This window comes from Anolis carolinensis, chromosome 5 (assembly GCF_035594765.1).
Source record: "Anolis carolinensis isolate JA03-04 chromosome 5, rAnoCar3.1.pri, whole genome shotgun sequence".
In the NCBI taxonomy this organism is placed as follows: Eukaryota; Metazoa; Chordata; class Lepidosauria; order Squamata; family Dactyloidae; genus Anolis; species Anolis carolinensis.
Window position 1 is genome coordinate 201120874 of NC_085845.1, and position 144179 is coordinate 201265052.

Here is a 144179-nt window from a genome sequence, read left to right on the forward strand (position 1 = left end):
CAGAAAATGATAAGGGTGACCTTTCCCAGGAGTTCGAACATCAGCAAGTTCCAGGTGTTTCTGGCAGTGACTCAGAGGAGTCTTACTTAGATAGAGATACGAGGTTAAGGTTAAAGTTTCATCGTCCCAGACGTTCCCTTAGAATCGCTAACAATGAGTGGGAACTCAAGGACAGAGAAATGCCTTTTTGGCTTGTAAACTGTCAGGACCCAGGCTGCAGAGCACCAATAACCATGCGCAGAGACCAGAATCTATCTAATATCTTTATTAAGGGAATATATAAAGTCAATAAAAACAAGTGAAGAATATAGTTCAGAAGTAGACCTTTCAGGAAAGGTCAAAAATAGTCCAGGAAAACAATGTCCAATATGTGATATTAGAGTCCAAAGTTGTAATCCCAAAACCGAAACACACACTTTGCCAAGCAAAGTGTGGGGAAATGACAGGGTCCTTAAGTCCAATGGAGCTTGACAACAAGGCTGGAAGCAAACTAGATTCTTGGCAAACAAGGCTTGATACGTGGCTACAAAAGACAAGAAGCAAGAACAGGGTCCGTGGCGAGGTCCGTGGAACAAGGAAAGCTTGATGCTAGAACAAGGTCCCTGAAACAAGGCTTGGAACTTGGTCCTGGAGGCAAGGGTCTGGAGTAGCGTAGTCCACACACGATCTCACTCCACAAGGTGACAAATTGACTCCGCAAGGATTTCTTTGCGGGCAAACACCTATATAGGATCTTGTTTTCCCGCCAAGGAACACTTTCCCTGGGGAACAAGAAACGAAACCCATACTGTGTCCAGATGCATGACTCCTTAAAGTTTCCCAAGGGAAACAGACTTAATCAGCTAATTGTCTGGCAGCTATCCTGGCGCTCCTGCGAGTCGCCTCCCGAGCGCTTCTATCTCGATTATAATAATCCCGGCGAGAAAATGGGGGAGATTTCTGCTCAAGGCTTGTTTGGCTGACTTCCTGTGGACAAACATCTCGCAGGTGCAAGGGCTCCAATTCTGGCTGAAACGGTTGGAAACCCAAGTTTTCCTCTTCATCAGCCACAATAGTACTAGGAACGGGACTACATGGCCCATGGGTCATCACATAAACATGGTTAAATACGGGAGAGACAGGGAAAGATTTCAGATGAAGCAACGTTGATTTTTGGAAGCACATCTCCTGCCTTGTCTAAGGATTCTCGTTTATGTTCATGCCTGGAATCTGTGTTTTGGATTTTACGCTGAAGTTAATGTTGCCTTGTTTTCAGGACTAATTGCCTATATCAGAGACTAGGGACTATATTCTGCAAATTGCTTTTACCTCTGGATTATAGCTTTTTTGACTGACTGCCTTTGCATTTGAATATTGCTTTTACTGACGGCCATTGCATTTGGATGTTTGCCTTCTTTACTGCTTTTTATTCAAACTTTGCTATCTTTTATCAATAAACTGTTTAAACCTAGCCTGCTGTGGTGAAGTGTGTGTTAAGAGCAAGGTGAACCAGTGCTGAGGTGCAACATCCACACAAGTGCATCTTCAAAAAAGCCTTTAGCTTCCCATATCTATAGCAGAAATGTTCTTGATAGATTAAAGACTCAAGTTTTGGAGCAGTTAGTGCAGGCATAGGCCAACTTCGGCCCTCCCTCCAGGTTTTTTCAACTCCCACAATTCCTAACTTCTGGTAAGCTGGCTGGGATTTCTGGGAGTTGAAGTCCAAAACACCTCAAAGGAGGGCCGAAGGTTCCCCAATGCTTGAATTAGTCCAACCCTAACCCTAAAACAGTATTACATCCTTCAGTTTGTAAAAACAAATGACATGCAAGCACATCTACAGGTTTGGCACGGCTTTCCATACCCATAGCAGAAATGTTCTTGATAACTTAAGGACTCCTGTACCAAACTTCTGAGGGCCCTTCCAGGCAGCCTCAAAATTCAGGACAAATGAGTGGAGTTTCCTGAATGCCAGATGCTATGTCTTGCATTCCCCGGATGTCCTTCAAGATTACAGGGGTCTGGTCAGTCAAATTAAAGCAACACATGTGGCGCACACACTGGCACCCATAATTATTTTTCAATAGCAGGAAATCTATAGCCACCCTGTTATCAGCGTGTGGACTCAAATAATCCATTTCAGTGCAGATATTGTAGATTATCTGACGTGATATTCTGGGTTATATGCCTATGTGCAAGTTGCTCCTGACACGAAAAAAGGGGGCCCAAAAATAAAGCAGAACAAAATTTCTCCCAAACAGATCGCAACAGAGTTTCTAAAAGTATGAAAAACATTGTGGGTTTCATTTTATTTTATTTTTTGCTGGGTGAGCTGATGAGATGAACTAATTTCATGTCTTTTTACTGTTGTCCCCTCAGGCATATGGTTCATTTGGAGCTGCATTACACATCAGCAGCTGCTTATGAAAGGAGTTATAAAATTCTACACCTGAGATTTTATGGTTTTACAGATTTCCAAGCTGCTGCATTGCCTGGAAATCTTCGGAACTTGCTCAAGGTGATGAAAGGTATTAACGTGCTATTGGCACATGACATATCTTGGAGGCAGGGGAGGAAAAGAGCCTGTTACAAAGAACAACAAAAGGACAGAATTCGCTATACCTTCATGTAACAGACACTCAAATTCACCAGGCCTCTAAAAGAACATGATCATTAACTCCTTCCTGCATTAAACATATGGGTCATTTCCCACCACCTATGAAGAGCCATTGTAAACACCTCCACTCAATTATAGCTCTCTGATTCCACTTTAACTCACTCAGAATCATGGGATTTGTGGTTTGTGAAGAACTCTGAACACCCCTCCCTAAACAGCAAACCCCAGGATTCAATAGGATGCTGTCATAGCAATCGAAGTGGAATATAGTTTTGCAATTATGTCATGTGAAAGGACACCTAGTAAGCATAGCCAGTTATGCTGACTATTTGCACCTATAAGTATACTATAGTATACCCATGGGCCCATGTTCTGCACCCATAAGTATACTATAGTACGAACCCCATGGGACTGGTATCTGCGGTTTCATGGATCCACATCCAACAAAATATGTCACCCTTTAGGCCTTTTCCAGGTCTTCCAGCATGACTATGTAGTATTCTTGGGCAAGTAGGCTTTAATTTCAGTGGTTTTGCTGTTATCTTTGATTTTGCGTATCTACACAAAGCTGCGCATTGTATCCCTAATGAATACGGGGGTTGTACTATATATTATATGCAATGGCAAAAGGTTATAGAGCAGGCATGGGCTAACTTGGGCCATCCAGATGTTTTGGACTTCAACTCCCACCATTCCTAACAGCTTCAGGCCCTTTCCTTTTTCCCTCAGCTGCTTAAGCGGCTTTAAGCCATCAAGGGAGCAACCTCCGGACCTCGTATTCTTGTCCCCTTTGGGAGATTACTGCCTACTTTGCTCTCACCTGCGTTGAGAAACGTTGGGGTAGTTGACTTTGTGTGGCTTTGCTATTATCTTTGGGGGGAAAGGAAGGGGCCTGAATCTGTTAGGAATTATGGGAGTTGGAGTCCAAAATACCTGGAGGGTTGAAATTTGACCATGCCTGTTATAGAGGTTGTTGCTGCCCTGTGTATGTCACCTTTCTAAATAAATCATGCTCATTGCAGTTTATAGTTATGTGAATCCTGTTTTATCACATACAGTGATACCTTGACCTAAGAGCTGAGTTTGTTCCATGACTGAGCTCTTAACCTGAACGCTCTTATCTCAAAGCAGATTTCCCCATTGGATAAAATAAAAAAGAAAGATCAACTTTAAAATGGTAGAAGCACAAAGTTGTGACAAGGAAGCATAAAGTGAAGAGGCAGAAGCATCATTTCCTTCTTCATATTGTACTCATTCCAGCCTCCCTCCTTCTCTTTCTCCCTTGCCTTCTCTATTGTCACGAAGCCAAACAGACTAAGAACAAAAAACCTCACAAAATCAACTAACTCAAAAGTTTCTCAAAGCAGACGAGAGCAAAGTGGGCAGCAATCTCCCAAAGCGGACAAGAATACGAGGCCCGGAGGCTGCTCCTTTGAAGGCTTAAAGCCTCTCTACTCTTGCTCTGAGCCTCCCTCTGGTGCTAGCTCTTAACTCAAAATGCTGCTTGGATGTAAAAGCAAAACAATGGCTGAGCGACAGCTCTTAACTCAAAACACTCGTAAGTTGAGATGCTCTTAAATCAAGGTTTCACTGTACTGGTATTACTCTTCCAGAAAACTTTTTTTTAACTTTACCCTTTATTTGAAATTGAGTTTATGTTATATAGTTCACTATACAGTTGCCCCCCCCCCCCAGTGGTGCAGCGGATTAAACAGTTGAGCTGCTGAACTTGCTGATTGAAAGGTCTGCGGTTCAAATCCAGGGAGTGGGGTGAGCTCCTGCTGTTAGCCCCAGCTTCTGCCAACCTACCAGTTTGAAAACATGCAACTGTGAGTAGATCAATAGGTACCACTCCGGTAACAGCGTTCCATACAGTCATGCCAGTGACCACATGACCTTGGAGGTGTCTATGGACAACGCCAGTTCTTTGGCTTAGAAATAGAGATGAGCACCACCCCTCAGAGTCGGACACAACTAGACTCAATGTCAGGGAAATCTTTACCTTTTCTATACAGTTGGCTGTCCCCCTTGTAGCTCGGCAGTCATACAACAGAAGTGAAAGCAATCATTGTGGAATGCTGCCTGTGAGACTCTTAGTACCTTAAACCAGCACTCCAGAGGCGCAATGTGTGAGGACCAAATGAGATGTGACGAGAGAAATCCCGCCTCAGTCTCCCACACCTGGACTCCAGCATCTTTGTTTGTTTAAAAACAGGTGAGCAAGGGCAATTTGGACTGAGGCTCTGGCCGCTGGAAGAAGAGGTGACCTCTTTCTCCCCGCTTGGCTTCACTCTATGGCTCTAATCGCTTCAGGGTGGTGAGGCAAGTGGGGCTTCCAATAGGGAAGTAATAGCAACAAGTTAACCCTTGACACGCAGTTTCTCACATGTGCTCCATCACCAGGCCCATCGCCAGAAAAAAAATTGGGAGAGGTTTAAACTTCCACAGATATATAAACCTTCCTTGCTCAGTTTTTCCAATGTACCTCCCAACCTCTGAGGATGCCTGCTATAGATGTGGGCGAAACGTCAGGAGAGAATGCTTCTGGAACATGGCCACAAAGCCCGGAAAACACACAACAATCCTTAATGATGGTTCCGTTGCTTGCTATATTCTCCAACTAAAATCCTGTTAGGTATCAAAAGCTATAACGATTTTATCCTAATTTTTTTTACTCTTCTCCTATTTAATTTTCTCTTTATCACTCACAAAATTAGCATTTGAACCTTATAGATTCCTCCTCCATCATTTCTTGAGACCGTCACTTCTTATAGTCTAAAGGTTATAGTTGCACCACAAAAGCTGCAAGGATATCCCATATTAATTGTAACCACACAGTAACTTAACTACGCCCCAGTTTTCACGAAAGCAAATGAATTACAGTAGAGTCTCACTTATCCAACATAAATGGGCTGGCAGAATGTTGGATAAGCGAATATGTTGGATAATAAGAAGGGATTAAAGAAAAGCCTATTAAACATCAAATTAGGTTATGATTTTACAAATTAAGCACCAAAACATCATTTGACAGAAAAAGTAGTTCAATACGCAGTAATGCTATGTAGTAATTACTGTATTTATGAATTTAGCACCAAAATATCACAATGTATTGAAAACTAAAATGCATTGACTACTAAAGGCAGACTGCGTTGGATAATCCAGAACGTTGGATAAGTGAATGTTGGATAAGTGAGACTCTACTGTACAAGTAACTGGTTGTTTATACTTAATTACTTTTGTATTCTGAAGCAAACCCATATTACAAGGAAGTCCTCTCTGAATCCATTTTATAGAACTCAGGTTTCTGCCAGCTCCATGTTGGTTCCTGGACTGGATTAATAAACATTGCTAAACAGCTTTGAACTGGAGTTGTTCAATATTAAGTACGGCCAAATCTGTGGTCAGATTAAATATGCCATTAAGGAATTCTTGAAATGGAAAACTGATGGTCTGTTTGTTATCTGGGTGGGCTGTTACTGGGAGGAAGGGATGCAAAACTAGCAGTGTAGTAGGGTTTTGGCACCATGGCAGGAAGATTTATGCTTGAGTCCTGCACATCTATTTCCATCCCAGAGATTTAATTTTGGGGGCTCGGGAAGGGGAGAAACTCTCCAGATGAAACAGCAAAAGACACCCATATATCTGGAAAGTGTATCAAAGATAGAGCAGAGCTTGGGAACAATGCAAAGAGGCGAACTATAGCTCCCAGCATCTTCCTGGAACACTAACAATTGTTGTGAAATTTTAAGGTGCTCCCCAAAAGTCTCTTTCAGTGGCCACCAAGAAGTGGGCTCCATCATAACGTAAAGGGAAAGCAGATTCATACAGGAGAGGTGTTGCGACTCAGCCTCAGAGTGACTGTGATGAGGATTTTGGGACACAGGTTCAAGATGAAGGGATTCAGGTTCAGCATGAGTTTCAAGATGACTCTGATGGGAATAAAGGGATTCAGGTTCAGGATGAGTTTCAAGATGATTCTGATGGGAATAAAGGGATTCAGGTTCAGGATGAGTTTCAAGATGACTCTGATGGGAAGAAAGGGATTCAGGTTCAGGATGAGTTTCAAGATGACTCTGGTGGGAATTATGGGATTCATGTTCAGGATGTTTCAAGATGACTCTGATGGGAATTATGGAATTCAGGTTCAGGATGAGTTTCAAGATGATTCTGATGGGAATAAAGGGATTCAGGTTCAGGATGAGTTTCAAGATGACTCTGGTGGGAATTATGGGATTCAGGTTCAGGATGAGTTTCAAGATGACTCTGGTGGGAATTATGGGATTCAGGTTCAGGATGTTTCAAGATGACTCTGATGGGAATAAAGGGATTCAGGTTCAGGATGAGTTTCAAGATGACTCTGATGGGAATAAAGGGATTCAGGTTCAGGATGAGTTTCAAGATGACTCTGGTGGGAATTATGGGATTCAGGTTCAGGATGTTTCAAGATGACTCTGATGGGAATAAAGGGATTCAGGTTCAGGATGAGTTTCAAGATGACTCTGATGGGAATTATGGGATTCAGGTGCAGGGTGTTCCTGCTGTAGAAGGTGGGGAACAGGGAGGCTTTCCCATGAGAGGAAATGGTGTTGTTGATGCTGATGTTTCCCAGGTGCAAGAAGCAGGAAGGGAGAGCAGCTCCCAGCCTGATAACACTGAGCCTTGACGTATCTCTGGATCGGGCCAGCCGCTTGGAATTTAGGAGGGTTCGCAGAAGTCTTAGAATAGCAAATAAGAGAGAGGTCAGAGGGCAAAGGAATGCCTTCATGTTGTGCTATTAAAACAGTCTGCTGAGAGAGGAATCTTTGTCAAAGCAATGTCTCTTTAAATCTAGAAGCAAGTTCTGCTTTCCTGGGTTGTCTTGTAGCCTTGATGTATTCTCGCTCTTGGGACTTTGTCATGTACTTAAAGGACTTCGTTTCATGCCGAGTGTTTCTTTGGATTATTTCTTACAGCTTTGTTTTGCAACTATCTTATGGAACTGGTCTTTTGCTTTTTAAGAACTATCTTTTTCCTTATTTCCAATAAACTACAAAAGACTATAACCTGTGTTCTGCCTGGTGTATTTTACCAAGGTGAAGCTAACCTGAGGTGCGACAAGAGGTGACTAGTAGCTATAATGCTATCCATTGTGATGAGGCCATTTTTCAGAACAGAATCCAGCACCATGGATAGCTCATTTAAAGTTTGGTCTAAACCAGTATTTCCCAAACTCTGGTCTCTTGAGCATTTTGGACTTCAGATCCCAGAATCCCTGGTCGTTGGCCAAGGCAGCTGAGGCTTTCTGGATTTTTCCATCCCACCAACATCAGTACTGTCATCCCCTACTAAGTCGTATGTTGTGGTTCAGTCTGATGATGAAGGGGGGATTTGAAAGGGGATTTGGGTTTGAGCAGTCTGTTCCAGGAAATGTGGAACAGCAGTTTGAGCAGCAGTTTGTCCCTGGGAATGTTGACATTTCTGAAATGCAGGTGGAATCGGAAAGTGTTGATGGCTTAGAAAAACAGACAAAACAGGGGAATGTGGAAAGCTCTGAGTTTAGCAGAGATGCTGCCAAAGTTTGTGATGGGAGTCTGAGAATTGTCAATATCAACAAAGCCCAGGTGGGAATGAGGGGGATGAATTTGTGTTAGAAAGGGATTCTAGGTTGAAATTGCAATCGGACCCCAGACACTCTATCAGAATTGGAGGCAAGCGTGGGGGAGCTAGAGCTCAGAGGAATGTGTTTCTAGCTTGCAAGGAGGTTTTACAGTAGATGTAATTTGGAAAGATTTCAGTCAGAGCAACCTCACTGTTGAAGATTCAACTCTTGCTTAGTTTCGGTTCATGCCTCATCTCATGTGTTTGGATTATACTTTTGGAAGCTTGTGTTTTCTGGTTTCTTTGGAATTGCCTTGTTATTCTTGGGACTGTACTTTTATCTATGAACACTCTGAACTGTGTTTTATGGATTGAACTCTCAATTGGATTATTGCTTTCTTTAAGTTTTGTTAGTCTTTATCAGTAAACTGAAAAACTCAAGCCTACTGTGGTGGAGTGTGTGTGTGTAGCAAGGTGAACCAGCGCTGAGGTGCGAGATTGTACAATCCCCCGTTTTTTATATGTAGTTTCTTATCTTAACCCCAGATTGTTGAACTGATTGGAGCAATGAGTTCATTTGCTACTAGAGAGAGACACACACACACTGACCAGCCTTATCTCAGCTGAAAGCCTTACAACTGTATTCTGAACCAGTTTGCTTCTGAACTATTATCAGGGTAGCCCCATGTACAGTGCATCACAGTAGTCAAACCAAGACTTAGAATGATAGAGGTGGACGAGACTATGTGGGCCATCCAGTTAACCCCCTTCTTCCATGCAGGAGAAGCATAATCAAAGCACCCCTGACAGATGGCCATCCAGCCTCAGATTAAAAGCCTCCAAGTAAGGAGTTTCCACTACACTCTTAGGCAGAGAGTTCCACTGCTGAACAGGAAGTCCTTCCTAATGTTCAGGTGGAATCTCCTTCCCTGTCATTTGAACCCATGGCTCCATTGAGTCCTAGTTTCAAGGGCAGCAGAAAACAAGCATGTTCCCGACTCCTTCTGACACCCTTTCACATATGTATAAATGGCTCTCATGTCTCCTCTCAACCTTCTCTTCTGCAGGCTAAACAGACCCAGTTCTTGAAGATTCTCCTCAAAGGGATTATTCATTGTCTCCAGACCTTTGTCTCTTTCTCTGGACACCTTCTAGCTTAGAGTCAATATCTCTTTTGAACTGTGGTGCTCAGAATTGGACACAGTGATATTCAAGGTGAGGTCTGACCAAAGCAGAATAATAATAACAACAACAACAACAACAACAACAACTTTATTCTTATATCCTGCCCCATCTCCCCAAGGGGACTCAGGGCAGCTTACATCAGGGCCAAGCCCTGAAAAATACAATAAAATACAACAACATAAAATACATTTCAATTACGATAAAATTAATACAGAACAATATATAAAATCATAACATAATACGACAGCAGCATAACCAGTAGCCAGAGGTCTGCACAAAGGTGTGTTCAGTATTGGAGGCATGGGGATTAGTTATGGTTGTGCAATATATTGCAGGTAGACTGTTAGGAATTGTGGGAGTTGAAATCCAAAACACCTGGAGAGCCGAATTTGGCCCATTATTTATTTATTTATTTATTTATTTATTTATTTACAGTATTTATATTTCGCCCTTCTCACCCCGAAGGGGACTCAGGGCAGATCACATTACACATATAAGGCAAACATTCAATGCCTTTAACATAGAACAAAGACAGAGACAAACGTAGGCTCCAAGCTGGTCTCGAACTCATGACCTCTTGGTCAGAGTGATTTGTTGCAGCTGGCTGCTCACCAGCCTGCACCACAGCCCGGGCCCATGCCTGCCCTAAGGCGAACCAATCAAACCGGGGCTACGCTGGTTATATACACTAGTGTTTAAATAAATGTGGGTTGGACAAAGCTTCCCATGAATCCTTAAGAAACTTCTCAGTGATCCTTAAGAAGAGCTCAGCAATATAGGACATAATATCTCCCATGCTGCCGTTGGAGAAAACCTCCTGAAATTGAGGGGAGACCTGAAATCCGCCCAGAAAGCGTGTGCTGCGGAGGGCTGTGTTTCAACTTAGGGGCCTCCTGCCTGGTTTGCCGCTTACTCCTCCCCCAAAGTGATATGGTGACTTTCGGAGCTTAAAAACAGATGGTTTTAACTTAATCCTCGGAAATTTTCTGGCTGGATGCCTTTACAATTGACAAGAACAGCTAGGGCTGGTTTCTGGCATTTTGACTCGCGCTCAAAAGGACTGGAAGAGCCCCCGACTGCCCATATAAGTAGCTGCGCACATGTCTCATTTGCATGCATTTTACTAGCCAGGACCTGTGGCTGTGCACGCTTGCTTGCTCGCTCGCTCTTGATGGTTTCTTCCTGCAAAGGTTTGACCTAGAAGCAAGTAGTGCTGAGCGCAATGCAAAGCCTGGAAAAAGTATGCTTTTGCAACACTTGATCAAGTTGTTTTTTGGACTATAACTCCCAGAATCCCCATTGGCTGGTGTTCTGGAAACTGTAGTCCAAAATAAAGGTCATTGTTGCACGGTTTCAAGTCATTTCTGACCTAAGGTGAATCTATCACAGGGTTTTCTTGGCACGGTTTGCTCAAATGAGGTTTGCCATTGCCTTCCTCTGAGGCTGAGAGAGTGTGATTTACCCAAAGTCACTCACTCAGGCTCCTTCTAAACTGCCATATTAAATCCATTAAATCTGGATTATGTAGCAGTGTAGACTCAGATAATCCAGTTCAAAGCAAATAATGTGGAATATCACCTTTGTTAATCTGGATTACCGTATATGACAATGTAGAAGCCTGGGACACAATGGAGCCATGGATTGAATTGCAGGAAAAGAGGTTCCAATGAAGTATTAGGAAGAACTTCCTGATGACAAAAGTTGTTTTGACTCTGTAATATGCTGCCTGAGGCCCCTTCTACATTGGGAGTCTGGTAGAGTTTCCATCTTTGGAGGTTTTTAAACGGAAGCTGGGTGGCAGTCTGTCAGGAGTGCTTTGATTGTGTTTTCCTGCAGAACAGGGTAAGACTGGATGGCCTTGGGGACTTCACCCAGCCTTCGCCACATTCCCGGCCTCCTCCGTGTCTGCCGAGCCATGTTCACACATGCCTGTTATTTTTAATAAAAGGCCCCTGGCATCTGTTTCTTTCTGCTGGGTGCAATGGCAGCGCTTTGCTGGTGGAGCCTCAAACCACAGGCAGCTGGTGGCCTCCGGGTCGGTGGGGCAACGAATCCGCTCCGGGCTCAAACCCAAATTTTAAAAGAGTTCCTCCTCCTGCTGTTTGTGTTAATGTTATTATTAGCCTTCCTCCCCAATCCAAAAAGCCTTGGTGCTTAAGGCCCCTTCTACACTGCCATATAATCCAGATTATCCAATCAGATAATCCACATAAGGAAGAGGGGGCAGGCTTCCTTTCTGCTGCCTTTGAAACCAGATTCGGAGCCATGGGTTCAAATGACAGGAAAGGAGATTCCACCTGAACAATAGGAAGAACTTCCTATTCTCTTCGGGTTGGTTTATTATATTAGGAAATAGAGACTAGAAATGAAATGACAATCCGAAGTGTTGAGAATGGAAGATCAACAACTCATCCCATATTTTTCTTCCTCTTTTTTTTTCTTTTTTTCCCCCTTCTCTCCCTTCCTTCCCTCCTCCCTATCCCCTTTTCTGTTTTCGCCTTTGCTTTGTTTTTATATAACTGTATATAAAATCTCTCAATAAAAATATATTTAAAAAAAAAACAATAGGAAGAACGTCCTGACCTTATGAGCTATTCAGCAGTGGAACTCTCTGCCCCAAAGTGTGGTGGAAGCTCCTTCCTTGGAGGCTTTTAAGCAGAGGTTGGATGGCCACCTGTTGAGGGTGCTTTGATGGTGCTTTTCCTGCATGGAAGAAGGGGGTTGGACTAGATGGCCCATGAGGTCTCTTCTAACTTTTATTCTATGATTTGATGATGATGATGATGATGATGATGATGTCATGTTTGCCTGCTGAGGGAAAGACAGCAAGGAGGGTGGCATTCTAGTCTTGGGAAGGAAGTTCTAGAAGAGTGGTTCTCAATTTGTGGGTCCCCAGGTGTTTTGGCCTACCACGCCCAGAAATCCCAGCCAATATTACCAGCTGTTAGGATTTCTGGGTGTTGAAGGCCAAAATATCTAAAGATTCACAGGTTCAGAACCACTGTTCTAGAGCCAAGTAAGTCCTGCCTCACTTCTGCACCAGAGATGCCTAGAGAGGCCTGGACCTCATCCTTCAATCCTTCAATTATAGGTTCAACATGTCAAAAGTTCTTATAAAGTTCAGACTAGCACACAGTGGACTCATTGCCATAGATTCCCTCTGCTACTACCCTTTTGAATATTAATTTCAGGCAAGGGATAGAGTATTGTACTATGACTCTAAAGACCAGGGTTTGATTCCCTGCTCAATCGTGGAAACCAACTGGGCAAAGTCTGGCCAAAATCAGAACAGAGTGGGATTATGACTTCCCTCCATCTAAAAACTATACTCCTCTTGCTGCTGTTGCATCCCTAGACTGCAGAGACTATACAAAGCAAGTTGTTTATTGAAGAATACATGTAAGCAATAGCAAATCAAAGTTCAAAGTCAATGAAACAAGGTTTTAGTCCATCAGGTACAAGATACTTGAGAGTCTTGAAGCAAGGGTCCATGAAAATCAAACACAAGAATAAACTCTAACAAGGTATCCAAATTAGTCCAAGGAACAGGAACAAAACTGGAACAAAGAACAAGATCTTAAACTGGAACAAGGCATCCCAACTGCAAAATTTTCAGGAACAATGACTGGATAATCCAAAATTCCGCAAGAGCAAAACAAGGACTGGAACAAAACTCAAGACACAAGGCTACAGGAACTTGGCATGAAAATCCACAGGAACAAGGAACAGGATTCTATGAGTCCATGAACAGGAACCACGGTCGGTGAGCAAAGTTACCACCTCTGAAAACCTCTTTCAGAAGCAGTTCCCCTTAAGGATGAAATCAAGGCCTCTTTCCGTGGGAAGTTTGTTCAAACCCTTTTCTCATTAACAGCCTTTTGCTTCGTCTACAAACCTCCCTTTCTTGCCGCTGTTGAAATATAGCTTTTTTCTCTTTTTTTCAGCTTCAAACCAGAATCCTATCATTGTTATTATTATTTAAGAAAAGTTACAATTATATAAACATACCTTATACATTTTCCCCTCTTTTATTTACATTCACCCCTGTGCCCCCTTCCCCAGAGCCATCTCTTCTTCTGTAGTCCCACCAAAGTTCAATTCTTCATTTGGAGGTAAATTCCCGTCTTCTTTTTCCAATAATTTTTCTAGAAATTTTCTCCAAATACTTTCGAAATCATTCCCCCCCCCCCCCCCCATAATCCCTTCTTTACTTTTAAATTTGATGTTAGCTTGTCATTCAGTGCCATTCTCCAAACTTTTTTATACCATTCATTAATTTGTATTTTCATTTCTCCTTTCCAATATTTTGCAATTAGTAATCTAGCTGCTGTTAATAGCATGTCTATTAAAGAGCCCTCATGGGCCATCCAGTCCATTCTGCCAAGAAGCAGGAAAGTCACATTTAAAGCACCCCCGACAGATGGCCATCCAGCCTCTGCTTAAAAGCCTCCAAAGAAAGAGCTTCCACCACACTCTGGAGCAGAGAGTTCCACTGCTGAACAGCTCTTACAGTGCAGAAATTCTTCCTGATATTTAGGTGGAATCTTCTTTCCTGTAGTTTGAAGCCATTATTCCACATCCTAATCTCCAAGGCAGCAGAAAACAAGCTTTCTCCTTACTCCCTATGACTTCCCCTCACATCTTTATACATGGCTATGATGTCTCCTCTCAGCCTTCTCTTCTGCAGGCTAAACATGCCCAGCTCTTTCAGCCGCTCCTCCTAGGGCTTGTTCTCCAGATCCTTGATCCTTTGAGTCGCCCTCCTCTAGACATATTCCACCTTATCCACATCTCCCTTAAATTGTGAATTGGACACAGTGTGATTCCAGGTGTGGTCCTAGCAAGGCAGACTAGAAGAGTAGCATGACTTCCCTGGATCTAGACACTAGACTCTTATTTCTGCAGGCCAAAATCACATTGGCTTTTTAAGCTGCTGCATCACATTGTTGGCTCATGTTCCAATTTCTCCCCACGAGGACTCCAATCTCCTTTTCACGTGTCCTGCTGTCGAGCCAGGCATTGTCCCCTATTCTGTATCTTTGCATTTCCTTTTTTCTGCCTAAGTGGACTCTCTTGCATTTGTCCCTGCTAAACTTCATTTTGTTAGTTTTGGCCAGACATCTCTCTCATCTGTGAAGATTGTTTTGGATTCTGTGCCTGTCTTCCGGAGTGTTGGTTCTCCCTCTCGATTTGGTCCCATCTGCAAACTTGATGATCATGCCTTCCAACCCTTCATCTAAGTCAATGGTTCTCGACCTGTGCATCCCCAGATGTTTTGTCCTACAACTCCCAGAAATCCCAGCTAGTTTACCAGCTGTTAGGATTTCTGGGAGTTGAAGGCCAAAACATCTGCAGAGCCCAGATTGGGAACCACTGATCTAAGTCATGAATAAAGATGTTGAACAGAACTGGGCCCAGGACAGAACCCTCTTGATGGCACTCCATTCGTGACTTCTTTCCAGGATGAAGAAGAAACATTGGTGAGCACACTTTGGCTTTGTTTGTTTACCCAATTACATATCCACCTAACCATAGTTTTGTCTAGCCCACATTGAACTACTGTATATACTCGAGGATAAGCCTAGTTTTTCAGCCCTTTTTTTAAGACTGAAAAAGCCCCCCTCGGCTTATACTCGGGTGAGGGTCCTGGTTGGCTTATATTTGAGTCAGCTTATACTCCAGAATATATGGTACATTTATTATTTTTTTCTATTATTATTGGTATTATTACATTTATTATTTTTCTCTATTACTATTGGTATTATTGCATTTATTATTTTTCTCTATTATTATTGGTATTATTACATTTATTATTTTTCTCTATTATTATTATTGGTATTATTACATTTATTATTTTTCTCTATTATTATTGGTATTATTACATTTATTATTTTTCTCTATTATTATTGGTATTAGTTCATTTATTATTTTTCTCTATTATTATTGGTATTATTACATTTATTATTTTTCTCTATTATTATTGGTATTATTACATTTATTATTTTTCTCTATTATTATTGGTATTATTACATTTATTATTTTTTATTATTGTTGCTACTATTACATTTATTTTACTCTATTTTTATAATTATTAATAATACATTTATTATTTCACTCTGATCTTATTATTATTCTTATTGCATTTCTTATTTTACTCTACATGTATTATTATTATTATTAATGCATTTATTATTTCACTCTGATCTTATTATTATTCTTATTGCATTTATTATTTTACTCTACATGAATTATTTTCCTGCATTTGTTATTATTATTATTACATGTATTATTTTACTCTATTATTATTAAAAGGATACATAAGCACATTTACATTGAAGAAGATGAGAATAATGATTTGATCAGAGTTGGACAGTCTTATCTTAAATTTGAGCTTGATGTAAATATTTGAAAACATTTAACCTACGGATGCCTCAATTAATGTAATTTTATTGGTATCTATTTTTATTTCTGAAATTTACCACCCTTGGCTTATACTGGAGTCCCAGTTTTTTTGTGGTAAAATTAGGTGCCTCGGCTTATATTCGGGTCGGCTTATACTCGAGTATATACGGTAGTTTTCTTGCCAGAAGGTCGTGGGGGACTTTGTCGAAGGCCTTACTGAAATCCAGGTACGCGACATCCACGGCATTCCCTGTATCGACCCAACTTGTAACTCTATAGAAAAATGAGATCAGATAAGTCTGGCATGACTTGCTTTTGATAAATCCATGTTGACTATTAGCAATGACCGCATTTGTTTCTAAGTGTTTGCAGACCTCTTCCTTAATGATCTTTTCTAGAATCTTGCCTGGTATCAACATGAGGATGACCAGATGGTAATTGTTTGGGTTGTCCTTTATTTTCCTTCTTGAAGATAGATCGGGACCACCTTGGTCCTTCTCCAGTCTGCCGGGACTTGTCTCATTCTGCAAAAACTCTCAGAGATTATTTCCAGTGGTTCTGAAATAACTTCCACTAGATCAGTGGTTCTCACCCTGTGGGTCCCAGGCATTTTTCAGAGTTCTACACAATTTTACCTCCTGAATGTTTAGTGATTATTATTTTCCTGGTTTTAATGCTGTTGATGCATTTTATAGATTTTTGTAGTTAAAATGTTTTAATTGATTGTTCTGTGTTTTAACTTATGTTATTGGGCTTGTCCCCATGTGAGCTGCCCCAAGTCCCTTTGGTGAGATGGAGGCGGGATACAAAAATAAAGTTTGTTGTTGTTGTTGTTACAGTAGAGTCTCACTTATCCAATATTCACTTATCCAATGTTCTGGATGATCGAACGCAGTCTGCCTTTTTGTAGTCACTGTTTTTGTAGTCAATCTTTTCAATACATTGCAATGTTTTGGTGCTAAATTCATAAATACAGTAGAGTCTCACTTATCCAACATTCGCTTATCCAACGTTCTTGATTATCCAACACAGTCTGCCTTTTTGTAGTCACTGTTTTTGTAATCAATCTTTTCAATACATTGCGATGTTTTGGTGCTAAATTCATAAATACAGTAGAGTCTCATTTATCCAACATTCGCTTATCCAACATTCTGGATTATCCAACGTAGTCTGCCTTTTCGTAGTCACTGTTTTTGTAATCAATCTTTTCAATACATTGCGATGTTTTGGTGCTAAATTCATAAATACAGTAGAGTCTCACTTATCCAACATTCGCTTATCCAACGTTCTGGATTACCCAACGCAGTCTGCCTTTTTGTAGTCACTGTTTTTGTAATCAATCTTTTCAATACATTGCGATGTTTTGGTGCTAAATTCATAAATACAGTAGAGTCTCATTTATCCAACATTCGCTTATCCAACGTTCTGGATTACCCAACGCAGTCTGCCTTTTCGTAGTCACTGTTTTTGTAATCAATCTTTTCAATACATTGCAATGTTTTGGTGCTAAATTCATAAATACAGTAGAGTCTCACTTATCCAACATTCGCTTATCCAACATTCTGGATTATCCAACGCAGTCTGCCTTTTCGTAGTCACTGTTTTTGTAATCAATCTTTTCAATACATTGCGATGTTTTGGTGCTAAATTCATAAATACAGTAGAGTCTCACTTATCCAACATTCGCTTATCCAACATTCTGGATTATCCAACGTAGTCTGCCTTTTCGTAGTCACTGTTTTTGTAATCAATCTTTTCAATACATTGCGATGTTTTGGTGCTAAATTCATAAATACAGTAGAGTCTCACTTATCCAACATTCGCTTATCCAACGTTCTGGATTACCCAACGCAGTCTGCCTTTTTGTAGTCACTGTTTTTGTAATCAATCTTTTCAATACATTGCGATGTTTTGGTGCTAAATTCATAAATACAGTAGAGTCTCATTTATCCAACATTCGCTTATCCAACGTTCTGGATTACCCAACGCAGTCTGCCTTTTCGTAGTCACTGTTTTTGTAATCAATCTTTTCAATACATTGCGATGTTTTGGTGTTAAATTCATAAATACAGTAGAGTCTCATTTATCCAACATTCGCTTATCCAACGTTCTGGATTACCCAACGCAGTCTGCCTTTTCGTAGTCACTGTTTTTGTAATCAATCTTTTCAATACATTGCGATGTTTTGGTGCTAAATTCATAAATACAGTAGAGTCTCACTTATCCAACATTCGCTTATCCAACATTCTGGATTATCCAACGTAGTCTGCCTTTTCGTAGTCACTGTTTTTGTAATCAATCTTTTCAATACATTGCGATGTTTTGGTGCTAAATTCATAAATACAGTAGAGTCTCACTTATCCAACATTCGCTTATCCAACGTTCTGGATTACCCAACGCAGTCTGCCTTTTTGTAGTCACTGTTTTTGTAATCAATCTTTTCAATACATTGCGATGTTTTGGTGCTAAATTCATAAATACAGTAGAGTCTCATTTATCCAACATTCGCTTATCCAACGTTCTGGATTACCCAACGCAGTCTGCCTTTTCGTAGTCACTGTTTTTGTAATCAATCTTTTCAATACATTGCGATGTTTTGGTGCTAAATTCATAAATACAGTAGAGTCTCACTTATCCAACATTCGCTTATCCAACATTCTGGATTATCCAACGCAGTCTGCCTTTTCGTAGTCACTGTTTTTGTAATCAATCTTTTCAATACATTGCGATGTTTTGGTGCTAAATTCATAAATACAGTAGAGTCTCATTTATCCAACATTCGCTTATCCAACGTTCTGGATTACCCAACGCAGTCTGCCTTTTCGTAGTCACTGTTTTTGTAATCAATCTTTTCAATACATTGCGATGTTTTGGTGCTAAATTCATAAATACAGTAGAGTCTCACTTATCCAACATTCGCTTATCCAACATTCTGGATTATCCAACGCAGTCTGCCTTTTCGTAGTCACTGTTTTTGTAATCAATCTTTTCAATACATTGCGATGTTTTGGTGCTAAATTCATAAATACAGTAGAGTCTCATTTATCCAACATTCGCTTATCCAACGTTCTGGATTACCCAACGCAGTCTGCCTTTTCGTAGTCACTGTTTTTGTAATCAATCTTTTCAATACATTGCGATGTTTTGGTGCTAAATTCATAAATACAGTAGAGTCTCATTTATCCAACATTCGCTTATCCAACGTTCTGGATTACCCAACGCAGTCTGCCTTTTCGTAGTCACTGTTTTTGTAATCAATCTTTTCAATACATTGCGATGTTTTGGTGCTAAATTCATAAATACAGTAGAGTCTCACTTATCCAACATTCGCTTATCCAACATTCTGGATTATCCAACGCAGTCTGCCTTTTCGTAGTCACTGTTTTTGTAATCAATCTTTTCAATACATTGCGATGCTTTGGTGCTAAATTCATAAATACAATAAAGTCTCACTTATCCGACATTCGCTTATCCAACGTTCTGGATTATCCAACACATTTTTGTAGTCAATGTTTTCAATAGATCGTGATTTTTTGGTGCTAAATTCATAAATACAGTAATTACTACGTAGCATTACTGCACATTGAACTACTTTTTCTGTCAAATTTGTTGCATAACATGATGTTTGGGTGCTTAATTTGTAAAATCATAATGTAATTTGATGTTTAATAGACTTTTCCTTAATCCCTTCTTATTATCTAATATATTCACTTATCCAAGGTTCTGCCGGCCCATTTATGTAGGATAAGTGAGACTCTACTGTATTATTATTATTGTATGACACAGCAAACAAGGTAGATATGCTGGATTTCATATCACAAAATCACAAGTTGAACACTTCCCAAGTGTCTAGGACTGTGTGATGTATTTTCGGATGATGCGTGCAGATCCCAGTCGGGTGGCCTTTTGCAGTTGGCGGATCGTAATTTTGTCAATGTCTATTGTTTCCAAATGCCAGCTGAGATCTTTGGCACAGCACCCAGTGTGCCCATCACCACCGGGACCACCTGCACTGGTTTCTGCCAGAGTCTTTGCAGTTCTTGAGGTCCTGATAGCGGCTGAGTTTTTCCTGTTGTTTTTCATCAATGCGACTGTCACCTGGGATGGCAACATCAATGATCCAAACCTTTTTCTTTTCCCCAACTGTGATGTCTGGTGTGTTGTGTTCCAGAACTTTGTCTGGATTCGGAAGTCCCACAGTATCTTTGCATGCTCATTCTCCAATACTTTTGCAGGTTTGTGATCCCACCAGTTCTTTGCTGTTGGCAGGTGGTCCTTGAGGCATAAGTTCCAATGAATCATTTGGGCCACATAGTTGTGCCTCTGTTTGTAGTCTGTCTGTGCAATTTTCTTACAGCAGCTGAGGATATGATCCATGGTTTCGTCGGTTTCCTTGCAGTCTGCATTTTGGGTCAACAGCTGATTTTTCGATCTTGGCCTTGATTGCCTTTGTCCTGATGCCTTGCTCCTGGGCTGCAAGGATCAGGCCTTCTGTCTCCTTCTTCAGGGTCCCATTCGTGAGCCAGAGCCAGGTCTTCTCCTTATCAGCTTTTCCTTCAATTTTGTCAAGGAACTTTCCATGCAGTGTTTTGTTGTGCCAGCTGCCAGCTCTAGTTTGTAGTGCGGTTTTCTTGTACTGATTTTTTTTGTCTGCTGTGCTTTGAGGAGTTTCTGATTTTTGACTTCAATCAAAGCAGGTTCTTCACTTTGCTTGACATATTCTGCCAGGGCATGTTCTTCTTCTTTGACTGCTTGCTTTACTTGCAAGAGTCCTCTGCCCCCTGATCTTCTAGGCAGATAGAGCCGGTCAACATCACTGCGAGGGTGCAGTGAATGATGAATGGTCATGAGTTTTCTTGTTTTTTTGTCCAAATTGTCCAGTTCCATCTGTGTCCAGTTTATAATGCCAGCAGTATATCTTATGACAGGTATGGCCCAGGTGTTTATGGCCTTGATGGTGTTGCCTCCATTGAGCTTGCTTTTGAGAATTTTTCTGACCCTTTGTGTGTATTCTTTACTGACCACAGTCTTCACATGTTCATGCTTGATGTTGTCCAGCTGTAATATGCCCAGATATTTATAGGCCTCTGGCTGGTGACACTTTATCGTTTGGCCATTAGGCATATTTCTGCCCTCACTTTCAATGATTTTTCCCTTCTTCATTGCCACTGTCGAACATTTGTCCAAACCAAACTCCATGCTGATATCAGTGCTAAAAATTCGGACAGTGTTGGTCAGAGACTGGATTTCAGTTTCCGTTTTCCCGTTGTTGTTGTTATTATTATTATTATTATTATTATTATTATTATTATTATTATTATTTTGGCCTACAACTCCTAGAAATCCCAGCCAATTGACCAGCTGTTAGGATTTATGGGAGTTGAAGGCCAAAACACCTGAGAACCACTTTGCTAGTTCCTTCAGGACTAATCTATACCTATTGATTTATTTCCTATTATAATGCTATGCAAAACACAGATGAAGAAACAAAAAGTTTGTGAAGTGCTTTAATGTTGTTTTTAAAGAGATATTTAGAGTATCTCCATGTGGTTTTTCCGTCGTCGCTTTGACAACAAATCAGCGGAGCTTTCCCACTGATAAACTTTGGGCGTGAATTCCGACACTTTCCTAGCGTTTTCGTTTTCCAAAAAGCGTTCCTGTTTCTTTAAATGAACACAGGACTTCATCTTCAGGTGGAGTCAGTTCTTGCTGGTTATAAATTTGCTGGGAGGAGGGAAAGCAGCTGTTTTGCTGGAATCTTTTAACACAAGCAGCACAGAATCATTATGGTAAGGCTATAACATTGTGTGTCCCCTTTTTCCCCCTTTTCCTCTCTCTTCTGCAAATTTCAAAGCTAGTTTGTGGCATTGATTTCCTCTAGGGTGTGTATGTGTGCTGGTTAGTTACTTTTGAACTGATAACTTTTCTGAGCAACTTATTGATGAGCAGTTTGGTGCCTTGGACTGGTCTGTGCTCCTTATAAGGTAAAAGCAAGGCAGCCTCCTGCAAAAGGATACTTGAGAGAGCGAGAGAGGGTCTTTCTCCCCCAACCCTTGGATTTATTCCTTCCCCATCCATTTCTTTTAGATGGCTTTCTTGCAAAGTTGCAGCTCTGGTTTCTGACAGCTGAGATCTTGGGTTTTCAGGGGCGAAAATGTGCTCTAAAATGCCATTTCCTTCCCCCAACTCCACCTCTTTGGGTCTCTTTTTTCCCTTTCCTGCCCTTTCGCCTACATTATTCCAGACTCCAAATAGGAACTCATGGAGGTGGGAGTTTACTGTACTTTTTCCCCCCTTCCCTATATAAGAGGAAACTGCCATATTGCCTTTGTCTACTGTAATCCCATGGGTTGATATGCTGAGAGAATTAGAAAAGCATTTGTTCTTGCCTCTTATTTTTTTTCAGGGGGGTAAATATTGCAGAAGTTTCAGGCCAGAAGGCGCTTAGCTGAAACTTCTGGGAAACTTTCCAGCCTTTTGCATTCATGCTAATGAACTTAATGAGTCTAATTATTGAAGGGGGTGGGCAGGGAAAAGTCCCAAAAGAATGTATTGCTCCCATGCAAAGCGCTTTCTAATACCCTGTTTCCCTTAAAATAAGACATCCCCAAAAAATAAGACCTAGTAGAGGTTTTGCTGAATTGCTAAATATAAGGCCTCCCCCGAAAGTAAGACCTAGCAAAGTTTTTGTTTGGAAGCATGCCCAACGAACAGAACACCAGAGCATGCAGGAATGGTAAATGTACATACCAGTTGTATATGGAAATAATGGTAATAACAAGAAATTTTTGACAGAAGTCACAGTTTGTCTGGTTTGGTTATATTGGTTTGTGATGACAACTACTGTACAGTATAGAATAAATGTTCATTTTTTTGTTCAACAATAAATGTGCATTCTTCTTCATGGAAAAATAAGACATCCCCTGAAAATAAGACCTAGAGCATCTTTGGGAGTAAAAAATAATATAAGACACTGTCTTATTTTCGGGGAAACACGGTATGATCGGGATCCGCTGATCCATTTGCTCACAGAAAGGCCTGGCAGTGAAATCTGTTTCTGAGACTGACTTTTTGAACTCTGTGCAAAATGTTGGATGCAAAGAGCCATTGTTCTCTTGTTATCAGCTTGAGTGTTTTGCATGGAAAGTCAGCCCGTGTTTTGTCTGTAGTCTGGCTAAAACTGGGCAGGAACGTTTTGTCTTTTCTGGTCATGACAGCTTTTTGGAGAGCTGGCGAATGGTGAGCTGGACAACTGTCCCAAGCAGGGAATCTTTGGCCATTCCAAAGTAGCTCCCCGCCCCGTCCATCTGACACAGAAATGCAATTGCAGAAATGCCAATCGTGCTGCTACAAGAAGCAGGTGGCACAGCACTTGGCAAGCGCTGGAGCGCATTGGGCAATGGACTGTGTCCTGGCCCTGTCATAAGGAATGTCTTCTTCTGGGTGGTGGAGGAAAACAAGGGTCAGAAGATGGACTGTACTTACTTACTTAGGCGATCCCTCGTAAGCCGAGGATGATGGTCCTCCGTTTCTGGTGTCTTGGTTATGGGTCCATAGGTGGCTGAAGAGACCTATTCTTGATACTCGCACTGAGTCACGCAGGAGAGAGGGAGATGGATTCTTTCATTCTCCTCCCATAGCCACCTGCTATGTATATATTTATCGTGTTAGAAGCAAATTGAGAATACTTACTTACTTAGGCGATCCCTCGTAGTTCAATGGATGGTCCTCCATTTCTGGTGTCTTGGGTGTGTCTGCAGGTGACCGAAAAGACCTATTCTTGATCCTCATGTTCTCCTGCAGCAAGGACATCGGTTTCCAAGTGGAAGGCGGTGCCAGTCAGGGTTGGCTTGACTTGCTTTCCTCTTGGCACGTTTCTCCCTCCATTTGTGCCTCTTCGAACTCCACAGCACTGCTGGTCACAGCTGACCTCCAGTTATTGGGAGACGGTGATCGGGCATTCGGACAACGTGGCATTCAGTCCAGCGGAGTTGATGGCATAGGACATTGCTTTAATACTGGTGGTCTTTGCTGCTTCTTCCAGCACGCTGGCATTAGTCCACGTGTCTTCCCAAGAGATTTGCAGGATTTTTCTGAGGCAACGCTGATGGAATCACTCCAGGATTTGAGTGTGATATCTGTAGACCGTCCATCTTTTGCAGGCCTATAACAGGGTTGGGAGGGGAATGGCTTTATAAACAAGCACCTTAGTATCTCTACAGATGTTCCGATCCTCAAACACTCTCTGCTTCATTCTGAGAAATTCTGCACTCGCAGAGCTCAGGCGGTGTTGCATTTCAGTGTCAATGTTGACTTTTGTGGAGAGGTGGCTGCCAAGGGAGCGGAAATGGACCATTCAAGCAATTGTCATATCAATTTGGGAATGGAGGGGAGAAGAGGCCAAAGGCTTCCTCTTCATCCTGGAGAGAAGGGACCAGTGGGTTCTGTCCTGGGCTCAGGACTATTCAACGTCTTAGAATCACAGAGTTGGAAGAGACCACGTGGGCCATCTAGTCAAACCCCATTGTGCCATGCAGGAAAAGCATAATTGAAGTATCCCTGAGAAATGGCCATCCAGCCACTGTTTAAAAGTTTCCAAGGAAGGAACTTGTATTACACTCTTGAGGCAGAGAGTTCCACGGTTAAACAGGTCTTACAGTCAGGAAGTTCTTCCTAATGTTCAGTGAAATCTCCTCTCCTATAATTTGAACCCATGGCTCCTAGTCCTGGTTTCAAAGCAGCAGAAAACAAGCCTGTTCCCCCTTCCTTATGACACCCTTTCACATATGTATAAATGGCTCCCGTGTCTCTTCTCAATCTTCTCTTCTGCAGGCTAAACATACCCAGTTCTTGAAGATGCTCCTCATAGGGATTATTCATGGTCTCCAGACCTTTGATCATTTAAGTCACCATCCTCTGGACACCTTTCAACTTAGAGTCAATATCTGTTTTAAACTGTGGTGGCCAGAATTGGACACGGTATTATTCCAGGTAAAGAGGTCTAACAAAAGAATACAAAGGTGGCATGACTTCCCTTGATCTAGACCAGTGGTTCTCATCCTCCCCAGATGTTTTGGCCTTCAACTCCCAGAAGTCCTAACAGTTGGTAAACTGGTTGGTATTTCTGGGAGTTGTAGGCTAAAACACCTGGGGACCCACATGTTGAGGACCACTGATCTGGACCCTAGACTCCTTTGGATGCAGCCCAAAATCCCATTGGCCTTTTTAGCTGCTGCATCACATTCTTGGCTCATGTTCAACTTGTTCTCTACGAAGACTCCATGATCTTTTTCACATGGGATTCTGTTGTCGAGCCAGGCATCATCCATCCTTTATCTGTGTATTTCATTTCTTCTGCCTAAGTCACAACATCTGCTTTGAACTGGGTTATCTGAGTCCACACGGCCATGTAATCCAGTTCAATGTGGATTTTATACAGTTGTGTGGAAAGGAGTCTTACATTTGTCCTTGTTGAAATTAATTTTTTTAGTTTTGCTCCAGCTCTTTCATCTGTTAAGATCATTTTGAATTACATTTGTCCTTGTTGAAATACTTTTTTATATATACTTTGGCCCCAGCTCTCATCTGTTGAGGTCATTTTTAATTCTGATCCTTTATTTTGGAGTATTCTCTCTCCCTCCCAAGGATGGTCAAAACATCAAAACATCCGGGCGTCCCCTGGGCAACGTCCTTGCAGATGGCCAGTTCTCTCACACCAGAAGCAACTCAGGTTGTTCCTGACACTGAAAAAAAAAATCTCTCCCTCCCAATTTGGTCTTGTCTGCAAACTTGATAAGGAGGCCCTCTAAACCTTCATCCAAGTCATCAATGAAGATGTTGAACAGATCTGGGCCCAGGACTGAACCCTCTTCATGGCACTGAAATAGTCGCTTCTTTCCAGGATGAAGAGGAGGAACCATTGGGGAGAAACACTCTTTGGGTTCGGTCGCTTAACCAATTATGGGTCCACCTAATCGTAGCCTTGACTAGCCCACATTCGACTAGCTTCGTTGCAGGGAAGTCATGTGGGACCTTATCAAAGATCTTCCTGAAATCAAGATCTGCTCCATCCACAGCATTCCTTGCATCTACCAAGCTTGTAACTCTATTAAAAAAGAGATCAGATGAGTCTGGCAGGACTTGCTTTAGAGAAATCCATGTTGACTTCGAGTAACCACAGCATTCCTTTCTAAGCGAGGACTTGGATGATGGAGGGTTGGAGTTGGCCCGTGCCTGATCTAGAGATCTTAGACCACAAGCTTTGGGTCAAAACCTTACCTGGAATAGCCTTGTGTCTAGTTCTGGGCAAAGCCATTTAAGAAGGAGATGATGGACACGTGGAGCGTGTCCAAAGAAAGGCAACCGAAATGGTCAACTATGAATCCATCTGAAGAGAGGCTTGGGGAGCTGAGGATGTCTAGCATGGAGAAGAGGAAGTTGAGATGGGACATGACAGCCATGTGTCAATATTTGAGGACGGGGCAAGCTTGCTTTCTTCTGCTCCAAAGACTAGGACACGGAGCAATGGATTCACATGGCAGGATGTTCTTCCTAATGTGAAGATGGATCTCATGGTGATAAGAGCTGTTCAATAGCAGGATAAACTGCTTCAGGGTTTGGTGGAGTCTTCTTCTCTGGAGGTTTTCAAACAGAGGTTGGATGGCCATCTGTCAGGGGGGCTTGGATTGTGTATTTCTGTATAGTAGGAGGTTGGACTGGATGGCCTTTTTGACCTTTTCCAACTCTAGGATTGTGTAGTTATGTGAATGCTATCATTAAACAGTTCTTTCTTTTGTGAGGAGCGGGCCTTTTGTAAGGCTAAAGGGTTCTTAATTAAACATTGCAATGAAGGTTGCTCATGAGGATATATAATATTGCTTGGGAAATCCAGAAACACAGTTGATGTCATGGTATTTATTTATTTACAATATTTATATTCCACCCTTCTCATCTCGAAGTGGACTCAGGGCGGATCACTATGGTACATATACATGGCAAACATTCAATGCCATTAGACATATGGCATGTATAGACACAGAGGCAATTTAACATTTTCCAACTTCTGGCTTCATGAAGGTATGCTCGATTCCAGCCACAGGGGAGCGGCTGCTTCATCGGCCACATGTGACACTGAGTCCTTGATGGAGTACTTCCTCATTCCTTTCCGCACACACTGCAAGAATTTTTTATGGTGTTGTAAATTAGTTAAATTAGCCTCCCCGCATAAAGTGGTATCTAAATTTCCTACTTGACAGATGCAACTGTCTTTCGAACTGCTTAGGTCAACAGCGAGCTAGGCTATTAAATGGTTGGGAGCTCAATCCGACCCAGGATACAGTGGACAGTATTCTACTGTCCTAGGCCAACACTGGCCAAATGTAAAGGAGGGCAGGGCTCCTATGTTTCTATAGGACTCTACAACTGCAGTAGTTAACAATATTCTCTCTGTGGAAGAAATCTGATGGAGGGAGTGACAAATGACCTCCTCATTCAAGCCCTGGCTCCACAATGACACCATGTTCAGTGTCAAGCAGCAAGACGTGTATTGGTTTTGAACATTGGATTCTGTGGTTCTGCAGAATAGGGTTCAAATCCCAACCCAGCCATGGAAACACACTGGGCGATCCTTGGCGAGTTACCCTCTCTCAGCCTCGAAAACAAACCTCCTCTGAATTAATAGCATTGGTTTCCCTCAATTGGAAACAACGTGGAAGCACATAACAACAAAGTAACAACTGTGTGATCTCTTTCACATTCCCCCAGCTATAGTATTTTGATTGCACTTGAAACACTATGGCTACATAGTGGCCCCTGCCCCAGTAACATGCTATGGTTATACAGTAGAGTCTCACTTATCCAAGCCTCGCTTATCCAAGCCTCTGGATAATCCAAGTCATTTTTGTAGTCAATGTTTTCAATACATCATGATATGTTGGTGCTAAATTCGTAAATACAGTAATTACAACATAACATTACTGCTAGTAATTAACTACTTTTTCTGTGAAATTTGTTGTCTAACATGATGTTTTGGTGCTTAATTTGTAAAATCATGACCTAATTTGATGTTTAATAGGCTTTTCCTTAATCCCTCCTTATTATCCAAGTTATTCGCTTATCCAAGCTTCTGCCGGCCCGTTTAGCTTGGATAAGTGAGACTCTACTGTAATACAGTATTGTGTGCAGGGCTGTAGCCAGAAAAAAATTTCGGGAGGGGTTTTGAAAATTTCGGGGGGGGGGGGGGTTGAATCCCTAGCACATACCCCTCCCCGCTACAAACCTGTCAATATCTGCTTGAGATAGTGCCTGGAGAGACTCTTAATGTTTTGCATCTCATAGACTTAGCATGGCGATTTGGTTAACCAGTTAAAATTCATGAGTAAACGAGATTTTTTTTATAACTTGAAAAATTTCGGGGGGGGGGGGGTTGAACCCCTAAACCCCCCCCCCTCACTACAGGCCTGATTTTGTGTGTGTGTGTGTGTGTGTGTGTGTGTGTATAATATTGTATATAATATACAATATAATTTACAATAATAAATAATTAATATATTGTATCTACATGTAACAGTGATAATATTATAATGTTACTTGTGTATGCAATATATATACATAATATATATTATAATGTAATGCAATCTATATATATAAAAGAGTGATGGCATCACGGCGACCCACAAAACAACAAAACTACAGGCCCCCCAACCTCGAAATTTGACAACACAACCCATCATCCACGCCTCTAGGTTGATACAACAAAAAGAAAAGAAAAATAAAGTCCTAATTAGAGAGAGAGGAATAATTGCTTTTATCCAATTGCTGCCAGTTAGAAGGCTAAGCTCCTCCAACTTGGTCTCCTAGCAACCCAATAAAAAATAGTAAAAAACACTAAAAAATAATACAATAAAATACTATAATAACAGAAAATAACTAAAAATACTACAAAAAATATAATAAATAAAAATATAACTTACAATAAAATTAATTTAAAAAATGCAAAGAACGTCAAATAAAAATTACACAACAATTTTTAACAGCAACGCGTGGCCGGGCACAGCTAGTACATTATACAATCATGGCCTTAGTTTGGGGACCCCTGCTGCAGTGTCTAGTTTGTTCTCCACTTTGGACTTTGTCAGATATCTTGCCATGTCCAAAGCATCCCAGTTGGTTTGGCTACTGTTAAGATGATGCTGTAGTCTAAAAAGCGAAGCTTTTCCAGGCTCGGTGTCTTGGAAACTTGGGAATCGATTCCCAAAATCAGTGCCTGCTCCACCGATGCTGCGTAGACAGCTGTTGCGTCCTTCCTCCTGAATCACATCTGCCAAAGAAGCGGGTAGTGGTGAGATGGACGCAAGAGGAGTCTCCTGCAGCCGCCTCTCGCTTGCATGCAAAAAGAAAAAGCCTCTTTCCAACTGTGCTTGTGTCACGGTTGTGGTATCTCAAATATGCCGGGCAATTTAATGGGGTTTCCACCTGTTCCCGAGGGGTCTCCTCTCGCCGAGAAATTCCGGGCTCCAAACCAAGGCTTTTCAATGACTCACTCCTCTCAAAGAAGAGGTGAATTGGAGATGTCGAAAGCAATAACTTCAGGACAGGTGAATGGCAGCGGGCCTTTTCGTGCAGCAGAATTAATCTGAATCATGAAAGTTGAAAGAAATCCCAGGAACATGTAGACCAAGCTCAATCTGCCGGGCAGGAAGACACCATCCAAACACTCCTGACAGATGGTTATTCCAGGTGAGGTCTGACCAAAGCAGAAGACTAGGACTTGGATTTGGTCTGGACACTAGGCTACTAGGGATGCAGCCTAATTACTGTATATACTGGAGGATACGCCTAGTTTTTCAGCCCTTTTTTAGGACTGAAAAAGCCCCCCTCGGCTTATACTTGAGTGAGGGTCCTAGTCGGCTTATACTCGAGTATATATGGTACATTTATTATTTTTCTCTATTTTTACTGATGATATTACATTTATTATGTTACTATTACATTTATTTTACTCTGTTTTTATTATTATTAATACATTTATTATTTCACTCTGATATTATTATTACATTTATCGTACTCTATTATTATTAAAAGGATACGTAAGAACATTTACATTGAAGAATATGAGAATAATGATCTAATCAGAGTTGAACAGCCTTAGTATCATCATTTTTATCAAAATTCATCTCTGCGTCAGTAATTCCTAATAGATAATATTCTGGTTTTATTGGAAATTTCTTATTTTGAATAATTTGTGTCTCTTCATGAATTGTTTTCCATTATTTTTTGGTTTTCTCCCAAGTCCACCAAATATGGTAGAAGGAGCCTTCATGTGCCTTGCATTTCCAGCATTTATTGTCATAATTTTTATACATCAATCCTAATTTTTTGGGGGTCATGAACTAGAGGTGGAACATTTTAAGCCAATTTTCTTTTAAGTCTGAAGTATAAGTGTATTTGTTTTTTGTTCCAAATTAGTTCCCATTCTGTGAATTTTATTGGGTGACTAATATTCCTAGCCCATTTGACCATACAATTCTTAATTTCTTCCATCTCCGTCGAGCATTCCAGTAGTATATTATAAATCTTTGAGATTGTCTTCTTTGTCAAAATGATTTTGTCCCATATGCTATCTGGTTCATTAAATCCAATTTGGCATATTGCTCTTTTATTTGTGCATATTGGAACCATGAGATACTATTAAATTTCTACTTTAACTCTTCTGTGGCTTTAGATCATATTTGCCATTTCTTTTTATCAAGAGTTTACCCAGCCCAATATATTTCTCTGGTTGGATTGTAATGATGAGATCCATAGTAGGCTGTTAGGAATTGTGGGAGTTGAAGTCCAAAACACCTGGAGGGACAAAGTTTGCCCATGCCTGTCCTAGGATCACATCTCTACAGAAGACTGTGCTGTGAACACATGTCCATAAGAACTGTATTTCTCCACATACTTTTGAGGGGAAGTGTTTACACCTGCTAAAGATCTGCCTGTCTCGCTTTCCTTTCCAGAGGGAGTGTCTGTCCATCCATATTGGCCAAGCCGGGGTCCAGATCGGGAATGCTTGCTGGGAGCTGTATTGCCTGGAACATGGGATCCAAGCGGATGGGACCATCCCGGGGAATCAAGTGGTGCAGAAGATCCTGCCCGAAGCCGAACAGGCAGATGCCTCCTTTGAAACGTTCTTCTGCGAGACTTCATCTGGGAAGCATGTCCCGAGGGCTGTGTTCATTGACCTGGAGCCAACTGTGATTGGTAATGTTGTTAACAGCAATTAGTTGCCGAAGCCAACTTGTTGAAATGGTTTGAGTGTTGGAGTAGGACTTTGGGAGCTAGGCTTCAAGTCCCCGTCCATCCATCTATCCAGCCATCCATCATCTATCCAGCTATCCATCCATCCATCCATCTACCCATCCATCCATCCATCCCTCTATCCACCCCTCTATCCATCCCTCCATCCATCCATCTATCCATCCATCCATCTATCCATCCATCCATGGTAGTGAAGGGACCTTAAGCCAGAAAATAGTAAACTTTTGCCTCTGTGGCTTTGCCTCTGCATATGCCCCTCCCTTCTTGTGAGCTGGTGCCTTTCTCCAGAAAGTTCCAAGACCAAAAGTCAGCTTGAAATCAACAAGTGAGGTCACAGGTACCTCTTATGCCAAAGTAGGTGTGGAAGGCCCTCAGCCATTGGTCAATTTTAGATAAGCCAAGATATATATTCTTTGTTAACTGCGACACACGTTGCAATCAGTTGCTGAATCCAACATGTTGAAATGGTTTTAGTGTTGGAGTAGGACTTTGTGAGCTAGGTTTCAAGTCCCCATCCATCTATTCATCCATGGTAGTGAAGGAACCTTAAGCCAGAAAATAGTAAACTTTTGCCTCTGTGGCTTTGCCTCTGCATATGCTCCTCTGTTCTTGTGAGCTGGTGCCTTTCTCCAGAAAGTTCCAAGACCAAATGTTAGTTTGAAATCAACAAGTGCAGTCACAGGTACCACTTATGCCAAAGTAGGTGTGGAAGGTGAGGAAGGCCCTCAGCCATTGGTCAGTTTTAGATAAGCTAAGATATGTATTCTTAACTGCGACACACGTTGCAATCAGTTGCTGAATCCAACATGTTGAAATGGTTTGAGTGTTGGAGTAGGACTTTATGAGCTAGGTTTCATGTCCCCATCCATCCATCCATCCATGGTAGTGAAGGGACCTTAAGCCAGAAAATAGTAAACTTTTGCCTCTGTGGCTTTGCCTCTGCATATGCCCCTCTGTTCTTGTGAGCTGGTACCTTTCTCCAGAAAGTTCCAAGACCAAAAGTCAGCTTGAAATCAACAAGTGCGGTCACAGGTACCACTTATGCCAAAGTAGGTGTGGAAGGTGAGGAAGACCCTCAGCCATTGGTCAATTTTAGATAAGCCAAGATATATATTCTTTGTTAACTGCGACACACGTTGCATGGTACAGACCTTTAGGGTGTGTACGACTGTTTGCCTTATCATAGCTGTGATAACAATAAACTTTGCTTTTTGCATCTCTCACGAGACTGACTTTTCTGCCTGGGCCAGGACCCATTGAAGGTAATTGTCTTACAGTAGTGGTTCTCAACCTGTGGGTCCCCAGATGTTTTGTCCTTCAACTCCAAGAATTCCAAACAACTGGTAAACCAGCTGGAATTTCTGGGAGTTGTAAGCCAAAATACCTGGAGACCCAAACGTTGAGAACCACTGATCCATGGAAACCTACTTTGAGCAAGTCAGCTCATTGTCATTAGAAAAAGACATGGAGGAGAAATCTAGAACTCTAGGAGAAAAACTATCACAAGTTCGGCTCTTTTCTTGGTCCCTGTTCCCAAAATGTTGAAAGCTAGAACTTCTAGAGCAGTGGTTTCCCAACTGTTGGCCATCCAGGTATTTTGGACTACATCTCCTACAACTTTTTGGCCAAGTTCACTGGGAGTTGAAGTCCAAAACACCTAAGTTTGAGAACCACTGTTATAGGGGAAAGGTTTGTTTTTAGATTGAACCTGGCTATGGGATTCTACCTTGCAACATTTTGGGAAGGACAGTCCAAAAAGAACAACCTTCCCAAAGCGCAGAGGGATTGCTAAGGCATATCGAACAATGCAAACTGTATTTCAGAAGAAGGCATTGGCAAAGCCACCTCTGAATATTCCTTGCCCAAGAAAAAGCTAGGAAGTTCATGGAGCCACCAAGTCTCCTCTCACTATTCTGTAAACACACCCGAACCCATTCTTCTTAGGACTAGAATCCCCGAGTTAATATGTTTTGTTTGGAGTGGTTGGATCTATTATGTTAGCAAGGGAACAAGTACTCTTAGTTGTATGAAATGTAAACATCAGTATATTTTTATTCTAGTTGAGATGCCCCTTTGTACCAGGTTGTATTTTCCTCTTGAGTTGTTCCATTTATATATATACTAGCTGTGCCCGGCCACGCGTTGCTGTGGCGAAGTCTGGTGGTATGGGAGATAAAGTATTGAGGAATTGGTGGTAGTGAAGGTCAAGGGTAAAGGTTTCCCTGACATTAAGCCCAGTCATGTCTGACTTTGGCGGTTGGTGCTCATCTCCATTTCTAAGCCGAAGAGCCGGCGTTGTCCATAGACTCCTCCAAGGTCATGTGGGATGACTGCATGGAGGGGCGTTACCCTCCCGCTGGAGCAGTACCTATTGATGCACTCACATTTGCATGTTTTTGAACTTCTGGGTTGGCAGAAGCTGGGGCTAACAGTGGGGGCTCTCTCCGCTCCCCCAATTCAAACCTGCGGCCTTTCGGTCCAGAAGTTCAGCAGCTCAGCACTTTAACACGCTGCGCCATCAGGGGATATTGTTTCCTAAAGGTTGTGAATATACAATATTTCTGATTGGTTTTTTTTGTCTGTTGGAGGCAAGTATGAATGCTGCAATTAGGCAAAATGATTAGGATGTAATGGCCTTGCAGCTTTAAAACCTGGCTGTTTCCTCCATGAGTGAATTTTTTGTTGGGAGGTGTTAGCTGGCCCTGATTGTTTCTTGTCTGGAATTCCCTTGTTTTCAGAGTGGCGTTGTTTGCTATATTTTATGTGCTTCTACTGTCTGTGGCCCTGAGAAAACAGAGGATTTTCAAGACTTTGATGATGGGAATCCTTTGTTGGGAGGTGTTAGCTGGCCCCGATTGTTTCCTGTGTGGAATTCCCCTGTTTATTTACTGTCCTGGTTTTAGAGATTATATTGTTCTGCATTATTCTATCCCAGTAATTATTTCATATTAAAGTAGAATCTCACTTATCCAAGATTCGCTTATACAATGTTCTGGATTATCCAACGCAGTCTGCCTTTTCATAATCAATGTTTTTGTAGTCAGTGTTTTAAATTCATTGTGATATTGTAGTGGTAAATTTGTAAATACAGTACAGTAGAGTCTCACTTATCCAACATAAACGGGCTGGCAGAACGTTGGATAAGCGAATATGTTGGATAATAAGGAGGGATTAAGGATAACCCTATTAAACATTAAATTAAGTTATGATTTTACAAATTAAGCACAAAACATCATGTTAGACAACAAATTTGGCAGAAAAAGTAGTTCAATACACAGTAATGCTATGTAGTAATTGCTGTATTTATGAATTTAGCACTAAAATATCAATGAAAGCATTGACTACAAAAATGCGTTGGATAATCCAGATCGTTGGATAAGCGAGTGTTGGATAAGTGAGACTCTACTGTAATTACTACATAGCATTACTGCGCATGGAACTACTTTTTCTGTCAAATTTGTTGTATAATATGATGTTTTGGTGCTTAATTTGTTTAATCGGCTTTTCCTGAATCCCTTCTTTTTATCCAACATATTCACTTATCCTGCCGGCCTGTTTATGTTGGATAAGTGAGAGTCTACTGTATATTGATAATCTTATATTATCTGTTTAAAAGTGGATTAGATGAGGCTCCTTCTTCACAGCTGTATAAAATGCACACTGAAGTGGATTACATGGCAGTGTGGAGTCAGGATAATCCAGTGCAAAGCAGATAATATAAGATTATAAATGGGTTATATAGCTGTGTGGAAGGGCCTTGAGTCTACACTGCCATATAATCCAGTGCAAATTAGATAATCTGTGGAAGAAGCCTAAATTAGGCCTAAATCTGCCTGTCCCCTAACTGAACCCTGGCTGTCCCTTTGCTGACAGGCTGGTTGCTAGGCGACCAAGTGGGCAGAGATTAGCCCCCTAAACTGGCAGCAATTGGATAAAAAACAATTATTGCTCTCCTTCTAATTAGGACTTTATTTTTCTTTTCTTTTTGTTGTATCAACCTTGAGGCATGGATGATGGGTTGTGTTGTCAAATTTTGAGGTTGGGGGGCCTGTACTTTTGTTGTTTTGTGAATTGCCGTGATGCCATCACTCTTTTATATATATAGACTAGCTGTGCCCGGCCACGCGTTGCTGTGGCAAAATATGGTGGTATGGGAAATAAAGTATTGAGGAACTGGTGGTAGTTAAGGTAAAGGGTAAACGTTTTCCCCTGACATTAAGTCCAGTCATGTCTGACTCAGAGTATTGGTGCTCATCTCCATTTCTAAGCCGAAGAGCCAGCGTTGTCCATAGACTCCTCCAAGGTCATGTGGGATGACTACATGGAGCGGCGTTACCTTCCCGCCAGAGCAGTACCTATTGATGCACTCACATTTGCATGTTTTTGAACTTCTGGGTTGGCAGAAGCTGGGGCTAACAGTGGGGGCTCTCTCCGCTCCCCCAATTCAAACCTGCAGCCTTTCGGTCCAGAAGTTCAGCAGCTCAGCACTTTAACATGCTGCGCCATCAGGGGATATTATTCCTTAAAGGTTGTGAATATACAATATTTCTGATTGGTTTTGTTTGTTTGTTGGAGGCAAGTATGAATGCTGCAATTAGGAAAAATGATTAGGATGTAATGGCCTTGCAGCTTTAAAGCCTGGCTGCTTCCTCCCTGAGTGAATTTTTTGTTGGGAGGTGTTAGCTGGCCCTGATTCTTTCCTGTCTGAAATTCCCTTGTTTTCAGAGTGGTGTTGTTTGCAATATTTTATGTGCGTCTACTGTCTGTGGCCCTGAGAAAACAGAGGATTTGCCAGACTTTGATGATGGGAATACTTTGTTGGGAGGTGTTAGCTGGCCCTGATTGTTTCCTGTCTGGAATTCCCTTGTTTTCAGAGTGGTGTTGTTTGCAATATTTTATGTGCTTCTACTGTCTGTGGCCCTGAGAAAACAGAGGATTTGCCAGACTTTGATGATGGGAATACTTTGTTGGGAGGTGTTAGCTGGCCCTGATTGTTTCCTGTATGGAATTCCCCTGTTTATTTACTGTCCTGGTTTTAGAGATTATATTGTTCTGCATTATTCTATCCCAGTAATTATTTCATATTAAAGTAGAATCTCACTTATCCAACATTCACTTATATAATGTTCTGGATTATCCAACGCAGTCTGCCTTTTCATAATCAATGTTTTTGTAGTCAGTGTTTTAAATTCATTGTGATATTGTAGTGGTAAATTTGTAAATACAGTACAGTAGAGTCTTATTTATCCAACATAAACAGGCTGGCAGAATACTGGATAAGCGAATATGTTGGATAATAAGGAGGGATTAAGGATAACCCTATTAAACATCAAATTAGGTTATGATTTTACAAATGAAGCACCAAAATATCATCTTAGACAACAAATTTGGCAGAAAAAGTAGTTCAATACACAGTAATGCTATGTAGTAATTACTGTATTTATGAATTTAGCACCAAAATATCACAATATATTGAAAACATTGACTACAAAAATGCATTGGATAATCCAGAACATTGGATAAGCGAGTGTTGGATAAGTGAGACTCTACTGTAATTACTACATAGCATTACTGCGCATGGAACTACTTTTTCTGTCAAATTTGTTGTATAACATGATGTTTTGGTGCTTAATTTGTATAACGATTACCTAATTTGATGTTTAATCGGCTATCCTGAATCCCTTCTTATTATCCAACATATTCACTTATCCTGCCGGCCTGTTTATGTTGGATAAGTGAGACTCTACTGTATATTGATAATCTTCTATTATCTGCTTAGAACTGGATTATATGAGGCCTCTTCTTCACAGCTGGATAAAATGCACACTGAAGTGGATTATATGGCAGTGTGGAGTCAAGATAATCCAGTGCAAAGCAGATAATGTAAGATTATAAATGGGTTATAGAGCTGTGTAGAAGGCCCTTGAGTCTACACTGCCATATAATTCAGTTAAAATCAGATAATCTGTGGAAGAAGCCTAAGTGAGGCCTAAATCTGCCTGTCCCCTAACTGAAGCCTGGCTGTCCCTTGGCTGGTTGCTAGGCAACCAAGTGGGCAGAGATTAGCCCTCTAAACTGGCAGCAATTGGATAAAAAAAATTATTGCTCTCCCTCTAATTAGGACTTTATTTTTCTTTTCTTTTTGTTGTATCAACCTTGAGGCGTGGATGATGGGTTGTGTTGTCAAATTTTGAGATTGGGGGGCCTGTACTTTTGTTGTTTTGTCCACTGCCCTGATGCCATCACTCTTTTATATATATAGACTAGCAGTGCCCGGCCACGTGTTGCTGTGGCATCGTCCTAAGTGGGTTTTTGTTCGTGGAGGCAAGTATGAATGTTGTAATTAGTCACCTCGATTAGCATTGAATGAGCTTCAAAGCATGGTTGTTTCCTCCCTGGGGGAATCCTTTGCTTGGAGGTGTTAGCTGGCTGTGGTTGTTTCTTGTCTGGAATATACTTATTTTCAGAGTGCTGTTCTTTATTTACTATCCAGATTGTAGAGTTTTGTTTATATTGATGGTTTCCAGGAACCTAATAATAATAATAATAATAATAATAATAATAGTAATAACAACTCTGAGAGGGAATCCTTTGTTGGGAGGTGTTAGCTGGCTCTGGTTGCTTCTTGCCTGGAATATGTCTAGCTGTGCTCAGCCACGCATTGAAGCTCCATTCACCTGGTTAATGTCACCAAGTTTCCTGAGGAGGGGGGGCTATGCACATGCATACTTTGTAATTTTTTATTTTGGGTTTTTTTTAATGTAATTTGGACCTCATTTTATAGGGTTTTTGATGGAAAGATATAGATTGGATGACTATGTCTTTTGTGGACAAATTTGGTGTGATTTGGTCCAGTGGTTTTGTTGTTTGCTCCATGGGAATTACGCACATTACATTTTTATATATATAGATATATTTTAGTTTATATTTACAGTAGTCTATATTTTGGTATGGGTTTTGCAGTAACAAATGCTATGAAAAAAGCATTTGTCACTGCAAAAAAGGCACTTTTTGATATCTTCATTACTTCTCCTTCCAGATGAGATCCGCACAGGACCCTATCATTCCCTCTTCCATCCCGAGCAGCTCATCAGCGGCAAGGAAGATGCGGCCAACAACTATGCCCGTGGTCATTATACTATCGGAAAGGAAATCATCGACACGGTCCTGGGCAGGATCCGCAAAATGGTAAGTGAAGGGGGTCAACTTAGAGAAAGAGGCACAAATGCCCCATAGGAATAGTATTTAGTATCTATCACAGCGTAGAGCAGAGGTGCCCCAACTTTTTAAGTGGAGGGCCAATTCACAGTCCCTCAGACTGTCGGGGGCCTAGACTATGATGAAATAGTAAAAAATTAGGATTGTTGTTGTGTGCCTTCAAGTAATTTCAGACTTAGGTCAACCTTAGTCTGTTTAGGACAGAGGCCAGGTCAATGACCTTGGAGGGCCTTAGTTTGGGGACTCCTGATCAAGATGATCTCATAAGACCATAGGTAAGCCAAGAGACCTCCAAAGACCACTTAGATGGCCTCATAAGACCATAGATAAGGAAAGGGACCCTCAAAGACCATCTAGATGGTTTCATAAGACCATAGGTAAGGAAAAGGGCTCCCAAAGGCCATCTAGGCAATCTCATAAAACCATAGGTAAGGAAAGGGACCCTCAAAGGCCATCTAGATGGTCTCATAGGACCATAGCTAAGGAAAGTGACCTCCAAAAGCCATCTAGATAGTCTCATAAGACCATAGGTAAGCAAAGAGACCTCCAAAGACCATTCTAGACGATCTCATAAGACCAAAGATAAGCAAAGAGACCTCTAAAGACCACCTGGATGGTCTCATAAAACCATTGGTAAGGAAAGGAACCCTCAAAGGCTGTCTAGATGATCTCATCAGGCCATCAGAAGACCATAGACATGGAAAGGGACCCTCAAAGACCATCTAGATGGTTTCATAAGACCATAGGTAAGGAAAGGGGCCCCCAAAGGCCATCTAGACAATCTCATAAAACCATAGATAAGGAAAGGGACCTCCAAAGGCCATCCAGATGTTTTCATAAGGCCGTAGCTAAGCAAAGAGACCTTCAAAGACCATCTAGATGATCTCATAAGACCACAGGTAAGACTAAGTCAACCCTAAGTCTAAAGTTTAGGACAGGGGCCAGGTCAATGACCTTGGAGGGCCGCATCCGGCCGACAGGCCTTAATTTGGGACCTCTGGCATAGAGTGAAGCTAGCCAATGCTATAAATGAGCTTATGGTAGGAAACAGGAGAGAAAATATGCAGGATGCTCTGATAAGGTTCCAAAATACTTAAAAGAATCTATGGGATTCACATTGGGGTTCTATGGTATGCTCTGGTGAAAGCATACCATAGAATCATCTGGAGAACCTAGCAAATTCCTAAAGAGATAATGGTAATGGTATACACCCTAAGTTCTTCCATGATTTGTTTTCAACACACTGTAGCAATCTGAAGATGTAATGAGATGTAAATCCTGATTATTATCCATTTTGCCAGTGTAATCAAAATAGGGGTTTAATGGTTAGCAACTCTTGGAACTGTTACTGTTTTGGAACTCACTTCCCACATCCTACCACCATAAGAATATAATGAAATATGTTTTTGTTCTAAATTCTCTGTAGAACTTTGTGCATGCATGTATCATCAAAATACCTTTGTCTACAGCAATGGTTCTCAACCGTTGGGCCTCTAGGTGTTTTGGACTTCAAATCCCACAGTTCCTAACAGCTGGTAAGCCGGCTGGAATTTCTAAGAGTTGAAGTCCAAAACACCTAGAGGCCCAAAGGTTGGAACCACTGGTCTACAGTGCAAATTCTTCACTGCAACTCTATGGCCAACTTCTGCTGGAAATCAACTACAGAGTTACACAGTGTAGACCAGAGGTGTCCAACTTTTGGTCCTCCTGTAGTTTTGGACTTCAACTTCCATAACTTTGGATAAGTGGACCAGAATTTCTGGGGATTGGAGTCCCAAACACACCTTGAGGACCAAATGTTGGGGATGCTGGTATAGACAAAACAAAGTTCCCAGACTTTGGTCCTCCAGTTGTTTTGGACTTCAACTTCCATAACTTTGGACAAGCTGAGAACTTCTGGGAATTGGAGTCCCAAACACCCTGGAGGACCAAATGTTGAGCACACTGGTGTAGACAAAACAAAGTTCCCAGACTTTGGCCCTCCAGGTGTTTTGGACTTCAACTCCCAGAATTCCTAACGATTGGACAAGCTGAATAGGACTTCTGGAAGTTGGAGTTCCAAACACCAGGAGGACCAAAGTTTGGGAATGACTGCCACAAACAGCCCTATGGATAGCTTCAGAAAGGTAAAAGCACCATCTTTGTCTAATAATCCAGGGGTGGAAACTATGTGGACTTCAAGGTGAAGATGGACGTTCCTCACCATTGATTGTATTGGGTTAAAGCTTCTTGTTGATGTTCTCCCAACAAAATCTGGAGGGCCATACAGTTCCCACCCTTGAGTTACCCAAATTTTTGGAACGACAGTAGTCAGTACCAATAACCCGACTTCTCTTCCCAACGCAGGCCGACCAGTGCTGTGGCCTTCAAGGCTTCTTGGTCTTCCACAGCTTTGGGGGAGGTACAGGGTCAGGCTTCACCTCCCTCCTGATGGAGCGTCTCTCGGTCGAATACAGCAAGAAGTCCAAGCTGGAGTTCTCAGTGTACCCCGCCCCCCAGGTCTCCACTGCGGTTGTGGAGCCTTATAATTCCATCTTGACCACCCACACCACCTTGGAGCACTCGGACTGCTCATTCATGGTGGACAACGAGGCCATCTATGACATCTGCAACCGCAACCTCGACATTGAGCGTCCAACCTACACCAACCTCAATCGACTGATTGGTCAGATTGTGTCTTCTGTGACCGCTTCCTTGAGGTTCAAAGGCGCCCTGAATGTCGACCTGATAGAATTCCAGACCAACCTGGTGCCTTATCCCCGCATCCACTTCCCTTTGACCACGTATGCTCCCATCATCTCCGCCGAGAAGGCCTATCATGAGCAGCTCTCCGTGCCAGAAATCACCAGCGCTTGCTTCGAGTTTTCCAACCAGATGGTGAAGTGTGACCCTCGCCGGGGCAAATACATGGCCTGCTGCCTGCTCTACCGGGGGGACGTGGTGCCCAAGGACGTCAACGCGGCCATCGCCGCCATCAAGACCCGGAGGTCCATCCAGTTTGTGGACTGGTGCCCGACCGGCTTCAAGGTGGGCATCAACTACCAACCACCAACCGTGGTTCCCGGAGGAGACGTGGCGAAGGTCCAGCGGGCCGTCTGCATGCTGAGCAACACAACGGCCATCGCCGAAGCCTGGGCCCGGCTGGACCACAAGTTCGACCTGATGTACGCCAAGCGGGCCTTTGTCCACTGGTACGTCGGGGAGGGCATGGAAGAAGGAGAGTTCTCCGAAGCCCGGGAAGACCTGGCCGCCTTGGAGAAGGATTACGAGGAAGTCGGGAGAGATTCCGCCGACGGAGAGGAAGAAGACGACACCGAGGAAGAGTTCTAGAACCCAGCGAGGATCCGATCTAGAACCCAGCGAGCATAAGGCGGAGAGAGGTCCACCAACACCATTCTCTCGAAAAATAAAGTATTACTTGTTTATGTTAGACTTTCGTAATGTACGGACTGTTAACACCCTGAGCTTTCTTTAGAATGCACTCCTTGTAGTAATCCTTTTTGTAATCTTTTCCTAAAGCTCTATTATTGTTGTTACTCACAACCAAGACAACGAACTAACGGAACCACTCGATCAGGACTCAGTGATAACCTCAACAGAACGCACATTCATCATGTCGGTTGCATCAACACAAAGGAAAACATGATCCGTCAATAACGTCCCTCCCCAAGTTGACGTTTGCTCTCTGCAGAGATTCTGCCATTGACTTTCTTGCTAAATGAGATCCAAGCATCTTCTATGTATGTCTTTGTTTGCTGTCCCTGTATGGTCATTTTTCTATTAAAAGAAGTATCCACAACACTTTTCTCCAATTTTCTATAAAAATTCAATTATGTTTTTTTTTCTAGTTTCATACAATGTCCTTTGTGGATAGGAGTCAATAAGAGGTAATCAGATCTTTATGTTTTATTATTATTATTTTATTATGACACAGCAAACAAGATAGACATGCTGGATTTCGTAGCACAAAATCACAAATCGAACTCTTCCCAAGTGTCCAGGACTGTGTGATGTATTTTCGGATGATGCGCGCAGATCCAATTATTATTATTATTATTATTATTATTATTATTATTATTATTATTTTATTGTATGACATAGCAAACAAGATAGACATGCTGGATTTCGTATCACAAAACCACAAGTCGAACTCTTCCCAAGTGTCCAGGACTGTGTGATGTATTTTCGGATGATGCGCGCAGATCCCAGTAGGGTGGCCTTTTGCAGTTGACAGATTGTAATTTTGTCAATGTTTATTGTTTCCATTATTATTATTATTATTATTATTATATATATAACCCTAACCCTAACCGGGTGCCGTGCCAAAAGATCTCAGCCGGCATTTGGAAACATTAGACATTGACAAAATTACGATCTGCCAACTGCAAAAGGCCACCCTACTGGGATCTGCACACATCATCAGAAGATACATCACACAGTCCTAGACACTTGGGAAGTGTTCAACTTGTGATTTTGTGATATGAAATCCAGCATATCTATCTTGTTTGCTGTGTCATACAATCAAATAATAATAATAATAATAGTCCTAGACGCTTGGGAAGTGTTCGACTTGTGATTTTGTGATACGAAATCCAGCATATCTATCTTGTTTGCTGTGTCATAAAATAATAATAACTTTATTTGTATTCCACCCTATCTCCCCAAGGTGACTCAGGGCCGATTCCAACATACAATGGCTCCGTAAACAAACAAATAATGACATAAAATCCCAGGGAAACCCCACATATAAAAATCACATTAAAACCTAACATCAAATTGAAGCCTAATATCAGTGAATTAAACCTAAGATCAATAAATTAAACTGCATGTAGTCAAACAAAATTATATAATAACAAAATCCACATTAATTCTGGAGATAGAGGGAACCTAATTCCTAGTATTGATTGAGACGCCTTGTGAACATTTTTCCAGTATTCTTTGATTTTCTTACATTTCCACCATTGATGGAAGAAAGTTCCTACTTCCTGATTACATTTCCAGCATTTGTTCGTGTTATATTTGCTAAAATTTGCTAATTGAACAGGGGTAAGGTACCATCTGAAAAACATCTTGTACCAGTTTTCTTGAATTTCTATGGCTTTTTTATTCCAATTTTTTTATTCCAATTTTTTTATTCCAAATTTCCTCCCACTGGTTTATATATATAAATACATATTTACTAGGCATACCAAACGTAAAAATAAACAAGAATCAAGACAAACTACTATTTTTTATGGGAACCGCGGCAAGACTAGCAGCAGTTAGAATATGGAAGCAAAAGGAGGTTCCTACCATTAATGACTGGATTTTAAAACTATTTGACATAATACAAATGGACACTTTAACTCAAAGATTAAGAGAAGTCAAAGGAAAAACAGGCTGGGTTTCAGAGATTTTATCCAGAAAAATTGATATAATTTAACAATAGACTTATTTGATATATGAAATACATCAAAATATCAAGACTGTTAATACCAGAAAATGAAAATAGACAACAAGAGTCTAAGACCCTCAAGAGGACAATGGTAAGTCAACCTTTTTTTTAAAAAAAAAATGTTATTTTTATTTATTTTTATTTTTTCTTCTCTTCTGTTTTTGCTCTTTACTTTCCTCCCACTATTTCTACACAATTGTTTTCCTCGCTTTCACTGTAATCTATATATATAAAAGAGTGATGAAATCCTGGCGACCGACAAAACAACAAAACTAAACACCCCAAAACCTCGAAAATTGACAGCACAACCCCTCATCCATGCCTCTACGTTCATACAACAAAAAGAAAAGAAAAATAAAGTCCTAATTAGAGGGAGAGGAATAATTGTTTTTATCCAATTGCTGCCAGTTAGAAGGCTAAGCTCTGCCCACTTGGTCTCCTAGCAACCCACTCAGCCCAGGGGACAGGCAGAGTGTAGGAATAATAATAATAATAATAATAATAATAATAATAATAAATTTATTCTTATATCCCGCCCCATCTCCCCGAGGGGACTCGGGGCGGCTCACAACAATAATAAAAACAGTGACAAATTACACATTGTAAAATCAAACATGAAAAGCAGTCATACAATCAATACATACATCACATGTTAAAAACAAGGAGGTAAAACAGTTCTAGGCCGAAATAGAGGGCTTCTGTAGCTTCGTGGCAGAAGTACTCAGCAAGGAATCAATAATCATGGCAGAACACTCTCTAATTAAATTAAATGGGCAGACAAATCAACCCCCAAAAATTAGTCGTCGAAGGCCCTCTGGAAAAGCCAGGTTTTAAGGCTTTTTCGAAAGGCAAGGAGGGTGGGGGCCTGTCTAATCTCCCTCGGGAGTGAGTTCCAGAGGCGGGGGCCACAGCGGAGAAGGCCCTCTCTCTCTCTCGTCCCCACCAGCCGCAACTGCGAAGGTGGTGGGAGCGAGAGGAGGGCCTCCCCCGAAGAGCGAAGAGATCGTGCAGGTTCGTAGGGGGAGATGCGGTCTCGAAGGTAGGTGGGTCCCAAACCGTTTAGGGCTTTGTAGGTGATAACCTGCACCTTGAATTGGGCCCGGAAAACAAACGGCAGCCAGTGGAGCTCCTTAAACAGAGGCGTAGAACGCGCCCTGTAGTTTGCTCCTGTTAGAAGCCTGGCTGCCGAGCGCTGAACTAATTGTAATTTCCGGGCCGTCTTCAAAGGCAGCCCCACGTAGAGCGCATTGCAATAGTCCAGTCTAGAGGTAACTAAGGCATGGACCACCATGGTCAGATCAGACTTCTCGAGGTACGGTCGCAGCTGGCGCACAAGTTTGAGTTTTAGCCTCAAGCGTCAGCCCCGAATCCAGGAGGACCCCCAAGCTGCAATGGACCTGCGCCTTCAGGGGGAGTGCGACCCCGTCAAGCACAGGTGGCCACCCAATACCCCGATCAGACTTGCGACTGACCTGGAGGACCTCTGTCTTGTCGGGATTAAGTCTCAGTTTGTTCACCCTCATCTAGGCCAACACAGCGGCCAGGCACTGGTCCAGAATCCGAGGGGCTTCCTTGGATTTAGGTGGAAAAGAATAGTAAAGTTGGGTGTCATCCGCGTAGAGATGGCACCGTACTCCAAAACTCTGGATGACCTCTCCCAGCGGTTTCATGTAGATGTTAAAAAGCATGTGGGACAAAATAGAACCTTGCGGGACCCCACAGGTCAATGGTCAGGGGTCCGAGCAGGTGTCCCCCAGCTTCACCAACTGGGAACGGCCCTCCGGGAAGGACTGGAGCCACTGGAGTGCAGTAATAATAATAATAATAATAATAAAACTTTATTTATACCCCGCCACCATCTCCCCACGGGGACTCGGGGCGGCTTACATGGGGCAGAGGCCCAAACAACATAGGACAAAATATAGGCAACATAATACAAACCACACTATAAAAAGATAAAACAGTAATACAATATAGCAATTAAAACAAAAATACAGGATAAAAAATTGCATTTAAAACACATAAATGGTAAAATCGTAATAAATATGTTGGATAATAAGGAGAGATCAAGGAGATGCCCACCAAACACCAAATTAAGCCATGATTCTACAAATTAAGCACCAAAACATCATGCCAGACAACACATTCGACAGAAAAAGCAGTTCAATACACAGCAATGCTACGTAATTTACTGTATTTACGAATTTAGCACCAAAATTTGCTAGAGAGAGCCAGGGACTCAGTTCTATCTTGTCTCCTGTGCCATAGCAACATGCTGTGCTAATTTTATATACATATATATAATATACAATAATTTATAAATATACAATATATTGTATGTACAGTAGAGTCTCACTTATCCAACACTCGCTTATCCAACGTTCTGGATTATCCAACACCCCAAGCCCCATCCCAGAGAGCCGCCCCAGAAGGATACCATGGTCGATGGTCTCGAAAGCCGCTGAGATGTCCAAGAGAACCAGGAGGGTCACACTCCCCCTGTCCAGTTCCCTGCGGAGGTCATCCACCAAGGCCACCAAAGCCATCTCGGTACTGAACCCAGGCCTGAAGCCAGACTGTGAGCGGTCCAGAAAATCCGTATCATCCAAGAATCCCTGTAGGAAGGTGCCTATAAAATACAGACACCACCAGACAACGCCACAGCAACGCATGGCCGGGCACAGCTAGTTATAGTTAAAAGCACAATTAAAAAAAACAAAAAAATAAAAAATAATTAAAATAATTAAAAAAGAATAAAAACATCCACATTAATTTACAGCAGTTCACAGTGTACGTGGTTATATGGTCAAACGATGACCTTTGGGCTGGCATTGTTCCTGACCAAATAAACACAATTAAATATCTAGTTGAAGAGGTCATCACAATATGATATTATTTATCTCATTCAATATTTTTAGTCAGTATCTAAGTCCACACAAGCAATCCCATGACATATCCAGGTAAGTCCCCAAATAATCATATTTTCTACAGCATCTAACATGATTTTGTTTATTAATTAACCTAAGACAATGATGGGCAACCTTTTGCACTTGGTGTGTCAAAATTCACCAAAAAACCTAGCATGACTTGGGTGGTGTGTCACTTCGAGAGAGAAAAAACCATAATTTCACAATATATATAGTTTAAATAACAAAAATATATAATTGTAATATATAACTGTATTTAATAAATCAAAAACTATTTACTACCATTATTTCCATGTAAAACAATCTTTGGTACCTCTTGCAGTTTCCACGCTGATTTCTCTCTATTGTAATTTCAATGTAGTCATGAATAATGAACAATATAATAATAATAATATAATAGTAATAATATAATAATATACTACAATAATAATAGAATAATAATAGAATGATATCATTCATATATATATATATATATATATATATATATATATATATATGTATATGTATATGTAAATGTAACATGCATAATTGACCCGCAGTAAGACATGCATTATGTCAAAGCGTGGATATGACTGAACACCATTGAAATACACCATTGACATACAACAGGCTGTGAGTTTTTCGGGCTGCATGGCAATGTTCCAGCAGCATTCTCTCCTGACGTCTCGCCTGCATCTGTGGCTGGCATCTTCAGAGGTCTGTTGGAAATGAGACAAGTGGAGTGTGTATGTATGTATGTATGTATATCTATATATATAAAAGGGTAAAGAAATTTCGGCCTAAGACAAAACAACAAAACTACACATCCCAGAAACACTAAACTTGCCAGCACAACCCCTCATCCATGCCTCTACGTTCATACAACAAAAAGAAAAGAAAAATCAAGTCCTAATTAGAGGGAGGGTAATAATTGTTTTTATCCAATTGCTGCCAGTTAGAAGGCTAAGCTCCGTCCACTTGGTCTCCTAGCAACCCACTCAGCCCAGGGGACAGGTAGAGTTAGGCCTCACTTAGGCCTCTTCCACACTGCCTATAAAATACAGATTATACAGACTAGGGCCTTTTACCCTAGCACTCAAGACCTGGCTCTTTACTAGAGCTTTTAATCTATGTTAATTTTATCAATACAGTAGAGTCTCACTAATCCAAGCCTCGCTTATCCAAGCCTCTGGATAATCCAAGCCATTTTTGTAGTTAATGTTTTCAATATATCGTGATATTTTGGTGCTAAATTCGTAAATACAGTAATTACAACATAACATGACTGCGTATTGAAGTACCTTTTCTGTCAAATTTGTTGTATAACATGAAGTTTTGGTGCTTAATTTGTAAAATCATAACCTAATTTGATGTTTAATAGGCTTTTTCTTAATCCCTCCTTATTATCCAAGTTATTCGCTTATCCAAGCTTCTGCCGGCCCGTTTAGCTTGGATTAGTGAGACTCTACTGTATTTGTATGTATGTATTTTTATCCTTTACAATTTTATCTTGTAAATCGCCTAGAGCATCGTGGATGGAGGGCGATTAATAAGTAATTAAATGATGATGATGATGATGATGATTATCTGATTTTAACTGCATTATATATTACCCATTTATAATGGACTTAATGTCTGGGGAAAACCTTGACCCTTGACCTTAACTACCACCAATTCCTCAATACTTTATTTCCCATACCACCAGACTTCGCCACAGCAATGCGTGGCCGGGCACAGCTAGTGTATATATACACACACACACACACACAGAGTGGACAATTTCAACAGAAAGGAGGAAACCATGAGAATAAACAAAAACTGGTCACCAGTATAAAAAAACACCAGAATCAGGACAGTAAATAAACAAAGAGGGGAACTGACGACAGCAAACAATCAAGTGCCAGTGAACACCTCTCAAACAGAGGGTGCCTCCAGGCAACAACAGCCAGACTTTGCAAGGCTACTCAATTGCTACTCAAGCTTGCCAATTGCAACATCCACACTAGCTTCAAACAGACAAGGGTTCTTTCTCCTACCCTGGACATCATTCCACAGAGGGTGCCTCCGGGCAACAACAGCCAGGCTTTGCAAGGCTTCTCAATTGCTACTCAAGCTTGCCAATTGCAACCTCCACACTAGCTTCAAACAGACACAGGTTCTTTGTCTACCCTGGACATCATTCCACAGAGGGTGCCTCCAGGCAACAACGGCCAGGCTACCTCATGCAGAGACCCTCACTGATAAGACTTTGCAGCTTCAATTTTATTTATTTATTTACTTATTGACAGTATTTATGTTCCACCCTTCTTTCTCACCCCGAAGGGGACTCAGAGCGGATCACACAATGTACACATACATAGCAAACATTCAATGCCATACGACAACATACAGAAAGAGACACAAAGGCAATTTAACATTCTCCCACTTCCGGCTTCATGAGAGTATGCTCGATTCCGGCCACGGGGGGCGCTGTTGCTTTGTCATCCACTGCAACACCGAGTCCTTGATGGATTACTTCCTCATTCCTTTTTGCACGCTGCTGGACAATTTTTATGGTGTTGCAAATTAGTTAAATTAGTATTCTTTAAAAAAAATTCACAGTCCCCCACTACCACAAATTATGCAGCCGAGTTTCCCGTATTTGGGGGTGAGCACACCCGGAGTGCAACGGATGAGCCTCACCCTGGGAAAACCACCTTTGTGATCATGCAAGGCTACTCAATACTAATCAAGCTTGCTAATTGCAACATTCACTCTTGCTTTACACAGACAATGGTTCTTTCTCCCACTATGGACATTAATCCACAGGTATATAAACACTCCACTCGCCTCATTTCCAACAGACCTCTGAGGATGCCATAAGCCACAGATGCAGGCGAAACGTCAGGAGAGAATGCTGCTGGAACATATTGGCCAGACAGACCGGAAAACTCACCGCAACCCATTTTCTAGCGTTACACCATTAAGTTGTATTTCTGGAATTGCAGATGGATTGGTTGTTGCCTATTGCTGGGAAATGAACATTTTGATATTCAGCAAGAGGCCAAGTTTTCCATAAGCTTCTGCAAAAATGTTATGCAACTCTGCTGATGGTTGAATGTTATAGTGAAAATGCAGAAGTGCATTACATTAAGTAAAACTCAGGATTGTTATGCTTTTGGGCCAGCATTTATTTCTTTTTCCCTGGCTTGATCTCTGTTGAATCCGTGTCCTGGAAACAATAGCCGTGTTTATTGGCAACAGCCGTCCTGAGTGCCCGGATAGTACAAACAGACAGCTAAGTATAGATAGTACATTTCATTTTAGGAAATTTGTTTAAATTTAACCTGGAGAGTAAGAATTAATAGTACTTGGTAATGCTGGGAGTTTAGGTCATGAGACATTTGCAATTGTAAATTTGCAATTCCCAGCATTCTATAATATTTATTTATTATTTAATACATTTACTGTATATACTCGAGTATAAGCCTAGTTTTTCAGCCCTTTTTTTAAGACTGAAAAAGGCCCCCTCGGCTTATACTCGGGTGAGTGTCCTGGTTGCCTTATATTTGGGTCAGCTTATACTCGAGAATATATGGTACATTTATTACTTTTCTCTATTATTATTGGTATTATTACATTTATTATTTTTCTCTATTATTGTTGCTACTATTACATTTATTTGACTCTATTTTTATTATTATTATTATTAATAATACATTTATTATTTCACTCTGATATTATTATTATTGCATTTATTACTTTTCTCTATTATTGTTGCTACTATTAATTTGTTTTACTCTATTTTTATTATTATTAATACATTTATTATTTCACTCTGATCTTATTATTATTATTATTGCATTTATTATTTTACTCTATTATTACATGTATTACTTTCCTGTATTTATTATTATTATTATTATTATTATTATTATTATTATTATTACATGTATTATTTTACTCTATTATTATTAAAAGGATACATAAGCACATTTACATTGAAGAAGATGAGACTAAGGATTTGATCAGAGTTGATCAGTCTTATCTTAAATTTGAGCTTTATGTAAATGTTCAAAAACATTTAACCTACTGATGCCTCTATTAATGTAATTTTATTGGTATCTATTTTTATTTCTGAAATTTACCACCCTCGGCTTATACTGGAGTCAATGTTTTCCCAATATTTTGTAGTAAAATTAGGTGCCTCGGCTTATATTCGGATCGGCTTATACTCGAGTATATACGGTATATTCTGCCTTTCTCACCCCGAAGGGGACTCAGAGCGGCTTACAAATTAAATTTACATACAATATTATATTATTAGCATAGCACAATACTAGCAATAAATTACCATATTGTACTATATCTATATATTGTAATATTATTAATAATATTACATGTAATATATAATATATATATTTTAAATATAAACTTTATTAACATGTAATATATAATATATAATTAATATTATTATATTGTATTATTAGTATTATATTGTATTACAAAGTAAAATTATTAATATTATATGCATATACAATATATTATTATATATTATTGTATTTATTTTGTGTCAAAAGCATTGCATAATAAATAAGTTTATTTTTGTAAATTATATTGTATATATGTATATATGGATGTGTGTACACGTACACACATACATATGTATATATACATATACACACACACACATATATATACATATATATATATATATATATATATATATATATATATATATAAAATTAGCAAAGCATGTTACTGGTGGGAGGGGTAGCTTAAAGTGGTATCAAACTGTGTTAATTCCACAGTGTAGATGCATTCTTAGCTGTAACTTGGACTCCAAGAAAGGGAGTTGTGGATTATTTGGAATAAGTGATGCTAAGGGCATGCTATGGTTAAATGTTTGGATCATCTGGACTGCAACTCCCATGATCCACTTACCATGCAGGATGGGGACGATGGGAGTTACAACCTCCAGTTATTTCTGGAAGGTCAAAAAGCTTCTCCATTCCAATCTTGAAGCTGGAAAGGACAACAGAATAAATAAACAAAAGGAATGTAAATATATGCTGCGGCCCCTTTAAATCTGGGGAACGGGAAAGGGGGCGGGTCATAGACAAATGAAGACTGACGCATTTCTCCTCCCTTCCCTTGTGGGCGTGGCTAAAGAGGAAGGGGGCGTGACGTATGCAAATACAGACCTTTTTTTCCAGGCTGATGTCAGCACTTGAAAAGAACTAGGGGGCGTGGCCCTGAGATCTTGAGTGACAGCCCTTCTTAACCAATGGCAGTGGGCATACAGTCGGAGGGCAGGACTTCCTTCCCGGATTTGTGAACGGTGGAGGCTTGAACTCGGCGGCGAGAAGCCGAGCCGGCCGCCGCCATCATGATCAAGAAGTTCGACAAGAAGGACGAGGAGTCCGGTAAGAGACAGGCTGGGAGGCCCGGCGTCGCTAAGGTGGCCAAGCCTTTCGAGGTAGGCCCGGTTGCTAGGCAGATTCGGAGGCCCCTTGGAATAAAGGGCAGGCGACCCCGTAGGGAGGAACTTGGGCCTGAAGCAAAGCCTCTAGGGGCGTGGCTTCGGAGGGCACGCCCCCATGCAAGAGGGGGCGTGTCTTGCTGCTCCTTCCTAGCATCTTGCAAAATAATAATAATAATAATGTGTGATATTCATATCTATAATATATATTAGGAAAGGCAATAGCAGGACTAATAATATTTAGTAATAAAAATGTATAAAAATATTTTAGGAAATGCAATAGGACTAATAATAATAATTATTATTTGTAATACTGTAATAAGGAAGGCAATAGTAGGACTAAAATAATAAAGAAATAATAGTATGTTGCAAAATAATAATAATGTGTGATATTAATATATAATATATTAGGAAAGGCAATAGTAGGACTAATAATAATTTGTAATAAAATGTATAATAATAGTTTAGGAAATGCAATAGGACTAATGATAGTAATAATAATAATTTGTAATAATAAGAAAGGAAATAGGGCTATAAATAAATAAATAGCAGTATGTGAATGATATGTTGGGAAGGGCAATAGTAGGACTAATAATAATAATTGATAATAGAAATGTATAATAATGTTTTAGGAAATGCAATAGGACTAATAATAGTAATAATAATAATTTATAGTAATAGGAAAGGCAATTGTAGGACTTATATATAGGACTAATAATAGTAATAATAATTTGTAATAATAGGAAAGGCAATTGTAGGATATATATATATATATATATATATATATATGAACTATATGAGAAAGGGAATAGTAGAATGAATAATAATAGTAATATATATATATAAATAATAATAAATTAGGAAATTCAGTAGTAATAATAATAATTTTAAGTTCAAATCCCACAATTATTTTAAGTGAAACAATGAAGAATATCTGTGCCAAATTGGGTCCAGATCTGTCAAGCCATTGAAGAGCCTCATATTTTGATAGTATAATAATAAAACTTTATTTCTATTCCACCCTATCTCTCAAAGGGACTTTGACTTTTATGTACGGTATATAACTAGCAAAAACAAGAAACTGTAAATAATACTATGTACCAAAATTTGAAAAATGTTCTGTTCCTGGTTTGAAAGTGTAATTTCCTGTTTAATTGTGCGATACCTATTTTCAAAGTCATTCTACTTCAGAAACTTTGTTCTTGTGGCACAAACTATGTTGAAATGGTTGAGACTCAATGAGATATTCATTGAAAATCTATTGCATCATAATAATAATAATAATAATAATAATAATAATAATATAAAACTTTATTCCTCCCTATCTCCCCAAGGGGACTCAGGGTGGAATCCATATACAATGGCAAACATTCAGTGCCTCCTTAAACAAACAAATACTGACATAAAATCCCAGAGAAACCCCGCATATAAAAATAACATTAAAACCTAACATCAGATTAAAGCCTAACATCAACAAATTAAACTGCATGTAGTCAAACTTACATAATAACATAAAATCCAAGCAAACACCAACAGCCAACTAGAGTTCACAGTGTGGGTTGGTTATATGGTCAAAAGATTACCATTGGGCTGGCGTGGACTAGGAAGGTCCAAATACGATATAGTTCTCAGCCAGGGGCCTGGTAGTGATCTCTCTTTATCTAAAATGTGCTATAGCCGGATGTCCCTCATACAGAAACAATTTTTTTGCAGTTTGATAAACTTTTTCCATGTTTTTATGATAGAACCGATTAGGAAATGACATTTATAATCCAGGAACAAAAATTATGTTACATAATGTAATAGCAAAACCCCATTGACATGGAAGATTTCTGCCAAAAGTCACTGTAGAGCCGTGCCAGAAGATGTGTGGCTCCTTTTATGGGGATATTGACCCACGATTCTTCCCCATCTCTATTTATTGCTGGATAATGATGTGTTTCTTTCCCTTCTTCCTCAGGGAGCGGCTCCAACCCCTTCCAGCATTTGGAGAAGAGTGCCATCCTTCAGGAGGTGAGGCCAGGCCTTTCTTTGCATCTCAGAAGTACAGGATCGGCATCCTTATTTACTTATTTTTATTTATTTACAGTATTTTTATTCCGCCTTCCTCACCCCGAAGGGGACTCAGGGTAGATCACAATATATATATACAGTAGCGTCTCACTTATCCAACATACAGTAGCGTTTCACTTATCCAACGGGCCGGCAAAACGTTGGATAAGCGAATATGTTGGATAATAAGAAGGGATTAAGGAAAAGCCTATTAAATATCAAATTAGGTTATGATTTTACAAATTAAGCACCAAATCATCATGTTATACAACAAATTTGACAGAAAAAGTAGTTCAATACGCAGTAATGCTATGTTGTAATTACTGTATTTATGAATTTAGTACCAAAATATCACAATATATTGAAAACATTGACTACAAAAATGTGTTGGATAATCCAGAACGTTGGATAAGTGAGACTCTACTGTATATGGCAAACATCCAATGCCATTAGACATAGAGACAGAGATAAAGACACAGAGGCAATTTAACATTTTCCAGCTTCCAGGCTTCATGAGGGTATGTTCGATTCCGGCCACAGGGGGAGCTGCTGCTTCATCATTTACTGTGACACCGAGTCCTCAATGGATTGCTTCCTCATTCGTTTCTGCATGCTGCTGGATGATTTTTATGGTGCTGGACGATTTTTATGGTCCCTTAATTTTCCTACTTGATAGATGAACTATCTTTCGGGCTTTAGGTCAACAACGAGTTGGGCTATTTTTAATGGTTAGGTGCTCAATCTGACACGGGCTAGCTTCGAACTCAAGACCTCTTGGTCAGTAGTGATTTATTGCAGCTGGCTACTAGCCAGCTGTGCCACAGCCCGGCCCTTAAACTCTGCCTGCATTTCCTTCATTCCTTCTGTCCATCTCCCCGCAGGCCCGCATCTTTAACGAGACCCCCATCAACCCACGGAGATGCCTGCACATCCTGACCAAGATCCTTTACTTGCTGAACCAGGTAAACGGAGGGGCTTCAGCACAATTCCTTCCGAGTCTATGCCTTATGATCTGGGAATATTTAACTTGGAGAAAAGAAAGTTGAGAACTGAGAGTATAGCTGTCTCTGAAGCCATATCATGTGGAAGAGGGAGCAAAAACCTGTTACATAATAATAATAATAATAATAATAATAATAATTAGCAACTTTATTTTTATACCCTGCCTCCATCTCCCCGCAGAGACTCGGGGCGGCTAACATGGGGCCAAGCCCAATTTCCCCACTAAACAAAATAACATACATTCACAATAAAACAGATATCATCGATATTTAACATTACACATATTAAAACCAACATTTAACAACAATATACTGGTAAATAAAACCATCAAATAAGAACAGTACAGCAGGTTAAAATATAAGGCTGGGCAGTGATCCAAAGAATGCATTATTAAAATCTGATAAGGTAGATAAAAAGTGCTCCCGTGATTAGGATACAACCATGGTTTCAAATACCAGAAGGGGATTCTGTCTGACTTTCTGACTGTAAGATTTCTTTGACAGTGGAATAGTTTAACCAGTGAGTGTCCAGACATATTTAGTTCGATCACATGTAATGGATAATAAAACAAAGTGGGAACAGAACTGACTTTGTTCCTTGCAGGAAGTTCATAATCCCTCTGTTTTTTTGCTGTTCAGTTAGCGTTCTTACTGTTTTACTGTGACTAAAACAATATATTAAAAGTGGCTCAAATAGCTCTTGAGTTGATTAGAGAGTTGTAAGCTAACCACATCTATCTCTATTTTCTAGTCTAAGAGAAACAACAACAATAACAATAATTTTACTCAACACTTTGACTTCCTTGGTGTCTGTTACGTATTAGCTGCTCCTCTCTTTTAGGGTGAACATTTTGGGACCACGGAAGCTACAGAGGCCTTTTTCGCCATGACAAGATTATTTCAGTCCAATGACGTGAGTAGCCGATTTTTCTTTCCCCGAGTTTCTGGTTGCATGAAGAGCACTGCAATTTCTTTGTTTTTAGAAATAACTAGCTGTACCAGCCACACATTGCTGTGGCATCGACCTAAGTGAGTTTTTGTTTGTGGAGGCAAGTATGAATGTTGTAATTAGGGTAATTAGGTCTTGCAGCTTCAAAGCCTGGTTGTTTCCTCCCTGGGGGAATCCTTTGTTGGGAGGTGAGCTGGCCCTGATTGTTTTCTGCCTGGAACTACAGTAGAGTCTCACTTATCCAACACTCGCTTATCCAACGTTCTGGATTATCCAATGCATTTTTGTAGTCAATGTTTTCAATATATCGTGATATTTTGGTGCTAAATTCATAAATACAGTAATTACTACATAGCATTAATGTGTACTGAACTACCTTTTCTGTCAAATTTGTTGTATAACATGATGTTTTGGTGCTTAATTTGCATAATCATAACCTAATTTGATGTTTAATAGGCTTTTCCTTAATCTCTCCTTATTATCCAACATATTCACTTATCCAACATTCTGCCGACCCGTTTACGGTCGTGAGACTCTACCTTGTTTTCTGAGTTTTGTTCTTTATTTACTGTCCTGGTTGTAGTGTTTTGGAATGCTGGGTGCTAGGTTTTGTTCATTTTCATGGTTCACAGCAACCCAATAACAACAACAACAACAACAACAACAATAATAGTAATAATAATGACTCAGAGGTGGAGGGTGTCCAGAGAAAGGATGAGTAATCCTTCTGAGGAGCATCTTAAAATGCTAGGCCTGTTTACTTACAGAATAAAGGTTGAAAGGAGACATGAGAGCCATGTATAAATACTGTCCACTGCTCTCCCTCCTAAGAACAATCCCTTACAGCAGTAGTACAGCTGTTTTTCTCTCATCACAAACTCTCTCTTTTGAGGGGGAAAGGGGGTTGGGTTGCCAGCCAAATTTGTGGCCAAATTTGGTGTGATTTGGTCCATTGGTTTTGTTGTTTACCCCATGGGAAAAACACATATTACATTTTTATATATAGAGATTTTATGCATGAGAATGCAGTGCCTTTTCATCTTGGTGCTCTTTTGAATATAACTCTAGAATCATCATTTCTTGCTCTTTAAAATTGTCGGGGAGTGCATGAGTCTTGTCTTGCTCTTTTCACAGCAAACCTTAAGGAGGATGTGTTACCTGACCATCAAAGAGATGGCCAACATTTCGGAAGATGTTATCATCGTCACCAGCAGGTAAATGGGCATTCAGTGATCTCTGAAGTCCAGCTTCCACTCCTGCCATTGTCTTGGCCTTGGAAAGCTTGGTTTCGTTCAAGGGTATTTCATATCTAGAAGTTCTTTCATTGTGTGGCAAAGAGGCATTAAAGCTGTGCCTGCCATCAAATGGCCCAGAGAAAGCTGAGGCCCAAACAGCCAAGAGTCTGTATTGTTTCTGTGTCTGTCTATATATACCAGGAATGGGCTGGCTTGGGCCCTCCAGGTGTTTTAATGCATTGCTGTAATCTAGAACAGACTTGTTTACTTTTATTCATTTAATTCAAAGGCTGTAGCCCATCTCGAGTCATGGTAATTTATTATTATTATTATTATTATTACCATCATCATCATCTCCATTAACATCATGTTAATGGGAATCCTGCCTTATCTTTTGCAGCCTGACCAAAGACATGACGGGGAAAGAAGATGTCTACCGAGGGCCTGCCATTCGAGCACTTTGTAGGATCACAGATGTAAGTTTTAAAATGGACAGTGAGGGCTTTCGCCACTTCAGCAGCCGTCAAATTGCTCCCAAGTCTTTTGAAGCACAAGCAAAGGAAGAGGAGAAGATGGGACATGTACCGTATTTTTCGCTTTATAAGACGCACTTTTTCCCCCCCAAAATAGAGGGGAAAAGTCAGTGCGTCTTATAAACGCAATCTGCGTCCAGGAAGGGAGAATGGGGCGATCTGTGCCGTCCGCACGCGCGGACAGCACAGATTGCCCCATTCTCCCTTCCTGGCGATCTGCATCTTATCATCAGGTGCGTCTTATAAAGCGAAAAATACGGTATATATTTTTCATATTACTGACAGTTAAGCTGAAGAACTTCACCCTTGTTTTTCCTTTGCCTTCCCAGGGCACGATGCTGCAGGCCATCGAGAGGTATATGAAGCAAGCCATTGTCGACAAAGTCCCCAGTGTGTCCAGTTCGGCGCTGGTGTCGTCCTTGGTAAGTGAAGAAAGGGTGGATGAATCCCACTCAGCGGGTGCAGAACATGAGGAACTGAGCAAGACTTCTGTGGCTCATCCTTCACTGTATCCCATACCACTATAAGAAGTTTTGTGGGAGTCATACCAGTTGCATTAGTACAGGGATGGCCAATTTTGGCAGATCAGGGAAAGGGCAGTTCTCTACTCTTGGAGACAATGGTCAAACCATTTCTTATTTATTAAATATATATCTTGCCTTGTAGGTTTTGGTTAGAATTCAAGGTGTTCTCATATATAGACAAGCACCAACCCTGTCTGCCTTTAGAAAACAATTAAAAACAGGCTTTTCCAGTGTGCCTTTGAATAATTAACCCCATGACAACCCCCCCCCCCCCCCAAATAGAAAAACGGCATTCCTGCACTTTATTTTGCTCCTGTATCGGAAACAACTTGACTTCCTACTCCACCCTGAATTCTCCTAGAAAACTCTTCAGCACTCGTCCAGGCACTTTATTAAATGGTCTTGCAACTTTATACTTTTGCACTTTCTGACTTGACCACTCCCATTTTATTCATTAGTGGTGGTGATTGTTTTATACCATTTTACCATTTCATTTTATTATTATTTATAACCTGTTTTATCTTTATGTTTTGTTGATACTGTTTACGTATGTTTTGAGTCTGTTTGTGCTTTGTTTTGGGCCTGGCCCCTGTTAACCAGGAAGATGGTGGTGGGATAAAAAAAAAGAAAGATTATTATTATTATTATTATTATTATTATTATTATTATTATTATTTATGTGCCGTAGCAAAGTTGCTGATTTGGGTTCAACACATAATGATCTTCTGGAACTACAGAGACTGCCAGTTTGCTTCCAGTCTGAATTCAAAGTGCTTGTTATAACATCCAAAGTCCTAAATGACTTGAAAATGCAATACCTCTCTCTAGATAATACTGTATTTACTCAAATGTAGTGTGACCCACTAGGAAGCACAGTTAGTGCCAATTTTCATGTTATTTTGACACCAAGAAAAGCATGGCTTTTTATTATAGTCTTTCATTAACTCCAGATACAGGCAGTCCCCAGCTTACAAACATCCAACTTACTATCGACTCCTAGTTAAGAATGGGGCTGAGACAACAGGAAGTAAGAGAAATCTAACCCTTGAAAGGGAAATTTACTCCTGAAAGTTATTATTATGGGGAAAGGGGGTCTCCACTGAAGCTTTATCTCCAATCCTTATTTCCACAACAAGCCAATCTTTTCGAAATCCAATTCTCACAGGGATGGAAAGTGTGCTGAAATCTTCTGAACAGAGACACAGACAGTGAAGAAAATTCCACAGGGGTGTAACACTTCCTTATTCTATCCAAAACTAAAAATATATTGTTTTGACTAGAGTTACACTTAAAAATGTACCTATTCCAACATACAAATTCAGCTTAAGAATTTGCCCGGGATCTATGAATTTAGTCTCCTGATTTTAATATTGTATGATTCATGTTGATTTTAATTATTGTTTTTACTGATGTTGATGTTTTTATTGGGTTAATTGTGTTATGGCTTTGTGATTGATATTTGATTGTTTTATCGGGCAAGGCCCCATGTAAGCCGCCCTGAGTCCCTTCGGGGAGATGGGGCGGGGTATAAAAATAAAACTATTATTATTATTATTATTATTATAAGAACAAGCCTACAGAACCTATGTTATTTGTAACTTGGGGACTTCCTGTATTACAGTTCAACATGGTAGTAACTGATTTTAATTGCCTTGCTGTTGTTATATATATTCTATATCCTGTTTTTTTCTGTCTAGAAAAAGACCCAAGCTTATATGATGCCTTTAGACTCTATAAATTCTTCCTTGCTGCTTATATTTTGATTACATTGATGTTATTGCCTGATAACCTGAGATCAAGTGATATCATTGGGGAAGCAACCAGTATTCTTGGTTCTTTGCAGCACATGATGAAGATCAATTACGACGTGGTCAAGAGGTGGATCAATGAGGCCCAGGAAGCAGCTTCCAGCGACAATGTCATGGTGCAGGTATGTATTTATAGGCTCTGGGTGGATTTGGTTTACCCATAATAAATGTGGTTAAATACATAGTTTATTTAATTTGCATAGCAGGGCTTGCCGTGGATAGACGATGTGCTCCTTTCCATCTCTGAGACTCTATGAATCAATTTAGTTCAACAGTAAATAGTCAATATATTTTGGTTTTTCCATCTCTCCCTTGCTAGTACCATGCTTTGGGGGTGCTCTACCACCTGAGGAAGAACGACCGCCTTGCTGTTTCCAAGATGTTGAACAAATTCACAAAATCGGGCCTGAAATCCCAGTTTGCGTACTGCATGCTGATCCGGATTGCCAGCCGCCTCTTGAAGGAGTCTGAAGAAGGGTAAGTGAGCCTTGTGGTTTGGTAGAAAATATGGAAGGGTAGCATTACTGGATTCCTAGGAGATAATTTGGTTCCTCTGATGAGTATGAAATCCCAAGGAAAGCAAGAGTAGATCGTGAAGTTTGAGACAGGAGTGGGAAATGGCTCCCATGACAGTGGGCTGGTGGGACAGGTTCAGAACATCTGGAGGGCCAAATGGCAATCATGTTTAAAACTGTTGGGAAGAATCTGAAATCAGTCCTACTGTGACTCCCAGGTAAGACATCAGGATAAGATAAAGCCCTAAAGCCGATTAGGAAGGCAGACAGACCACAAACAAAAACTTTGGCCAAAGGATTCGCCCATCTCCATCACTGCTTCCAGTCCAGTCTACTCACTGGTTGAGATAAAGTTTTCCAAACATCAGTATTTTAATTCTAGAGTTACACAAACAATGGCAAAGTGCACATGAGTAGTATCAAATGCATGTGAAATGATCCTTATTTAAGGCCTGTGTGTCCAGTACAGAATGTAGCCAGAGGTTGGTTGTTGTTTAAGATGATGTTTTCTGAGTCATAACCTTTTGTTGTTGGCCCTGGATATACAATATTGCAATTACAGCATTTTTAGTAAAATGTAAACGACAGAGTTCAGTATAGACTATGGGGAGACGTCAACAATTGTCAGGTTTTAAGAGTCTTGGTAACTGTTGTTGAAGCACTTCTTGCTATTCCTGGGCCTGATCCAGCCTGCAGCTGATGCCCAGGCTGTACATTTTAGCATTCCCTCCTGCCAGAATCGCACCAATGGAGGCAATCTATGATGGCTTTCTTAATAGATGGTAACAAAGAGTAATATTTGAACAAGGAATGCAATAGGCAGAGAACCAGGTTGGCAAACTTTGGAAAAATCATTTCATTGGGTGTGCTGCCTGTTTTAGATGTTTTTAATAGTTGTATGACGGGAGGGGGAAACTCCTCCCACTCATGTTTGGCTATTGGGTCTCTCAGACCGATTACCTGGGATTTTAAAATGCCATTTTCAAGCGCAGTGCTTCTCTACGTTGACCAGCGATAAATCAATAAGAATGAAGAAGGCGGGGCCAGGAAAACATCTTTCCACCATGTCTCCTGTATCAATTTAACAATATAATAATATATAATACTCATACTATACTAATATTATAATATATTGTATATGCATATAATTTTGATAATAATATTATTAGGTACTACAATATAATAATAATAATACACTATTATATTTGTATAGGTATATTACATGTAATATTACTAACAATATTGCAATATAGTTGTAGAGTACAATATAATAATATATAGTGCTTATATTGTGCTATGCTAATAATATAATGTATGTATATATAATTTGTAAGTTGTCCTGAGTCCCCTTCAGGGTGAGAATGGCAGGATATAAATGTCGCTAATAAATAATATACCTTTCTTCCTCGCAGGCACGACAACCCACTCTTTGATTTCATCGAAAGCTGCTTGCGGAACAAGCATGAGATGGTCATTTACGAGGCTGCCTCTGCGATCATCCACCTGCCAAACTGCACAGCCAGGGAATTGGCCCCGGCCGTCTCAGGTGAACGCTGGCCTTCGCCTTGGAAGATGTTCCAAATGGAGAAAAAGCAGGGTTGCAGGTGTCACTATCTACACTGTCATCTAATCCAGTTTCTGATCTCAGATTATCTGCTTTGAACTGTATTATATGAGTCTACACTGCCACATAATCAAGTTCAAAGCAGATAATCTAGATTTTGGATGGCGGTGTAGATGGGGCCTGAGAAGGAGCTGCAAGGGAAAAGCTGGGGTCATTTCTTGAAGTGGAACATGATGGGATATTCAGGAAAGTCAATCTGGAAGGACATGGCACATACCCATATTTACTCGAGTCTCATGCGCCACCAAATCTAATGCGTGCCTCCATTTTCAAAACCCTGAAAGCAAAAAAAGTATTTGCTGGCAAATGTGATGCGCAGCAGCAAAAGGTACGCTCTTTGTAATATGGCCATTACAGTTGCTGCCTGAGTATTAGAACAACAAAGCTTTCAGCAATAGAAAAGAAACCTTGGGGTGCATCTATGCTGTAGAGTTAACGCACTTTAAATGCCTTGGTTCAATGCTCCGGAGTCATGGGGGAAGTAGTTTTACAAGGGCTTGAGCCTTCTCTGCCAAAGAGTGTGGATGCCTCACCAAACTACAAATCTCAATTCTCTGAATTCTGAATTCTCTCTCAGAAGCGGTTCCTCTTAAAGCTGGAATCAAGGGCTCTTTCCGTGGGAAGTTTCCTCAAAACCCTTTCTCATTAGTAACCGTTTGCTCCTCAAAACCTCCCTTTCTTGTCTCTGTTGACATACTGCTTTCCTTCTGTCAACCTCATTATGCTTATCAAGACTGGAATGCCCATCTGCCAAGGGATAACTCAACCTTGACTCTCCCAAGGAATGTAGTTCAAGCTTCCTGCTTGAAACCATTGTATGCCTGCTCCCAGAATCCTGAGGAACAGAAACCTGATCTAACTCTGGCTGTACAGAATCATTTACCTCTGTCTGTATGGGAATCCTAGGCCCCAACACAAATTCATCTGACAGATCAGGTGCAAGTACAATCACAGGCTGAACAGGCCCAACCCCAGGCTCACTTGATAGCTTAGCTGAAGGCTGGGATACAACACTCCTAAATGGCACACTAAATAGAATGTCTCTTTGTTTCAGTGCTTCAGTTGTTCTGCAGCTCACCTAAGCCGGTCCTGAGATACGCCGCAGTCAGAACCCTCAATAAGGTGAGTGTTTCTGAGGAACCCCGCACCTTGGATGGAGAGGGGACGAGGATGCGAGACCTTCTCCACAATGTTCATCTTCACAGCCCTTCTCTGGCATCTCTGTAGCCCTTCCTCACATTTGAGTCTGGCTCTTGCCATGGTTTCTGCTATTCCAGTCCTGTTATTGAGCTGCTGTATCCTAGCAGCACATGGGCCTCCGGTGGTGCAGCATGTTAAAGCGCTGAGCTGCTGAACTTGCGGACTGAAAGGTTGCAGGTTTGAATCTGGGGAGCGGAGTGAACACCCGTTGTTAGCCCCAGCTTCTACCAACCTAGCAGTTAAAAAACATTCAAATGTGAATAGATCAACAGGTACTGTTCCGGTGGGAAGGTAACAGCTTCCATGCAGTCATGCCTGTGGCCACATGACCTTGGAGGTGTCTACGGACAACGCTGGCTCTTCGGCTTAGAAATGGAGATGAACATCAACCCCCAGAGTCGTATCGCACCTCAGAATAGTTCACCTTGCTATAGACACCCAGTCACACACAGGAGAAAGTCTTTTGTAGTTTTATTGAGCAAAAGCAGATAGAAATCAAAGCAGGCAGTAAAAAGTCAATAGAAATCCAATAGTTTATAAGCCATAACAATCCACAAGTCCATAAGCCAAAACAGTAGACGATAGATCCCAAAGAACAAAGGCCCAAAGGTTTCAAAGATCCAGGAACAGTAATCTTCTCTTAGGCATGAAGCAGGAACATCCACTCAGATGAAGCGAGAATTTGCTTTGACAAAAATCTATCTCCAAACACACACTTTTAAAAGCACCCCAGAAATGCATTTCTCTTTCCTGTGGAGGCCTCTTGCTTACCCGCCAATCTCACACTCCTACAAGGCTGTACTCCCTTCCATAACAACTGGTCCACCCTAGATAATGATGGCACCTCTTCAAGGTCCTCATTATCTTGCACCTGAACCGGGGCTGAAGACACCAGGGCTTGAGACATCTCTTGCTCATTAATTCCCATGGGAATGTCATTCTGGCTGTTATCTATGGCCTGTGGGGTCAACCGTTCATTCTGCTCAAGCTACATTTCTCGAGCCTCTGAATCAGCCTGTATCCTTCTTCATCCTCACTCTGGCTATGCTGAGGCTGAGTTACAACAAGTCGGACACGACTGGACTTAATGTCGGGGGAAAACCTTTACCTAACCTATACCTATCCTAGCAGCGGGTAACACACGAATCCCATTGCCACCCCAAATGGGTCCAACTTTGCCAACAAACTATGGGTAAAGATGGGACACAGTACCATCACAAGAAGGAGATAAACATCCTTAGTATCATCTCTTCCATTTTGGAAGGAAATTAGCTTTTCTATCCTTCCCATTCACCAGAGCCTATGTAACATAGTTTGGATGCCCATCTGTCGGACGGGCTTTGGTTTTGTCTTTCCGTATGGCAGAAGAGGGTTGGGTTGGATAGCCCTAGGGGTCCCTTCCAATGATGTGATTCTAAGCGTGGCCTGACAGGGATTTTGGTTTCTATGTGTGTTTTGTTGTGTTGTGTTGCCAACTTTCTCCTTTCATTCCAGGTGGCGATGAAGCACCCCTCTGCCGTCACGGCCTGCAACCTGGACCTGGAGAACCTCATCACAGATTCGAACCGCAGCATCGCCACCCTGGCCATCACCACCCTCCTGAAGACGGGCAGCGAAAGCAGCGTGGACCGGCTCATGAAGCAGATCTCGTCCTTCGTCTCTGAGATCTCGGACGAATTCAAGGCAAGGCAGTGAACATTTCATGAGTTTCCATCTCAATTTATGGCAGAAATTCCATACTTTCCCTTCTGTTGATCCACATAAGTCAGGCATGGGCCAATTTTGGCCTTCCAGGTGTTTTGGACTTCAACTCCCACCATTCCTAACAGCCTCAAGCCCTTTCCTTATCCCCCTCAGCCCCCCAAAATTACCAAATTATTACAAAAAAACTTCAAATAAATGCTGGAAATGTGATGACCAAGTGGGAACTTTTTTCCACTGTTGGTGGACCTGCAAAAAAGCAAGGAACTATTGGAAGGAGATCCACCAAAAATACAAAAGATGTTGCAAATTAAAATAAAGCTGGACCCAAAATATTTTCTTCTGGGGATGCTTAACATTGAAAAAGATAAAAATAAAGAAATTCTTTTTAACTATCTCACTACGGCGGCAAGAATGATATACGCCAAATATTGGAAAAAGAAAGAAACCCCCGAGTTAAGCTGCTGGTTAAATAAGGTGTTGGAAATAATGAATATGGATAAACTGACATATTTATTAAAAAATAATCACGGTATACCGAAAAAGCAAACAAACTGGGATTTGATAAAAAATTATTTGAGAGAAGAGCAAATGAAGGTGTTAATTTAAATAAATGTTTTGTTGATATAGATTGAATGCAAGAAGATGCTGACACTAAAGAGAAAAAGAAACAAGAAAAAGAAATCAATTTTTTAAAGTAACTGTGTAAGAGATGGAAGTCAATGTGTGTGTGTGTGTGTATATGTTTTCTCCCCCTCTGTTTTTGTCGTGTGTATCTAGTAATTTTCATTTTCATTTTATTTTTTCCTTTTTATTCTCTTTTTCCCTTATTTCTCTTCCCCTTTCACCTATCTCCTTCACCCCTCTTTCCTAAAAACACACTTGTTCTCACACTTTCACTGTGAATTTTATTTGAAACTTTAATAAAATTTATTTTTTTTAAAAAAGGAATGATGGGAGTTGAAGTCCAAAACACCTGGAGGGCCAGAGTTGGCCCATGCCTGATTTAGGTTGGACCATTTTTAAGTACAGGAAGAAATTGGTGGCCACAAAACACACTGAAAATATCCTTATTTCTTGGCTGCAGCTGCTCCAAAGTTAGCCTATACCAGCCTTCCACATTTGGAGGTGAATCTTTCCAACCTCCAAGTCCAAAAATATAAATCTTGGGTGTCTCTTGCAGGTGGTGGTCGTCCAAGCCATCAGCGCCTTGTGCCAGAAGTATCCGCGGAAGCACAGCGTGATGATGACCTTCCTCTCCAACATGCTTCGAGATGACGTAGGTTGTCTTACTATTTCGCAGCCACAGTCCGCTCTCTCAGTCCAAATTTTTTCCTCTTTGTCTGCCAGCAGCCAAATACTTTTAGTTGACTACTCCAGCACTGAATCCTGGTCACTGTATCTGTGCTTATTGATGTGGTTTTTGTCATTGGGTTTTAAATCTTTGTTAACTGATTATGCATTTATGTTCATGTGGTATTACGTCCTATTTGCTGTATGCTTTTAACTTGTTGTATGTTTTCTGTTGTATTGGAAACCACCCTGAGTCCATTAAGGAGATAGGGCAGTATATAAATAAATTTATTATTATTATTATTATTATTATTATTATTATTATTATTATTATTATTATTGTATGACACAGCAAACAAGATAGATATGCTGGATTTCATATCACAAAACCACAAGTCGAACACTTCCTAAGTGTCTAGGACTGTGTGATGAATTATTATTATTAATATTATTATTTTATTGTATGACACAGCAAACAAGATAGATATGCTGGATTTCATATCACAAAATCACAAGTCGAACACTTCCCAAGTGTCTAGGACTGTGTGATGAATTATTATTATTAATATTATTATTTTATTGTATGACACAGCAAACAAGATAGATATGCTGGATTTCGTATCGCAAAATCACAAGTCGAACACTTCCCAAGTGTCTAGGACTGTGTGGTGTATTATCAGATGATGCGTGCAGATCCCAGCAGGGTGGCCTTTTGCAGTTGGCAGATTGTAATTTTGTCAATGTCTATTGTTTCCAAATGCTGGCTGAGATATTTTGGCACGGCATCCAATGTGCCGATCACCACTGGGACCACCTGCACTGGTTTCTGCCAGAGTTGTTGTTGTTGTTGTTGTTGTCGTCGTCGTCTTCTTCTTCTTCTTATTATTATTATTATTATTATGACACAGCAAACAAGATAGACATGCTGGATTTCGTATCACAAAATCACAAGTTGAACACTTCCCAAGTGTCTAGGACTGTGTGGTGTATTTTTGGATGATGCGCGCAGATGATGATGATAATGATGATTATTATTATAGTAAAATATTAGGCCACCTTTGACTCTTGACTCATTTGGGCAGATGGATCTTTTTACGGTGTGCATTGTGCTTTTGTTTATTTGCGATCTTCTACAGGCCATTTCAATCTCTGCCCCTCCAGATGTTTTGGGCTTCATTCCTAGAATTCCTGACCATTCAACAAGCTAGAAATAGGGGCTTCTGGAAGTTGGAGGGCCTAAACAGCTGGAGGGCTGCAGGTTGAAGAGACTCGACCTCAAGTGAAAACATTGACAATGCGAACATGAAATACCAATTAAAATACTTGTAAAAACAAACTGAAAGTAGTCTATGCAGCTACAGACTGTCAGATAACACTACATAACAAAATTTGGGGAAAATAATCTTTTCTTGGTTTGAAAGAGTTATTTCCTGTTTAATTGTGCGGTCCTTAATTTGAAAGTACCATATATACTCAAGTATAAGCCAACCCGAATATAAGCCGAGGCACCTAATTTACCACAAAAAAACTGGGAAAACATTGACTCACGTATAAGGCGAGATACCAATAAAATTACATTAATCAAGGCCTCAATAGATTAAATGTTTTTGAATCTTTTCATCAAACTGTAATTTAAGATAGAATTGTCCAACTCTGATTAAATCATTATTTTCCTCTTCTTCAATGTAAATGTGCTATGTATCCTTTTAATAATAATAGAGTGAAATAATAAATGTAATATTAATAATAATAAATGCAGTAAAATAATGAATGTAATAATAGAGTGAAATAATAATAATAACAACTTTATTTTTATACCCCGCCCCATCTCCCCGAAGGGACTCGGGGCGGCTTACATGGGGCCAGGCCCGATAAAACAAACAAAACAGTAACAAAGCAATAAAACAATTATCCCAGTAAAAAACATCAACATCAATAAAAACAATCATTAAAATCAACAAGCAGGATACAGTGTTAAAAACAGGAGACTAATTCGTAGATCCCAGGCGAGATGCAGAGTGATACGAAATGGGAAAAGGAAATTTCACAGTTGGATGATAAAGTGCGGTATAAAATGGCAAGACAACAACAATGGGACTATAATGGAATGGACAGATGTATTATTATTAATAATAATAGATTAAAATAAATGTAAAAGTAACAGCAATAATAGAGTAAAATAGTAAATGTAATAATAATAATTAATAGGTAAAAGGTAAAGGTTTCCCCTGACGTTAAGTCCAGTCAGTTAATAGAGTAAAATAATAAATGTAACAATACCAATAATAATAGAGAAAAATAATAAATATATCATATACACTTGAGTATAAGCCGACCTGAATATAAGCCCACCAGGACCCTCACCCGAGTATAAGCCGAGGAGGGTTTTTTTCAGTTCTAAAAAAGGACTAGGCTTACTCAGACTCCTAACCATGCACACCATGCACTCTGCCCAGTCTTTTATTATCTTACTCTGCTTTGTTCCTTATGACGGTTTACTGTTGTTTTAGTACTTATAAACTGTTTAAATTTTTACTGCTGATGATGTTATTTGTTATGATTGTATATTATTTGTTTTATTTGATTCTTCGTGATTATTTGGCCTTAGCCCATGTTAGCTGCCCCGAGTCCCTACGGTGGGAGAAGGTGGTTGGATATAGAAGTTATTATTATTATTATTACTCCATAATCTTGGTTTTTTGCTGTGGCCACAAACTAGGTTCCAATGGTATTCTGAGCGTAAGTCTTTCCTGTCCGTCTGGCTCCAGGGCGGCTTTGAGTACAAGCGCGCCATCGTGGACTGCATCATCGGCATCATCGAGGAGAACCCCGAGAGCAAGGAGTCGGGGCTGGCGCACCTCTGCGAGTTCATTGAGGACTGCGAGCACACGGTCCTGGCCACCAAGATCCTGCACCTGCTGGGCAAGGAAGGGCCCCGCACGCCCGCCCCCTCCAAGTACATCCGCTTCATCTTCAACAGGGTGGTCCTGGAGAACGAGGCCGTCCGCGCCGGTGAGTTGGCACATTTGTGTCCCTGCTCTTTCTAGAATCATTGTTTTTGATGTTGTTGTCATCGTCAAGTTTTAGATCAGATTTTAAATGAGATCTCAGTGGAGCTGAAGCTGAACCTGTTCTGGGACTTAGCTTAAAGGTAAAGGTAAAGGTTTTCCCCTGACGTTAAGTCCAGCCATGTCTGACTCTGGGGGTTGGTGCTCATCTCCATTTCTAAGCCGAAGAGCCGACGTTGTCCGTAGACACCTCCAAGGTCATGTGGCCACTGGCATGACTGCATGGAGCGCCATTACCGTCCCGCCGGAGCGGTACCTATTGATCTACTCACATTGGCATGTTTTCGAACTGCTAGCTTGGCAGGAGCTGGGGCTAACAGTGGGCGCTCACTCCGCTCCCGGGATTTGAACCTGGGACCTTTTGGTCTGCAAGTTCAGCAGCTCGGCGCTTTAACACACTGTGCCACCACCAGGGGCCCTGGGACTTAGCTTAGTTTGGACTAAAACCCAGTGCGGATTGAAAACCACTCATGACAGTTGGTTGAGCCAAATCACCTTCGCTGACTCAATTCCTCCTCCAACGATCCTGGCTGTCTGCTAGGAAGGCACAGAAAAACTTCAGACTCTTTCAGTTTCAGCTATCAATAGCGGCTCAAACTTTATGTATTATTTGCAACTACAGTAGAGTCTCACTTATCCAACGTTCTGGATTATCCAACGCATTTTTGTAGTCAATGTTTTCAATATATCGTGATATTTTGGTGCTAAATTCATAAATACAGTAATTACTACATAGCATTAATGTGTAATAAACTACTTTTTCTGTCAAATTTGTTATATAACATGATGTTTTGGTGCTTAATTTGTAAAATCTTAACCTAATTTGATGTTTAATGGGCTTTTCCTTAATCCCTCCATATTATCCAAGATATTCGCTTATCCAAGCTTCTGCCGGCCCGTTTAGCTTGGATAAGTGGGACTCTACTGTATGTACAAGACATGTACATACTATGTACAAGACAAAAGGTCCCAGGTTCAAATCCCGGGAGCCGAATGAGTTCCCGCTGTTAGCCCCAGCTCCTGCCAACCTAGCAGTTTGAAAACATGCAAATGTGAGTAGATCAATAGGTACCGCTCCGGCAGGAACGTAACAGCGCTCCATGCAGTCATGCCATTGGCCACATGACCTTGAAGGTGTCTAGGGACAACGCTGGCTCTTTGACTTAGAAATGGAGATGAGCACCAAACCCAAGAATCGGTCATGACTGGACTTAACATCAGGGGAAACCTTTACCTTTTTACAAGACAGATCGGACAATTATCAGATTCCGTCTGACTTCTTCGAGCATGCAGTCAGGAGCGAACATTCCATTCTTATCTCAAAAACCTACGCCCGGCTAGCAACCAAAAACTTCCGAAGTTACTCTCTAGCATTTCATTCCCACTCTATGCATTTAACCTCTTTACTTCTAGATTACACAAACCTTTAAACTCGAAGCACAATTTCACACTATACCAATACATTCTACTAACAACTCTGTCACGGAAGCCACCGCCTGTGATCAGATCCCCAGACAAAGAGTGAGAGTCTTTTGATCTGGGCTACCGGAAAGAGACATTTGCTTGCCTCTGGCTACCAAGTCTTTCTCCCTCCCTTCCTTCCGCAGCCGCGGTCAGTGCGCTGGCCAAGTTTGGGGCCCAGAATGAGAACCTGCTCCCCAGCGTCCTCGTCCTCTTGCAAAGGTGAGCTTTATGTCAAGCGAAATGTTACAAACCACATCAAGTGTTTCAGAATTCACCCTTGAGAGATTGATCCTTCCAATGGCCAAGGAACCCTCTTGTTACCATATAAGGGAAAATCTGCTTTTCTTGGCATTTACTTGGGTTTGGGAGTAGAGACAAAGTCTGTAGGCTGTTTACATTAATATCAGGAAGGAATGGGGCTTTCCACTATTTATTATTAATTTATTACGAGGATTAAAAAGACAGCGCTCAGAAGGATAGAGACAGCAGCATTGTCTTAATGCAGCCTAACTAACCTTGGCTAAAGAAAGCAATGTATAAATGCAGAAAGAAAGGAAACGTTAGCTGTACGTAAAAGAGGAAAATGTCTTCAGGAGGAACTGTTGCTTGTATACAGAGCTAGGATTCTGGGAGATGAGGGTTCGAATCCTTCCTTGGACATGGAAGCCCATGGGGAGACCTTAGGCAAGTCACACTCTCTCAGCCTCAGAGCAAAGCAAAGGCAAACTTCCTCTGAATAAATAAAGCCCATGAGAGGGTTGTTAGCATCATACGAGTGACTGGAATGCTGATACTCAAGCATGTGTTCAAATGCCTTCTCAGCCATGACAACCCGTTCAGTAGCGTTGGGCAAGTCACTCTCTCTCAACCTCAGGGGAAGGCAGTGGTGCCAATCATCCTCTAAATCAATCTTGCCAAGGAAATCTTGGGGCTCAATTTGCCTTACGGTTTTTTTAAATGGTGGCTTTTTGTGTGTGTACTACTCTTGTGCATGTACAGTGCCATTCCACCGTCTGGTGGTGTCCAGGACATGGAACAATGGGTTCAAACTTCAGGAAAAGGAATTCCACGTATACATTAGCAAGGACTTCCTGAACGTAAGAGCTTTTTGTGTGTGTGTGTCAGGAGTGACCTGAGAAACTGCAAGTTGCTTGTAGGGTGAGAGAACGGGCCGTCTGCAAAGACATTGCCCAGGGGACGCCTGGATGTTTTGATGTTTTTACCATCCTTGTGGGAGGCTTCTCTCATGTTCCCGCATAGAGCTGGAGCTGATAGAGGGAGCTCATCAGTGCTCTCCCCAGGTTGGATTTGAACCTGGCAGCCTTCAGATCAGCAACCCAACTTTCAAGTCACAGGCTTTAACCCACTGTGCCACTGGGGGCTCCTAACGTAAGAGCTGTTCAACAGTGGAACTCACTGCCAGTGGAGTCTCCTTCTCTGGAGGCTTTTAAGCAGAGACATCTATCTGATGGGTTTGGATTGTGTGTCCTTGCATTGCAAGGGGTTGGTCTGGATGGCCTTTGGGGGCCCCTTCCATATCTAATTCCCGCCTTCCTTCTCCTTGGTCCTGCAGGTGCATGATGGACAGTGACGACGAGGTCCGGGACCGAGCCACCTTCTACCTGAATGTGCTGCAGCAGAGGCAGCTGGCGCTCAATGCGGCCTACATCTTCAACGGTTGGTGCTGGCTCCCGAATTTCAAATCCTTTGGCATTTTTGTTTTCCAATGCAGTTAAAAAAAGAACCCATGGATTCAAAATCTATGGATTACAGAGAGTCCTCTGCATTAATCTTTTAGAACGATAAAGGTTTTTGCATATTTATGTCCTCGGTGGCTTATCAGATCATTACAATTCCGGCTCTTGGTTTTCAGTTCTGTTCTTGTTTATGCAAAGGAATGTGTGTTGTGTCTGCTTTTGTCACGACCCAGGCTGCAGAGCACCAATAACCATACACAGAGGCCAGAATCTATCTAATATCTTTATTAAGGAAATATATAAAGTTAATAAAAGCAAGTGTAGGAAATAGTTCAGAAGTAGACCTTTCAGGAAAGGTCAAAATTAGTCCAAAGAAACAATGTCCAATATGAAATAGTAAGGTCCAAAGTTGTAATCCAATAACCGAAACACTCACTTTGCCAAGCAAAGTGAGGGGAGCTGACAAGGTCCTTTAGTCCATGAAACTCAAGCAAGGCTAGGAAGTAACTTGATTCTTGGAACACAAGGCTTGATTCAAGGCAACAAGAAACGAGGAGCAAGAACAAGATCCGTGGTAATTACTTGGCAAGGTCCGGGAAGCAAGGCAAGATCCGTGGAGCAAAACAAGGCTGAGAACGAAGGCTTGGCAGCGGGAACGAAGGCTTGGAAGCGGGAGTAGCGCTGTCCACACACACTACTCCAGTAGCTGACGAATTGACTCCGCAAGATTCCTACGGGGCAAGGAACCTAAATAGGGTCTCGTTTTCCCACCAAAGAACACTTCTCTGGGGAACCAGAACCGAAAGTCAATCTCTGTGTCCAGATGCATGACTCCTTAAAGTTTCTCATGGAAGTAGACTTAATCAGCTGAATGCCTGGCTGCGATTCTCAGGCTTCTGCGATTAGCCTGTTGAACTCCTTTTTGTTGTTGATAATAACTACGGCGAGAAAATGGGGGAGATTCTGACTCAGGGCTTGTTTGGCAGATTTCTGGAAGACAAACCTCCTGCAGGTGCAAGGGCTCCAATTCTGGCTGGGAAAGTTCCAATTCTGGCTGAAACGGTGGAAAACCCAAGTTTTCCTCTTCATCTGTCTCAACAGCGCTAGGAACGGGACTACATGGCCCATGAGTCATCACAGCTTTTATGGAGGTTTTATTGATGCTGATTTCTTAGGTTTTTATATAGCCCGGGCTGTGGCACAGGCTGGTGAGCAGTCAGCTGCAGCCAGCTGCAACAAATCACTCTGACCAAGAGGTCATGAGTTCAAGGCCAGCTCAGAGCCTCTGTTTGTCTCTGTCTCTGTTCTATGTTAAGGCATTGAATGTTTGCCTTATATGCGTAATGTGATCCGCCCTGAGTCCCCTTCGGGGTGAGAAGGGCGGAATATAAATACTGCAAATAAATAAATAAATATTAAAGTTTTGTTTGTTTTGCTTTTTGCAATCTGGCAAAACCTTACATTTAGGAGCTGTGCCCACACTGGATATGCTTTCCCTAAGTCATAGATAGGGGGAAACATTGTATGTATAGCAGGCATGGGACAACTTTGGTAGGCTGTTAGGAATTGTGGGAGTTGAAGTCCAAAACACATGGAGGGAGGGCCGAAGTTGGCCTATGCCTGACATATAGAGATAAGTATTCTCTGCTGTATTGGCCTCTTATTGCAGGATCTTGTGAGTTTCCTCAGAGCCACCCATAAGTACCTTACGAAGTGCATGATGGCACATTTCCCATCTCATATGTGACCATTTCCCTGTGTATTGAATTTCCCTTCATTTTGCAGGTCTGACGGTCTCCATCCCGGGGATGGAGAAGGCCTTGCACCAGTACACACTGGAGCCTTCGGACAAGCCTTTTGACATGAGGTCCGTGCCTCTGGCCACAGCACCCACCTTTGAGCAGAAGTCAGGTAAGGCCTGAGGCGGCTTTGAGTCACATTCGTGGTCAGGCCTAGAGGAGACGGCCAGTGGCATTTGCTGGCAACTCCTTTTCACACAGGTACAGAGGTATATAAAATAGGTAGACAAATCAAACATTTATTGATAACTAATCAGCATTTGCACGGCTTTTGAAACAGTTTGATTTTAGTGGGTTGCTGTGAGTTTTCCGGGCTGTCTGGCCACGTTCTAGAAGCATTCTCTCCTGATCTTTTGCCCACATCTACGGCAGGCATCCCCAGAGGTTGTGAGGTCTGTTGTCGAAGGCTTTCATGGCCGGGATTACAGGGTTGTTGTATGTCTTTCGGGCTGTGTGGCCATGTTCCAGAAGTATTCTCTCCTGACGTTTCGCCCACATCTATGGCAGGCATCCTCAAAGGTTGTGAGCCATGGATAAACTAGGCAAGGAAAGGAACAAATATCTATCTGTGGAGAGTCCAGGGTGTGACAAGAGCAAAATCTGGCTACCAGTATTAAAAAACTCTAAAATCAAAACAGTAGATGGGAACCAACACTCTGAGGACAGAGGAGCCCCAAGGATGGGTAATGACTGAACAAAGGATGCCCCCCAGGCAAGAGACAAACCTTTCCAATGCGATTAACTGAAACATTAATGCTAGCTTCCAACTGACAAAAGACTCTTATCACTCCCTGGACTCTCTACAGATATATATTTGTTTCTTTCCTTGCCTAGTTTATCCATGCCTCACAACCTCTGAGGATGCCTGCCATAGATGTGGGCGAAACGTCAGGAGAGAATACTTCTGGAACATGGCCACACAGCCCGAAAGACATACAACAACCCTGTTGTGAGGTCTTTTGGAAACTGGGGCAAGCGGGGTTTATATATCTGTGGAATAATGTCCAGGGTGGGAGAAAGAACTCCTGTGTGTTGGAGGCAAGTGTGAATGTTGCAATTGGCCACCTTGATTAGCATCGAATATCCTTGCAGTTTCAAAGCCTGGCTGAGTCCTGCCTAGGGGAATCCTTTGTTGGGAGATGTTAACTGGCCCTGATTGTTTCTTATCTGAATTCCCCTGTTTTCTGAGGGTTTTTCTTGACTGTGTCCAGGCTGGTTCATCAAGTGCTCTGCTATGGCTGACTTCTCTGGTTAAGTTAGTCTGCGGTGTCTTTTATGTTTCTTGAATCGTGTTGGAGATCTATGATAAGTCTAAGCAAATTCGCCGACTGTCTGGATTTTTTAGCTTTCATGTTTGGCTCTTTGTCTTGTTCCCAGCCAGGATGCCCAACGGTAAAGGATGATGGAAGTGATAGCTAATGATCTTCGGCTGCAGCTTTAATGGCCCTGATTTAGGCTGAATTGCAGCACGAAGGAGATAGGCATAGTTTGGAAGATGACCAGTGTTGAAAGAAACCAAACATTTTGTTGTCCACCTGTGAATGCCAGATTTTTAGGAACACTTAGCACCCCTAATGAAGACACCCATTCTTCTCAAGACATCCCAGCATTCTTCACCTTTGCCTGCTGGGACTTGTAGTTCAGCTACATTTGAAAGGCCAAATGTCTTGGATCTCTAGGCTGAGATCATTAATTGTGATTTCTCATTCCAGAGATTGCCCTGGTGGCCAGCAAGCCAGAGAAAGTGGCTCCTTCCCGGCATGATATCTTCCAAGGTAAAGCATCAATATTCCTCATGCCTCTTAGCCTTCAAAGTTGAGAGAGCAGCATAATGTTTGTTTATTTATTTATTTATTTATTTACAGTATTTCTATTCCGCCCTTCTTTCTCACCCCGAAGGGGACTCAGGGCGGATTACAATGAACACATATATGGCAAACATTCAATGCCAACAGACAAACAACATATATAGACAGACACAGAGGCATTTAACATTTTTTTTCCAGCTTCACAATTCCGGCCACAGGGGGAGCTGTTGCTTCACTGTCCAGTAGTGGCTGTACTTCCTCATTCCATTCTTCGTGTTTTGCTGGCAGTTTTATGATGTTGTAAATTAGTTAAATTAGCCTCCCACATAAAGCGTACCTAAATTTCCCTAATTGACAGATGCAACTATCTTTCGGGGCTGCATAGGTCAACAGCAAGCTGGGCTATTTAATGGTCGGGGGCTTAACCCGACCCGGGCTTCGAACTCATGACCTCTCTGTCAGTAGTGATTTATTGCAGCTGGTTACTAGCCAGCTGCGCCACAGCCTGACCCATGTTTTGCTTCAATGGCAGTCGTTCTCTGGATGAGTTACAGAGCGGGATTTGGGAGATGCCTGCTCCTCATTTACATGGATATCTCTGTCTCTGCTTCCTCAGAACAACTGGCAGCCATTCCGGAGTTCAAGAACTTGGGCCCGCTCTTCAAGTCTTCAGAGCCGGTGCAGCTCACCGAGGCCGAGACCGAGTATTTTGTTCGGTGCATCAAGCACGTCTTACCACATCATGTCGTCTTCCAGGTAAAGTCAATCGTATGGGATTGTTAATAGTCTGGGATAGCCAAATGTGAAAAGTCTCTGTGAGCTTCATTGACAACTGGTTAGGTCTTACAGATCCAGGGCAACGATGGTTTCCCTGGTTCAGTCCATCTGACCGGGATGTGGCCTTCAACTTTACCTACTGCCTTCTACCTTCTCAAACATGATTGTCTTTAGAGTGTTGTGTGGTTTCCGGGGCTGTATGACTGTATTCTAGCAGCATTTTCTCTTGATGTTTTGGTCATGTGGAAGTCTGGATTCCTTTCTGTTTAAATTCCTGCTGCTCATGGTGGGCTGCGTATTATTTCTTGCTCCAGCAGCAGCATTGTTTTCAATGCCGGTTGATAGGAGAACAAGGTGGACATTCAAAGGGTAGTAAAAGATGGCCAACATATGCGGAAATACTCGAGAAAATAATATAATAATAATAATAATAATAATAATAATAATAATAATAATAATAATAATAATTTTATTTTTGTACCCCGCCACCATCTCCCCAGAGGGACTCGGGGCGGCTTACAGATAAGTAGAGTCTCACTTATCCAAGCCTCTGGATTATCCAAGCCTCTGGATTATCCAAGCCATTTTTGTAGTCAATGTTTTCAATATATCATGATATTTTAGTGCTAAATTCGTAAATACAGTAATTACAACATAACATTACTGCGTATTGAACTACTATTTCTGTCAAATTTGTTGTATAACATGATGTTCTGGTGTTTGATTTGTAAAATCATAACCTAATTGGATGTTTAATAGGCTTTTCCTTAATCCCTCCTTATTATCCAAGGTATTCGCTTATCCAAGCTTCTGCCGGCCCATTTAGCTTGGATAAGTGAGACTCTACTGCATCTAAGCTCTACAGTCTCTTGTTAAAATTACATACACAAGATGAATATTTCAAGGAGTGTATGGTAAAATGGGCCAAAAGCATTGGCCGCTCGATCAGCTTAGATGAATGGGAATACCTGTGGAAAGTAAAAATAAAATTTTTCAGAAGCTATTCCTTTCTAGAAAATGTCTACAAAATGTTTTATCAATCCTATATGACACCGGTTAAATTAGCCAAAATGCAGCCACAATTAAAAAACATTTGTTGGAAATGTAAACAAGCAACAGGATCGTTTTTCCACATATGGTAGTCTTGTAAGAAGGCAAAAATCTTTTGGATTGAGATCCATAAAACCACTGAAAAAATATTAAAGCTAAAAAAAGGAGAACCTACATCTCCCAACTTGTCATTTGTCATTGCCTTTATAGGTGACCCTTTCAGACATATTTATTGTCCTGGGAAAAGCTCACTATTACTATTGTTCTTTCTCCCCCTGATCATCACTCAAAGCTTATATACTTCTGTGTAGACATTTCTAGTCTATTTAAGGAGCATTAACATGTCAATTTATCCAAAGACAAATATGGGATAGATAATACAAAAGTTTGTGTTTCTGTATAAAGCATTCCAGATCTAATGAAAGGGTGCTCATGCGTCTGTTGTCCAAGGTTTCTTAAATGTGGGGTAGATCGGTAATACAGAACATCTTTATGGGCAGTAGTCTTATTTTTGGCCAGCAAATCTTTTAGTTCTTATTTCTGAAGTCATGTCATCCTCTTCTCGGTCCCAAAGAAAGGAGGGGGCAGGAATCTGAAGATGCCTTGGGCTGTGCTGAGTAGGATGTATTTGTGATGCCTCCCTCTCCTTCCTTTCAGTTTGACTGCACAAACACCCTCAACGACCAATTGCTGGAGAAGGTGACGGTGCAGATGGAGCCCTCGGAAGCCTTTGACGTCCTCCGCTGCATCCCGGCCCCGAGCATCCCCTACAACCAGCCGGGGATCTGCTACACACTGGTCCGGCTACCCATGGACGACCCCACCGCAGGTACCAATGAAAGGGAGAGAGGCCTTTAGTTGAATCCTGTCATCATAGAATTGGAAGGCACTCCAGGGGCCATTGAGTCTAACTCATGCCCATCCAGGGAAAGTACTATCTTGCTCCATAGCTGTTTGCATCAGCACCTGAGACTCTGTTTTGGGAGACATGGAGCAGTTTGAGATCCTTATTTAACCCTGATAGTTTAGACTTCTGCTATGGAAACAGAGTTGGAAGAGTTGTTGTGTGTTTTCAGGCTGTATGGCCATGTTCCAGAAGTATTCTCTCTTGATGTTTCGCCCACATCTATGGCAGGCATCCTCAGAGGTTGTGAGGTATACTGGAAAAAACTAAGAAAGGAAGGTTTATATATCTGGAAGGTCCAGGGTAGGAGAAGGTACTTTTGTCAGTTGGAGGCCAGTGTGAATGTTGTAATTAGTCACCTTGATTAGCATTGAATAGCCTAACAAGCTTCATCTCCTAACTTCTTCCTGCCTGGGGGAATCCTTTGTTCAGAATCGTTAGCTGCCCCCTGATTGATTCATGTCTGGAGTTCCTCTGTTTTTAGAGTGTTGTTCCTTATTTACTGTTCTGATTTTAAAGTTTTTTTAATACTGGCAGCCAGATTTTGTTCATTTATATGGTTTCCTCCTTTCTATTGAAATTGTCCACATGCTTTTTGTGGCTTCTCTGTGTGGTGTGACGTGGTGGTTATTAGAGCGGTCCAGCATTTCTGTGTTCTCTAATAGTATGCTGTCTCCGGGTTGGTTCATCAAGCGCTCTGCTGTAGCTGACTTCTGTAGTTAAATTAGTCTGCAGTGCTAGTTAACACCTCCCAACAAAGGACTCCCTCATGCAGGAAGCAGGCAGGCTTTGAAGTTGCAAGGCTATTAAATGCTAATCAAGATGGCCAATTGCACAATTCACACTTACTTCCAACAGAGAAAGAGTTCTTTCTCCCACCCTGGACATTATTCCACAGTTATATAAACCGCATTTCCCTAGTTTCCAACAAACCTCACAACCTCTGAGGATGCCTGCCATAGATGTGGACGAAACGTCAGGAGAGAATGCTTCTAGAACACGGCCAGGCAGCCTGGAAAACTTACGGGAACACTAGAGTTGGAAGAGACTCCCAAGTGCCATCTAATCCAACCCCCTGCCATTTAGGAAGACACAGTCTAATCACTCCTGACAGATTCATTCCTGACACAATCCAATCACTTATGACAGATGGCCATCCAGCTTCTATTTAAAAGCCTCCAGAGAAAGAGATTCCACTGGGCTACCAGGAGTTTATGAGTAATGAATGAATGAACGAATTATAAGATTCAATGGTCATCTAGTCCGACACCTTCTGCAAGGCAGGAACACAGAATCCAAGCCATCCTGGCAGATGGCCATCCAGCCTCTGCTTAACTTCCAGAGAAGGAGACTCCAGGGCTGTCCATATTCCTGTACTGAACAGCTCTTACCATCACGAAACTCATTTCCCTCCTCAGTAGGGCAGGCATGGGCAAACCTTGGCCTTCCGGGTGTTTTATTTATTTATTTACAGCATTTATATTCCGCCCTTCTCACCCCGAAGGGGACTCAGGGCGGATCACATTACACATATAGGCAAACATTCCATGCCTTTTGACATAGAACAAAGACAAGACAAACATAGGCTCCGAGCGGGCCTCGAACTCATGACCTCCTGGTCAGAGTGATTCATTGCAGCTGGTTGCAGCTGGCTTGCTCTCCTGCCTGCGCCACAGCCCGGGCTTTTTTGGGCTTCAGTTGAAGTTTTGGGCTTCAGTTGTGGGAGTTGTAGTCTAAAACACCTGGAGGGGCAAAGTTTGACCATGCCTGCAGTAGGACATCCTTTCAGATATTTCAACATGGCTCCTTTTTTTTTTAATGTATTTTTATTGAGATCTTTTAATACAATGCTTAAAAAAACTGGGGAAAAATCACATTTTGGGGAAGGGGTGGTGTACTGGTAAGAGGAGGGAGGTTAGGGAGGGGTTACTTCATGCAAGAGGGGGGAGAGGAGAGGGTAGAGAGGGAGAGGGTGTGAGGTGGAATGATTTAAGAGTGTGTATTCTTCATTTGTTTAACTCTGCAGATTTCATCATCAGATGACCATTCCTCTTATGACGAGTGTCCCGATCACTTTTGGGTGTTTCCTTTTTCCTCTTCCAAGAGCTCTAATCTCTATTTCTTTTCCTCTGAATCTAGCATTCTTTGTCTTATGTATTCCTCGAAATTTGACCAATCCGTTTCTTTTATTGGGTTTCCTTGTTGTTTCTTCATTAGGAATGTCAGCTTGTCCATATTCTTTATATCACTTATCTTTACCAGCCACTGGTCTGTTGTAGGTACTTGGTTTGATCTCCAGATTCTTGCAAAAACAATTCTGGCCCCCGTGACTAAATAATTTAAGATCTTTTCTTCATTTTTTCCTAAGTTCGTGTTAGTCACCCCTAACAGATATAGTTCTGGTCTAAATGGTAAGTCTTTTTTCAATATTTTCCGGGATTCTTTGTGTATTTCTGTCCAATATTTCTTCGTTTTAGCACATGCCCACCACATGTGGAAAAAATTTCCCTCTTTCTCCTGGCATTTCCAGCATTTCGTTCGTTTATCTTTCTTGTAGTGACCTAATTTTTTCGGAGTTATGTACCACCTATATATCATTTTGAACTGGTTTTCTCTAAGATCCGAGGCGTAATTAAATTTCATATTTTTTCCCCATAGCTTTTCCCATTCTTCGTATAGGATTGGTCTTCCTATATCCCTTGCCCACTGGGTCATACATGTCTTTACATGTTCAGTTTCAGTGTCCCATTCCAGTAATTTTTTGTATATTTTTGTGATCAACTTATTTTCCGAGTTCATGGCTCTCCTATCCCACTTGAACCTTGTGTGAGACTTTGCTTGGCCTGTATTTTCCTCTGAATAATTCTATTTCTGCTTCTCCTTTCCCCCCGCCGCAGTGGCCTGCACCTTCAGCTGCACCATGAAGTTCACCGTCCGGGACTGCGACCCCAACACCGGTGTGCCGGACGAAGACGGATACGACGACGAGTACGTGGTAAGCCTTGCTCTGCAGCCAGGTCTCTCTCCTCTGTGTTTGTGTCTCTCTACTCAAGCCTGATTCTGCTCACCTTCCTCTCCTTGGCAGTTGGAAGACCTGGAGCTGACCCTCTCGGACCACATTCAGAAAGTCCTGAAGCCCAACTTCGCGGCCGCCTGGGAGGAAGTGGGAGATGACTATGAGAAGGAGGAGACCTTTGCTCTCAGCACCATCAAAACCCTAGATGGTGAGAGCATTATCTTGTATCTGTTCCAATGAGGCATATATTATTTTGTAGGTTATTATTATTAATAATAATGATGATGATGATGCTAATAATAATAATAATAATAATAATAATAATAATAATAATAATAATAATAATGATGATGATGATGATGATGTTGTCGGAGGCTTTCGTAGCCGGAATCACTGAATTGCTATGAGTTTTCCAGGCTGTCTGGCCATGTTCCAGAAGCATTCCCTCCTAATGTTTCACCCACATCTATGGCAGGCATCCTCAGAGGTTGTGAGGTCTGTTGGAAAACAGGCAAGTGGGGTTTATAGAACTGTGGAATGATGTCCAGGGTGGGAGAAAGAACTCTTGCCTGTTGGAAGCAAGTGTGAATGCTGCAATTGGCCACCTTGATTAGCATTGAATAGCCTTGCAACTTCAAAGCCTGGCTACTTCCTGCCTGGGGAATCCTTTGTTGGGAGGTGTTAGCTGGCCCTGATTATTTCTTGTCTGGAATTCCTGTTTTATTGAGTGTTGCTCTTTATTTACTGTCCTGATTTTAGAGTTTTTAATACAGGCAGGAAGCAGCCAGGCTTTGAAGTTGCAAGTCCATTTAGTGCTAATCAAGGTGGCCAGTTGCAACATTCACACTTGCCTCAAACAGACAAGAATTCTTTCTCCTATTTTGGGCATTCCACAGATATATAAACTCAAGTTGCCTAGTTTCCAAAATACCTCACAATCTCTAAGGATGTCTGCCTTTGATGTGGACGAAACATCAGGAGAGAATGCTTCTGGAACATGGTCATAAGGTCCAGAAAACTCACAGCAGCTGTATTATTGAATAGTTTGTACGCCGCTTTAAGTCCCATTTGTGGGGAAAAAAGTGGGATAGAAATAAATAAATCATCATCATAAATATAAAAATAAATGTGTTTGTTTTAAACTGATATTCATTTTCTGATATTATTATTATTATTATTACAGTAGAATCTGACTTATCCAACCTTCACTTATCCAACATTCTGGATTATCCAACGCAGTCGGCCTCTCGCCCAGATCCATAGCTGTTTCTTTAAGCAGCAAGGACTGAACGTTTTATGGATTTAACTTCCAACAATGTCGATACTGTAAATGCATTTTATGCAATTCTATCTTTATTTGTAGTCAGTTGGTTAGTAGCCAGTTTATGCAGTCAAGGTTTTCAATACATTGCGATGTTTTGGTGCTAAATTCGTAAATACAGTAATTACTACATAACGTTAGCGTATATTGAACTGCTTTTTCTGTTGGATTTGTTCTAAAACACGATGCTTTGGTGCTTAATTTGTAATATTATAATGGAATTTGATGTTTCATAGGCTTTTCCTTAATCCAACATTTTCACTTATCCAACGTTTTGCTGGCCCGTTTATGTTGGATAAGTGAGACTTTACTGTATTCCTGATTATTATTATTATTATTATTTTATTATGACACAGCAAACAAGATAGACATGCTGGATTTCGTATCACAGAATCCCAAGTTGAACACTTCCCAAGTGTCTAGGACTGTGTGATGTATTTTCGGATGATGCGCGCAAATCCCAATAGGGTGGCCTTTTGCAGTTGGCAGATCGTAATTTTGTCAATGTCTATTGTTTCCAAATGCCGGCTGAGATCTTTTGGCACGGCACCCAATGTGCCCATCACCACCGGGACCACCTGCACTGGTTTCTGCCAGAGTCTTTGAAGTTCAATCTTGAGGTCGTGATAGCGGCTGAGTTTTTCCTGTTGTTTTTCGTCAATGCGACTGTCACCTGGGATGGCGACATCAATGATCCAAACCTTTTTCTTTTCCACAACTGTGATGTCTGGTGTGTTGTGTTCCAGAACTTTGTCAGTCTGGATTCAGAAGTCCCACAGTATCTTTGTGTGCTCATTTTCCAATACTTTTGCAGGTTTGTGATCCCACCAGTTCTTTGCTGCTGGGAGGTGGGACTTGAGGCATAAGTTCCAATGAATCATTTGGGCCACATAGTTGTGCCTCTGTTTGTAGTCAGTCTGTGCAATTTTCTTACAGCAGCTGAGGATATGATCAATGGTTTATTATTATTATTATTATTGTTATTATTATTATTATTGTTATTTTAAAAATGGATCAGGCTCCCAAGTGTGTCCAAAAAGTTTTAGAAGTGGCGTTTTCTAGATCCTTCCCCTGACCCTTTTAGTTCCAACAATGCAGACAAATACAAGACTTTGTTCTTTGGCTCCATTGGGAAGAAGCAGTGACCCAGTTCCTCACTTAACACGGCGACTGTCTGCTGTCTCTCTGCGTTTGCGATAACCCTTTGGACCCTGTGAAGGACAATGCGGCCCTAACCCTGTCTCTTTCCCAAACCCTCTCTGAATGCAGAAGCGGTCAACAACATTGTCAAGTTCCTTGGCATGCAGCCCTGCGAGAGATCGGACAAAGTGCCCGAGAACAAGAATTCCCACACCCTCTACCTGGCAGGTAAGACTCTCTCGCGGCCTCTCAGTTTTCTAGGGCTGAAATCACAACAGAGACATAGTCACCGTCTTTTTTGCCAGCGGGAACTGCAGTATCCATTTACTTGCAATGACAGATCTTCTTCAAAATAGAGCTTAGAGTTACTTTTTGAGGTCATCCAGATACGTCTTCTGAGTCTTAAGAGATTGTGGATCTCCGGATATTGTTCTGTCGGTTCCTAAAGCCCTTCGGTGACGAAGAACAGCCGGGCTGTGGCGCAGCTGGCTAGTAACCAGCTGCTATAAATCACTACTGACCAAGAGGTCATGAGTTCGAAGCCCGGGTCGGGTTAAGCCTCCGACCATTAATAGCCCCGGCTTGCTGTTGACCTATGCAGCCCCGAAAGACAGTTGCACCTGTCAATTAGGGAAATTTAGGGACGCTTTATGCGGGAGGCTAACTTACAACACCATAAAATTGCCAGCAAAACACAAGGAAAGGAATGAGGAAGTACAGCCACTTCTGGACGGTGAAGCAACAGCTCCCCCTGTGGCCGGAATCGTGAAGCTGGAAAAAATGTTAAAAATGCCTCTGAGTCTGTCTACTGTATGTTGTTTGTCTGTTGGCATTGAATATTTGCCATATATGTGTTCATTGTAATCCACCCTGAGTCCCCTTCGGGGTGAGAAAGAAGGGCGGAATATAAATACTGTAAATAAATAAATAAATAAATTCATGGTTAGGACAAGTTGACAAAGTTATTATAGTATAACTCAGGCATGGCCAAACTTCGTCCCGCCAGGTGTTTGGGACTTCAACTCCCACAATTCCTAACAGCCGAAGTTTGCCCATGCCTGGTGTAGTTTAAGGGAAGGGGAAACAATCTCTTAAATGTAGAAAGCTTCAAAATTAGATTACAATCTGAATAACGTACACTTTGCTTGGTAACTGTAGGTTCCAAGCCTGCTTTCTTCAATCTCCCTTTCTTTGTCCCTTCAAGGTGTGTACAGAGGCGGCCTGGATGTCCTGGTGAGAGCGAGGCTGGCCCTTGGGGACGGAGTGACCATGCAGGTGACCGTCCGCAGCATCCTGGAGACCCCCGTGGATGTCATTCTGGCCTCCGTCGGCTAAGAACCACAACACCCCAATCTGGAACTACGCCACCGGGAAGGCACTCCACCATACCGCATGTTTTGAGGTTTTTTCTTTATCCTCCAGTCCCTTGACCCACGCAGTCGTTGGGAACGTGTCTTCTCTTCTGTGCCACTAAAGCTGGGACGATGTTCCCTTTTGCGTCCCGGCTCCACTTCATCATTCCTGTATAAACTCTTGTTTCTGTGCTGTCGTTACGGATCCAGGCGGCGGGAAGAGGAATTTTTTTTAAGAGCCAAACTTTTCACCAATGGATTTTTATTAGCAGAAAATAAAACAGGGCTCGGCCAGCATCAGTCCCTTCGTTCTGAGCACTTTGATTTGTACGACAGGAGCCTCCGGTGGCCTAGGAGATAAAAGCCTTGAGACTTGAAGGTTGGGTTGCTGACCTGAAGGCTGCCAGGTTCGAATCCCACCCGGGGAGAGCGCAGATGAGCTCCCTCTATCAGCTCCAGCTCCATGCGGGGACATGAGAGAAGCCTCCCACAAGGATGGTAAAAACATCAAAATATCAGGGCAATGTCCCCTGGGCAACGTCCTTGCAGACGGCCAATTCTCTCACTCCAGAAGCGACTTGCAATTTCTCAAGTCGCTCCTGACATGAAAAAGAAGAAGCGCTGAACCAAAGCAATATGCGAGGAAGCTGTTTCAGGAGCTGCTCCTGGAGCTTCTATTTGAAGGATTTCAACTGTAAATTAATTGTGATAGATAAATGCAATTAATTGTCATAGATCAAAGCAATTAATTGTCATAGATCAATGCAATTAATTGTCATAGATCAATGCAACTGATTGTCATAGATCAATGCAACTGATTGTCATAGATCAATGCAACTGATTGTCATAGATCAATGCAACTGATTGTCATAGATCAATGCAACTGATTGTCATAGATCAATGCAACTGATTGTCATAGATCAATGCAATTAATTGTGATAGATCAATGCAATTAATTGTCATAGATCAGACGGCCAATTCTCTCACTCCAGAAGCAACTCTGGTTGCTCCTGACACGAAAAAAAAAATTGTACGACATGTAATTGAATAGCTGCCTCAACAGTGCTGCTGTATTTCACATCCAGTTACAAGGGCACGAGTTGGCTTCTGACACCCGTAGCCTACACAATTTCCAACATTATATTGCCAAAAAACAGCTACTTTAGATGCCAGCATTGAATGGAAGATTTCGAGAATAAGAAAGGGGAGAAACCAGGTACTGTTACAGTGTTCCCTCACTTATTACAGGGGTTAGGTTCCAGGACCACCCGCAATAAGTGAAAATCCGCTGAGTCGGGACACTATATTTATTTGAATATTTATACATTATTTTAGTAGTTATACACTATTTTAAGTCTTTATCAACCAATCGTGTTGATAAATCACCTCCTTCTCCTCCTATTGCCGCTTGGGCTCCTTCTCTCTCCCTTTGGCTTCTCCTTCCTCCCTTCCTTAGACTGTAAATTGTAATTTTTTTGTGATTTATAATAATATTTTATAGTTTATTGAAAAACCGCAAAACAGCAAATCCGTGAAAAGTGAACCGCGAAGTAGTGAGGGAACACTGTACTACTTTTATCTCTGCCTTGCTCATGATGAATCCCCTTCTTTAGTCTTAAGGAGATCTAGTCAGGCAATTCTCTGCTTCCACTTACTGGGTTGCAATAACCTTGCCAAGATATACCTTAAAAAAGCAGAGCTCAGATGCCCTGTTAGGTCCCAAAGTTTTGCATTTCCCCTTTTATTATTATTGTGCTGCATACACTACCCACAATCCTGCTCTATTTGTTCTATATCAGGATTAATAATATGTTGTCGAAGGCTTTCATGGCCGGAATCACAGGGTTGTTGTGTGTGTTTCCGGGCTGTCTGGCCATGTTCCAGAAGTATTCTCTCCTGACATTTCGCCCACATCTATGGCAGGCATCCTCGGAGGTTGTGAGATGTGGGCGAAGCGTCAGGAGAGAATACTTCTGGAACATGGCCATACAGCCTGGACAACACACAACAAACCAGAACTAATAATAGCAATGGCAATGCTGGAGAGTCTGCCTTTTCATAACCATCTGGTGTTTCTGCCGAGCCAGTGAACTGGAAGATGGAATAATTAAAGTAAGTGGCACTTTTAAATAAGAAAACACGAAATACACAGGGTTGTTGTATGTTTTTTGGGCTGTCTGGCCATGTTCTAGAAGCAGTCTCTCCTGACGTTTCGCCCACATCCATGGCAGGCATCCTCAGAGGTTGTGCGGTATATGGAGAAACTAAGCAAGGAAGGTTTATATATATCTGTGGAAAGTCCAGGGTGAGAGAAGAACTCTCTGTCAGTTGGAGGCCGGTGTGAATGTTGTAGTTAAACGCCTTAGTTAGCATCGAATAGCTTCATCTCCTGGCTTCTTCCAGCCTGGGGGCATCCTTTGTTCAGAGTCGTTAGCTGCCCCCTGGTTCCCATGTCTGGAACTCCTCTGTTTTCTTATTTACTGTTCTGATTTTGGAGAATACTTCTAGAACATGGCCATACAGCCCGGAAAACATACAACAACCCTGTGATCCCGGCCATGAAAGCCTTCGACAACACAAAATACACATTTGAGGCTGCATTCCTTGCCACAGTTAATTCTACTAACGGTGCAGGAAGAAATGCCCAGTTTTCCAAGTTTTCCAAGTCCATGGCTACTTTCTATAGGCAAAGAGAGGAGGACAGCTTGCATGTGGCCCCGTGTGTATATTTCTTAGTAATTACTAGCTTTGCCCAGCCACGCGTTGCTGTGGCTTATGGGAATCCTTTGTTGGCCAGGTGGAATAGCAGTGAATAGCCTTGCAGTCTCAAAGCCTGACCGTTGGACCGTTCTGGAGTAGCTGGAGCTGTTTGTTGTATGAACGTAGAGGCATGGATGAGGGGTTGTGCTGCCAAGTTTAGTGTTTCTGGGATGTGTAGTTTTGTTGTTTTGTCCTAGGCCGAAATTTCATTACCCTTTTTTATATATATATATATATATATATATATATATATATATATATATATATATTTCCTAGTTGTGGAAACCACAGCTGCTTACCTAGCCTGTTGTAGGCAGGTTCCCCCATCTACACCAGAAAACAACTGCAGAGATGCTGCTCCAACCTGAAACCAAAGGTCTGTGTTTCTCCAGCCCTCTTTCACTGTCTTTCACCTAATGTTCATGCTATTAAAAATCTTCCAGTTAGACAAAAGGTGAGGTGGAAAACAGTTGGGCAGGTGCAAAAAGATGCTTCACCATCAAAGGTGTATCTGTACCTGAAGAAGATCTCCAGTCCCTTTTAGTACTAGCTTTAAATTTGGTGCTAGGACAGTCACACAACCTATTTGGACACATTTCTTCCCTGAGCATAACCTACTTCTAAGATTCCAGCTAGAGTTTATTTATGCCCCTGTCAAAATTATAAATATTCTTGTAAGTAAAAGAGATCTTCTGGTGTATATACATACACCGACACAAGACCACTAAAAACAATAGTATGAGTATATCAATTACAATGGTATGTGCTTGTGAAGGAGTCAAACAAATGCAGAGCACCTGTCGGATAACTTCATGTCCACTATACCATTGTATTTACACAACTTCTACCTGAGGGATATTTAATTTTGGAGAACTTGATGTCCATTGAATTCTGTGAAATTCATATTTTTCCACTTGAGGAAGGCTTTTGATAGTCAAAACTGGTCTGGGAATTGGAAATCCTCTACGTGGAAATCGTCCTCCAGGAAGTGGAAGCTCCACATATCAGTCCCAGTAAATAATTACAGTAGAGTCTCACTTACCCAAGACTTGCTTATCCAAGGTTCTGGTTTATCCAAGCCATTTTTGTAGTCAATGTTTTCAATATATCGTGATATTTTGGTGCTAAATTTGTAAATACAGTAATTACAACATAACATTACTGCGTATTGAACTACTTTTTCTGTCAAATTTGTTGTATAACATGATGTTTTGGTGCTTAATTTGTAAAATCATAACCTAATTTGATGTTTAATAGGCTTCTCCTTAATCCCTCCTTATTATCCAAGATATTTGCGTATCCAAGCTTCTGCCGGCCCATTTAGCTTGGATAAGTGAGACTCTACTGTATAAATTTTGAGATTTACTAACTTCCAAACTTCTCCTCACAAGAGAGTAAGGTCTCTGTGTCCTCAGAGAAGCCTCTTGTAAATCATATAGGGTTGCTTGACCGACTATAAATTTTGCTTGCTAGAAGGCTATTATTGTTATAAGACTTCGTGTATATAACAGATTTGTTTCACTGTACATGTCTTTTATTATTGGGTTACAAAACCATTGTAATTGATATACTATTGTTTTTAGTGGTCTTGTGTCATGGAACATCATTTTCTATTTAGTATATATGTACTCCCCAAGTATTTTATTAGGCTGATGAGATGTCTCCTTGCAGTTGAGATGAACTGGATCAACAACAAAAGTCCAGGAACCACATTGTAGCCCTTTCTCATGGAAAAGGCAGTGTTTTGGCATATTTTAGCATCCTGCACATTTGAAAGCAGAAAAGCCTGTTTTCAAAACAAGACATCCCTCATTTGTCTCACTGGCTTGTCTCCTGTGTGGACACAAAACATCTGCCTGCTCCTTAAGCCTGAACACAACACAATATCCATTGTTGTTCTCCGCTTGACGGCCAAGAACACAGATGCAGACCCTCACAGAACATCCTTAAAGACAAGATGTGCCTTGTGTTGCACTTTGTGTTCTGTGCAATTGAATTATGCCGGAATTAAAGAAGTGTCTCCTCTCCTGGACTTAAGGGTTGGCATCTCACCAGGTTCTTGAGATGCAAAAACAGACACAAAGTAGGTCTGGAATCCCTCAACTGGGGCGAGCTGGTTTCTTTCTCCCAGAAACAGCTTCCTTCTATGGAAAGGTTAAAGCAGTCCAAGCTTTGCCAGGGAAATTCAGGCATCTCTGAATATCTTCTCCTTCAAACTATCTATATATATAACTAGCTGTGCCTGGCCACGCGTTGCTGTGGCAAAGTGGTGGTGGTATTGGTTAAAAATTGTTGTGTCATTTTTATTTGACTTTATTTGCATTTTTTTATTAATTTTATTCTAAGTTATATTTTTATTTATTATATTTTATTATTTTCTTGTATTATTTTTAGTTAGTTTCTGTTATTATAGTATTTTATTGTATTAATTTTTAGTGTTTTTTATTATTTTTTATTGGGTTGCTAGGAGACCAAGTTGGAGGAGTTTAGCCTTCTAACTGGCAGCAATTGGATAAAAGCAATTATTCCTCTCTCTCTAATTAGGACTTTATTTTTCTTTTCTTTTTGTTGTATCAACCTAGAGGCGTGGATGATAGGTTGTGTTGTTAAATTTCGAGGTTGCGGGGCCTGTAGTTTTGTTGTTTTGTGGGTCGCCGTGATGCCATCACTCTTTTATATATATAGAAAGAGTGATGGCATCACGGCAGCAGACAAAACAACAAAAGTAAACACCCCAGAACCTCGAAAATTGACAGCACAACCCCTCATCCATGCCTCTAGGTTGATACAACAAAAAGAAAAGAAAAATAAAGTCCTAATTAGAGGTAGAGCAATAATTGTTTTTATCCAATTGCTGCCAGTTAGAAGGCTAAGCTTCACTCACTTGGTCTCCTAGCAACCCACTCAGCCCAGGGGACAGGCAGAGTTAGGCCTCACTTAGGCCTCTTCCACACTGCCTATAAAATACTCACTTGGTCTCCTAGCAATCCACTCAGCCCAGGGGACCCTTTACCTTAACTACCACCAATTCCTCAATACTTTATTTCCCATACCACCATACTTCGCCACAGCAACGCGTGGCCGGGCACAGCTAGTTGTCCAATAAAGATGTTTGCAGTTCAAGGACTTATTTTCTCCCAAGTCTCAGAACTATATATATTTAAAAATGGGTGCGACGAGACCAAATGGGAGCGAAATAACCAGCACTGAGGATACAAACCCACTAAGTTGAGGGAAGAAAAAAGACAGAACCATCTGTACATCTGTATTATAATGCAATATTAAGGGAAGTATGTATTAAAAAGGCAAACGAGAGCACACATTATTTGGCTCAGGCTCTCTCTCAGCACCATCCTCTCCATTTAGACAACGAAAAATCAGCTAAATATGTTTTAACGAGAAATGCCCGGCATGGGCCAACTTCGGCCCTCCCTCCAGGTGTTTTAGACTTCAACTCCCACAATTCCTAGCAGCCTACCGGCTGCTAGGAATTGTGGGAGTTGAAGTCCAAAACACCTGGAGGGAGGGCCGAAGTTGGCCCATGCCTCATATTGTAGCCCTATTCATCCAATGTAAAAAAACACCAAACAAAACCCCACCAAAAAACCAAACAAACCGCCCAAAATGTCTCTGGAAAATGGAATACTGTCTCAGAAAGAGTTGATGAAGTTCAAGTAAGCGTTCAAGAAGCCCTGGGGGTCCTCCAGCTGCGGATAGTGGCTGATGTGGTCGTCCAGGACGGAGACCGTGGACGTCGGAAGCAATTCTCTGCAAAGGAAGAAACACCAATCAGAAGTTTTCACAGCAACACAAGGAATGAGCACGGACTGAGAAACAAACTACAGAAGGAGCATCCCTGAACTAAAATTCTTCGGATGAGTCGGATAACCAAAACTACTGTACGAGGGTTGAATCAAAACTAATGCCTCCACCTTCGTTATTTCAATTTTGGTGGGAATATTTCAATAAATCAATCGCAGAAATAATCTTTAGAATGTGCTCCTTAACGACCACGATTCACTTTTCCATATCGTCACCAGACCATTGGATACATTTCTGCCAACGATGGACAAGTTTTCTGAAGCCGTCACGGAAGAAATCGACACTCGGTTTCTGCAACCGGCGTCTCACAGGACCCGTCGTGCACAGATCTTCCGATAGCCAAGCAAAGCAATCATGTGACCCACACGTTCTTGTGAAATGCTGATTATGCTTGAAATTTCATTCTGAGTGATACGAAGATCATCCTGAATCAATTTTGCTTGTGATACTCGGTGGTTGCTGTCACAGGACATCCAACTCTTCGTTTGTCATGCAAGTCAGATGTTCCCACTTCAACATCCTTAAACTTACTCACCCAACAATGCACAGGACTCACATCAACACCATCACCCTAAACAGCTTGCATTCTCTGATTAATCTCCTTTGGAGTGACACCTTCTGCTCTCAAGAATTCAGTGACTGCACGTGGCTTAAGTCGCATTGACCGACTGTCTGCATAGGGTTCCATACTTCACACTTTAACAACACAACTGTCCAATGCTAAGGCTTCCCCGTCTGCTCAGGGTTCCATACTTGGCGCTTTAACAACACAACCGTCCAATGCTAAGGCTTCCCCGTCTGCTCAGGGTTCCATACTTTGCACTTTAACAGCACAACCGTTCAATGCTAAGGCTTCCCCGTCTGCTCAGGGTTCAATACTTCGTGCTTTAACAACACAACCATTCAATGCTAAGGCTTCCCCGTCTGCGCAGGGTTCCATACTTCGTACTTTAACAACACAACCGTTCAATGCTAAGGCTTCCCCGTCTGCGCAGGGTTCCATACTTTGCACTTTAACAACACAACCGTTCAATGCTAAGGCTTCCCCGTCTGCTCAGGGTTCCATACTTTGTACTTTAACAACACAACCGTTCAATGCTAAGGCTTCCCCGTCTGCTCAGGGTTCCATACTTCACGCTTTAACAACACAACCGTTCAATGCTAAGGCTTCCCCGTCTGCGCATGGTTCCATACTTGGCGCTTTAACAACACAACCGTTCAATGCTAAGGCTTCCCCGTCTGCTATGTCCTTTGCTACCTGTTTTAAAAAAAGAAACCTACTTGTAGAGCCGTAGAAACTCTGGATGCGGATTCACAGGGTCCAGCGGTCCGTAGATCAGATGCACTGGAAGAGAAGAGAAAGAGCGAAGAAAGAGAGGAATTGGGAGGATCCTTTATGGCAGGCATGGGCAAACTTCGGCCCTCCGCGTGTTTTGGACTTCAACTCTCACCATTCCTAACAGCCGGTAGGCTGTTAGGAATGGTGAGAGTTGAAGTCCAAAACACCCGGAGGGCCGAAGTTTGCCCATGCCTGCTTTATGCTTCCAAAGCGATCCCCATCGACACCACCACAACTCACAGGGAACAGACGTGGATTTCAAGGCTCCGACCCAGCGGTCCCTGTGCTTCTTCCTTTGGTTGATGTACTGTAAAAGGCTGTAGAAAAACAAAGGCATTAAAATATGCTCAGAGTCTGAGATGGATCTGTTCTTCATGTTGGGATTTCCATTTTTCATAGTATCATAGAATAATAGAGTTGGAAGAAACCACGTGGGCCATCTAGTCCAACCCTCTGCCATGCAGGAAAAGAACAATCAAAGCAGCCCTGACAGATAGCCATCCAGCCTGTTTTAAAACTTTCGAGCTTCCACCACACTCTGAGGCAGAGAGTTCCACTGATGAACAGCTCTTCCAACAGCCAGGAAGTACTCTTTACAGTACTTTTGTCACGTGGAATTTATAGGATGGAGCACAATATAAATCATTATTTTAAGAACCTCACAATATGCAATAAACCAGCAGCCGTGATAGAATACAATATGGTATGGATCCCATATCTATTGGGGGAAAAATTTGCCAGACTTTGTGTGGCTGTGCAAAATCACACATAATAGCAAACCAGTTGAAATGAAGAACTTGTATTATTATTATTATTATTATTATTGACACAACAACATAGTCTGACACAGCAAACACGATAGATATGCTGGATTTTGCATCACAAAATCACAAGTCCAACACTTCCCAAGCGTTTAGGATTGTGTGATGTATTTTTGGATATTATTATTATTATTATTATTATTATTATTATTATTATTATTATTATTAATAATAATAGCTCCCTTGAGTCCCCCTCGGGGTAGAGAAAGGCAGGATATAAATATTGTAAATTATTATCATTATCATACACAGTATGACACAGCAAACGAGACATATATGCTGGATTTCGTATATGCTGGATCACAAAATCATAAGTTGAACACTTCCCAAGCGTTTAGGATTGTGTGATGTTGTTGTTGTTATGTTATTATTATTATTATTATTGACACAACGACATAGTATGACACAGTAAACAAGATAGATATGCTGGATTTCGTCTCACAAAATCACAAGTCGAACACTTCCCAAGCGCTTAGGATTGTGTCATGTTGTATTATTATTATTATTATTATTATTATTATTATTATTATTATTATTATTATTATTATAGCCCCCTTGAGTCCCTCTCAGGGTAGAGAAAGACAGGATATAAATACTATAAATTATTATCATCATACACAGTATGACACAGCAAACGAGATCTATATGCTGGATTTCGTATCACAAAATCACAAGTCAAACACTTCCCAAGCATTTACGACTGTGTGATGTATTATTATTATTATTATTATTATTATTATTATTATTATTATTATTATTACTTCTCTCCATAAGGAGACTCAAAGTGGCTAACACTAGAAGCATTACAATACAATTTAAAATATCCAAATGTTAAAACAGCATTAATCATTTGTCTTTCCTAGCTTCACTTTTTAAAAAGGCTGGTACCAGCACACAACTATGGAAGAGGAGAAAGCGCTATGGCTCAGCTGGAAGACTCTCTGTATTTTGGGACGGCATTAAGTAGATTTTGTTCAGTGCTCTCCCGGGGCTGGCTTTGCAGTGAATGAACCACTTCAGGTTATTCCAGGTAAAGGTAACAAGACCCAGGAGAGCTGCTTATTGGTTTCCTGAAACACAAAGGACGGGCCTGATGGGTGAAAGAGGAGAGCTCAGGTGTGCCGGATCTGTTTCCTTTGCTTTGAAACGTAAAGAACAGCCATCACAAGCTCAGATCTCTATCAGGCTCCAAACGTCTTCTCTGCACGCCAAGCATGGCATTCTAGGTTTCCTCAATGGCTTAAATAAATGGAGGGCAACGTCCCATTTCCTGCAATGTGGTATCTCCAGGTATTGAGGTTTCCAGACACAAGGCGGTCCCGGTCAGGGTTGGCTTGATGTGTCTTCCTCTTGGCAAGTTTCTCCCTTTCACCCTCCATTCGTGCCTCTTCGAATTCCACAGCACTGCTGGCCACAGCTGACCTCCAGTTAGAATGCTCAAGAGCCAGGGCTTCCCAGATCTCTGAGTCTATGCCACAGTTTTTCCGATTAGCTTTAAGTCCATCTTTCAATCTCTTTTCCTGATCAACCTTCCATTTTCCATTCTTGATTTGAAAATAACGTAATTGATGTGGGAGACGGTGAGCAGGCATTTGGACAACCACGCATTTAGTCCAGCGAAGATGATGGCGAAGGAGCATCGGTTTAATGCTGGTGGTCTTTGCTTCTTCTTTCTGGATGAATGGATTTTAATCTTGGACATTCTTAAAATTTTATATAGTGTGATTTTATTTTGTAATGGTATCTGTTTTATATGAATTGTTGTTTTGTAGATTGTTTTATATGAATTGTTTTTGTAAGGGTGAAAGTATAGCGGAACCAGCAGCGTCCAGTTAACACCATGTGCAAAGAACTCACACCAGGCAGAGGAATTGAAAGAACAAAGGAACTTTACTCTTGCTTGTTGAGTTGAAATATAAATGTCATAGACAGAACGCCAGTGAATAAAGCAAAACTCAGTTTATTGAGATTACAGAACTAAAAATGCCCATAGGAGACAAAAAACAGGGCAAACACTTGACTTCAGTGTGATAGGTAACAAAAAACAACTCAGATTGAGCTTAAACAACTCAAAGGGAAAAACCGGGTTAAACAGAAGTATAATCCGGATTAAATCAAAAGTGCTTACTTCAGCCTGACAAACAATGCAAACAAAGGAGGATCAACAGGAGTCAGAATGTAAACAACAGACTGGTAGCAGATTCCTCTCTGCTACTCAGAACAGCAGGAGAATAAACCAGGCTTGTTTATTCCTCCCTGCAGCGAAGGAAAACGTGGTCGTAGTCAGGATTCAATTTAAGGTTCAACAGCCAACGATATCCAGGTCCAGGCTCAGCAGTCAGGGAAACGGCAGTCAGCAGGGTCCCAATCCGGTCCAGAGGTCAATAGCCAAACGTAGTCGTCTAGGAATCCAAAGGTCTCACCGATAAGCAGCAGAAGGGATAATCCAGAATCGAAGTCAGTCAGTCCAGCGTCAATCCAGTGTGAGTAGGTATTGCCCGTCAAAAAGACGACGGAGGTCCAAGGTATCCAGCAACGAATCACAACCGTCTTCAGGAAGTTCCCCAACAAAAGCCCAAGCGTTCGTCCAGATTACCTTGCCCAACGCAATTAGACATTGATCCCAAACCCCAATTTATCCCAGTTCAAGCTCATCATCGCTGTCAGCTGCCATCCCAATTCCAGACGCCCCAAACTCATCATCCTCATCAGAGCTAAAGCACCTTTGACTACGCCCCACAGCATCCCCAGCTGTGGATCCCGCTCCATCCCTCCAGCCAGTCCATGGGTCTGATCCTGCAACCCGCCACTCACCTCCCATGCTTTCATTGCCTGTTTCCCCAACACCCAAATCCTCCCTCACACGAGTCCATTCCATGTCATCCTCCTCCGAGCTGGCCATCTCTTCCTCCAAACCCTCAGAAAAACCCTCAAATGAGTCCTCATCTGTCGGGTCTGTAAACAAATCCCGGAGCCGTTTTCGTTCACGCTCCTCGAAAGAGTCTGACTCTCGAGGAGTCTTATGCCCCCTTCTTCTATTATCGGAGCCCGAAGGCTCAACCATAACAATAAAACAGTTCTGTAATCGTACGATGTCCATGTAGTTGTATAAGATCAATAACTAATCAATCAGCATTCAATATATCCAGCATAGCATATTCAAACTGCTACTTGACCGTAGCTAGAGAGCCTGACTTTTTCTGTGCTCTCCCTGGAAGCCCAGATTCCCAACTGAAAAACCCAGCCATCTGCCAGCAAACCGATACATTGTTTGAGGCGTGGCTTGCCTCTGCAAAAGCTGAGCTCCTTTTTTAAAGAGATCTTTTGCAAACAACTTTGCAAGGATTTCTTTACACACACACACATAGCAATTTGGCGCAATAGTTTTTACATTGTTTTTAGGCATTAAATTTTTGCCTATTTATTGTAAGTCGCTTTGAGTCCCCTCGGAGAGAAAGGCAGGATAAAAGTGATGTAAATAAATAAATAAATAAATAAATAGAACCCTGACATTTGTCCTCGTGTCTTCTCAAGAGATTTGCAGGATTTTTCGGAGGCAATATGGATGGAATCGTTCCAGAAGTTGAGAGTGATATCTATAGACTGTCCACGTTTCGCAGGCGTAGAGCAGGGTTGGGAGGGGAATGGCTTTATAAGCAAGCACCTTGGTCTCTCTACGGATGTCCTGATCCTCCAAACACTCTGTATCATTAAAAAAAAATGCTGCACTCGCAGAGCTCAGGCGGTGTTGTGTTTCAGTGTCAATGTTAACTTTTGTGGAGAGGTGGCTGCCAAGGGAGTGGAAATGGTCAACATTTTCTAATGTTACACCATTAAGCTGTATTCCTGGCCTTGCAGAGGGATTGGCTGGTGCATCATGAAAGAGCTTTTGATTTTCTCGATGTTCAATGAGAGGGCAAGCTTTTTCTATGCATTGCAAAGGTGTTTAGAGTGGCTCGTAGGCCTTCCTTTGAATGAGAACAGACTACAATATCGTCAGCATATTGAAGTTCTATAACAGATGTTGTTGGGACCTTGGTTTTGGCTTTCAGTCTTCTCAAATTTGTGAACATCCTGTGGCTCCTCCATGATGACATGGCGGCAACAGTGTTGGACAGCAATGGCTCCCAAGGTGACCCATTTAAGGTGGAATCAGGTGCCAAACAGGGATATGTCATTGCCCTGACCTTATTCTCCATCTTCAATGAGATGATTGTTGATGGGAAGCTTCAAAATTGCAAGCTTTTTAACCCTAGCAGACTGAAAGCCAAAACCAAGTTCACAACACCATCTGTTATACAACTCCAATATGCTGATGATAATGTAATCTGTTCTTATTCAGAATAAGACTTACAAGCCACTCTTTCCTTACAAGGCTAGTAGTAACATAGCCATTGAGATCGCAAAGCATCTCCTTGTCTGTTATCTTAGCACCTGTGATTTGGTGGTCGTACCTGTCAATCACGAGGTTGCCATCATTTGTCCGAACTGCTGTCCACATGTCCCAGTATTCGGCGTCTGAAGGCTGAGTGTATGGACCAAAGACTGCCGAAAGCCTGGGAAGATTCCAAAGAGAGAGCAAGACATCACCATTCAGATCCCATAAGGCTAGGTCTACAGGAAGCCTTCTCTAAATTGGAAAGCCCACTTTTTCTCCCATGCCTTGTAGACACCAATTAAAGCAGGAGTGGGAAAAGTGTGGTCCAAGGGCCAAAGCAGGCATTGGCCAACTTGGGCCCTCCAGGTGTTTTGGACTTCAACTCCCACAATTCCTAACAGCCATGAGCAGAGTCAAGGCAAGAATTAAGCTTCTAAAATCAACGTTACTTCATCTGAAATCTTTCCCTGTTTCTCCCTGTTTAACCATGCTTACAGGCTAAGCAAGCATTCCTTTGACCTTGAGTTCCCACACATTTCCCAGCTATTCTCAGAGAACGCCTGGGACGATGAACTCTTAACCTTAACCTTGTATCTCTATCTATGGAAGACTCTTCTGACTCGCTGTCAGAGCCACCTGGGATTTGTTGATGTTCTAAATCAGGGGTCCCCAAACTAAGGCCCGGGGGCCAGATGCGGCCCTCCAAGGTCATTTACCTGGCCCCTGCCCTCAGTTTTATAATATAATATTTTTATATCAGTTTTAATAATATAATATATTGTAAATACATATAATATTGATAATAATCTTATGTTATACAATATAATACTAATAGTAATACCATATAATATTATTAATTATATGTTATACATTACATATTATATAATAGTATAGTGGTATAGTTCAATATAGTAATATATAATGCTAATATTGTGTTATGCTAATAATATAATATATTGTATGTACATGCAGCTGCTCTGAGTCCCCTTCGGGGTGAGAAGGGTGGGATATAAATGTAGTAAATAAATAATTAATTTTAGACTTGGGCTCGGCCAAAGTCTGACATGACTTGAAGGCACACAACAACAACAACAATCCTAATTAAACTTGGCTATCTCATTGGCCAGTAGCAGGCCCACACTTTCCATTGAAATCCTAATAGGTTTATGTTGGTTAAAATTGTTTTCATTTTTAAATATTGTATTGTTCTTTCGCCGTTGTTGTTGTTGCACTACAAATAAGATATGTGCAGTATGCATAGGAATTTGTTTGTATTTTTTTTCAAATGATAATTCGGCCCCTCAACAGTCTGAAAGATTGTGGACCGGCCCTCTGCTTAAAACGTTTGGGGACCCCTGTTCTAAATCCTGTGAAAGGTCACCCTTATCACTAACTTCAGCTTCCCTGCTGGCCTGCGGCCTTTCTAACAATTCAGAGCCATCAACATTTCCTTGGTCAACCTGCATAAACCCAAATCCCCCTTCATCATCAGACTGAACCACAACAGGTGTCTTTTTTTCCCCATTCTGGAATTTAGGGATGGAAATAAACAAACCCACCCTTTGGTAAAGAAGAAATAGTTTGACAGCCGGGTAATAATGGGTGCCAGAAAGCCACCGTCTTTGAGAATCTACAAAACAAAATAATAAGAGAAAATGACAAACTGATTCTGAAGCAGAGTTTGCAAAACACAATACAGACAGAGCTGGGTTTCTTTTGCTGTTCCCCAAATAAAGAGCATATATTTAGAAGTCCCCTCTGTTAGGACAATTTTGTCCTTAGGATTTGCAGTTCTGTGTTTTCATTTCCAACTTAGAGTGACCTTTTCACTGAGTTTTCTTGGCCATATTTGTATATAATTATTATTTATGTATTTATTTATTTTATTTACAGTATTTATATCCCACCCTTCTCACCCCTTATTATTATTTGAAACACAACAAGATGAGTCCACAGCAGACACTCTGCTGGCTGTTGTATTGGATCACACATTGGACACTTTCCAAGTTGTTGTTGTTATTGTTATTCCCCGTGGAAGAGAGTGTTCGATTTGCCCAAGGCCACACAATGCATTTCTATGGTCAACCCTGGTCTACGTTGCCTGTCGCTCAAACCACTTCATTGCTCTCTCATTACAATTTGTGCTTATGATAGGATATGAAGGAGCAAAGGCATTCACCTTCTGGATGAATCTTGGATGGTGAGTTTCTGGGAAAATACCTGGAAGATACAAAGAGAGACTTAATCGGGAGTTTCACTGAAACAGTTATTATTATTATTATTATTATTATTATTATTATTATTATTATTATTATTATTATGTTTATTTATATCTCACTTTTTCTCTCCACAAAGGAGGCTCAAAAAGGCTTATATGAAAAGCATTTTAATACAATTGTCAAATATACAAATATTAAAACAGAATTCAATATCACTAATATACATATAATATTAATAATATTATTTTGTAATACAATATAATACTAATAATACAATATATTAATATTATATATTATATATTACATGTAATATTACTAATAATATTACAATATATTGATTTAGTATGATATAGTAATTTATTTATTTTGTGTCAAAAGCATTGCAAAACAAATACATTTTAAAATGATAAAAAAAGGAAATCACAAGCAACTAAATAGTTTTGGACCAAAAGCGGGCAATAGCAACCGCATTGTCCGTAGCTTTAAACAACTCCTCCTCCGTACATGAGGCAGGACATTGTGGGCAAGCATACATATTTATTAATATAGTAATTTATTGCCAGTATTGTGCTATGCTAATAATATAATATTGTATGTAAATTTAATTTGTAAGCCACTCTGAGTCCCCTTCGGAGTGAGAAGGGCAGGATATAAATGTATTAAATAAATAAATAAATAAATATTTTTTTTTAAAATTCAGTTAAAAAACATAAAAACATATTCAAAACTAAAAACCATGTAGGGAATAGCAACCTTCTTCAAGCCTCCGCTAGTTATTTGTTGTGTATATAATTCAGATTGATTACTGTATTGTATATGTGTGTATTGGTTTGAAGTTTTCCTTAACTCTTTATTGTGGGAGGAGCTGCAGACCATGTGATCAGATCTGGGCTTGTTCAGGACTCAGACTCCATTTTTGAAACAGTATGCTTAGAGACTTCAGTAGAAACAGATGTATGCTTTTAGACATCAATAGGAACAGTATGTTTTCAGACGCCAGTAGAAGCAGAAGCCATTACACTTTCAATGTAGAGATTTCAATTGAAACAATACAGTTTAGAAGTTAGTTGAAACAGACTACAGAGAGAGAGATCCTTTGGACTATGGACTATTGATTCTAAGAAAGAGGCCCTGTGTTATCTACACTGAGAAACTACTTCAAATCCTATCTGTAACTGGACTGATAAGCAAAGTACCTGTATGCTGAATACATGAAGTTTGTGAGTAAACCATCTATGTTACTTTTAAAGAAATCTGCTTTTTTGTCTCTTGAGAGCATGATTTAAAGGCAAATATATTTTATGGGAGAGTAGATGATTTTGGACAACTGAAATAACACTTCTGGAACTCAGCTGAATATGTGTGTGAGTGTGTTGTTGTGCACTGGCATATCTTTGTAGCTAAAAGTTCAAAGAGATATCTAGGTACATTAGAGTCCCACTTATCCAAGATTCGCTTATCCAAGGTCCTGGATTATCCAATGCATTTTTGTAGTCAATGTTTTCAATATATCGTGATATTTTGGTGCTAAATTCGTAAATACAGTAATTACAACATAACATTACTGCGTATTGAACTACTTTTTCTGTCAAATTTGTTGTAAAACATGATGTTTTGGTGCTTCATTTGTAAAATCATAACCTAATTTGATGTTTAATGGGCTTTTCCTTAACCCCTCCTTATTTTATTTATTTATTTATTTATTTATTAGTGACATTTATATCCCGCCCTTCTCACCCTGAAGGGGACTCAGGGCGGTTTACAAGTATATATACATACAATATATTATATTATATGACTATATTGCAATATTATTAGTAATATTGCATGTAATATAAATATACAATTATAATAGTGAATTATAATTATTATTACATGGTATTACATCATAATATTATTATTAATATTACATGTATATACAATATTATCCAAGATATTCGCTTATCCAAGGTTCTGCCGGCCCGTTTAGCTTGGATAAGTGAGTCTCTACTGTACATCAGTTTAACAGCTGAGAAACCTAAGTGCCTTGCATGAATGCCATTCCCCCCCCCCCCCCCCCAAAAAAAAAAAAACCCACAGCAAACTAAACTAAACAGACAGGTCCAAACTCAAACCTAAGGAAGGATCACATCTGTTTGTACGAAATTGGCCCTCAAATCCCTGGCATTTAAAGGCTAGAATGAGTCAGATTAGACACAACAAAACATGAAATAGATGAACCAACGGCTGATTCAGAATAAGGGAGAATTTAGAAAGTGTGAGACCCACCTCCATTTGACAGACACAGGCTGTTGATGAGAACGTGTCCTGTTTTATTGTGTTCATACCTGAGAATGGAGAACAGCATAAGGTAAAGCGAAAACAACAAGAATAAATAGACTTGACTACAGCAATTTAAGAAAAACCTACAAGACACTTCCATTAATATCCGTGACTGCTTGACTGTCATTTGATTATTATTGACTGAGAAACTGCCTGCAGAGACTGTATTGGCGTCTATAAGAAGGTCTTTTTTTAAGACTGAAAAGCCCCCCTCGGCTTGTACTTGGGTGAGGGTCCTGGTTGGCTTATATTTGGGTCAGCTTATACTCGAGAATATATGGTACATTTATTATTTTTCTCTATTATTATTGGTATTATTACATTTATTATTTTTCTATTATTGTTGCTACTATTACATTTATTTTACTCTATTTTTATTATTATTATTATTAATACATTTATTATTTCACTCTGATCTTATTATTTTTCTTGCAGTTATTATTTTACTCTATTTATTATTACATGTATTATTTCCCTATATTATTATTATTATTATTATTATTATTATTATTATTATTATTATTATTGCATGTATTATTTTACTCTGTTATTATTGAAAGGATACATAAGCACATTTACATTGAAGAAGATGAGAATAATGATTTGATCAGAGTTGGACAGTCTTATCTTAAATTCGAACTTTATGTAAATATTCAAAAACATTTAACCTACTGATGCCTCAATTAATGTAATGTTATTGGTATCTGTTTTTATTTCTGAAATTTACCACTCTCGGCTTATACTGGAGTCAATGTTTTCCCAGTTTTTTGTGGTAAAATTAGGTGCCTTGGCTTATATTCGGGTCGGCTTATCCTCGAGTATATACGGTACTACATAACATTATTTATTTATTTATTTATTTATTTACAGTATTTATATTCCGCCCTTCTCACCCTGAAGGGGACTCAGGGCGGATCACATTATACACACATAGGGCAAACATTCAATGCCCATAAACACATCAAACAGAGACTGAGACAGACAGACGCAGAGGCAATTTAACCTTCTTCTGAGGGGATGTTCGATTCTGGCCACAGGGGGGAGCAGCTGCTTCATCCACTCTGACGGCACTTCCTCATTCCAGGTCGTAAATTAGTTAAACTTGCCTCCCCACTTTATAAGTGGTACCTTATTTCCTACTTGATAGATGCAACTATCTTTCGGGTTGCTAGGTCAGCAACGAGCAGGGGCTATTTTCTATTTTTAATTGACGGGTGCTCACCCCGCCACGGGCTGGCCTTGAACTCATGACCTCATGGTCGGAGTGATTTATTGTAGCTGCTCAACAGCCTGCGCCACAGCCCGGCCCCAATAACATTACCATGTATTGACCTGCTTTTACTGTCAATTTGTTGTAAAGCATGATGTTTTGGTGCTTAATTTGTAAAATCATAACATAATTTGATGTTTAACAGGCTTTTCCTTAATCCCTCCTTATTATCCAACATATTTGCTTATCCAACATTCTGCCAGCCCGTTTAGCTTGGATAAGTGAGACTCTATTGTATTACAAAGAGTGCACCTTTTGCTGCTGCGCATTATATTCTCCAGGGTTTTGAAATTAGAGGTGTGCATTAGATTCGATGGCACATGAGACTCGTGTCAATATTTATTTATTTATTTATTTGCGACATTTATATACCGCCCTTCTCACCCCGAAGGGGACTCAGGGCGGTTTACAAGTATATATACATACAATCTATTATATTATACAACTATATTGCAATATTATTAGTAATATTGCATGTAATATAAATATACAATTATAATAGTGAATTATAATTATTATTACATTGTATTACATCATAATAATATTATTAAAATTACATGTATATACAATGTATTATAATATTAGTATAGTATAATATTATTATATATCATTATATCATTAAATTGATACAGGAGACATGGTGGAAAGATGTCTTCCCGGCCCCGCCTTCTTCATTATGCTCCAGATATAAAACTAGCATAGCATGTTATTGCGGATAGGGGCCTCTAGCTGATGTAAAGAGACAAGATGGAACTGGGGACAGATATGGGGACAGAGGTTCGGCACTATCAGTTATGTTAGGTATCCTCATCCCTTACTATAGATCCTCCTCACTGCTGCACCTCCCACAAACCTTACAAGAACCTGAACATCTGGTTATTCAGCAAACGGTGAAGAATAATGCCACAAAGAGCTTTAGTACTTCCAGCAACCTGTAGAGCAGCTCCTGCGCAACGGTGTCCCCGTAGTCGTGAGACAGAAGGTTGATCCGTTGATTCAGGAGGCCCAGGTGATCCAAGAGCGCTTCCACGATGCTGGCTTGCTCAAAGATGGAATACTGATGGGGCCTCTGCAAAAGGAAGGTACAGGTATAAGAAAGATCAGTAAGATTCAGGCTACCTATAGGACAGGCATGAGCCAACTTTGGCCCTCCAGGTGTTTTGGACTTCAACTCGTACAATTCCTAACAGCCTACCGGCTGTTAGGAATTGTACGAGTTGAAGTCCAAAACACCTGGAGGGCCAAAGTTGGCCCATGCCTACTATAGAGCTTCAGGTATTGCTGAACAACTCCCATCCAAGCCATGTTCGAAATTGAACTGTTAATCTTAACCTTGAATCTCTATCTAAGGACGACTCCTCTGAGTCACTGCCCGAAACACCTGGAACTTGTTGATGTTCGAACTCCTGCGAAAGGTCACCCTTATCATTAGTTTCTATTTCACCGCTGGCTTGCGGCCTCACTGACAATTCCCCATTTCCAGCATCAGACAAATCAACATTTCCATCATCAAACAAATCAACATTTCCAGCATCAGAGCCTTCGAGATTCCTCTCTTCAGCATTGCTTTGGTCAGCCTGCAAAACCCAAAATCCCCCTTCATCACCAGACTGAACCACAACAATATCAATAGAAAAGGAGCTATAAAATAGTAGTCCATATACAAAAGAGCAGTAATCCAAAAATGGCAAGGTACATGAAATCAAGAAAGTCAAGATCACGGGCATAAATCTATACGCATGAAAGCAAGAACTTTTCCCAAGGCAAAACTCTTTCAGGAACATAGGCAGACACATGAAACTTGAATCATGAACTTGAGAGCTGAGACTGAAACCGGAACCTTTCGCAACGTTGTCTGCTCTGAGAGACACCAAGTAAGCATCACTTAATTTAAGACCAAGCCCAGCCAAGAAGCCTCACACACCTGGGTTTCAAGGATTTCTCACAGAGTCGCTCTGAACGCCTAATTAATCTATCCTTCACTCCCTCCATGCGGAGACCTAATCTGATATCACTGGAAAACTCCTCATCAGTTGAGGGTTGATTCCCAAGAGAAATTGACCTTTCATAAGTTTCTCTTTCACCTGTTGCTAAGAAACGAACACTGGAATCCAAAACACCCTCTGTTTCCTCTTCAACTGCTTGCAGTTCTCTCTGATCGAAGGCCTGCAATTCACTCCGATCACACACATATTCCTCAGTTGGAAACCCATCATGCCCCTCGTCCTCCGAGAAATCCCCAGCCTCTTGCTGTGCCCCAACACTATCTTTTTTCCACTGCTGTTTTTGTTAGGAGGAAGAATTAAAACAGGTACAGCTTCTTCTAAGACATGCTTACGGGTTTGTCACTGAAGCCAAATCCGACAAAATCAAGAGCAACCACTCGGTGAAATCGCTGCGTCAGCCCCTCCCAAATCTAAGAAAGGAAAAAAAGGGGAGGACACATGTCAATCAACACAAAGGCTTCTTCAACCCACCACCATCAAAGCGTAACACCTGTCCGGGTCTCCTTACCTTATACCAGTCATAACTAGAGGTTGGAAAGCCATGCAGAAGGACGACGATGTCCGAACTGCCAACAGCACCTGAAGAATCTAAGAAGGGGAAGCGACAGGAAAGTTACTGAGACACAAAATGAAAACAACTTTGTGGTGAAGTGTAAATTTTGGTTTACAGTTGTTATGTTTAATTATAGGTATATATTTGGAATGGGTAAGTATTAGAGTTATCAGTGAGTGGGGGATGGTAGCCAGCTCAGCATTCTGAGGCAGGTTGCCATAGAAACATAGGCGGAGCCAACTGCCGTTTGGTAAGAGAGAGCAAATTTTGAAAAGAGAGCCAGTCTGTGATCAGGGAATCACAGGGAAGACTGGTTCTAAGGTAGTGAGAACCAGGGAAGTTCAGATCTCTAGCTTGTGTCGGTTTAAATAGGTGAAGTTACTTATTTGAGTTAGGAGTGGAGTCTGAGTAATAAAGGGAAAGAAATCCCAGTTGGATCTGTAGTGATCAGTTGAATTAAGAACATCAGTTGGAAGAAAAAAGTTTAAACTGCTCAAGGGAAGAAATAATCCTTTTGAGAGTTGTATCATCACATGTTATCATTGTAACTGTTGAAGAAGTGTACCTCTAAGTGAGAAGCAATATTGAAACCGCTAAGCTTATGTACCTGAATAAACTTGTTACTGGTTTTCAACATCCAAGACTCTGTTACATACATTCTAAGCCAAGTTTATACTGCCCTTTAAAGTAAAAGTAAACATCTCCCTGCGTGTTTGGTGGTTGCATCGCCCCAAACCTGAAGTGACATCTCACTATGTAACATGATTTTTGTTCCTTTTGTTCCTGGGTTATAAATATCATTTCCTAATTGGTTCTATCATAAAAACATGGGGAAAGTTTATTATGTGAGGATGGCTGCGCTCTGTAGGAAAATTTTTCTGACCCCTTACCCAGAATCTTTCCCCTGAAGTTGTTTGACATTTCCTCAACATAGAAGACTAGGACAAAAAACCACAAGGCTAGGTTGTACAAATAACCATGAACCCATTGAAACAGTTTATGCAAACAGGTATGACATTTGGCTTACTAGATAGTACTTACATAATGTGGATTATGTATGTTTCAACTGATTTAATAATTTATATAAGTTGGAGGCAACTGTAGCCAGTAAAATTCCATTGTTAATTAGCCTTCTGCGCATGCTTGTAAAATGCTATAATTGGAAGTCCATTCCAAATAAGGATGTGGCAATTCCTTATTCAGCGTGAGCTGAGACTCACTACTATTTTGCAAATAGTAAAGTGCTGAAATCCAAATCTACTGTCCGTCTCTTCCTTCGGCTGCGCCCAAAACCAACTTGATAGGCAGATTTCCCCAACAATTAAACTGCAAAAACTTTGTTCTTGTGGGAGAACATCCTACAGCACATTTTGCTCGAGTTTTTCAATGAATATCTCATCATCGAGTCTGAACTGATTTAACAAAATTTCTGGAGCATAACAACTACTTTCAAAGTAAGTGTGGCACAATTAAACAGGAAATAACACTTTCAAACCAGGAACAGTTTTTTTTTCAAATGTTGAGACATAGTATAATTCAATGAAAGACACCCAATGTTATACAAAAACAAACAAAATACCTCTGTAGAAGATTTTCTGGGTTTTGTAGGTGAAAAAGCGTCCCGACGACTTCCACGAATTCAGCGCTGGCGAGAGCTTAGGGGGCGGGATGTGCAAGTAGACAGCAATGAGCGGCACGGTCAGCAGCCCCACTTGAATCCACCACTCTCTCATTCTGGAAGGCGGCACATGCAAAAAGACAGCTTTCAACATAAGCAACAGCACCTTGCATTGCAACAACAGATTTTGGTAATAAACAGCCCAGCCAACCAACCGAGATAGTGCTACAGTGCATAGTCTCTAGACCAGGCATGAGAAAACTTCGGCATTCCAGGTGTTTTGGACTTCAGCTCCCACAATTCCTAACACCTGGTAAGATGGCTGGGATTTCTAGGAGTTGCAGTCCAAAACACCTGGAGGTCTAAAGATTAGAAACCCTGATCTACATCTACGAGGGTTGGATGAAAAGTAATGCTTTCACCTTCGTTACTTGGGTTTGGATGGGAATATTTTAATAAATCAAATGCAGAAATAACCCTTAGAATGTGCTCTTCAACTACCACTATTCACTTTCTCACATAATCACCAGACAATTGGATACATTTCTGCCAAGTTTTCTGAAGCTGTCACGGAAGAAGTCGACACTCTGTTTCTGCAACCGGCGTTTCACAGGACCCATCGTGCACAGATCTTCCGACAGCCAAGCAAAGCAATCATGTGACCCACACGTTCTGGTGAAATGCCGATGATGCTTGAAATTTCTCTCTGAGCGATACGACAATCATCCTGAATCAATCTGTCAACCTTTTGCTTGTGAAACTCGGTGGTTGCTGTCACAGGACGTCCAACTCTGTCTGTCATGCAATTCAGATGTTCCCACCTCAACATCTTTAAACTTACTCGCCCAACAACGCACAGGACTCACATCAACACAATGACCATAAACAGCTTGCATTCTCTAATGAATCTCCTTTGGGGTGACACCTTCTGCTGTCAAGAATTCAATGACTGCATGTTGCTTTAGTCGCATTGGCTGACCATCTGCGCAGGGTTCCATACTTCATGCTTTAACAACACAACCATTCGTGCTAAGGCTTCCCACCAACCGACCGTCTGCGCAGGGTTCCATACTTCGCACTTTAACAACACAACCATTCAATGCTAAGGCTTCCCGCCAACTGACTGTCTGCGCAGGGTTGCATACTTCGCACTTTAACAACACATCCATTCAATGCCAAGGCTTTCCGCCAAATGGAACTGTAGAGGAGAGTCTACTGAACAAGCCAGGACCTGCCGCAGACGAGGACTGCCTGCCATCTGTCGAGGATGGAGGCATTACTTTTCATTCAACCCTCGTATCTACAGTGATCTACATCTAGACTACGATTTTTGGGACAGCGTGATTTTAATTGTCAGGTTTTTAACGTTATTGTATGAATTTTAATTTTGTCAATATTTTAAATGTATGTTGATATGGGGTTTTTTTAGCACTGAATAAGTGCCCATTTAAGCCGACTTGAGTCCCTTTCGGGGTGGAGAAAGGCGGGATTCAAATGGGGTAAATAATAAAATAAATATATAAAAATGGAACTTTGTATGTATGTGTCTACTCAAACCTAACGCCTACCTTTTTGGCCACAAGAGTAAAGACAAAGATCCACCCAGACAAAGAGTGTTCTTACCAGACATCAAGGGAATAATAATAATAATAATAATAATAATAATAATAACTTTATTTTTATACCCCGCCACCACCTCCCTGAAGGGACTTGGGGCATATAACAAGTGGGACCAGACCCAGAACATATGCAAAATACACCAAACTAAAACGTAGTTAAAACATCATAATAATAATAACTTTGTTTTTGTATCTCGCCTCCATCTCCCCGGGGGGACTCAACATCGACATAAGTTAAAACAACCCCTACATTAAAAACAATATAACAATATAATATAAAAACAGCATAAAACAACATAAAAACATATCAATTGCTTATAAACCTGGGCATAAGTACAATATGTGCAGGGGTGAGCTTGTGCGGGACTCGGGGATAATATAGTTGCGATCATGGAGAGGCAGGGAGAAGTCTTATTAAAATATTAACAACCAACAAGGATGAAAGGGACAATGATAAAGTGCCAAGATTGTAAACAAGTTGGGTATCTAAATGGACTATTCATTCAAAAGCGCATCGTAACAATCACGTTTTAAGGTCTATAAATCAGAAGCAGGTGCAGCCAGCTCTTGGTGGTAACCAACTAACCCTAATGCCCAAGCCTTTGCTCCCCTTGTGCCTGCTTCGGTCTGCATCTGGGAAACTGCTTCTAAGGATTTATTGCTGTGTCTATGTCTAAGACTGTACTTGATTTGGGAATTTATCAGACTTAAGAACTGTGTTTGCCCTAAGACTTCCTTGCTTCCTTTTGCATTATTCCACTGAGTGCGCTGTACTTTATGTTTTGCTGACGTAAAGCAGTTTTCGTTTACTTACCACATGGTTTGAAGGCTGTTCTTGAAAGACAAAACAGGACAGATAATGACATAACAGTCCAAATAAAATACAATTAAAACAGCAGAATAGAGAACCACTGACCGCACAGGGAAGCTGATGAAGAAGCACTACAAATAATCTATAGGTTCATCAAGAACATCCAACAAATGCTACGTTCAACAAAAGACGAGAGGGATCCTATGACCACTGCAGGAGTCTATTGCATACTGTGCAGCTGCAATCAGTGAGGGCATCGGCACAGAGGTGCCCTGGCTGTTGTTGCCTGGAGGCACCCTCTCCTTGGGAGGTGTTGGGAGGACTTGTCTCGCCACTGCAGGAATCTATTGCATACTATGCAACTGTGGACAAGTCTCCATAGGGACACACAAACACACACACGCATCAAGGAACATGAAAGGCATTGCAGACTAATCCAGACATAGCAGAGCACTTGATGAATCAACCTGGACACAGAATATTATTATTTGAGAAGGCCATGAAAGCCTTCAACACCATCTCGAGGTACGGTTGCAGCTGGAGCACAGTACCTATTGATCTACTCAACATTTGCATGTTTTCGAACTGCTAGGTTGGCAGAAGCTGGGGCTAACAGTGGGAGCTCACCCCGCTCCACAGATTCAGCAGCTCAGGGGTTTAACCTGTAGCGCCACCGCAATTGATATGAATACATTTAAATTTGAAATAAGTTTTAAATGTAAATAAATAATAATAATTGATATAAATACATTTAAGTTGAAATCAATTTACAGTAGAGTCTCACTTATCCAAGCCTCGCTTATCCAAGCTTCTGGATTATCCAACACATTTTTGTAGTCAATGTTTTCAATATATCGTGAAATTTTGGTGCTAAATTCGTAAATAATGTAATTACAACATAACATTACTGCGTATTGAACTACTTTTTCTGCCAAATGTGTTGTATTAAGGCAGGAATGAAGGGGTAGGAGGAAATGGCCATATAAGGAGGTACGAGCAGGCCAGGAACACAGCCGATGGGTTATCACATGGTTTCCCTGAAATCATGTGTTTTGAGAGAAACGAAAGTAATGAAATGTAATACTGCACCACAAATATGCACCAATGGTTTGATATGTGGGCGGTCGTAAACTGAACCCACTATCTTGTATAAATAGACACTCGACCCTGTCTGCGGCGTTCTCCCTTTTGAGCATCTAGTTGTGCGTGGGATGAACCTCTGCAGCTGCAGGAAACTTTTAGTAAACTGCTTTCTTTGGGAAAAAGAAAAAAACCTCCAGTTGTCTGTCTCCTACTTCCACTGCGTCCGCACAGACACACGAGAAGCCGGGAAGAGGGGAAATCTGGTTTCCGCTACATTTTCTGGTGACCCCGACGTGATTCCACAATAAGACGGGCCAGGAGATCGGAGACGGATCCCGTTGGCGGGACGGTCCCAACTCGGCGGTGGGGGCCAGAGGCAACTACCGTGAGACGAGAAGGGGCCCCTGAATATTGTAAGACCGGCTGCGGTACTTGCCTCTGATGCCAACGCCGGCCGACGGTGGGAGCCGCAACGACAGCGAGGTTCCAAAGAAACCAGGCAGGGAAAAGGATCCAGGGAAAAGTCCAGGGGCGAAGGTTGGTCCGACGTCTACAGCAATCTGGCAAGTATAGTGGTTAAAATGAGACACTAAGGGAACAGCGCCGGGAGGGACACAAAGGTTCCCAGGGAGGTATAAAGGGGTTCTGTCTTGTTATTCCTGACACACACCGTTGAGTGTCCAGGTGCCCAGTCCAAGGCAGTCCCCTCTATTAGGCAGGATGGGAGGCAGTGGGTTCAAATCCACCACCCCATTACAGTGTATGTTAGATAATTTCGGCTCAGTTGCAAGTAGAGCCGTAGAAGGAATTCCCCAGAGAACAAGACTTGTGAGGGTGCCCCAAGACCAAGTCGTGCAGGACTCATGAGGAGTCGCAACTCCCGGGGAAAGGAAAAAAAAAAACTGTTTGATTTCTTTGTTATGTGTGGGGAATAATGAGTTTCAAGTTCTGCATGTTTCGTGGTAATATTGAAGTGAAAATGAAAAATGAGTCTATAGATTTACACAAAAAATGTTGAGCACAAATATCTAGAAATGTTTTATTACGGTTGAAAAAATCTGATTCGAAGAGGTTCTGTCTGTGTTAGTTTGCTTTTGCTGACAAGCTGCAGAGAGGCAGAAAAAGGGAGGGAGTTAAAGTGGTGTTGAGGCTCAGAAAGTTTTTTTTTTCCTTGTTATTTCTGAGGAACAAAGGCTGTTTTCTTAAAAAGTTTTCTTTTGCACCTGGGCCTCATGCCAAAAAGATAGTGGGAAAATCTTGACAGTTCAAGGTAAAAACTCCCTGTTATTCTGGTTAAACTCAGGCGAAATGCCCAGAGGAAGATAATGGAATTCCAGTGGACAGCCAAGGTCAATGAAAGCCGCTGTGAAATGTAATGTGAATTTAATATGAAAAAAAAAAAGAAAGAAAGAAAATGATGATGTAAATGTGTGTATATATATATATATATAATATTTTGGGGTTCTGTCTTTCACCTGGATCTTAAATCCTTGCTTTGGACTTATTTTGGGACAACTGGGTGAGAATGTTTTCATGAGCTGAGAGAGAGTGTGTGACTTTATCTAAACAACTAACCACTAATCAGAATTCCTGTGGACTTTGTGTGAATGAGATGTATGTGTTGAATTCAAAATGCATAAAGAGTTATAAACAATGTTAGTAGATTTGTTCAGAAGCAATTCGGAAGCTGTAGATATTTTTTTTTTGAAAAAAAAAATGGTCTTAGGCTTGAAAAAAAAAAATCCTTGTTTTGAAAGAACAATGCTTCAGTGTTTTTAGAGAACATGGTGCTACAGACTTTAAACCCCTTACAGGTTATAGGGAAATGTTGGAGGTTCTTTTTTTTTGCAGCACTTTGGAATACAAGGAGAGGAGTTATTGGTTGTAGAGACTTTGTATGGAAAACTGTCACAAGTTGGCAGTGCAAGAAAAAAAATATATATATATATATTTGTTTTTGAAAAAAAAAAAAAATTGACCCCATATTCCTGACACAGAAGGATTAAGAACTGACATTGATTTTTAAATTTTTTTTTATTGACATTTTATTCAAAAAGGGAGCTAGTGCTTCATAATAATTTTGTGAGATTTGGATTCTGGACTTTGTGACTTTGGCCCAACTCTTTCTAAAGGTTACGGAAAGGGAGGACTAGGACTTTTGTAAAATGGGACATTAGATCCTGCAAATAGGGGCATTTTTTCCATCGCCCCCAGCCTGGATTTTGCCAGATTTGAGAAGCGGCAGGAGGCTTTTCAACGTGTGTTACTAACAAATTTTGATCTGTTCAACGAGTCGGTGTAAAAGGGGAATTGAGTAAGTTTAACACTGCAGCAGGACTGGAGTGGAAGATTGCATTGCAGCAAGTGGATACACGATTGTTAAATCGTTTGCGGAAAGGAAAAGAAAAAGATGCGGAGAAGAAAGATTTTGTTGGATTTCAAGACAGATGAGTGTGTTGTCAAAGGCACAACCTCTGAGGAGGCCTGCCGTGGATGTGAGCGAAACGACTAGAGAGAGTGCTTCAAGAGCCATACAGCCTGGAAGGATGAGTGTTTCCCTCCCCTTCTTTTCCCTCTCATTGTTTTTTGCTACAGGTCCTGAACTCCTGTATGGGATAAAACCCAGAAGTCTATGAGACATGTTTATTGAGAGGCCTGGGAGGGCCTATAGGTGTTGCTGAGTGCTAAGGCTGTGATGGAGTGTGGCATCAGGCTGGAGGCTGTAAGGGCTGACCAACTCAACAACATACAATTTTCTATTTTGACCCAACTCTCCTGGTTAGGACCTTTTGTAACGGGACATTGCAAATAATTCGGATTTTTGCCGGATTTGAGAGACAATGAGGGACTTTTTATATGCCATCTAACAACCTTGCTTTTTAAGCCAAAAGGAGGATATAGCACGGAGACAATGTGACAAAGAATAAAATAAGTTAACCATTGCAGCAGGACCAGAGTAAAAAGGATTACTGCAGATCGCGGAAGAAGGCCCATGGAGGAATCATTTCTCAAGAGGCCATGGAGGGGTCGTTTGGGAGCTGAATAGTGGCCTACCTGCCCCACCCGTGGAGAGACAAGGGATTTCAACAAGATTGGCTGAGACAAAAGTGATGCCGAACAGGATGATCGACAGATGGGTAATCCGTTCCCCCTCCCCCATTCTCTCTCACTGTCTTCCTGTTTTCTTTTTCAGCTTTTTTTTTTTGGACTCCTGTTCCTAAATTGGAGATCCATAAGGCATTGTTACTGAGAGGCCTGTTTTCCAAAATGGAGATCCATAAGGCATTATTACTGGAAGGCCTGTTTTGGAATCCAAAACGCGCAGGAGTTTAAGTCTACCCCACGCCACACACTGGGTATACTGAGTATGACAGCTAAAGCCCTGTGAGAGATGGAGATTTTCTTTACAGATTTTTCTTTACACAGAGACAATTCTTAGAGACTAGAGACTTGATTGGACAAAGAGACTTTCTTCAAATTAACTGAACATTATTCCTTTGATCAAGGAAGAGGAAACACACCCCCAGTTTGACTTTATGCCAAAGACTGAAAAGACCTGAAAGTTGGACATGTATGTGAATGGCCACCTCTGGCCATAGCAACAAATCCATCATCGGAAGAAGCCAAATGACTGGGCTAGATCAGAATTCTACTGTGGACTATGTCCTTTCTAAAACCTGATTAATATTTTTAATCCTCATGTGTTGTTTACCTCTGGTGATGAAACTATGTACAAATGCTATTCTGCGCTCATTTTCCACTGAAAAGATAGCTTGGCTACAAGCTAGAAGGGATTGGAGGGACCCATAAGTCTGCTCATTTAGTTTGCTTCAGCTTTTGTATACACGCTTCGCAAAAAAAAAAAAAAAAAAAAAAAAAATGGGGGAATAAGGCAGGAATGAAGGGGTAGGAGGAAATGGCCATATAAGGAGGTACGAGCAGGCCAGGAACACAGCCGATGGGTTATCACATGGTTTCCCTGAAATCATGTGTTTTGAGAGAAACGAAAGTAATGAAATGTAATACTGCACCACAAATATGCACCAATGGTTTGATATGTGGGCGGTCGTAAACTGAACCCACTATCTTGTATAAATAGACACTCGACCCTGTCTGCGGCGTTCTCCCTTTTGAGCATCTAGTTGTGCGTGGGATGAACCTCTGCAGCTGCAGGAAACTTTTAGTAAACTGCTTTCTTTGGGAAAAAGAAAAAAACCTCCAGTTGTCTGTCTCCTACTTCCACTGCGTCCGCACAGACACACGAGAAGCCGGGAAGAGGGGAAATCTGGTTTCCGCTACAGTATAACATGATGTTTTGGTGCTTAATTTGTAAAATCATAACCTAATTTGATGTTTAATAGGCTTTTCCTTAATCCCTCCTTATTATCCAAGATATTCGCTTATCCAAGCTTCTGCCGGCCTGTTTAACTTGGATAAGTGAGACTCTACTGTAAATACATTTAAGTTGAAATCAATTTACAATGTAAATAATAATAATAATATGAATACAATTTGAATTTCCATAACTCTTAAAAGTAAATAAATAATAATAATAATAATAATAATAATAATATATTTAAATAACGTTTAAATGTAAATAAAAAAATAAATAAAGCCTGGGGTCTATTTAACCACTAGGCCGCGCAAGAAATGCTTGACACCAGAATCAAGACAATAAATAAAGAACAACAGTCAGAAACTCCAGACAGGAAACAACCCAAGGGCCAGTTAGAACCTCCCAAAACAGAGGGTGCCTCCAGGCCACAACAGCCAGGCGACCTCAATGCAAAGACCCTCACTAATCGACTTTGGAGCTTCATGGCTACTCAATGCAATTAAAGCTTGCTAATTGCAGCATTCACTTGCTTCTAACACACAAAGGCTCACCCTGGACATCATTCCACAGATCAAGATACACGCCATGAGGGGGTGGCGCATGCGCACTGGCTCACCTGGGCTCCGAGCGAGGGGCTGCCAGGAGGAGCGTCCCATGCTTCTTTCCCGGGGAGAAGGCGCATGCGCGTCAAACAGCCGCGCCTCCTTTGCTTTCTTCTGCGTTGAACGGAGAGGCCTGCCTTTGGTGCCACCAAGCGGCGGGCGGTGGAAGTGCAGAGCAGAGCACAGAATCCTTGAACTCATAATACATATTATTATTATTTTATTATGACACAGCAAACAAGATAGATATGCTGGATTTCGTATAAAAAAATCACAAGTCGAACACTTCCCAAGTGTCTAGGACTGTGTGATGTATTTTCGGATGAGGCGTGCAGATCCCAGTAGGGTGGCCTTTTGCAGTTATTATTATTATTATTATTATTATTGACACAACGACGTTGTATGACACAGCAAACAAGATAGATATGCTGGATTTCGTTTCACAAAATCACAAGTCGAACACTTCCCAAGTGTCTAGGACTATGTGATGTATTTTCGGATGATGCCTACAGATCCCAGTCGGGTGGCCTTTTGCAGTTGGCAGATCGTAATTTTGTCAATGTCTATTGTTTCCAAATGCCGGCTGAGATCTTTTGGCACGGCACCCAGTGTGCCCATCACCACCGGGACCACCTGCACTGGTTTCTGCCAGAGTCTTTGAAGTTCGATCTTGAGGTCCTGAGAGCGGCTGAGTTTTTCCTGTTGTTTTTCTTCAATGCGACTGTCACCTGGGATGGCAACATCAATGATCCAAACCTTGTTCTTTTCCACAACTGTGATGTCTGGTGTGTTGTGTTCCAGAACTTTGTCAGTCTGGATTCAGAAGTCCCACAGTATCTTTGCGTGTTCATTTTCCACAACCTTTGCAGGTTTGTGATCCCACCAGTTCTTAACTGCAGGGAGGTGATACTTGAGGCATAGGTTCCAATGAATCATTTGGGCCACATAGTTGTGCCTCTGTTTGTATTATTATTATTATTATTATTATTATTATTATTATTATTATTATTTGAAACACAACAAGATGAGTCCACAGCAGACACAGTGCCGATTGTTTTCAAGTGCAGGCCAAGGTCTTTAGGCACTGAGCCCAGTGTTATTATCATTTATTATCTATATATATATAAAAGAGTGATGGCATCAGGGCAGCGGACAAAACAACAAAACTACAGGCCCCCCAACCTCGAAATTTGACAACACAACCCATCATCCACGGCTCTAGGTTGATACAACAAAAAAGAAAAGAAAAATAAAGTCCTAATTAGAGGGAGAGGAATAATTGCTTTTATCCAATTGCTGCCAGTTAGAAGGCTAAGCTCCTCCAACTTGGTCTCCTAGCAACCCAAAAAATAATAATAATAAACACTAAAAATTAATACAATAAAATACTATAATAAAAGAAAATAACTAAAAATAATACAAGAAAATAATAAAATATAATAAATAAAAATATAACTTACAATAAAATTAATTTAAAAATGCAAATAATGTCAAATAAAAATTACACAACAATTTTTAACCAATACCACCACCACTTTGCCACAGCAACGCGTGGCCGGGCACAGCTAGTATATATATAAAAGAGTGATGGCATCAGGGCAGCGGACAAAACAACAAAACTACAGGCCCCCCAACCTCGAAATTTGACAACACAACCCATCATCCACGGCTCTAGGTTGATACAACAAAAAGAAAAGAAAAATAAAGTCCTAATTAGAGGGAGAGGAATAATTGTTTTTATCCAATTGCTGCCAGTTTAGAGGGCTAATTTCTGCCCACTTGGTCTCCTAGCAACCTACTCAGCCCAGGGGACAGGCACAATAGTTTGGAGAGACCCCTAAGGGCCATCCAGCCCTATGCAGCAGGACACAATCCAAGCATTCACAACACATGCACAACGTATAAATACTATACAATACTACACAGGGACATAGACCCCCTCTACCGTCACCACTTTCACAGTACACAAACAACCAAATGCATACTCAACATAAAGACAACCACACAACAGACATTCAATACCACCACTAACTCAACAATTTCTCACCAACACCACCAGACAATGCCACAGCAACGTGTGGCCGGGCACAGCTAGTTATTATATATATCCCACTTTATCTCTCCCAAACAAGACTCAACACGGCTATCTATCTATTATTATATTTATTATTATTATTATATACTAACTAAACCCAGTCACGCTTCGCTGTGGCTTAGTATGATATATGTTGAATTGGAAGGTAATAGTATTGTAGCGAACATAGATTCACCGAGAAAACACATCATTCAATTCATTATTATTTATTTATTATTACAGTAGAGTCTCACTTATCCAAGCTAAACGGGCCGGCAGAAGCTTGGATAAGCAAATATGTTGGATAATAAGGCGGGATTAAGGAAAAGCCTATTAAACATCAAATTAGGTTATGATTTTACAAATTAAGCACCAAAACATCATGCTATACAACAAATTTGACAGAAAAAGTAGTTCAATACGCAGTAATGCTATGTAGTAATTACTGTATTTACAAATTTAGCACAATATAATCATTAAATTACTATATTGTACTATATCATTATATGGTAATATTATTAGTAATATACGCTGCCTTGCGTTGCTAATTTTTTCCATTAAACCATTTTTTATTGTAATGCTGGCGGACTGACTATAAGCGAGGCTTGGATAAGTGAGACTGTACTGTATACATATATACAATATAATTTACAATAATATATAATATTATAATATATTGTATATGCATATAATATTAATAATATTATTTTGTAATACAATATAATAATATTAATTCTATATTATATATTACATGTAATATTATTAATAATATTACAATATATAGATATAGTACAATATGGTAATTTATTGCCAGTATTGTGCTATGCTAATAATATAATATTGTATGTAAATTTAATTTGTAAGCCACTCTGGGGTGAGGAGGGCGGGATATAAATGCATTAAATAAATAAATAATCAATAAATTGGTGCAAGTCGCAGTGGTCTATGGGAGCTGAAGTGATTGAATGTACTGCATATCCCTGCGAATACTGTTAGGATTTGGGAGTGATTGCCTTCGGGTTGGAATCTAGGTTGGCAGAAGCTGGGGCTAACAGTGGGAGCTCACCCTGTTCCTTGGTCAACAAGTTCAGCAGCTCAGCGGTTTAACTTGCAGCGCCGCTGCAATTGATATCAATACATTTACATTTAAAATAAGTTTTAAATGTAAATAAATAATAATAATTGATATAAATATAGTAGAGTCTCACTTATCCAAAACTCGCTTATCCAAGGTTCTGGATTATCCAAGGCATTTTTGTAGTCAATGTTTTCAATATATCATGATATTTTGGTGCTAAATTCGTAAATACATTAATTACTACATAACATTACTACGTATTGAACTACTTTTTATTTTTTTTATTTATTTAATACATTTATATGCTGCCCTTCTCACCCCGAAGGGTGTGATCGAGGTGACCTCCCCTCCAGGACTTTGTAAAAGATAGTTCAAAAATCAAGACTTTATGTTCTATATTCCATATATTTATAGTAGAAGGTGATTGGGACTTTTTACTGGAGTTTACTGTGGATTATCCCTGCACTCTGAGGCAAGAGATAACAACTTCATGAATTGTGAAATCATACTGTTAGGACTCCACTTCTATATTGGGTTCCCCAGATGTTGTAAACTTCGTTTTTATCAAATGTTTTCTATTGTTTATATCATTCATGATTCCCCTTTATGCAATGTCACCTACCTTTATGGATTCTCCTTTATTTCCTTGAAATCTACCTATCGGCTAATATGTATTTATACTCTTTGGGATCCCCGGAAAATATGTGTTTTTCCCAGCTGGGTTTATGTTCCAACTTTATTTTAATTTTCATTTTATCCCATATAATTGTCAGATCATGAAATCAAATGGGAAATATTATGACCCCAACCTGAACTCTAGCCCCATGACTCAGACCTCCCTTCCCAAGAACAAAAGGATAATCTGCCACAGTTTAATCCCATCTCATTCCGATCGCATGGACAATATGGGGCGAGTCACCAAACTAAAGGTGACTCGCCCCCAAGGCAAACATTGTCACATCTCAGGCCAGGACGCCGCAGGAAGGCACCCTGTGGGGCCGTCAATGATGGCTCATCACCACCCATCACCACTTCCCGTCTGACATCCCAAAGACATATCTAAAATCTGTGAACGTGACAGGACCCCGGACATCCTTGATGGGTGTCATTAATTCCTTTAGAAATCGGCTGGGCCAGAATTAATCAGATGTTTCCTGTCCGGTCACCTCTTTGTCTCAATAGCTCCCGCCTCCTCCTCTCTGATTGGCCCGAATGGGGACAATAAGCGGCTCCCCATTGGGCCAGCAGAGCAAGGCGGGAAACGAAAGCCCGCCTCATTCAACCTTCTAGCCTATCCACGATCAGATGGGCGGGGAAGCGGGGCGGGAGATTCAAAGGGCTGTCAGACCAAAACATTGTATAAATATGGCTTTATTTGAAACATATGTTACGCTAGTAGATTGAATGATCACTATTAGCGTCCTTTTCAGCTGAATTGCTCAATAAAAACTCCTTGGCGGATTTTTCCTTCAACTTGGCGGACCTTCTTCATTTCGGCTTCAGGTTGTATTGCGGCTTATATTCTTCTTTTGGCTTCGCCAAGGTCCGTTCCCTCAGGACCGGATCGGCTTCCTTCTAAAGGGGCCCGATCCCCCAAACGCGGTCGATAACATAATTTGGCTTTACCACGAAGGGACTTGCTTGGAAGTTCCAAAGATCAATTTCTAGGCTAAAATTCCAAGCGGCGACCTTGGTCCAGATATTCTGGAACAGGTTGGGGAGAGAAACGGCTGCAAGGAGGGCCCTCCGACCAACAATTTGACCTCATTTCACACCCAAATTTCTCTGGCAGTCCCTTTCTCTCTCTAGATCTGATTCAGGGTACTGAACAAAGGAGCCAGATAGGAGGAAGCAGATTTTTAGCTCCTCGAAGGAAAGGCGCCAACGTGAAACAGGGGACGCCCTGTAAAAAAAAATAAAAGGGAACCGGCCCCGTTGTTAAGACCCAGGTGGGCGGAGTTCTGGAGGTATTGCACTTCGGATCAGGGCTCGGTAACAAATTCCTGGTGAAACGCGGGAACATCTGGCGCCCGGTGGTGTGTGAGAACAGTCTGGCTTGTAAGATTACAGGTTCTAGGATCGTGGGGTAGGGGAACGATTGTGTTCCCGGGGCACCTGCGGATCCCACGAACGCCAGCCATTCAGCCTTGGTGTAGGGAGAACTCTTGAAAGGACGAGTTGCATCCAGCCGGTGGGTGAGTCGTTACTCCATTAACTGTCAGGTACTGGGCAGGGGCTGAGCCAAGGATGGGTGTTTGTTCAAGCACGTCTAGGGTGTCCCACCCCAGCAGACATCCCCAGGGATTCTCCATTGGGAAAGATCCTGGCCAATTGGGGTGGGCTTTGCATCGAAAAACATGGTGCAGGCCAGGTTGGGCTAACTCAGAGCACATAAGTGGCCCCTTGTGGCCCTTGAAGGGGGAACAGCTTGCCCCCCCTTTTGCTCGAGTCGCCGAATTCGGAGTGTTGACCTAAGGTGACTCGCCAGGGGGAGGGCAAGTGGTCCCAACTTGCTTATGCTGCAATGTTCATGGCCCTAAGCCAGGGAGAGAATCGGAGGGGGGGAGGGGGGCCCACATCTTCCCATGCAGAGATTTGGGCTCCAAAAACAGCCCCCCAAAGATTCCCCCCTAGACCCTTTTCCCCTTACCCCCTCCTCCAGAGGATTTTCTGGACACATTTGCTTGCCTTCTCCCCACCCCATCAGCCCCCTCCTCCAATCCCCATCCCCACCTTTTCTCCTCACCCTGAGTCCTACACTGATCCAGGACTCCCAAATTGGCCTTCCAAGGGAACCCTTACTTCAGGGATCTCCCCCCCCCCCCAAGAAATTCCCCTCCAGAGAGTTCAGCCCAGTCTAACGTGAAGGAGGGCTCCCAGCCCCCTCCCCTCTCACCCCGAAACACACCTGATCCAAAACACTGTTCACACTCTCTCAGCCCCCATCCCAGCCGTTCCTTTGAAGCCTGATGCCCCCCCCCCCCAAATTGTATCTGCCCCTGCCACTCAACTCCTGCCACATTCTGAGTTTTCCTCAGATGGGAAGAATCGCCCCACCATCCCCCTCCTTCTCTTGCCCCCACCAGGCTCTCTCTCTCTCTCTCTCTCTCTCTCTCTCTCTCTCTGCGCTCATTCCTCTCTTGGAGAGAGAGGAGAAGGAGGGGCCGCGGGGAGATTGTGCAAAGAGGACACTTTTTTCCTCTTCCTGTTTTTGGAGGGGCAAAGGGGGGAGAAGATTCAGTCCTGAAGCCTGCCACCAAGATCTATAGTTCTCCAAGGATTGCTTCCTTCTTTCAAATCAAATCTTCTCCAACTTGATATTCTGCCTTGCCTACCCTCAAATTGTACCCTTTTTTTCTTTTCTCTCTCTCTCTTCCCCGGCCTGAGTGAAAATCTCTCTCTCTCCCTCAAATCTCAAATCCATTTCTCCTCTCCTTCCTCTCTTCTCACCTTTTAAAATCCCTTATTTACCTTTGTTCCCATTTTCTAGACACTATCCCTAAGATTTTACCTCAGTGTTGTCTTATATTTCCTTTGGTCCTTACAAAAGGGGGGAGGGGGCCATTCCTTTAGCCGCTTCTGTTTCTTAATTTCCCCTTTTTCTTTCTTTCCCATCTGGGAAGCATGGCAAAGGATTTGGGTGGGGGAAGGGGACTCCCAGAAAAGTGTTGATTAAATTTTGTGTGTTTATGTAATGTGTGGGCTGTAAACTCTTCTCTACTCATCCCTTTGCCTTAAAAGCCACCAGTGATATATAGTTTTCTGGGAAGGAGGGCTGGAATGGACTAGCTTAGTGCTATGCTCTCTCTCTCTCCCTTTTCTTCTGTGCCATCTCACCTCCCTATTTTCAAAGGTTCAAGCCCTAATATTTTGTGAGACCCCCCCCCCAGAGAAAACCTGCTGCTTCTGTGGTTTTAACTTTTTCTTGTCTCTCTCTCTCCTCAAGCCTCCCTTATCTTAGAGAGAAAAGGGGGGGGGGATGGAAGAATTGATGTATTTTTCTATATGTGAGTTTTTTTCTCTCTCTCTCTCTCTCTTCCACTTCATGTTTTCCTAGGCCGAAATGCACTTCAACATTCTCCTTTTTCAAAGCTCCCCCCCCCTTCCTTCCCAGCATCCCCATTTCTCCTTATAAACATTCAGTCAAAATCCTGGTTTACTTTTATAGTGAAGGCACTCTTTCACTCTCCACAGTTCCCCAACAATCTCCTTTCTTCCTTTCGGGTCCTTCTCCCTCCCTTTCCCTGAGTGCATGCGTGTGAATGTTTTAAAAATCCCTCTAACTGCCTTTAATTATGAGGGGGGGCAGTACAGAGTCCAGGGGACCTTCCAGGCACAGCTGAAGAGATCCAGAGGACCGGACCCAACCACCTGACTGAGGACATCAGACCAGACTGCAAGACCCATAATCCATACCTGCCACCATGAACAGTTCTAAGACCTGGGTAGGGGCTCTCGGAGTGCGCTGTGGATTTCATGCAGCAGCTAGAACTCAGAGGCCATTGGAGATGGTCCTGTGAGGGTAAGCCCGGACCCCCAGTCACCCAGAAGAGACAGCCCCACCTGTGGCTGATCTGAGACCCCCACGGGGGAAGCAGCCCCATCTGCCTGGCTCAGGGGCTAGAGACTAAGACACTGCTGAAAGGATTCTTGCACATGGCAGGCTTTTATGGCCAGACCACCGTATGGTGCCCTCCAGCTGGCCTGGTTCTGCCCTGGCAAAGGGCTACTGAGTGCAGGTCTGCCTTTGACGCTGCCAAGGAGGCCCTCATGACATCACCAGGGGACAGAATTGGCCGCCATGGCAGAAGATGTCCCAGAAGAAATGAACAGGATTCTACCAGTGACCACCATGAGGGAAGGATGTTCCGCCCTCACCAGAGCTGTGCCAAAGAAGGACCCCAGGACTGCTGGAGCCCTCACAAGGTATGAGTGACTTCCCTGACTAACCCCACCACGGGAGGGAGGGGGGGCTTATAATCTGTCCTTAGTTTCCCTAGGCACTCTCTCCTTTCCGTCTCCTCTGTTGGAGTGCTGGACCTGCCTGCAGTCACCAGGAGGCGCCGTGCTGTGAGGCGCAGAAGCTGTGCCCAGTTGCCCCCAGCTGCCAACTACAAAGGGGGGCCCAAGCTGCAGCCAAGAAAAGGCAGCCAAATGGGAGTACTGCATCACAGCCTCCATCATCCCCAGCCCTCACCACCTCCACCTTCATGCTCCATTTCCCATGACTCCAGACCAAGGGACATCTGTTTCAACACCATGGGATCACCCACCACTGACTGAACCTCAGCTTTCACCTCTTCAAGCTCCTGCCCTCCAACAAAAAGGCACAATCTGATCTACCAAGGCAGAGGCCCTGCATGCAGTGAAATGTCGGGGCTTTGGGAAATGTTCATAGCCATTTCCAAGCCCCGAAGGGGGGAAAATGTGATCGAGGTGACCTCCCCTCCAGGACTTTGTAAAAGATAGTTCAAAAATCAAGACTTTATGTTCTATATTCCATATATTTATAGTAGAAGGTGATTGGGACTTTTTACTGGAGTTTACTGTGGATTATCCCTGCACTCTGAGGCAAGAGATAACAACTTCATGAATTGTGAAATCATACTGTTAGGACTCCACTTCTATATTGGGTTCCCCAGATGTTGTAAACTTCGTTTTTATCAAATGTTTTCTATTGTTTATATCATTCATGATTCCCCTTTATGCAATGTCACCTACCTTTATGGATTCTCCTTTATTTCCTTGAAATCTACCTATCGGCTAATATGTATTTATACTCTTTGGGATCCCCGGAAAATATGTGTTTTTCCCAGCTGGGTTTATGTTCCAACTTTATTTTAATTTTCATTTTATCCCATATAATTGTCAGATCATGAAATCAAATGGGAAATATTATGACCCCAACCTGAACTCTAGCCCCATGACTCAGACCTCCCTTCCCAAGAACAAAAGGATAATCTGCCACAGTTTAATCCCATCTCATTCCGATCGCATGGACAATATGGGGCGAGTCACCAAACTAAAGGTGACTCGCCCCCAAGGCAAACATTGTCACATCTCAGGCCAGGACGCCGCAGGAAGGCACCCTGTGGGGCCGTCAATGATGGCTCATCACCACCCATCACCACTTCCCGTCTGACATCCCAAAGACATATCTAAAATCTGTGAACGTGACAGGACCCCGGACATCCTTGATGGGTGTCATTAATTCCTTTAGAAATCGGCTGGGCCAGAATTAATCAGATGTTTCCTGTCCGGTCACCTCTTTGTCTCAATAGCTCCCGCCTCCTCCTCTCTGATTGGCCCGAATGGGGACAATAAGCGGCTCCCCATTGGGCCAGCAGAGCAAGGCGGGAAACGAAAGCCCGCCTCATTCAACCTTCTAGCCTATCCACGATCAGATGGGCGGGGAAGCGGGGCGGGAGATTCAAAGGGCTGTCAGACCAAAACATTGTATAAATATGGCTTTATTTGAAACATATGTTACGCTAGTAGATTGAATGATCACTATTAGCGTCCTTTTCAGCTGAATTGCTCAATAAAAACTCCTTGGCGGATTTTTCCTTCAACTTGGCGGACCTTCTTCATTTCGGCTTCAGGTTGTATTGCGGCTTATATTCTTCTTTTGGCTTCGCCAAGGTCCGTTCCCTCAGGACCGGATCGGCTTCCTTCTAAAGGGGCCCGATCCCCCAAACGCGGTCGATAACAAGGGGACTCAGAGCGGCTTACAAATTAAATTTACATACAATATTATATTATTAGCATAGCACAATACTTGCAATAAATTACCATATTGTACTATATCAATATATTGTAATATTATTATTAATATTACATGTAATATATAACATATAATTAACATTATTATATTGTATTATTAGTATTATATTGTATTACAAAATAATATTATTGATATTATATGCATATACATATTTTCTGTCAAATTTGTTGTATAATATGATGTTTTTGGTGCTTAATTTGTAAAATCATAACCTAATTTGAGGTTTAATAGGCTTTTCCTTAATCCCTCCTTATTATCCAAGATATTCGCTTATCCAAGCTTCTGCCGGCCCGTTTATGTTGGATAAGTGAGACTCTACTGTGCATTTAAATTGAAATCATTGTAAAATATAAATAACAAGATGAATACAGTTTAAATTTAAATAACGTTTAAAAGTAAATAAATAATAACAATTAATATAAATATATTTAAATAACGTTTAAATGTAAATAAAAGTAAATAAAGCCTGGGACTATTTTACCCACTAGGCCGCGCAAGGACACCACAGCTAACGCATGCGCGCAAGGTATGTGACGTCACAACCGTCGCCTGAAAGGCTTGGCTCAAGCGCCAAGCGGAGGCGTCCCGCGTTGCCCCGGGTAACCAGTGACAGGTCTCGCTCATGAAAGGGAGAAAGCGGAGTGGGCGTGGCTGAAGCTCTTTTTAAGAGGGAGAGAGCGCGCGCGGTGGCTGATTGGCTGACAGTGCGACCAGTAGCGACTCCGGGCTAAGCTAGGGAGTCTCTGATTGGCGCAGACGCGCAGAGAGGCGACCAATGGCGACGCAGAGCTAGGCTGCGGCGGTTCTGATTGGTGGAGACGCGCACAGAGGCTGCGAGGCCGACAGTTGGGCAGGATGTCGGCGAGGAGGCGCATCGGCGACCCTGAGGTGAGGGCATTAATAACTCACTCTATCCTGATAAATAATAATAACGATGATACTCATATATTCCCTCTGCTTCTCCACGCCTTCATAGACAACACTGAGGTAATTGGGTTCATCTTTCAAGCATAAAGGAGGGAGATTTGGCCCCTCAGGGGTTTGGGACTTCAATTCCCAGAAGCCCTTGCTGTATCAGTCAATGGCAAGGAATTCTGGGAGTTGAAGTCCAAAACAGCTGGAATACAAACGGTGTGGCATCAAAGCGTACGGACTCCTCCATTGGTCTTGCCTCACATGAACCTTGGCTACTTCACAACCTCTGAGGATGCCTGCCATAGATGTGGGTGAAACGGCAGGAGAGAATGCTTCTGGAACATGGCCATTCAGTCCGGAAAACACACAACAACCCGGCCATGAAAGCCTTCGACAACACATTGAACCTTGGCTCTCACCCTCCTTTGTGTGTATCCAAATTGTAAAATTGATGCAGTTTGATACCACTTTAGCTCAGTTCGATGGTATCCTTTTTGTAGCTTGACAAAAGCCCCTTCCACAGTAATATAAAATCCATTATCTTTATTATATTTAATTACTATTATTGTTATTATCTTTTTATCTTTACCCCGCCTTTTTCTCTGAGGGGACTCAAGGCCGCTAACACTCCACCCAAAACAGGTTTAAAAATGCCAATAAAGTTGGCAGATCGTTTCAGACTAAAATTATTATTATTATTACTTCTGGAACATGGCCATACAGCCCTGAAAACATACAAAAACCCTGTTTTGTAATAGTTTTCTTTAATTCTTTCAGACATATTTTTCAGTAATTGCACACTCCATAGGTAAAGGTAAAGGTTTCCCCTGACGTTAAGTCCAGTCCAGTCGTGACCGACTCTGCAGGTTGGTGCTCATCTCCATTTCTAAGCCGAAGAGCCAGCATTGTCCATAGACACCTCCAAGGTCATGTGGCCAACGGCATGACTGCATGGAGTGCCGTTACCTTCCCGCCGGAACGGTAACTATTGATCTACTCACATTTGCATGTTTTCAAACTGCTAGGTTGGTAGGAGCTGGGGCTAACAGCAGGAGCTCATTCCGCTCCTGGAATTTGAACCTGGCACCTTTTGGTCCGCAAGTTCAGCAGCTCAGTGCTTTAACACACTTCGCCACCAGGGGCCCCAATATGCAACACAGAAGTTAAAATCCAATTAAATAATAATGTGGTAAAAACATTATTTATTTATTTCATTTCAAAAGCATTGCATAAATAAGTATAAAACTGATAAAAATAGACGGAACACAAGCAGCTAAATAATTTTTGATCAAAAATAGGCAGCATCGACAGCATTGTCTGTAGCTTTCAACAATTCTTTCTCCGTATATGAGGCAAGGCATTGCGGGTAAGCACACAGATGTGGAGTTGTCGGTTCTACCCCACAGTCGCACAAGGTGGAGGATTCATCTAGGTCATGCCATTTTGCCAGGTTGTCTTTTGATCTGCCTACTCTCTTCTGAGTCTGTTCAGGGACTTCCAAGTTGCCCATTCTTGGTTTGCTACTGGAGGAAGACCCTCATGGGGGGTCAACCATTTAAATTGCTTAGTTTAGCTGCTCAGAGGAATACTCTTGCTGTTGCTGGGGGAACGTGAAGAGAAGTGGTGGTTCTCATGAAGCTTTTCCTTGATTTGAGTCTACTGGGAGGAAGCGGATTGCCATACAGAGGATTGTTTTCACAGTGTCCAACCTTATTTCTCTCACAGTTAGCCGCAACTTCCCGTCACACATCGGGGGCAATGCCAGGTAGCTTACAGAGTCTATCAACAGGTGTGGGTTTAAGACATCCTGTGATTATTTTACATGTCTCATTCAGTGCTATATTCATCTGCTTTGTGTGAGTAGATGTATGCCAGATGGGGCAGGCATACTCAGCAGTTGAGTAAGACAAGGCCAGGGCTGATGTTCTTATTAGTTTTGGATCTGCATCCCATGTGCTGCCAGCAAGTTTTTGCAGGATGATATTGTATGCAGCTACTTTCTGCTTGGTGTTCATACAATGTTTCCTAAATGTCAGTGTTCGATCTAAGGTGGCAACGAGATATTTAGGATGGGAACAGTGTTCAAGCTCTTGGCCTGCCCAAGTAACTTCCAATTTCCTATTGGCTTCACGGTTACGAAGGTGGAAGGCACACCGTTGTCTTGGCAATGTTAAGCTTTAGGTGGTTCTCTTTGTAGCAATTGGAGAGATCTTTCAAGGCATTAGTGAGTTAGTTTTCGACTGTTTCAAAGTCTTTTGCTTGTGTTGTTAGGCCAAGGTCATCAGCATATATAAAGCTCTTTGAAAAAAAGAATTAAAATACTTTAAATATAGTAAAATGGCTTTGTAATATGCTATTTGACAGGTTCAAAAAGAAAATAAAAGAGCTTAACTTTTGAGATGTTTAAAAGGCACAATCACATACATGGTATCTCTTATTTACCTTCTCAAGATTGTTCTAGGAATTTAAACAAACCACTCTGAGCAGGATTTTTGTTTGTAGCATTTTAAAGGACAGTTAGAATATGTATGTGTGTGTTGCTATGGATATGTTATGGAGTCACTTATTACAGATTCTATAAGGTAGAAACATTCCTTTAGAACACCACTGGGGAAAAACACCCTCAATTATGCTCTTATTTTACTTGCGTGATTTTAACTGTTGTTTTTAATTAATTTATGTTTAATGTTTGCTTTTAATTGTGTTATTTTTGGAATTGTATGTTGGTCATCGCATTGCTGCCGATTGTGGGGCGGTGCTGAGTCCCCTTTCGGGTGAGAAGGGCAGGATACTTGTATGGGAAATAAATAAATAATTTGGCATTACTAAGTAAAATGCTTTAACCCTTATTTAGGCAGATAAATAAGACCTTCCACTAATGGGCTATTTTTCATCCCAAAGAAAATTCTACTATGAGGGTTATCCAGAAAGTAGATTACGTTTTGGAATTAAAAATGAACGAAGTATAGGAGAAAACATTTACCATATGCAGTTGAAAGCCACACCCAAATACCACTTCTCAACATAGTCGCCATTCAAATCTAGGCACTTATCATAGCGATGAATGAGCTTGGCAACTCCTTCCCCGCATAACTCTGCCGCTTGCATCCTCAACTAGCCGGTCACCCTTTCCCACAGCTGCGCATCGTCGCCAAAACGCTGCGTTGAGGACACAAGCGGCAGGGTTTTGTGGCGAAGGAGTTGCTAAGCTCATTCATCGCTATGATAAGTGCCTAGATTTGAATGGCGACTATGTTGAGAAGTGGTATTTGGATGTGGCTTTCAACTGCATATGGTAAATGTTTTCTCCTATACTTCGTTCATTTTTAATTCCAAAACGTAATCTACTTTCTGGATAACCCTTGTATATTACAAGTTATAAAAAAAATTATGTTCACAGGAGTGTCTGTAAGTCCAGACTCAAGATATTCCAAGAACTGTAGTTAATTTTGAAAGGGCAACATACTTACAGATCCAGGAATGTGCAATGTATTGTGCATGTACAGTAGAGTCTCACTTATCCAAGCCTCTGGATTATCCAAGCCATTTTTGTAGTCAATGTTTTCAATATATCATGATATTTTGGTGCTAAATTCGTAACTACAGTAATTACAACATAACATTACTGCATATTGAACTACTTTTTCTGTCAAATTTGTTGTATAACATGATGTTTGTCGGGGGATGATGGGTTGCAGAGTGGATTCCAAAAATCATCATCCCAGTCTCACCTCCTTCTCCAGACTGTATTCCCATGCTGAGAAACAGCACTGGTCAAACAAACACTCCAGCAGACGAAGTCCAAATGTTGATTAACTTTATTTACATGTCTATTTACAGTTTGCATTTCTCGGCTTCAGAGCATAGCATTCATAGTCCATCTTCAGCGAAAGCTCAAACCGAACACCACAGATAAGATAAAACACATTCCTCTGTCCGGAGGAAGTTCCAACCCTCAAAGGCAGGAAATAATGCCTGATAGGTCATAGCAATCACAACAGGCTGTCAGTCAAAACTAGCCTGCTGTTAACTATTTCATTACTGAAAAATACACACTCTTGCTCATCAGCAGTAAACACTTGATTTACATTTCATACAAATACAACCATACTCCAACAATGTTTTGGTTCTTAATTTGTAAAATCATAATCTAATTTGATGTTTAATAAGATTTTCCTTAATCCCTCCTTATTATCCAAGATATTCACTTATCCAAGCTTCTGCTGGCCCGTTTAACTTGGATAAGTGAGACTCTACTGTATTATCAAAGCAGACAATCCACATTATCTGCTTTGAACTGGCCCCTTCCACACTGCCATACAAAATCCAGATTATCAAGGCAGACAATCCACATTGTCTGCTTTGAACTGGCCCCTTCTATACTGCCATAAAAATCCTATTTGTCTGCTTTGAACTGTCATCCCCCACCATCACCGTTCTCTTAATTCTCTTTTCCAGTTAATTTTGGATTTGGCTCTCAGTGTTTTCATTCACTCATTGAAGACCGCTTGGAAGTGTTTTTAAAACTACCACTTGTACATTTCTGATTAACTGATTTAAATTTGAGCATGAGCTTTTGCAGATATCAGTCCCAATTCCATAGCTGCACTGATGATTTTAAAACTACAGGAATATCAGTAGAATTAAAACAGCTGTCAGAATTAGGATCATATGAAAAATATGCACATTGTGGACCTTGGAAAGAGCTGTGTGTGTTGATATAGGTCCTTCCCTGCTTCAACGGAGTAACAAAGCTATTTCTTTGAAAAGTTGGAAAACTACAATTTCCAGATTCAGCCAGCATGGGTACTGGTTAGGGAGCTATGAGGCTTTGAAGTGTTTCTTTCATGGCTTCTTGAAGTAAAGGAATTCAAGGTAGAGATCTCTAAAATGATATTAATGCATATGGTGATGTGGATATTCCATGTTTTTAAGACAGTGTTATGTCCTCCTGACTTATATTGAAGGTAACTAACAGGTGAGGGATATTACCTTCGTATCTTCCTCCTGGGATTGCTGGATTCATAAACTTAGCCAAACTTTTACAATTGCAGTACTACTGCTTCTGCCATGGCCAGCTAAATAGAGTTGGTCTTTTAAACCAGGCCCTGGCATTCACTCTTCCATCCCAGCAGGACTTCCCATTCCCATTGAAGTTCTTGCTAATTCAAAATTCCAAAAGCTCTGTTGTCAGCTAGATCCCTTGGTGATGTCTGCTGGGGTGTTAAGAGCCAGATTAGTCCTGTGCATATAAAGGATTTAGCCTTCTCAATTGGACATTGGAACTCGCTCTCTCAGGAGACTAGGATGGCCTCTTTCCCTTTGTAAGAGGGCAAGAGAAAACTTTTCTGTTCCAAGCGGTGTTTCGGAATAGACGTCAAGCTTCTGCTGTTTGTTCATTTCTCTTTTTTTATTTTAGTGAATTTGTTTTAAATTGTTTTGTTTCCATGGATAATTTTATTACATTTGAAAGATATCTTTTTATATGTGTTTCCTTTTGACTTTGTCAGTGTTTTTCATTGTATTCATTTACATTTTTAAGCTACAGTCCCAGGTTTGCAGGGTAAGATCCTGTCCCAGGTTTGCATGTGGAAGATCCAAGCCTGAATGTTTATGCAGCCCTTCAAATTGTATTATTTTGTGGTCAGATTTTCTTACTGCTCTTCATAGTTCCCAGGACTAAGACTCCATGAGTTGGTGAACGTTTAGTGTCATCTATGGGTTGTTGTATGTTTTCCGGGCTGTATGGCCATGTTCTAGAAGTATTCTCTCCCGACATCAGGAGAGAATACTTCTAGAACATGGCCATACAGCCCAGAAAACATACAACAACCCTGTGATCCCGGCCATGAAAGCCTTCGACAACACATAGTGTCATCTATGATTGACATTCTGATGGCAGGCTCTCGTTATGTGATTTTTAATCAAAGACTAGATGATCACTTATCAGGGATCCTTTAGCACTGGCTTTCTGTATTAAGCTAAGGTTGGATTGGACTAGACTTCCAGTTTCATAAATCTCAGGGATGAGATAACAAAACTTTTAACAGAGACTTCCAAAAGCATATACCTAATCATCTGCTGCCATTTCTGTGCTATTACAGTACCCTTAACTAGGTAGCAACTTGTAACTGTTGCTATGTTCAATACTGGCATCATATTGAGACTTTCTTAATAAAAAAGCTAAGTGTTTAAAATGTGTAAACCAAGCTGATTCCCCCCCCCCCCCAAGAAGTGTTAGACTACAGTTCCCATGACGTGCAGTTGCCATGATGTTAATTGTAATCAAACACATCTGGGGGTCATCCTGTTAAAATGGCCTGATGTAAACAACACTAATTGATACAGATCAATTGCAGTTTTCTAGTTTTCTACATTAGGCTGAAATAGTAGAAACCCATTGAAGAATTTCCTCATGGCTTATTTGATGCCCATTGAGTGTTGGCTCACAGAATATAGTTATCATTTACTTGATACCCACACCTCCTCAAGGGAGGTCTCAGTTTATAAATCACATAAACCCAGTTTGTAAATTAGTTATATGAAAATGTCTTGTCTTCAAGTTCCAGGCTGTAGAGAAAAAATATGTGATTTTGCGAACAATTACATGAACCCAGACTGCAGTTTTTAGATGGCTGCGTAGAGTCTGCCCCAGGTAAAATGTTGATGGTGTCAAAAATTGTGAAGAACTGTTTTGCATTTAGAACCCACATTCAAAACCAAGAGACTTGCATGAAATGTATCACTGTGTAATATACAGTTTTCTGCCAGCTGATGTGTATGCTAACTTGGCCTGTGTTGCTCTGAAGTATGTAGTTAAATTGTGTAATTGAAAGGCTGTTTATCCAAGGCTCCGTTTACTTATGCATGTCATAGAATCATTCACAAAGCTTCTGATCAGCTTGGAATTCATCTGGTAAATATGAAGAGAGTTGCAGGCTTGCCAAATAGGTGACAACATGCTATGACTGTAACCATACTCAAGAGAAATGGGTCTATTTTTTAAAATGAACATTCCAGTTCCCCTTCCCAGAATTCTTCAAGTTAATATTATTATTATTAGGAAGAGCTTCTTAGTCTTTTATTAAAGGAAACATATGGAGAGTTAAGACATGGGTATTTCTAAATCTACTCTGTGCAAAGAGAATAAAGACACTAACAAGCAAGAGAACTACTCCTGTCTTACTTCGCTTCCCTACATTATCTTTGCTGACCAATGCAGAAAAACGGGTAAGGTTGTTGTACGGTATCTTTGTTGGTTCTTGGTTACAGTAGTCATTTTGTCTCTGTTGGCGACAACAGTTTCTTTGTGACTATATATTGGAATGTGCACATGAGGCTTTTATATTCAACAAACTACTATATTCCATTCTAAGGCCTCTTCTACACAGCTGAATAAAATCCCACATTACCTGCTTTGAACTGGGATATATGGCAGTGTGGACTCAGATAACCCAGTTCAAAACAGATAGTCTGGATCATTCTGGCTTGATATTTTGGGTTATATGGTTGTGTGGAAAGGCTGTCAGATGCATTTTCCCTGTCTAAGGGGCATTGAACAAGATTTTGATAGCACCTTAGCGTTATTGTCTTACTTCTGAGAGGAAGAGCCCCATCCTCAAAGTTCTCCAGTTTTTGGATTGTTCTTAACAGTATTTAAAAAGGAATAACTTGACATGCATGCTTTAATTATTACAACCACATTCATGTATTTATTGTACATAGGCTTGGATGCCACATCTGATCTCCCAGCCCCACCATAATCACACCACCGTTTCTAGCCTTTGAGCCTGATATCAAAGCAGGTGGATCAACTCGTGTTTCATCTCAAAAAGGAATTGTGAAATTGCTAAAGTTATGTCTGTCTCATACAATCCTCTGTAGTTGTTTTGATCAAATGTGGATTAGACAAGCAGAACCCTTGTCTTAATGGGGAAATGTGTTTGCTGTTGTGATTTTTTTTAAAAAAAAGATGCATCTAGATATGGGGTGAGAATTGTATTGCTTTTCACATGATGTTGCACTGATTGTGACACCTTTTGCTTTATAATGGTTCAGATTACGCAAACTTTGTTTTATGCGTAAAACTGTTTAAAAGATTGTGCGTAAAATTACCATTAGGCTATGTGTATAAAGTGTATATGGATCATAGACGAATTTTGTGTCTAAATTTGGACGCTACCTGGAAGATACTGTAGTTAATTATGTAAATACATACAAATATAGGAATTCCAAAATCCAGAGGGTGGGGTGGGGGTGGGGACAAAATACTTCTGGACCCATACATTTAAGAAAACAGAGATTCATCCTGTGTAGGCACTGGTTTACAGTGTTAAGGTATCATGCTTCTCTGACCTTGCTGCTTCTACATTTTTGGATTCTGCAATGGTGGGCAATAATTGTGTGAGATGCTAGTTCTCCACTCTATGCCTGGCTTATTTTCAGTGTTTAGTGAAGGTGTTTTTGTTTTGTTTTTTTGTTTTTCTCTCCCTTTTTTGAAACCAGCTTTTGACCAAAAGGATCCCACAGAATCCTAAATACCAGCATGTAAAAACTCGCCTTGACACAGGTATGTGAACTTCTCTTTCTCTGTGCTGGGAGGGAAATATTTCAATCTAAGGCTCAGAATCTTAGCAAAGTACACAGCATATATAATACATTTGTTTATTAAAGTATGGATGGGGTGTGGTACTGACAACAAAACAATTTTAAAGTAAATATTTAAACAGTTAAACGGTTTAAACCACCATATTCTATAACAGAACCTAGATGAGCCATGAGCTATAAGTCCCCAAATCTGGCTACTTTTGTACAGTGGATTTTCTATAGATAGGGTTTTGTGCCCAGATCCAGACCTGGTGTGGTTTGTGATGTCAAGCCATGAGGTGACAATGGCCATTAATGACTTAGTCTCCACAGACTACTAGTGACTAATATTAGGATTATTATTAGGTGACTAGAAAAGGCATCTCAATATAGTTGCTTTTCTGTTGACCTGTAAAATAACAATTGCTGGAGATCATAAATGCATTCATTTATTAATATGCTTTATATTGCTTTTACTTAACAAATGGTTGCTAATTTTGTGCTTGGTCACGTGTGCTGTTAAATTGTGCAGACATATGTGCAAGACTGGAATGGAGGGTTTCTCCCAGTCCTTGCAATTAAATTGGAGCACTAGATAGGAGATTAACTATGTGCAGGAGGAAAAATGAAGGATTTGCCAGTTAGATAAGATTTCTATTGAGACAAATGAAAAAATTCAGTTTCCCAATTTTTAGTTTTGCAGAGAGTAAGACCTTGAAAATTATTCATAGATTGCTTCTGTTTGCTGATTTTGCATTCCCTTACTTACTTTGCTTGCCCCTTTTTCTTAGTCTACTGTTGGTACACTTAACTATGACAACAAAATGCAGAGCTTGGTGATGACAGCTCCTCAGATCCTTCACCCAAATAGCTTGCTGACTAGGCAGTTCTGTAATTCTGAAATTAACTTTTCTCAGATCTTTGTCAAATGAAACTGAGTTTTATTAAGTCAAACCAATGGCACTCCTGGCCATTCAACTAAAGAATGCCCTTTCCCAGTTCCGTTAACAGAGACCCTCTAAGAAAGATGTGTGCCCAGCAACCAACATGCAAAACATGTCCTTGTACCCATTGTTTAAATACTTTCCAGACTTTTCCCGCTATGTTTGAATCTTACTTTGTGTGGGTTTTTTTTTAGAGTTACCGTGTCACTCTCTAAATACTATTATTTTAAAACGGTTGGTTCTTCTTCATGGAACGGAATGGCTATACCCAAAGGCAACCATGCTGGAGTAGAAAAGCAGCTAAAGGTGCATTCGTATTGTAGAATTAATGCAATTTGACACTAATTTAACTGCCATCATTCAATGCTATGGAATCATGAGAGCTGTAGTTTTAGAGGTCTTTAATCTTCTCTGCCCAAAACGTTCTGGTGCCTGACCAAACTCTCATGATCCCATAGCATTGAGCCATGGCAGTGGTGCCAAACTATACTAACTTTGCAGCGTAGATGCAACCTCAGAAGCTCAGCCTTTGAATTCCTTGAATGGCTTTGAGGTAATCACCTGCCAGCCATCACCTAACCAGAAGTACCGACTTAATAAAGATTGTTTTGGGAGTTGCAGGAGGCCAGGGGAAAGATGCCTCCCACCCGGATGTGGAAAAAGAGTACTTGGAGAACGGGAGAAGTCCCAGCAGATTGGAGGAGGGCGAATGTGGTCCCTATCTTCAAGAAGGGAAAAAAGAACGACCCAAACAATTACCGTCCGGTCAGCCTCACATCGATACCAGGCAAGATTCTGGAAAAGTTCATCAAGGAAGTGGTCTGCAAACACTTAGAAACAAATGCGGTCATTGCTAATAGTCAACACGGATTTACCAAAAACAAGTCATGCCAGACTAATCTGATCTCTTTTTTCGATAGAGTTACGAGTTGGGTCGATACAGGGAATGCTGTGGATGTAGCCTACCTAGATTTCAGTAAGGCCTTCGACAAAGTCCCCCACGACCTTCTGGCAAATAAACTAGTAAAATGTGGGCTAGACAAAACTACGGTTAGGTGGATCTGCAATTGGCTAAGCGAACGAACCCAAAGGGTGCTCACCAATGCGTCATCTTCATCATGGAAAGAAGTGACAAGTGGAGTGCCGCAGGGCTCCGTCCTGGGCCCGGTTCTGTTCAGCATCTTTATTAACGACTTAGACGAAGGGTTAGAAGGCACGATCATCAAGTTTGCAGACGACACAAAACTGGGAGGGATAGCTAACACTCCAGAAGACAGGAGCAGAATTCAAAATGATCTTGACAGACTAGAGAGATGGGCCGAAACTAACAAAATGAAGTTCAACAGGGACAAATGCAAGATACTTCATTTCGGCAGAAAAAATGGAAATCAAAGATACAGAATGGGGGACGCCTGGCTTGACAGCAGTGTGTGCGAAAAAGACCTTGGAGTCCTCGTGGACAACAAGTTAAACATGAGCCAACAATGTGATGCAGCAGCTAAAAAAGCCAACGGGATTCTGGCCTGCATCAATAGGGGAATAGCGTCTAGATCCAGGGAAGTCCTGCTCCCCCTCTATTCTGCCTTGGTCAGACCACAACTGGAATACTGTGTTCAATTTTGGGCACCACAGTTGAAGGGAGATGTTGACAAGCTGGAAAGCGTCCAGAGGAGGGCGACTAAAATGATTAAGGGTCTGGAGAACAAGCCCTATGAGGAGCGGCTTAAAGAGCTTGGCATGTTTAGCCTGCAGAAGAGAAGGCTGAGAGGAGACATGATAGCCATGTACAAATACGTGAAGGGAAGTCATAGGGAGGAGGGAGCAAGCTTGTTTTCTGCTGCCCTGCAGACTAGGACACGGAACAATGGCTTCAAACTACAGGAAAGGAGATTCCACCTGAACATCAGGAAGAACTTCCTCACTGTGAGGGCTGTTCGACAGTGGAACTCTCTCCCCCGGGCTGTGGTGGAGGCTCCTTCCTTGGAGGCTTTTAAGCAGAGGCTGGATGGCCATCTGTCGGGGGTGCTTTGAATGCGATTTCCTGCTTCTTGGCAGGGGGTTGGACTGGATGGCCCATGAGGTCTCTTCCAACTCTACTATTCTATGATTCTATGATTCTACTATGGAAATGAATTTAATGACATTTATATACTTCAAGCTTCTTGGAGCTACAGTTGGGTGGTATTTTGGACTATGGTTTTTCCCCTAGGCCTGCTAATCTACAGCAGCAATTATGAGCACAGGATTAACTTTGAATTCACTGCTAGACATGACATCTTGGCAAGTGTTCAGATTTCACCCTCCGTTCTTGCTGCAAAATGAACCGATTGTCCCTCTTCTATAGAGAGGGATGCATTCCTCCTACATTTGTTTTCTTTTGCAGGTAGCAGTATGACCAAATACACTGAAAAACTAGAAGAGATCAAGAAAAGTGAGTAATATTACAACAGTAACTTACATATCTATTCTGATCATTAAGAGCAGGAATACGATGGTGAGGGGATATAGAAATTTGAGGGCCTCTTGTGTGATGGGAAATTGCACCCCACTGAAAAGGAAGGTGATCAGAATATAAATATATTTATATTGCTTTGTATCTACATTACATGCAATATTTGTAATGCAGGTTGAGTCTCCCATATATAAAATGCTTGAGACCAAAGGTTTTGGGGATTTTTTCAGATTCTGGTATACGTGCATTTGCATAAAGGTACATAATCTTGGAGACAGGTCCCAAGTCTAAATATGGAATTCATTTATGTGTTTTACATACCCTACACATAAACTAAGATGATTTTATAAGCAATTTAAAAAATAATATTGTGCGTAAAACAAAGTTTGTGTATATTGAACCATCAGAAAACAATGCAGAGAGTTTTAGATTTTGTATATTTCCAATTTTGGATTTCCAGATAAGGATGCTCAACTCATGAAAATAAATACATTTGTTTTTGCACTCCCTGACACAAGATGTCCTGAGACATCCAGCAAAAATTGAAACCACTGTTCTTTCCTCTTCCCACCCTGCTTCTGAGCTCCTACAAACTATTGAAAAACACCTTGTTCTTATATCAGTTGTCTTTCTGTAATTATCTGGTTTCATGTTAATTTTCCCAAGATCTTATGCAACAATAACAAGGACTAGACACTTCCTAGAACAAATACAATCTTGATTAAACCTAGTTGTATGTTCATGTAAGAGCTCTACTAAGACTCTTCTAAATCGTGTACCCTTCAGATAGAAGTTGGGTTTCATACTTAACTACAAAAGACTTTCAGATACAGCTTCTAAAAAAGAAGTGTTTGGATCTCATTCCCCTTCATTTTCCCTTTAAAAATTGGTCATTTCTTTGGTGAACTAGAAATAAAAAGAGATTGTGAACTGTTTCACAACATCCTTTTGTTAACAGATCACCTTTGAATACTGAAATCTTAGCTGTGGTCTCGTTATGACAAACCTTGTTGTGTTTCTGTCCCTTTTGGTCTCAGCTCTCTGCCGTGCAAAATTAGTGTCTCTTTTGTATGAAGCCCTTCTTCTGTCTAAATCCAAGAAACTCAGTTGCAGAAACCCTCTCATTGGGCTTGTGGTGAATGACACCTTGTGTGGTTTAGGTAATTTGCAAACAGTCTTGGTTTCTCATGGATAGATGACACCAGTTGGACAGAGCCTTAAATGCCCAGGACAGTGTTGCTTCTGTCTCTTCTGTAACGTGAGCGAAGCAGGTTATGAGCCTAGAAAACCAAAACGGAAGGGCCAGCCGAGACAGTCCTCATTTGCACCTGACCCAGCAGGAGCAGATGAGGAACCAGTCCCTGAGGTTTCCTTCTTTCTGCAAGCCTCATGTTTGCTGCTTGTTGAGGAGTTGTAGACACTTGTGTGAACACAGTGGGGCTCTCACTGAGATACTGCTTCGAGATGTCTGAAACCTGCAATGGGCCTTCCACTTTCTCTCCAGGTATGTTATGACAGTGGTCAAGGACTAAGAGGATTATTCTGTTTTTCTGTTTGCCATGTTTTGATAGCAGAGGAATGACAACTGATGGCAGTCTGTGGCTGGATAGGATGGCCAGAAGTGCCCAAAAACGCCCAGAAGTGGCCATAAATCTATCCTGTTTTTTTTAAAAAAATGTGGAAGTGGGGTATGTTAAACATTGCAAGGGATCCTGTAACCTAATTTAAAAGATAAATTGCAATTACTGGGAACTTCCAAGAGCAGGAAATCAGTCTTATTGTCCAACAAATGGTCACTCAGAGAATTTAGATGAGTCGAGGGCTACAAAAGGAGTCTGGTGATCTGTGCATGACCCCCAGGACCATACTTGACCCACATCTGTTATAGACTATCTAATATAGCTTCAGAATGAGGTAGAGCCCTCAAATGAGATACAGTCCTCAGAACTTATTTATATTTCTATATATTGTGTTTTAGTTTATGTCAATAGAATAACAGCAACAGGCCAGGTCCAAAACGGAAATCAATTAATCATTTCTTGTTTTGATTCCAAGGATTTGTCTGGTATAAAGAAATTGTAGCTTTAAGAAAAGATTGTACTATTTTGTGGACTATTGTATGGATAGAAATGAAACTCAACCGGGATGACTAGTTTTCTTTCCTGGTTTATTTTTCCAGGCATTGTGTGCTTTGCATAAGTTTGGCTGTATTGTGATAATTTTCTAGCTTAAGTTCATCTGAATTGCATGTGTTGATGGCGAAAGAGAAGGCCTGATGGGTGGAGGGTCATTTCTTTATGTAGAGAGTGAATTGAAGAGACTTTTAGATCATCTTCTACCTATGGGAAGGAAACAACCACTAGTGTGGTTTTGGATTTATGTGAGTTTTAGTAAATTGTAAATAGAGTTTAGTTGAAAAAGGGCTAGGCTTGGATTTATTTCTCTGCTCAAATGCCATCTTGCTTAAAATTATGTTTTGCGAGTTGAATGCAAGGTGCATATACTCTACTGAAATGAAGTGGACAAGATCCTTGTTCTCAGATTGGTTGATGGGTAACACACAGGTGGAGTCTGAATTTACCAGGCTATATTCATTTACCTAGTCACAAATGACTCCTATGGACTATTTATTTATTTACAGCATTTATATTCCGCCCTTCTCACCTCGAAGGGGACTCAGGGCGGATCACATTACACATATAGGCAAACATTCAATGCCTTTTAACATAGAACAAAGACAAGACAAACATAGGCTCCGAGCGGGCCTTGAACTCATGACCTCTTGGTCAGAGTGATTCATTGCAGTGATTGATTGCAGCTGCTCTCCAGCCTGCGCCACAGCCCGAGCCCAAGTAGCTCATGCACACTCCTTGTTGGTCATGGACCATATTGAAGACTCTGGCAAATAAACTGATTAAAGGAGGCTCTTATGACTGTGCTCTATCTGCTGGAGCTGAGTGAAGACAAGCTAATAAATTATCTGATTGGCAGCGACATTAATTCCCCTGTAATCCAGTGACTGAGCTCATCAAGTCTGTGCCCTTCCAGGAACAATCTTAGAGTTGGCCAAGTCACCAGGTGGATTAGTGAATCTAGATTAAACCCTCAGGATATCCCATGAGCATTCTTGTGTTTTTATGAATTGAATCTCGTGGAAAGAACGTAACAGTTGTCTCATAGGTGATGTCTCTTGGTTGTCTTTCAGACTACAGGTACAAGAAAGACGAACTCTTCAAAAGATTGAAAGTTACCACTTTTGCCCAGCTGGTATGTAATGTTTTTCCTTGGACTGGTTCTCAGAAATAGCTGTTTTGTATGCTGTCTTCCATATAGTTGTTCCCTGAAGACATGACCTCATGTCCTTTATTAAGAACCAATAGGCTGGCTTGCCTTCTCTGTGTTTTTTGTACATTGTATGTTTTGCTGAAGCGCCCAGTGCCTCTTTGAATTTTCAGGGCAGAAGTACACATTCCCAGGGGTTGGTGGCACATGACCCTCACCAGAGTGGAAACCGCAAAGAAAAACTATTCATAATTATTAGGCATCCTTAGGTCTTCTGCAAAAATGGAACCCACAAATATGGAGGGATGACTGGAGTTGTGTTTTGTTTTTTCAGCAAAAGCAACAAGGAGCCTTTTCCAGGGTTTTAAAGTCTGCCAAGTTTTGTTTGGTATAACCATAACCTCTAGTGTGATGGAATGATTTCTTGTTCTGTGCCTAGTTGTCCACAGAAGCTTATGCCAAATAAAACTTCGTCAAGTTCACATGTAAACCCCCTTTCTGGGTCCAAGCCAACAGAAGCCCCTTCTACACTGCCATATAAAATCCAGATTATCTGCTTTGAACTGGAATATATGGCAGTGTTGAAGGGGCC

The 144179-nt window shown here is 41.2% G+C and overlaps 4 protein-coding genes and 1 long non-coding RNA gene across 8 annotated transcripts in view; 3 read left to right on the top strand and 2 right to left on the bottom strand.

The window, feature by feature from the left end:
- The first annotated feature begins 21410 nt into the window (after positions 1–21410).
- On the top strand, positions 21411–42080 carry tubal3 (tubulin alpha like 3). The gene is made up of 4 exons (XM_008122639.3): positions 21411–21549; positions 30763–31006; positions 38103–38251; positions 40628–42080. The coding sequence occupies exons 1-4, from the start codon at positions 21547–21549 to the stop codon at positions 41609–41611; spliced, it is 1380 nt and encodes a 459-aa protein (XP_008120846.1). The 5' UTR covers positions 21411–21546; the 3' UTR covers positions 41612–42080.
- On the bottom strand, positions 26655–51788 carry LOC134299684 (uncharacterized). The gene is made up of 2 exons (XR_010006947.1): positions 51545–51788; positions 26655–26933 (listed from the first exon to the last, which is right to left on the bottom strand). It is a non-coding gene; the product is annotated as an uncharacterized LOC134299684 (long non-coding RNA).
- Positions 51789–51870: 82 nt separating this feature from the next.
- copg2 (COPI coat complex subunit gamma 2) lies at positions 51871–86213 on the top strand. Its single transcript, XM_003228813.4, has 24 exons — positions 51871–52026; positions 54043–54095; positions 55016–55096; positions 55977–56048; positions 57219–57298; positions 57720–57795; positions 58182–58274; positions 60220–60306; positions 60504–60661; positions 62112–62245; positions 63378–63445; positions 65018–65206; positions 66408–66503; positions 69286–69529; positions 71193–71268; positions 72623–72726; positions 74532–74657; positions 76258–76320; positions 76970–77109; positions 78838–79009; positions 81982–82079; positions 82170–82308; positions 84691–84789; positions 85766–86213. Exons 1-24 carry the CDS (start codon positions 51990–51992, stop codon positions 85894–85896), a joined length of 2616 nt encoding a protein of 871 aa, XP_003228861.2. The 5' UTR covers positions 51871–51989; the 3' UTR covers positions 85897–86213.
- A 740-nt stretch (positions 86214–86953) lies between these two features.
- Positions 86954–117640, bottom strand: mest (mesoderm specific transcript). Of its 2 annotated transcripts, none has more exons than XM_062983339.1 (12): positions 117487–117640; positions 108983–109137; positions 107359–107438; positions 107183–107260; positions 105777–105913; positions 103521–103579; positions 101213–101253; positions 100593–100663; positions 99110–99211; positions 94075–94151; positions 93777–93840; positions 86954–92441 (listed from the first exon to the last, which is right to left on the bottom strand). In XM_062983339.1, the coding sequence occupies exons 2-12, from the start codon at positions 109134–109136 to the stop codon at positions 92324–92326; spliced, it is 981 nt and encodes a 326-aa protein (XP_062839409.1). In that variant the 5' UTR covers position 109137; positions 117487–117640; the 3' UTR covers positions 86954–92323. The 2 variants fall into 2 exon arrangements, with proteins under 2 accessions (XP_062839409.1, XP_062839410.1); XM_062983340.1 differs by having other exon boundaries at positions 117422–117540.
- Positions 117641–128159: 10519 nt separating this feature from the next.
- cep41 (centrosomal protein 41) overlaps positions 128160–144179 on the top strand; it is a 29359-nt gene continuing 13339 nt past the window's right edge. The window contains exons 1-4 of one of the 3 annotated variants that reach the window (XM_003229132.4): positions 128160–128296; positions 136829–136892; positions 140237–140284; positions 143511–143572. In XM_003229132.4, the coding sequence (XP_003229180.2) occupies positions 128264–128296; positions 136829–136892; positions 140237–140284; positions 143511–143572 (207 nt within the window). In that variant the 5' untranslated portion in view covers positions 128160–128263. Of the gene's footprint in view, positions 128396–130952; positions 131098–136828; positions 136893–140236; positions 140285–143510; positions 143573–144179 lie in introns of those variants that run through there. The other 2 variants (XM_062983342.1, XM_062983343.1) reach the window with 2 other exon arrangements.

Bases quoted from the DNA above. Each gene is read 5' to 3' on its own strand.
- tubal3 (XM_008122639.3), top strand. The intron at 31,007-38,102 runs GTAATGTTGTTA...TTCTCCTTCCAG, and splicing joins CCTGGAGCCAACTGTGATTG to ATGAGATCCGCACAGGACCC. The intron at 38,252-40,627 runs GTAAGTGAAGGG...TTCCCAACGCAG, and splicing joins TGGGCAGGATCCGCAAAATG to GCCGACCAGTGCTGTGGCCT.
- copg2 (XM_003228813.4), top strand. From the start codon at position 51,990: ATGATCAAGAAGTTCGACAAGAAGGACGAGGAGTCCG. The intron at 55,097-55,976 runs GTAAACGGAGGG...CCTCTCTTTTAG, and splicing joins TCCTTTACTTGCTGAACCAG to GGTGAACATTTTGGGACCAC. The intron at 82,080-82,169 runs GTAAGCCTTGCT...TCTCCTTGGCAG, and splicing joins GATACGACGACGAGTACGTG to TTGGAAGACCTGGAGCTGAC.
- mest (XM_062983339.1), bottom strand. From the start codon at position 109,136: ATGAGAGAGTGGTGGATTCAAGTGGGGCTGCTGACCGTGCCGCTCATT. The intron at 103,580-105,776 runs GTTGCTGGAAGT...CTCCATTCTCAG, and splicing joins GCGCAGGAGCTGCTCTACAG to GTATGAACACAATAAAACAG. The intron at 92,442-93,776 runs GTAGGTTTCTTT...CTTCCTTTGCAG, and splicing joins GAGTTTCTACGGCTCTACAA to AGAATTGCTTCCGACGTCCA.